General features: G+C 40.4%; 1 protein-coding gene across 4 annotated transcripts; it reads right to left on the bottom strand.

Annotated features, from left to right (window-relative positions):
- Positions 1 to 6,888: 6,888 nt before the first annotated feature.
- On the bottom strand, positions 6,889 to 83,179 carry RNF24 (ring finger protein 24). Of its 4 annotated transcripts, XM_049651074.1 has the most exons (7): positions 82,853 to 83,179; positions 56,724 to 56,859; positions 34,112 to 34,261; positions 27,953 to 27,995; positions 25,499 to 25,540; positions 9,899 to 9,978; positions 6,889 to 8,922 (listed from the first exon to the last, which is right to left on the bottom strand). In XM_049651074.1, the coding sequence occupies exons 3-7, from the start codon at positions 34,252 to 34,254 to the stop codon at positions 8,784 to 8,786; spliced, it is 447 nt and encodes a 148-aa protein (XP_049507031.1). In that variant the 5' UTR covers positions 34,255 to 34,261; positions 56,724 to 56,859; positions 82,853 to 83,179; the 3' UTR covers positions 6,889 to 8,783. The 4 variants fall into 4 exon arrangements, with proteins under 4 accessions (XP_049507031.1, XP_049507030.1, XP_049507029.1 ...); XM_049651073.1 differs by lacking the exon at positions 56,724 to 56,859 and having other exon boundaries at positions 82,853 to 83,178; XM_049651072.1 differs by lacking the exon at positions 82,853 to 83,179 and having other exon boundaries at positions 56,724 to 67,588.
- Positions 83,180 to 108,514: the final 25,335 nt, after the last annotated feature.

Consider the following 108,514-nt stretch of genomic DNA (forward strand, 5'->3'; position numbering starts at 1 on the left):
CGGCTGGTAGAAAGTGAGGAATTGAAGTCCATTGATTAACTCCTGGGGGCAGGGTAGGGAACTTTTGCCTTCCTCTCCCACTCAAGGTTTTTACTTGCTGGAAGCTGGCAAGGCTGGCTCTGAGCTTGGGATAGGACTGAGTATGAGGGCTGCATGTGTGAGGCTCAAAAGGCAGCTTGAGGAGTCTTGGTAGATAGAGATTTAAGATGGAGTCTCGGTAGAGATTGACTTAGAGCGTTTTCTTTCTGCTGTGCAGAATAATTTAAATAACCCTTCCCCTTGGAGATAGAATATTGTTTGGAGTCTTATCTTGTGTATTTTTGTGCCTGCATTGCTGTTGAAGGCCATGAAAGGTCTGTATAAAGCAGCCTTTGAACTAGAAGGTAATCTCAAGGCCCTGCAGCCTCCTTGCACCTGGCAGGGACCTAGGTTGGAAGAGTGCAGGGCTGGGTCACCAAGGGAGGAGGGGCGGCCGGATCCCTTGGCACCCTTTTGTGTTGGCCGCGTGGGGGCAGCAGAGGCACGTGCCAGCTCTGGGACCAAGGGCAGCTGCCTGCGGGGCAGGGAGTGGCCATTTCTTAAGGGCGCCCCTCAATGCAGCTGGGCACCAGCGGGTTGTGGGTACTGTCAGCCTGGTGCAGGCCAGCAGAACTGGAGGAAAGCTGTGGGAATGGGACTTGTGGCCCCGGGAGCCAGTCAGCCTCTCTTTTGCTGCTGTTGGCCTTTGCGGGCCTCTGCCCGAGTCCCCTCTAATCTCGTCTGCGCTTGGTGGCCCCACCTTCCCTACAGCCATCAAAGACCATGTCCCTACCCACCTGCTGATACGCAGTTGTGCTCCTGGGAGCCCCTGTGCCCCAGACCCTCCTCCCCGCTTGCTCTTCTCCAGAGGAGGTGGGGGAGGGAGGGAGCCTGCTTCCCTGGTGGAGACCCAGGCGCCTGTGCTGGGGTCCCCTGCTCTCCCCACACGTACTGTGCTCATGAGGCTGTGACCAGTGCTTACATGGCTGGCCTCATACAGCCTTTGTTCTCCCTGCAGTTTAATGGGAACAGACCTGCCTGAGGTCACACAGCTAGACCTGGGCAGAGCCGCCTCCTGCATTGCGTTCACCTTCCGTGTTCTGCATCCTTGCCACTTCCTGCTCTTGAAAGGCTGCCTCTGTGACTTCTCTGCACTTTGTGTCCAAAGTGTCACTGCCTGGGAGGGTGCCTGATCAGTCACCAGTGGGTCGTTACTAAGTCTAATGGACATTTCACGTCCTCTTCTTCCGTTCTAACACAGCAGACCCCTCTTGCTTTTCCTTCTGCCTCCCAGGCCACCTCTGCCCGTGCCAGCCACTTCTCCTCTGAGGACAGATCTTGCCAGCCCCCTGGGCGCAATTCTGGACTTCCCTAAGCAGTCATCAGCCCTGGACATTGATTTCCAAGGTAGCGGCCCCTCACAGCCCTTTCCTTTGAGTTGTAGCCCCCCGGCAAGGACTGCCTTCCCCTCTTAGCACTGTGTGTCCCCAAGGCCATCTCTGCACGGGAGTTGCTCACATTCTCTTCTGAGCCTGATCCCAGTTTACTGCCACTTTGCTACCTCTGGCTTGTGAGATGCATGTAAACTCCCACCGCCTGGCACCACTGCCAGTCCCTGGTGTAAGCTACTGCCGTCTCAGCAGCGTCCTTTCCAGTCTGCCCTCCGTGAGTTGGCGAGGGCCCCCACCCTCCACTGGAGGCAGTATGTGTACGTGTGGGGTGGCTGCGGTTAGGACCCAGGTGGGAAAGGAAGGTGGCTTAAGCCAAGATTGGAGCAGTAGACGAAGGCTGGGTTGCGGTGACTGGATAGTGGTGAGGGAGTCCCAGTGAGGCACCCAGGCTTGTTGGGAAGGCTTGGTTTTGGATTGCCAGGTCTTGATACCAAAAAGGCAGCTGAATATTTGGGTTGGAGATTAAAGACCTGCAAATGATGTCTATCTAGGTGGGAATTTAGTGAATATGAAGGTTAGAGGGAGAATAACTAGATGGGCAGAGAAGGAAAAGGCTGCAGAGCATGGTCTGAGAAGGGGCTGAGGGAGAGGAGCTCTCCAGGCACCTGCATTCAGAGGAGGTTTAAGAAGTGGTCCAGATTTGTTGCAGGGTCACAGATGGCCTTGAGGGGGCCAGTTTCCCCCAAGCTGCGGAGCCAATGCTGACCTGCAGGGCTTCTCGTGAGTGGCGGTGAGGAGAAACAGCAGTCACCACGGGGGGACTTTGGAGTCTAGGTGTGTTTTTTCCCTCCTGACAGAATAGTTGGTATTTCCAAGCCGGAGATGCAGCTAGAGAGGTGGGGGGTGGGGTGGGCTAGTTCCACCACCTCAACCCCCCTGGGCGCTGACTCCTGCATTTGTGAGACAGCTGGTGTGTCCCGTGGCATCTGCAGGGCTGAGGCCAGGGGGGCAGGTGGGGTCTTGGCCACCTCCTTCCTCGCTGTGGCCTGGTGCTCTGCTCCTCACCTCTGACCTGCTCCTTACCCCATGGGGGTGCAGGCCCGAAGCTCCTTCATCACAATCACATGTTGCTGGGGACCAGCTCATTTTGATCAGAGCCACTTACCTTGACTTTCTGTTGCTACACAGGCTCAAGAGGGGTGTAGGTGATCTCAGGCTCCTCTGAGTTGAAGGGTACATGCTCGGCACAAAGTATTTTCAAAACCTGCTTTTTATTTACATTTAAGTCAATTACATGCATGTTTTGTTTTTAAAACAGGAGTAATTAGCCAAAAATGCATTAAAATTTTAAAATAGCAATTAAATATACAAAAATATAGCTTACAAAAAACTGCGGATGTTTAAAAATATTCTGCTGCAGAATTCTTAGTGTACAAACACGTCTATGAAACCTGAGGTTCAGAGTTTCATAAACTTTTTTTTTTTTTTTTGAGGGAGTTATACAGTATCTAGTGAGTAAACCCCAGTGGGCTAAACTACAGGACTAAACTACCCCCCTCCTTCCTGGCAATGATGTCAAGAAACCCAGAGACAACAGTTATGAGGAACACTCTTGGAAGACCAGGCTCTCTCCAGGAGGAGCTTCCCTAACACCGGCACCACCGGCCCCACCTACCCACCTGGCTGTAGCACGGCCTGGGAGGGACCGTGTGCAGCTGGCCCTAGATGCAGGTACAGGGAGCTGAGAGGAGCTTCACCAAGTACAGACCGGTCCCTTGACATTGGCGGGGACCACATTCTAGGTCCATGTCCCTGGAGCAGGGAGGGTGTTCTCCCTGACCTGAGAGCCACAGAAGTGAGCACTGGATTGGTAAGCAAGGGTGCAATGCTCGGTCTGAAAATGGAACCAAACTATTAGCATTTTGCAAAGTTGGGCTCTAAAGCTGAACCGGACAAAGACAAACTTATTGAACAAGCCCCTCTATTTTTCTTGTGATATTCCCACTCAAGTAGAAGCACAGTCCATGGCATGGGGGATCTTTCATTAATATTATCTACTAAAGAACCACTCTGGTTAACAACTGCAGATTTCACCAGAATTTAGACATTGTGAATTTAGACACATTCATCTCTTTTACTTAAGAAACTCGTAATAGCTGATGTGAAAGACATTCTAACCCAGGGCCAGCTAGTCAGGTGACAGAAGGGTGGCATTTCACATACAATTCCTTTCAAGTTTTAGGTTAGGGGCCTAAATTGCACTTTTAATCCAAGGAAAGCACTGGGCTGCTGCTCTGGGAGGCAGGAAGCCAGGGAGGGGGGTGAGAACCAATGTAGGAGTCCATGCCCCTCACCCTAGGGCTGCCTGGAAGAAGCAGCTTTGTAAGACATTTTTTTCTTAAAAGATTTCTGTTGTCGAATGGAAAAAATTCTGTGGCAAGCATTTTCTTTTTAATGTGTGCATAAAGAGTGGGGAGGGAAAGGGAGCAGAGCCAGGACCTTGAAGATGGACACTGAAGTGTGTGTATCTATGGTTAGTCTTGAGGAGACTGGCCACCTACCTGCTTAGCGTCATCTGAGACATCTGTCCCCCAAACAGAAGGATGCCTCAGGCTTCAGTTGCTGCTGCTTATCAGACTCCTGCCTCAGAAACACAAGAACTCGCCTAAGAAATGACAGTTGTAGCCAGACGTCACCCCATCGGATGGGGTTGGATGGGGACCAGGGAGGTGTAAAAGCTGTTGGACCTGGACGAGAGGCCTGCATTGCTGTTCTCAGCAACACAGCAGAGCCTGCTGTTGGGTGTCCTGTCACAGACCAGACTGTCCTTGTGCAGTCTGGAAACTGGTGGTGCTCTCATATTATCTGAGTGTGTGGTAAGGGTCAGGGAGGGATTGCTATTTCTGCTTTGTATGGAAAACTAGAATTTTAGTATGCTGCAATCAATAAAAAATGCCTTATTCAAAAGGGAATGTGATTGCAAAGACATCCTCCAATTATGGGCTCACCTTTTACAGGTATTCGGACTTCTGAGATGGCTCTTCCCCCATGAATAGGAATGCTCCTTGGATATACTGGTCTGGTATCACATGAGTAAAAGAGAAGAGTTATATATACACGTGTGTAATCCCTGTTTATGCGTAAATGGTCACTGGAAGGATCTACATGGAACATAGTGGAACACAGCGGGTGTTCAAGGGGCAATAAGTTGGGCTCGCTAGGTCAGGGATGCAAGGAAGACTCATGATTTGTGAATTATATGAAGGGATTACCTATTCAAAAATTTATGGAATAGCTGCCAAGGAGCACCATGGGCAAAGACAGATGGAGGTGACTGGCAAGATCAGGAGAGGAAAAGGAAGGGACCCAGGTAAACGCAGGCCTTACCCCAAGGGAGCTCCTGTATCTCAGGAGGCTCTTGCTGAGGTTTTGTTGCTACCTGAGCTACAGAGGAGCCCTATGTGACTGGCATGATCCTGCCTATAATAAGGAACTTCCACAACCCCAGGCCTACTGCCCACCAGGCTTTGGACATTGTATGGTCCTCACGAGAGCCAGCAAAAATGTCACTACAATTCTTAGAGGGCAGAGAAGGAAATCAGCTTCGGGAGGCTAACTTGCATAAAGACACATGGCTGGTGAATGGCAAGGGATGATTAAACTCACTCAGCACTTTTTCTGTCCAGAGCCTCCCTGTGTTCATTCCATAATTCTCAGAAAGCCTTTCAGAAAAACTACAGTTCAGAATAGCTTAGCAGAGCAAGACCAGGCCACAGAGGTGGCAGGCTTTGGAGTGGGGCTGTGGAAAGGTACAAATTGGTCCTCTAATGGGTCCAAGGGACTTGGCACTGGGGCAAAGGATCTTAATTTTGTCAAGATGTGTTAAGAACAGGCTATCTGGCAATGATGGAATGTTCCCTGTATTCCTCAGCTTAGACTTCCCCTTGGGCCACCTACTCGCATCTGGCCATTTCTGTCTAGTCCAGCTCCCTGCCTTGGTGGGCACAGGCTACGAGGACCTCACCTGCCAGGGACAGGCCCAACCACATCACACTGTGGCAGGGAGAAGCGGCAGATGACAATGTCTTATGCCTACTTAATCAGGAATCAAGTCAGGCTGGTTTTGTTCCCTGTTTCTAAAGCCACCTGAATTCAGCTGTACTCCTAGCAACAACTAGATAATGATGCAGCCACCCATGGAGTTCAGTTGGGGCTGAGTTACATTCTTTTAACCCACAGCATACAAGTAACATCCGATCTTTGAGCTGCTTAGACACAGCAAGACAAAGTAAAAAAAAAACAACAAAACAACCAAAACCTGCCATGTCACCCCCCCAGTGGCCCAAGAGCAGACCAAAGTCCCCACGTGTCTACAGATTAAAAGATCACCAACAACTTCCCAACAAAAGATAGATGTGGCCAGGGTGGCCTCAGTGTAAGGTGTGAGCCTGTGCCAAGAGTATTAGGGGATCCTTAACTCATTCTTTAAAAAGTTCAGATGAAGATTTAACCTTGTCCACAGACAACTGTGTTTTAATCAGAATTGAAGATGTAAATTAAGCCCTGGCCATTGGCAATAATGACAGTGCAGCACAGAGTCCTGGAGGAGGAGGACCCAGGTCTGGGGAGCAGGTGCATTCAGGTTGTCTTGCTAAGAGTGGCAGGAACTACTACTCTGGGTGACACTGGCCGAGCTGCAGTGGGACACCGAGCCAAGAAAGGAGATGGTGAGCAGAGTGAATATTCACCACTCCATATCCAGCCCCACCCTGGTGCAAGGGTGGCATTTAAAAAGCCCTCCACATTCACAGGTGTGGAGGTCACGTTAGTGGCACCTCGTGGGGGTTGGTGCCCAATGGAGAGTGCACGGCATTCTGGCGCTTTCCTCTAATGGCTGGAAATATGCACCAACCATATCAACTTGCCCTTCCTGTGACAGGGAAATGAACTAATCTACCCACACATACAGGGGCAGAAAAAAGCTGCAACTGATGAGTTATAATCTTGCCAAAGCTGTGAGCTGAAATCATTTGCAGTTTTTAGAGCATGCGAATTCCTCCCTTCAGGGGAAAAATTCTCTTTCCTGTTGGAACCTTGTAACAAGGTGAGATCTGTCCCAAGCCATCCCATGGGGAATGGTGGGTGTTGGCCACAACTGAGGCTAGTCTAGAAGCAGACCTACTTTTGGGGCGCCTGGGTGGCGCAGTCGGTTAAGCGTCCGACTTCAGCCAGGTCACGATCTCGCGGTCCGTGAGTTCGAGCCCCGCGTCGGGCTCTGGGCTGATGGCTCGGAGCCTGGAGCCTGTTTCCGATTCTGTGTCTCCCTCTCTCTCTGCCCCTCCCCCGTTCATGCTCTGTCTTTCTCTGTCCCAAAAATAAATAAAAAACGTTGAAAAAAAAAAATTAAAAAAAAAAAAAAAAAGAAGCAGACCTACTTTTGATACTGGTCACTGGAAACATTTCACTGTAAACTGGGTGCTTTGCAGCATTCAACTCCATTGTGCTACCAACACAATGCAGAAATGGTGAAAGTAGGAGCACATGAAAATCTTTTCAAGGATGCCCAACAGGCTAAGGCTTTCATATAAAAATACCCCACACTTCCTTGCTCTCTTGAAGCAGCCAGTTGGCGTGACATGAATAGGTCACAAGGAGGAAACAGCCAATTCTGACCAACTGGATTTGTAATTTTCCAAGCTGGATTTTGTCCAGCACTTTCCTAGGCTAATGGGAATTTTCCTCATCTGACCCCAGCCATCTGAGCCAAGGACAGGTTCTGTCTCCCATTCTAAGATGGTAGAGACGAATCCAGAAAAAAATCCCTGGAGACATGCCATGAACAGAGTAGTAAAGCTTCCCCCATTCTCTCTCCATACCATGCAGACCACATTTCCAATGAGAAACTGTCCTCACTCACACCTGGGGAATGGAGCAGAGGCAAAGCTGTTGACGAAGAGTCCACCCTATAACAGAAGGAGGTGGAAAGCAGTGCCGTGGAAAAGAACTTTCTATCTGACCCAAAGCCACTTCAGATGGCAAATTTATACAGTATTCATGAATCCGAATGGACTCTTCAGTCATTTCTAGAAAAGTTGGACAGAAAGAGCCAAAGAGCAGCATGCATTTCTCTCCTATAAAGACACTTTAAATTACTTATCGCAAGTCTGAATACTGAGGCACACACCAATGGGTGAACAGCCCTACGGGAGCTTCCTGAAACTATTTACAATTTCAAGTGGATCCCTCGCTTCAGAATTACAGAAAGATCTTATTTGGGATGCTTCAAATTGTTAAAAAGCCAATGACAGGCATTTTCTCTTAAGTAGAAACACAGGGCAGGAGAGGGAAGGAAACGGAAGGAGTGGAGAGAGGCAAGGGAGTCAGCATCCTCTCATCTCAGCAGGGCCCGGAAGACTGGCCATTCTCAGGAAGAAGCTCCCCTTGGGAGCCATCTGAGAGGCTCACAGCAGCTCCTTACTGAGGCAGTGGGCTAAGACCAGCAGCTGCACTGGAACCCCACTGTAGGGGTGGGCAGCACCCTGAGGCTCCCTGGGTCACACACAGACAGCACATCCCCTGCTGGGGCTCCAGATGGGCGGCCTGGCTGGGCTTCACTGGGGAGTTTGGGGGGGGCGGGCAAGAATAAGAGGAAATGACTTCTGACCAAGCCTTTCCAAGCGCATCTAATGTGTTTAGATGATTTGATAAGCAAGTGTCATGAACTTGAGGGAGAAGGAGTGGCAAGGGGGCACTGCTGCTCTGTGGTAACCAAAGCCCCTGGGTTCCAAGATGACCTTATCAAAGGAACATGTGAAAAGCCTCGTTGGCACTGCCTCACCAATCACTGGCAACCAGTCGGGCTTCAACTGAGGTAACCGCTGGTTTTACTTGGCTCAGGGACTGCCAGGAGGGTCTGCTACTGCAAAAGCATGCACGGTCTGCATAGAAGCTCATCTGTCCGCGGGGGGGGGGGGGGGGCCCGGGGGGGGGGGCTTTAAACACCTGCCCTCAGTTCCCTTCTCTAACAGTCCTATCTTCCCTTCTGCTTGATAAAGATTCACCTTGACATGGAGAAAAGTATCTGGGAGACAGAGTAATGGCGTCAGCAAGAGACCCTCGTGAAATTTCTTGAACGTAACCGGAAGGCTTATCCATCATCCACTCCTCTTCTCTTGGCATGGGGTAGTGTCAGCGTGCTTTGGTTGTCACAAGACCCAGCAGTCTGGCTTCCCAGTGTAGCTGGCCCGAGTTCTTCATGAGGCAAAGGAAGTGGCAGCTGGTGCCCCAGGTAGAGCAGCCAACGCAGAGACCGCTTGTGTTCCTCCTGGCTCCATATGGATGTCGGATCCCACAGCAGTTTGGTCCTTGGGGGAGCTATACGATGTTCTCTGCCCCGGGCAGGGGCCCCTGCGGGGGTCCACGGTCCTGCTTACTGTGCAGCTGGGCCAGCTGCAGAACTGGCATGTTGCACAGTGGACATACTTTACGAACCTCGAGCCACTTAATAAGGCACCTGCAGGATGAGACAACACAGGAGGAAGATGTCAGTCCCAGGCTTATGGCACCCCCTGCCAGATGCCTCATGGGTTAAACACATCTGCCCCTCTAGCCAGGGGCTGATGTGAACACTCAGATCCCAAGCAGCTCCACCAGCAGGTGGAGAATGCCTGTAACCCTCTGGAGAAATCAAAGCCTCTAATCTTCTAAAAGGTGATACGAATCAGCCACAGCATGCTATACCCTCGAATCATCCATGACTTCTTAAAGGATGAAGTACACTGAGGAGGGTGGTGGGAAGTAGGAGAAATAAAAGTTTTTAATAGAAATGAAAACAAAAAATTGTGAGAGAAGAGGGAATATTAGTATGTTGGCATAGGAGATGGCTTCACACTCCCACTTACATTCATACTTTATTTATTTTGATTTAAAATAACTGGTTTTAAGTTTTTAGGAATAGAAACTCTCGTTGGAAAATTCCATTTAAAGCAGCTGTTCGTAGCCTCAGCTCTAAGGAGGTGTGGGCTTATTTGGCCCTCTGCCCAAAGTCCTGCCTGGCAGTCATGTTCCACCACCCCGGTCCCTCCTGATGTCACGTATGTACACACACACACGTGCACGCACACACCTCACTCCACAGGGTGCGTTGAGCTTGCTGCATTGCAGACTAATCATGAAGCTGTCCGGCTTGTCTGGCACTGCTCTAAACCCACAAGTAAGTGGCTCAATGTGCCTCAAATTCAGGTCCCTTTAAATAATTCCACACCAGGGGCACCTGCGTGGCTCAGTCAGTTAAGCGTCCAACTTTGGCTCATGATCTTGCCACTGGGTGAGTTCGAGCCCCGCGTCGGGCTCTGTGCTGACAGCTCAGAGCCTGGAGCCTGTTTCGGATTCTGTGTCTCCCTCTCTCTCCCTCTGCCCCTCCCCCCTTGCTCACTTGCTCTCTCTCAAAAAACAAACATTAAAAAAAATAATTCCATACCAATACTCACTTTCTGTGAAAGGCATGCTTACATGGACAAATGCCCAACTCATCTCGAGGCTTGAAGTCTTCTAGACATACTGCACAGAGCTGAAAGACAATTGCACACATGAAGCAGAGTGCTAAATACTCTCCCAGGCCCAAAAGTAAAGTGCAGGCCCCCCGAAGCCAGCCATTTGAAGGGACTTACAAGGTCCCACAACTCCTTAAGTGAAAGAAGCAGGCTTGAATGGGCGAGGTCTTCTGAAGAGTCTCCTGCTCTTCCTGTCATACATCTTCAAGATGGAGGGCAGACAGGAGAAGACAGAAAGCAAGCAGCAGCTTCCTTTACTTCAGTAGTCAGAAGAGTCTGACTTGGCTTATTCTCAGTAGACAGGCTAAACATAAAGCGGTTGTCCTGGGTGGGTGAGGGGCTGGCTTCGCCAGGGAATGCTCTGCCCGCTCAGCAGCACGGCCCCTGAGGGGAGTGCTCATGCCCCGGGCCAGGCCCTGGAGCCCTCCTTTGGTTTTCACAATGTAGACACTATAAACTACATGGCACAGCCTGTGGTGACGTGCTTCTCACAGTCCCTGGGGTCCCTCACTTATGGGCTGCCTTGTCAACGTCTTTGTCATATATAAAGTTATTCAAGAGTCTCTAATAGTTAAACTTATGAAAATACACAGACGGGGCCAGGCTCACTCTCTGACAGGTGGCTAGGCTCCACTGCCTGGAAAGAGGCCTTCACTTCCAACCACTACTCCTTGGGCACACAGCAGCGTCCAGAGACATCAAGTATTGTTGCATATACCCACTTCACAGGCAAGAAAACAGAGGCCTGGAGCCACCCTGGTGAGTGGCCGGACCTGGCTGAGGACCCAGGTCTGTTGCACTGATGTGCTGCTGTCCTCCTTGTCTCCTGCCCAAAGGTTGAACTCCTCCCTGCTTGTTTCCCTGTCCATCTCCAGGGATCCTGATTCAACCGTCACCATTTCTTGTCCATCCAGCTGACACGGCCTCCCTGTTGCCTGTTTCTTAACCTGTGATGTGTAGCCCAGTGTCTTACGTTATGTGATAGGCCACGTGGCTCTTGGTGCCCTGTGGCCAGTGCTGTGAATCTCAGTTTTCCAACACCCTTCTCTGGGGAGCTCTCAGGAGCCTTGTACACAGCAGATAGGATCTTCACAGGAGGAGAATGGTAACTGTCTTATCAAGACTCAGCCTTACCATGGAGACAGCAGGAGAGCAGGGGAGGAGGAAGGACAGAGAGCTGGCCTTGGCTCAGACACCCACTAGCTGTGGGACCTCTGTTCTCATGTGGCCTCTCAAGCTCTGTTCCTTCATCTGTAGAGTGGGGACACTACCTGCCCCACTGTCATCAGTTCAGACTGGGGACAGGGCTGAGGAGGCAGTAAGGCAGTCTACCAATACCAGTTGTTTTTATTTATGTTTAAATTTCATGACGGGAACACTGTTTTTAAGCCCATTTTTGACTTCTGCAGGAAGGCTGAGAACGAGCTGTGTGGGTAAAGGTGAGAAACTAGCAGTTCCAGCCTTGGGGGTGATTTTTTGGGCTTCTGCTTAAAAGGAGAAATGATGTTCCCATCTGGTAGGCATGCTGGGAAGGCCCAGCTTTCCTCCCAGCACAGGGAGGGAAACAGGGTCAGGACTGCTGGCTGTGCCCTGTGGAGATTCAGCACTGATCCTACCAAAGGGCAAGAAGTTGGACGAGCCACTCAATTTTAATTTGCTTATTTTTCTAGGATCCAAAATTAGATGTGTAGCCTTTTTAAAATGGAGTTACAATTAATGGTTATAATGTGCTATTATGTTGTTAAACAAATTCTAAAACCATAGTCACCTGTAAGGAAAAAAAGGTTAAATTCTGACATGTTAAGTGCCAAAGGTGACCAAAAGCAAGGGCAGTCATGAAGAGAAAAGCCTCCGATCTGACTTTTCAGAAGTTCCATGAAGGGCCAAAGTAATTTTACAACTTTACAGGTCCTATTTTGCACTTTATAGTATTTCAACAACAAACTGCTTCTCCATTGTAACTTCCCACACCTTTTTAAAAATGGAGGTATATTTCACATAATATTCATCCCTTTAAAGTATACAATTCAGCATTTTTTAGTATATTCACAGAGTTGTGCAACCATCACCACTATCTAATTCCAGAACATTTCATTCCATGCTCCCAAAGCCCACACCCATAAACAGTCACTCCCCATTCCCCCTTCTCGCAGTCCCTGGCAATCACTTACAACTTTCTGTCTTGATGGATTTGTCTATTCCGGTCATTTCCAGAATGGAATGGAATCATGAAATGGTATCATACAATAAGTGGTCTTTTTTTGTCTGCCTTCTTTCATTTAGCAAAATGCCTTCAAGGTTTATTCATGTTGTATCATGAATCAATATTTACTTTTATGGCTAAATAGTAGTATGGATACACTATATTTGTTTATCCATTCATTAGTTGATGGTTACTTGGATTGTTTCTACCTTTTAGCTATTATGAATAATGTTGCTCTACTCTAAACAAGTAACACGAGTTTTCAATTCTCTGGGTATATATCTAGGAGTAATTGCTAGGTCATATGGTAATTCTGTATTTAACTTTTTGAGGAATTACTAAATTGTTTGTTTCCCAGAATGGCTACATCATTTCACATTCCCACCAGCAGTGTATGAGGGTTCCAATTTCTCCATATCATCAGGTAATTTTTATTGTCTTTTTGATTATAACCATCTTAGATGGTATGAAGCGGTAATCTCATTGTGGTTTTGATTTGTACTTTCCTAATGACTAATGATGTGCTTATCGGCCTGTTGTATATCTTCTTTGGAGAAATGTCTGTTCAAAATTCTTTGTCCACGTTTTTAGTTGGGTTATTTTTCTTTTTACGGGTTGTAAGAGTTCTTTATATATTCTAGATACAATTCCTTATCAGATAGCCAACTGATTTTGACAAAGGTGCAAAAAAGCATTTCAATGGCAGGACAACCTTTTCAACAAATGGTGTCGGAGCAATTGGACATCCATAGCTGGCTATCACCAAAAGCCTGATATCACCCCTAAAGCATAAGCAATTGAAGGAAAAAAGTAAATAAAATGGACTTTATCGAATTAAAAAACTTTTGTTCTACAAAAGACCTTGTTAGGATAAAAAGGCTGATATAAAATATTTGCAGTTCTTTTTATTTTGTAGGCTTTTTATTGAATTGTAACTGTTATTTCTATGTTGTGGATACTTCCTACTCTTATCAGATAGAAGATCTCCAAGTATTTTCTCCCTGTGGGTTATCTTTTTACTTTCTTGACAATAAGGGTTTTTAAATTTTGATGAAGTTCAATTTATCTTTTTCTTTTGGTTGCTTGTGCTTTAGGTGTCATATCTAAGAAACCATCGTTTAACCCAAAGCCACGGAAATTTAGATCTATGTTTATTTCTAAGAGTTTTGTAATTTTAGTTGTTACATCTGGGTCTTTGGTCCATTTTTAATTTTTATATATGGTGTGAAGCAGAGCCCTAACTTCATTATTTTATACAATTTGGTTATCCCAGCACCATTTGTTGAATCAACTGTTCTTTTCTTATTGAATTGTCTTGATGCACTTGTTGAAAATCAATTGACCATAATTGTATACATTTGTCTTTTTTTCTTAAAATAACTTTTTTGGGGGTGCCTGGGTGGCTCAGTCAGCTAAGCGTCCAACTTCAGCTCAGGTCATGATCTCATGGTTCATGAGTTCGAGCCCCGTGTCAGGCTCTCTGCTGACACCTTGGAGCCTGGAGCCTGCTTCGGATTCTGTGTCTCCCTCTCTCTCTGCCCCTCCCCTGCTCTTTCTCTGTCTCTCTCAAATAAATAAATAAATAAACAAACAAATAAATAACTTTTTTTTTTTTTAAGTTTGAGAGAGAGAAAGAGTGTGTGCATGCGTGTGTGAGTTGGGGACGGGAGAGAGGGAGAGAGAGAATCCCAAGCAGGCTCCATGCTGTCCAGCTCAGAGCCCCGATGTGGGGCTTGAACCCATAAACCGTGAAATCATGAGCTAAGCTAAAACAAAAAGTTGGATGCTTAACCAACTGAGCCACCTAGGTGCCCCATATAGGTTTGTTTCTGAACTCTCAATTCTATTCCAGTGATCTGCACATCTCTCCAACTGGTAGGATCACACTGTCTTCAAACTGAGGCTTTGTGTTAAGTTCTAAAATTGGGAGATGTGACTCCTCCAACTCTGTCCTTTTGCAAGATTGTTTTCAGCTATTCTGGGTCTCTTGCATTTTCATGTGCATTTTAGGATCTGCTTGTCAATTTTCACCAAAAAAAAAAAAAAAAAAAAAAAAAGGCAGCTGTGATTTTGATCGGGATTTGTCGATTCTGTAAATATTTGGGGGAATATTGCCATTTTATCAATAGTAGGTCTTCCAAACCACAAACATGGTAGGTTTTTCCACTTATATAGGTCTTCTTTAATATCCTTCAATGGTATTTTGTACTTTTCAGTGTACAAGTCTGAGCTTTTGTTAAATTAATTCCTACCTGCTCTTTTTGATGCTGGTGTAAATGGAATAGTTTTCTTAATTTCACTTTTGGATTATTCATTGCCAGTGCATAGAAATACAGCTGGTTTTTGTATGTTGATCTTATTTGTTGCACTCATTTATTAGCTCTCATGATTTTTGGTGGATTCTGTAGGGTTTTCTGTTTTTATAAATTCATGTCATCTGAAAGTAATAGTTTTCCTTTTTCCTTTCCAATCTGGATGCCTTTTATTACTTTTTCTTGCCTGACTGTTCTGGCTAGACCCTGCAGCACAGTGCAGTACAATTGCAGTACAATGCTGAATAAAAATGGCAAGAGCAGACATCCTTGTCTTGTTCTGATCTTAGGGGAAAAAGCTTTCAGTTTTTTACCATTAAGTATGATGTTAGCTCTGTGTTTTCCATAGATCAAGTTGAGGAAGTTCCCTTCTATTCCTAGTTTGATGAGTGTTTTTATCATGAAAGAGTTTTCAATTTTGTTAAGGGCTTTCTCTGCATCTACTGAAGTGACCATGTGTTTGTTTGTTTTTTTTTTTCTTCTCCCTTTATTCTGTTAATAGGGTGTATTACATTGATGGATTTTTCTTTGTTAAACCAACCTTGTATTCCTTGGGATAAATTCCATTTGATTATGGCATATAATTCTTTTTATATGGTGGTGGATTTAGTTTGCTACTATTTTGTTGAGGATTTTTTCTCCTATGTTCATAAGAGATACTGGTTTGGAGTTCTCTCTCTCTCTCTCTCTCTTTTTTTTTGTGTGTGACGTCTTTGTCTGGTCTTTACATTAGGGCCTGATAGAAGGAGATAGGAAGAGTTCCTCATCACTCTTCATTTTTTGAAGTCAAAGAATGGACTATGATAATGTTAGCCCTGCCAGAAGCTGGGATAGGAAGACACATTTACTGACTGGTTAGTCTATAAATACTTGAGTTTGCTTGTTTTACATGTTAAAAGTAGAAAAGTTCTTAACTGATGGCACCTGCAGAAAGCAGAAGGAAGCTGAGTCAAGTAGCTCCAAAGTAATTTTTTTGCAGGTTGGGGAACAGCAGAAGCTTCAAGTCTGTGGGGGCAGTTGGGACAGCATGTGATGACTCCAGACTCAACACCTAGGGCCACACTATTTTTTTTTTTTTTTTGTATCCAAAATGTGTTTATTGGGATGGTTTCCCACTCGTCTTGATTCAGGGTGCTTTTAGTGCTGCTTTTATCTGAAAGAGCATCCTTCTGTTAAGTCTTACTTTTCTTTGTGTAGGTTGGCAGAGGAGAGTGAAATAGCTAACGCACAAAATTACTATTTGTGCACGGTTAAAGGTGGTGGTGATTTTACAGCAACCTGGGCATTTCACATTCATGAAGTAGGAACTGGGGCTCTGCACTAGATGCTTCTTCTTGCGTTTCCTCTTCTCCTCTTCTGGAGAGGGAATGGAGGAGCTTCTGTGTGAGGGCATTTTCTGGTTGGGGGAGGTTATCACCATGGGAAAGGCTAGGGTCACACTCTTTCCCTATGCTCAGAAGCTGGATAATATACCCATTCTACTCAACTTTCTTAAATCTCAATTTCTACAAATGCAAAATAAGGAATAATACCTATCTTATCTGAGTTTTTAAAAACGTGAGTTACCTTGCTCTTAAGATAATTATATGAAGTAATAGACATGTTGGTAATCTTGCCACCTTGTACACTGATTCCAGAGGCAGCATTTCTAGTTCAGAGGTGTCATTTAAGGTTGGAATCTTTGGGAACTATGAAAGCAACCTACAGATGGTTCTGCCATTCAGGAAAGGTCCAGCTTTCTGGTTCCAAATGAAGTACAGTGGACAGTCCCTTCCATGGCCCTCATATGTTCATATCCTTGGCCCACTGCTGTACATGCCTCATTGATTTGTGACCTTCTCTCCTACGGGGCCAGTGTTCTCTAACGGAAGGGAGGGACTATACCCACTCAATCTCTAGGGTCCTACATACTTTCAGTTCTTTAGACACGCTTTGGATTTTTGTTGTTGTTTGTTTTTAACTATTTTTGCAATTTTAACAAACCTTGGACAAACCTCAGTTGGGATCCAAATATTTGTATATTTTTAAAAGTAAAATTCGAGAATGTGATATGTAAGAAGATGGATCAATAGTCCTAGAAAGACTGAATGGGTTTAAATCTCTTTCTATATAAGACAAGGATGTGGTAAAACTTGCACTGCCAGAGCCACCTCCTCACTGGAGCAAAGGGAAGGGGATGAGCCTATGGGGAGGTGAGGAGAAGAAGGAAAAGATATTTTTTACTTTACATAGGGGGCAACTCCAATGGGTCCAACCTTTCTGTAGTCTCTTCTTATGGAAAGCAGGGCAGAGCAGGGCTACAGTGTACCTGCCACATTACTCCTCTGCCTGACCTGAGAAAACCGATGGCTCTTTCTAGTCCTTGTGCAGCTAGGTTCCCAGCTGGTGCCGAGATGCAGAGGGAAGCAGGGTGTCCTTTCCCTTTTGTATGTACAGGCAATACCTGATGGAAGGGGGGTTGGGCCTGAATTTATTCAAACTTGGAAGCTACATGGATGGCTCTACCACTGTATTGTGGATGTGGACTCAGGGTTCTACAAAACTATGCATATTCTGATTGACCCATATAAGCACAGCAGGTAGATGAGGCCTTCTCTGGTGGGGTGGCAGGACAGAAAGAGTGCAGTGTGGGGGCACATGGATGGTTCAGTCAGTTAAGCATCTGACTCTTGATTTCAGCTCCAGGTCATGATCTCATGGTCGTGAGGTCATGCCCCTCTTCAGGCCCCACGCTGGGCGTGGAGCCTGCTTAAGATTCTCCCTTTCTCTCTCTCTATCTCTCTCTGTTCTTTCCTCACTCATGCATGAGCTCTCTCCCTCTCTCTCTTCCCCCAACCCCCCAAAAAATGCAATGCAACAACAAAATCTGAATAATGGCTGAAAATCAGCCTTGGTTAAAGTCAAACCTACATATTTATGAAGCTGAGTAAACCACAAACAGGATAAATCCAAAGAAATCTATGCTCAGATATATCATAATTAAGTTATTGAAAACTAAGGACAAAAAAAACCTTTGAAAGCAGTTGGAGAAAAAAGACACTGATAGAGGATCAATGACTTGAATGACTGAATTTCTCATTGGTAATGGTGAAGGCCAGAAGAAGTGGCACATTTTATTTTTATTTATTTATTTTTTCAATATATGAAGTTTATTGTCAAACTGGTTTCCATACAACACCCAGTGCTCATCCCAAAAGGTGCCCTCCTCAATACCCATCACCCACCCTGCCCTCCCTCCCACCCCCCATCAACCCTCAGTTTGTTCTCAGTTTTTAACAGTCTCTTATGCTTTGGCTCTCTCCCACTCTAACCTCTTTTTTTTTTTTTCCTTCCCCTCCCCCATGGGTTTCTGTTAAGTTTCTCAGGATCCACATAAGAGTGAAACCATATGGTATCTGTCTTTCTCTGTATGGCTTATTTCACTTAGCATAACACTCTCCAGTTCCATCCATGTTGCTACAAAGGGCCATATTTCATTCTTTCTCATTGGAAGTGGCACATTTTAAAAGTGCTGAAAGAAAAGAAGTGTCAACCTAGAGTTCTACGCCCTTCCTTCAGGAATGAAAATGAAATAAAGACATTCTCAGATGAAGGCAAACTAGTAGAATTCAGAACCAGCAGATTTGCTCGAAAAGAAATGCTAGAGGAAGTTCATCAGATAGAAGGAAAATGACATTAAGAAGGAAACCTGATGGTAATGCAAGCTGGTGCAGCCACTCTGGAAAACAGTATGGAGGTTCCTCAAAAAATTAAAAATAGAACTACCCTATGACCCAGGAATTGCACTATTAGGCGTTTATCCACAGGATACAGGTATGCTGTTTCAAAGGGACACATGCACCCCCATGTTTATAGCAGCACTATCAACAATAGCCAAAGTACGGAAAGAGCCCAAATGTCCATCAATGGATGAATGGATAAAGACAATGTGGTATATATATATACAATGGAGTATTACTCGGCAATCAAAAAGAATGAAATCTTACCATTTGCAATGACGTGGATGGAACTGGAGGGTATTATGCTAAGTGAAATTAGTCAGAGAAAGACAAAAATCAAATGACTTCACTCATATGAGGACTTTAAGAGACAAAACAGATGAACATAAGGGAAGGGAAACAAAAATAATATAAAAACCAGGAGGGGGACAAAACAGAAGAGACTCATAAATATGGAGAACAAACTGAGGGTTACTGGAAGGGTTGTGGGAGGGGGGATGGGCTAAATGGGTAAGGAGCACTAAGGCATCTACTCCTGAAATCATTGCTGTACTATATGCTAACTAATTTGGATGTAAATTTTAAAAAATTAAAAAAAAAAAGTGCAAAAAAAAAAAAAAAGAAAAAAAAAGAAAAAGAAAGTATGACCCAGAAAAAAAAAAAAAGGAAACTTGAAGGGGCACCTGGCTGGCTCAGTTGGTTAAGTGTCCGACTCTTGATATTTCGGCTCAGGTCGTGATCTCACAGTTTATGAGCTTGAGTCCTACATCAGGTTCTGTGCTGACAGCATGGAGAGTGCTTGGGATTCTCTCTCTCTCTGCCGCTCCCCTGCTCTTTCTCTCTCTTTCTCTCTCAAAATTAAATAAACATTAAAAAAAAGAAGAAGAAGGAAACTTGAAGGGGCATCTGGGTGGCTCAATCAGTTAAGCGTCCAACTCTTGATTTTGGCTCAGGTCACAGTCTCACAGTTCATGGGTTCAGGCTCTGTACCGATGGGATGGAACCTGATTGGGATTCTCTCTCTCCTTTCTCTCTGCCCCTCCCCTCAGCATATGCACACACATGGACTATATATATATATATATATATATATATATATATACACACACACACACATTAATAAAAGAAACTTGGAATATTAGGAATGAAGAGCAACAGAAATGGTAAATATCTGAATATTTATGACTATTTTTCCTTTCCAGAATCCTTTAAAATATATTTGACAGTTATAAGTAAAAAATATAACACTGTCAGATGGATTTTCAATGTATATAGATGTAATATGATAGCAACTGCATAAGTGGAAAAAGGTAAAAGGGTCTATCTACATGGTGGAACATTTCTACGTTCCAACTGAAGTGCTAAAAAAATAGTTCCAGGTGTATTTATTTTGTAATTCTCTAAAATATTACACAAAAAAGATAAAGCTAAAATCACAAAAGATACTAAAAATGGATTACTAAAAGTCTTCAAATAATCCAAAGGTGGCAGTAAAAGGGAAACGAGAATGAAAGAGGGAAAAACAGAAGACAGGTAATAAAATGGTAGACCCAATTACAAACATCAATAACTGCCTTGAATGTAAATGGTCTAAACACACCAATTAAAACAAAGATTGGCAGAGTGGATTAAAAAAAAACCATCATGACCCAACTTTATGCTATCTATAAGAAAACTCACTTCAAATATAATTCTATGGGTAGACTGAAAATAAAAGGATGGAAAAATACAGGCCATGGAAACATTAATCAAAAGAAAGCTAGAGGTGCTGTACTAATATCACACAAAGATTCCAAAGCAAAGAAAACTGCCAGAGATGAAGAGGGATATTATGTCTTGACAGAGGGATCAATTCACCAAGAAGACATAAAAATCCTAAATGTATAATAAGCACTAAAAACAGAGCTTTATATAAAGCAGTATATACATACATGGAAAGACATAATGTGTTTTTAGATCGTAAGACTCAACATGGTAAAGATGCCAATTTTCCCCTGACTTACAGATTCGATGCAATCCTAATCAAAATCCCAGGAGGACTTTTTCTTCTTTTTCGTAGATATAGACTAGCTGATGCCACAATTTAAATGAAAGAGCAAGGAACTAGACTAGCTAAAACAGTTTTGGAAAAGAAGAATAAAGTTGGAGGAATCCTATTGTCTTATTTTGACTTATTATAAAGCTGTGGTGTTGGTGAGGGAATGGGTACATAAATCAATGGAACAGAATGGAGAACTGAGAAAGACAGTCACAAAATATGGCCATTTGATTTCTGACAAAGGAGATTTAATGGAGAAAGCAACTACTCAACAAAAACTAGAGTTGGGGACACTGTGGTGAACAAAGACTAAATGCAAATAGGGAGCAGATCGTAAACTAATGCCAAGACTCTCCAGCTTTTCTTGAAGAAACCCAGATCTGGCAACAACTGGCCATGACAACAATTAGCTAGAGCTGAGTGCTAGCAACTCCTTTAACAGGACCTGCATTCCCCAGTATGTCACAGATTCCATAGCACCTTTCTGTTTTTCTCGACACTAGATGTCAAGAAAATGTTTTTCTTGACATTAGAGGTCATTTAGGACTCCACTTACATGACTGTTCTGTTGTTTCTCTTAGAGATCTCCTTCTCTGTATCTGTTTCTCTATTAAAAGATGGAGAAATAAAAACAGGGAAGACTATGGGTATTAAGAGGATATTTTTCTTTGTAGAAGGATAATATATTATGTTTTGAATATGTATATAGTACCTCCTTAGCTTCACTCAGTGTAAGTGTTGCTTGACCCCTATACTGGTAGAAAAAATTAAACAAAAATGATACAGTCATAGATGTAGAGCTAACTAATAAGCTGGAGGGGGCAGGGGTGGTGTCTGGGCATCTGAGTTGGTAAGGTCCCAGGAAGGCTCCCTTAGGGGAGCAAAAGCCAAGAAGTAGCTATGTGATTATGCAATATCAGACCCCTTAAGAACTTCTCAGTATATGTCCCAGATAACACACAGCACCCTTTTGCACACCCCAGTGTGACTTGCTTGTTTACAGTCTTCTCTACCAGATTGTTAACTGCCTAAGGGCAGAAATTAGTATTTTACGCTCCTTTGTGTCTCTGTAGTTTAGTAAGTGTCTGACATGTTTTACGTATTCAATAACTCTAAAATTACTGTAAAAGTAATGTATTATTTTCCTTCTTTAAGACCATTACATATAAAACTAACATCACTTTTGGGGCGCCTGGGTGGCTCAGTCGGTCAAGCATCCGACTTTGGCTCAGGTCATGATCTCGCGGTTCGTGGGTTAGAGCCCTGCGTCAGGCTCTGTGCTGACAGCTTGGAGCCTGGAACCTTTTTCGGATTCTGTGTCTCCCTCTCTCTCTGCCCCTCCCCTGCTCGCACTCTGTCTCTCTCTCCCTCAAAATAAACAAACACTAAAAAAAAAATTTTTTTTTAAACTAACATCCCTTTGACCAACTTCCCCTAATCTTTTTTCTCTTCTCTCCATGTCCCACGTGATCATGTGTCCTTCTCAAACCCAGTAAAACACCTTGCAGTATGCACATAAATCCATGAACAATGTGGTGTTTATTTTAGTTTACATATGTGATATAAACATTTATATCACTTTATAACTTGTTTTCAGATCCCATTAGAGATCTATCCCAATTGACATATTTACAGATAGAGCTCAGTCCTTAATTTTGTCTGCTTTTATAGTACCTCACTGTATGAATCACTAGATCAGGTTTCTCTTCCTTCCCCCCCTCTCTTGGTAGATAATCTTTGGTAGTATATCATGTTTTATTTATTCACTACACCACTGAAGGACATTTAGCTTGTCTTTGATTTTTCACGATTCTAATTATTCACTAATAACAGTATCCATATCAAAATTCCATGTGCTTACATGGGACAAAGCTATGTCATCACTGTATAATTAGGCTACAGGAATGCACACACACATAAAAGTCTGACAAAATAGTTTCATCACCAAGAAATGCAACTGGAAAAAACCAAATGAACTGCAAAAAATACATGATTGCCTCTGGAAACAAGCTATATATAGAGCAAGGTTAGGTTTTCCTAGCTACAGTTTCAAATAACAGGGAGAGGGGATCAGCAGCTTAGTCCAATTTAGCAAAATTGGAATTGGTGAGTGCAAGTGAAATACTAACTCTGATACATAATGATGCAACCAACACAGTGTACTCATTCAAGATAAAAGATCCATTATAAACTAATGGGTCAAAACCAATAAGGAAGACTTCGTTCCTGAGGAACCTGGTTATTCAACATGGGTAATGTATGTCAGAATTTAATTTTTCCATTTATGGTCATCAAAGAGACCCCAAATAGAAAAGAGATCATCCTCTATTACTTTATGTTAATTTTGGGAAAATTTAAAAATCAAACAGAAATTGATGCTTGGGTTTATTCCAAGGTTAGATCTAAAATGCTGTAACACAGCAACTCTTTGTTAAAAAAATGCAGATGAACTATTGGGACCTCATCAAGATAAAAAGCTCTGCACAGCAAAGGAATCAGTCAACAAAACTAAAAGGTGATTCCATTCCAGTGGAATGGGAGAAGATACCTGCAAATGACATATTGGATAAAGGGTTAGTATACAAAATCTATAAAGAACTTACCAAACTCAATACTCAAAAAACAAGTAATCCAGTGAAGAGATGGGCAGAAGGCATGAATAGATACTTTTCCAAAGAAGACATCTAGATGGCTGACAGACACACGAAAAGATGCTCAACATCACTCATCATCAGGGAAATACAAATCAAAACCACAATGAGATACCACCTCACACCTGCCAGAATGGCTAAAGTTAACAACTCAGGAAACAAAAGGTGTTGGCAAGGATGCAGAGAAAGGAACTCTCTTGCACTGTTGGTGGGAATGCAAACTGGCACAGCCACTCTGGAGAACAGTAGGGAGGTTCCTCAAGAAGCTAAAAATAGAACTATGATCCAGCAATTGTACTACTAGGTATTTATCCAAAGGATATAAAAATGCTGATTCGAAGGGGCACATGTACCCCAAATGGTGTGTGTGTGTGTGTATACATACACACACATACATGTATGATGGAATATTACTTGGCAATTGAAAAGAATGAAATCTTACCATCTCCAACAATGTGGATGGAACTGGAGGGTATTATGCTAAATGAATTAAGTCATTTAGGAAAGACCAATATCATATGATTTCACTCATGTGGAACTTGAGAAACAAAGCAGATGTACATAGGGGAAGGCAAGGAAAAATAAGATAAAACAGAGAGGGAGGGGCACCTGGGTGGCTCAGTCGGCTGGGTGTCTGACTTCGGCTCAGGTCATGATCTCACAGTCTGTGAGTTCGAGCCCTGTGTCGGGCTCTGTGCTGACAGCTCTGAGCCTGGAGCCTGCTTCGGATTCTGTGTCTCCCTCTCTCTCTGCTCCTCCCCTGCTCATGCTCTGTCTCTCTCTGTCTCAAAAATAAATAAAAACATTAAAAAAAAAACACAAAAAAACCCCAAAAAAACAGAGAGGGAGGCAAACCACAATAGACTCTTAAATACAGAAAACAAACTGAGGGTTGCTGGAGGGAAGATGGGCGGGATGATGGGCTAAATGGGTGGTGGGTACTAAGGAGGGCACTTGATGGAATAAGCACTGGGTGTTATATGTAAGTGATGAATCATTGGGTTCTACTCCTGAAACCAATGCTACACTATATGTTAACTAACTTGAATTTAAATAAATTAAAAAAAAAAGGAAAAAAAATATGCAGAAATAGCAAAGGTGCAGTAGAAATTTTCAAAGTGTTTGACGATAACAGAAATCATTGTTTTATTATTATTGAAATAATTTCACAAATTAACTCTTTTTGAAGAGACTGGCAATGTAGCTGCCCCACAATGAGATTATATAAAACACAGATATTATAATTTGCAGCTTTCCAACTCCTTGCTTTACAAATAAATTAAAGAACTCAGAAAGGAAGAGAAAAGGGTCCTAAAATTAAAAATAAAATCACTGGGTTCTACTGAACGATTGTAGTCAGAGATGACACAAAGAGTAAAATGAAAAAGAATTCTGGGGCGCCTTTGTGGTTCAGTCGGTTAAGCATCCGACTCTTGATTTCAGCTCAGGTCATGATCTCACAGTCCCTGAGATTGAGCCCCACATCGGGCTCTGTGCTGACGGTGCAGAGCCTGCTTGGGATTCTCTCTCCCTCTCTCTCTGCCCCTCCCCTGCTCGTGCTGTCCCTCTCAAAATAAATGAACATTAAAAAAAATTCTCATAGACAATGTGTATGAAAGTGTACAGCAGGATACACACATACTTTTGATTTACGTTACAAAGCACAGTAAAATTGTGAACACCTGGGAGCCAACCATGCAACCTCATCACTAGACAATCCCAAGGAATCATATCTTCCCTTATGTTCTTCTCTATTCTATCCCCTTGCCTCATCTCCCCAAATCCCCACCCCCAAGAAGTAATCATTGTCTCTTTTGTGCCATTGATATGAAGGAACGACTAGGAATATTTTTAAGAGTGAAAGTAGTGCAAACTCATCTTGAGTAGAAAAACAAATTTGTATCTATCTACTACTCATATCAGGGACAACATGCAGCATCCCTATTACTATGAAATCTTACATCAGCACCATTTCTATTAAAAATATGAGTTGTAATACTCTTTTTTAAAAAAATTGCTTTTAACGTTTATTCATTTTTGAGGGATAGAGTGTGAGCAGGGAGGGGCAGAGAGAGAGGGAGACACAGAATCCAATGCAGGCTCCAGGCTCTGAGCTGTCAGCACAGAGCCTGATGCAGGGTGTGAACCCACGAATAGGGAGATCATGACCTGAGCTGAAGTCGGACACTTAACTGACTGAGCCACCTAGGCACCCGAGTTACATTACTCTCTTATGTCTTCTCACAATTGATTTTTATGTGACCTCACTTTCAATTATCCTATTAAGGGCTGATAAAAATAAGCCTAATTTTTTTAACTTCTTAAAATAAAGATAGTTAAGCATATCACTTCTATTAGATAATAGCTCAAGAAAAGATTAAAACGCTTAACAGGGGGCCTGGCTCAGTTGGTGATCGACTCTTGATTTCAGTTCAGGCCATGATCTCATGGTTTGTGGGATCAAGCCCCACGTCTAGCTCAGCACTAACAGCATGGAGCCTGCTTGGGATTCTCTCTCTCCCTCCCTCTCTGCCCCTTCCCCAGTCGTTCTCTCTCTCTCTCAAAATAAATTAATAAACTTGAAAAAAAGATTAAATATTTATAGGCAACTTACCTCATGTAAATTCAGTTCTTTTACTTTCTCTTTTAATATAACCTGTAAGACATAAAAGTATGTCATACTCATTTAAATGTGTAATTAAAAAATATCTCATTATACTCACACATATTTTTCTATTGTATATGTTACTCATTTCCCCTCTTATTCAATATTAGAGAAAATCTCTTTTATAGCTTGAGACAGAACATTTTTTTAGCAACATTCTTTCTTTGAAAAAAAATTTTTTTTTAATGTTTATTTTTGAAGGAGAGAGAGATAGACCACAAGCGGGGGAGGGGCAGCTAGTGAGGGAGACACAGAATCTGAAATGGGCTCCAGGCTCTGAGCTGTCAGCACAGAGCCCAACACAGGGCTCAAACTCATGAACCATGAGATCATGACCTGAGCTGAAGTCAGATGCTTAACCAACTGAGCCAGCCAGGTGCCCCAGCAACATTTTTTCAACTTGAGCAATGATGCAATGTTCTCCCAAAAAGCAATTTTAAATCCCTTTGGGTATAGATTAACTTTTAGGAAAAGACATTAATACATTCTCATCTGGACTAAGTGCTAACCTAGGAGGAAAATAAATGAGGTCGACTCTCATGGTTCAGTAAAACACAGTATTGGCTGATGGGAAGTGAACGATTACTAATATATAAAAGATTAAAAAATAAGGTCAATCTTAATTTTAGAAGTTTTGCTTATTATTTTGCATTACTATCCCCAGGAAATTTTAGCTCTACCCAGACTTATGTAAATGAACTTAAAATTCATCCAGTCCCTAACCTGACTCTGTGGTGACTGGATACCAGTTAAAAAAAAATGCCAAGTGATACGAGGATGGATTATTATTTAAAAAGAAAGTTTCTGAGAATAAACAGCTTATTAGAACTACATGCCATCTTAAAGTGAAAAAACAGGCAAGTGAAATTTGGAGAAAATCTCCCAATTTTGAGTATCTTATATTCCTGAACCAAAAATGGTTTTCAGGGCATATTACATTATCAGAAATCAAAAGCTACCATCCGGCTACACAGGGATGTACTAAATTTCCAACTCAGTAGATTTTAAAGACCATTTTACTTTCTGTCTTCTTACTGTATTAATTCTATCAGTCAATTTCACTTCTTGAATAACCATCAAGGCCAATTTTACTTTCTACTTAGCTTACATACAAATCTTATAGGCTGTCAAGTTTACGATAATGTTGAGACAACAGGATTCATTCATTTAGAAAAACTGAAACATTCAACTCTGTGTATAAATCCCACATGAGACCTATGGGAAAGAGCGTGGGGTTACCTATGAACATCAGTGTATACATCTAAGGAACTTGACAAGGAGCTCAGGTTTCAAAAAGACACGAACAAAAGATGTATAAAAAAAGATACGTAATCCTAAAACAGTGACATGGTCCTGTAGTGTCAGTGTCAGTTAAAGGTTAAAGGCCCAGGGGCGCCTGGGTACCTCAGTTGGTTGAGCGGCCGGCTTCGGCTCAGGTCATGATCTCACAGTCCGTGAGTTCGAGCCCCACGTCGGGCTCTGTGCTGACAGCTTAGAGCCTGGAGCCTGTTTCAGATTCTGTGTCTCCTTCTCTCTGACCCTCCCCCGTTCATGCTCTGTCTCTCTCTGTCTCAAAAATAAATAAACGTTAAAAAAAAAAATTAAAATAAGCTAAAGCTTGCCCCACAACCCTTCAAAAAAAACCAACAAAAAAACTAAAAAAAAAAAAAAAAAAAGCAAACAAAATCTAAACAACAGAAAGCAAAAAACTAAGGACAACAAAAATAATTTCATACTTTTGACCAAAACAAAATTAAGGAACACCTAGACCCACTGTTTGGAGTAAAATGTTAATGGATGACACATGGAAGAAAAAACAAATTTTACTTGGCCGTCAAGAAAAGCTAAGTTTATTACCTTAAAAAACAAATCAGTAAAAGGATGATAGTACAAAGGGCTAGGGGTTAACAATAATGACCCAAGTATTTGGATTTCTGGTGGTGTGACATTAATAGAAAGGGGGAGGAGATGAGATCACTATAATACAACTGGTCCCCTCTGAGGAGCTGGTGTCTTCTACTGGAAGAGGTGAAAAAAAAAAAATTCATTTCATGGAATCTCTGAATGCCACTAGATTAACCATAGCTTTAAGGATTATAAACCACAGCATCTCCCTTTAGCAAAATGTTGGCTAAACCTCCCTGTTATATTATTATATCATCTGAACTTTCTATAACTTCAAATAATACTTAAAGAAAATACTTAAAGAAGTTGACCTATTTTGTATTACAAACTGGCAAGTGAAATGCTAAAATGAACGCAAGTAAATTCAGCCCCAGATTAAAATATGAGTGGAAACCTAAATTCTCATTTTTTGGCAACAAAACAAAACAAACAAAAAACAACCAAAAAAACAAAACAAAAAACATAAAGATCAAAGCCAATCTGAAGTAAATTTCTCACCTGTTTGTAGGCATAAAATTCTTTGTGTGCTTGATGTCTTAGCCTAAAAGACAGAATATGAGTAATGTGATATTGAGGTTTCCAATGTAACAATTTGATAAAAATCTTAAACAGATTTTTGATATTAATTTATATCATTTATTGTTTAAAATCCAAAACCTTTATCCTGAAAAATACCCACATGACCTGTTACCATGTTATGACAATAACCATAAAATATTATCAAAATATTAACTCAAGTGAAATCTCATTAAAACAAAATCTTAACACAACAAATATTTTAATGAACAAGCCTCAATTTATATTGGTGATAGTCCACTGGTTTCAGTAATATTTAATATATTACATTTTTCTTAATTAAAAAAATTAAGTATAACATCCATCTAATAATGTACAAAAACTTTAAGAATACAGTTAAATATGTTAAAATATATGTATTTATACACTGCTGTAACTATCACCCAGATCAAGATATAGAACATTTCCAGGACCCCTGAAATGACTCGTCCCAATCAGTATCTACTCCTAAGAGGTACCCACTATCTTGATTTCTACCATTACAGATTAACTGTGCTTGTTTTGAGCTTCACATAAATGGATCATTTGGTACACTTTTTATGTTGGCTTTCAGCTAACAAATACTTGTGAAATTCATCCATATTGCAGTAAATCTTTCTGACTGACATATAGTGCTCCACTGTGTGAATATAAGACTATCCATTCCACTGTTGATGAATATTTAGGTTACTTCCAGTTTGGGGCTATTATAAAGCTGCTATACAAATTCTTCTACATGTCTTTTAGCAGACATATAGACTCAATTCTGTTGAGTATATACGTAGGAGTAGAATTGCTAGTCAAAATGCTTATACCAATTTCTACTCCTAGATGTAATGCATGAGAGCTCTAGCTGTTTTACATTTTTGCCACTACTTGGTAGGGTTGATTAAAAATTTTTTTAGCTGGACTAAAGCCCAGGGCTCTGTCGGTTAAGCATCAGACTTTGGTCAGGTCTTGATCTCATGGTTCGTGGGTTCGAGCCCTGTGTTGGGCCCTGTGCTGACAGCTCAAAGCCTGGAGCCTGTTTCAGATTCTGTGCCTCCCTCTCTCTCTCTGCCTCTTCCCCATTTGTGCTCTGTCTCCCTCTTAAAAATAAACATTAAAAAAAAATTTAGCCAATCTGACAGGCCTATTCAGTGGTATCTCATTTCAGTTTTAATTTGCATTTCCCAAATGATGTTAAGAACCCTTTTATATGCTTATTGTCCATTTGTATATCTTCCTTTAAAAAATACCTATTTGGGTCTTTAAAAAATGAGTTACCTTTTTCTTATCAATTTTTCTTTACATATATTATATATATATTAGATATCTAATATATCTAATATATATATGTATACATACATATATTAGATATACTCTGTTGGGTCTATGTACTGCAATTATCTCCTACTCTGTGGCTTGCATTTTCACTCTCTTGATGGGTGTATCTTTTGATGAACAGAAGCTTTTAATTTAAATTAAGTCTAATTTATAAACTCTTCCCAATAATGTCAGTTCTTTTTGTGTCCAGTTAAAGAAATCTCTGTCTACCCCTAGATCATGAAGATATTCTCTTGTGTGTACTGTGAAAACAATGTGTTATTTTACCTATCACATTTAGGTATCCATTTGAAATTACTTACAATCCATCTGAAATTAGTCTTTATATATATGATGTGAGTAGGGGTTAAGATTCTTTTTATCCACATGCAGATTTTCATTTGACTCATTTATTGAAAAGTCCCTATTTTCCCTTTTGCATTTCAGTGGCATATCTGTTGGAAGACAGACCCAATATGTGGGTCTGTTTCTAGAGTTTCTATTCTGTTCCACTGGTCTATTTGCCTGTTCTTGTATACTAGGTTGAACAGTGTAAAAAATTCATGTCTGCTGGAACCTCAGAATGTAGCCCTATTTGGAAATAGAGTCTTTGTAGATTATTTAGTTAAAATGAAGTCATATTGGGATTAGGGTAGACCCTAAATCCAATACAACTGGTGTCCTTAGAAGAGAAGAGAGAACATACAGAAACACAGGGAAGAAGGCCAGGTAAAGATAGAGACAGACTGAAATGATACAGCTACAAGCCAAAGAACATCAAGGATTTCTGGTAACTACCAGGAACTAGCAGAGGCAAGGAAAGATCCTCTCTTAGAGCCTTCGGAGGAAGCATGGACCTGCTGACACCTTGATTTCAAACTTCTAGCCTTCAGAACTGGATTTAATGTTTATTTTTGAGTCAGAGAGAGCGCGAGCAGGGCAGGGGCAGAGAGAGAGGGAGACACAGAATCCAAAGCAGGCTCCAGGCTCTGAGCCGTCAATGCAGAGCTGGACATGGGGCTCGAATCCACAAATCATGGGATGAGATCATGACCTGAGCTGGCCAAAGTTGCATGCTTAACTGAGCCACCCAGGTGCCCCTAGTGGGTTAGGTGTATTAAATGCATTTTTGATTATGATATTCTCAACTTACATTGGGTTTACTGGGATGTAACCCCACTGTAAGTTGAGGAAGATCTGTACGTGTATATTGTTCTCCAGTTACTTTCATCTCTGTCTTAAAAAGGTATTCTCCTACTTAAAACTAATAGCAGTATAGGGATGCTTGGCTGGCTCACTTGGAAGAGTTATGCAACTCTTGATCTCAGGGTCGTGAGTTCTAGCCCCACATTGGATGTAGAGATTACTTAAATAAACTTAAAAAAAAAAAGAACTAATACCACTATAACTTTTAAGTGTGTCTCCTCTCACCTCCATGGTTCATTCCTTCTCACAAATCCTTCACAACTAGCTCACTCTCCTTAATACTATTTATATTATACTGTATTTATTAATATGCCTGAATCTCTTAAGACAAACACCAAAATACTTCCTTGATTCTATAGCAAACTGCACACCTACCCTACCCCAACCTAGTCTTTTCTCAGCCAAGATTCTTCAAAGAGGAGGTCATATTTCTTGTATTCATTTTCACCTGCTGGTCAGGCCTTGCCCCATTACAGTCCACCTTTCATCACCCCTGTATCCATGCTACTGAAACTTTTCTAACTAAAATTATAGACGCAAGCTTAATTGTCAAATGTAATGGGAACTTTTGACATAACTGACTTAATCCACTGAAATGCTACTTGTGGGGTTCCTGTCCTATGATTTTTCTTCCTATCTTCTTCTATCCCCTTCTAGTCTCTTCTATGGGATCCTCTTAAATATCAGTGTTTTCCTAGGATTTTGTCCTGGATCCATTTTATTTCTCTATACACATTCTTTCTAGGGGACCCTCCTGGCCTCAGCTTCTACCTATTATTACATGACTCCCTTTTTCTAGACAGATTTCTTATAAGCTTTAGACCTATATATCCAACTGTGTATTAAATATTTTGACTGTTACACAAAAAAACTGTCATCCCATGTCTAAAATGGAATCTATCATCTTTCCACCCCAAACTTGCCTGTTTAGCTCTATAAAGGGACTGCTATCTTCCCAGCTGCCTAAACCAGAAGTCCAGGAACAATTCTGAGCACATCTTTTCTTGTCCATCATTAATATCTGGTCACCAAATTCTGTTCATTTTCACCACCCAAATATTACTCACAACCATCCATAACACCCTATGTAGCTCTACTGTCATTATCTTGGTTTAAGACCTTAAAATTTTTGTTAGATAACTCAAAATCCCCCCCATAACTTTAGTTTTCAATTTTTTCTTATTTTTAAGTGTTTATTTTTGAGAGAGAGAGAGAATATGAATGGCCTGAGAATGAGAATGAATGGGGGAGGGGCAGACAGAGAGGGAGCCACAGAATCCAAAGCAGGCTTTGGGTTATCAGCACTGAGACCAATGTGGGACTCAAACCCAGAAACTGTGGGATCATGACCTAAGCTGAAGTCGGATGCTCAACTGACTGAGCCACTTAAGAAGCCCCAGCTTTGATCATTTTAAAGGAGCTGAATCCATAAATCTCCAGATTAACTGCAAATGACTTGTTAAATCCAAATTTAATATATGAAAGGTTAAAACTAACACTAGGTTCATCAGAAAGGAAAAGCTCCTTACATCATGATTTAATTTTCAAAATGGTACCACTGACTTGTAAATGAAGTTTAGAAATGTTTGAACATTTCTAAAAGATTGGTTTCTCTAATTAGACAAGATAATTTTATTTTAGTATAGCAGATCCCCACTTATTTGCTTTGTTAGATAAATAATAAAAAAGATACAGAAAGGATAAAATGAAGTACAATGGTAATATATGAAGACAACCGTTATCATTTTTTTCCCTTTCTCTACCTATTTGCTTGATTATTCAAAGGAATACAATGAAGTAAAATGGTGTTTCACAATTGATTTCTCAAAAAACTTACCCAGAATCACAATTGGTATATTAGTGTTTTTCTTAAAACAAGGTTAAAGGCTTAATTCTTAGACATAGTAATAAAAACTATACTATGAGCTAGCTTGAATATTTTAGAATATTTTACATATATAAAACTCCTTCATTAATGAATCTTTAAAAAATCTTTTGTGGGGCGCCTGGGTGGCTCGGTCGGTTAAGCATCCGACTTCGGCTCAGGTCATGATCTCACGGTCCGTGAGTTCGAGCCCCGTGTCAGGCTCTGTGCTGACAGCTCAGAGCCTGGAGCCTGTTTCAGATTCTGTGTCTCCCTCTCTCTCTGCCCCTCCCCTGTTCATGCTCTGTCTCTCTCTGTCTCAAAAATAAATAAATGTTAAAATTAAAAAAAAAATTTTTTTTGTTATATTATTTTATCTTTTAAAATATAATTTGGTTTCAAATATTAAATTCACAAATTTCTTAGTTAAAACCACTATTTATAGCGAAACCAAAAAATTTAGTAGATCTGAGAAAAGAAATAACAACAACAAAAAATCAGCAGTCCTCTGCCATCCTCCCCAAAGATAATCATATTTTAAGGTTATGAGGTCCTATTTTTGCTATGGCTAATTCCTTCATTCAAAAAAAAAAAAAAGCCAAATATTTACATAACATTTATCAAACTATTATTAAAAAAATGTTAGAAAAAAGAAATTTCTGCAAATAACATTTTTCCTAAATGCTATAATTATATTAGTTAAGTGTTTATTTATTACTCTGAGAAAGACCTAAAAATCCTAAGTAGCCAGCATATCTATGAGAGGTAAGAAGTGATTACATTTTGTGAGAACTTCAAAAAAGATTCAATTTCTGTAGGAATGTAGACTTATTTATCAGAATATTGGAAACAATACACTAAATTCATTCAAATTTGACCATCAGTGAGTAGTCACTGGTGGCAACAATTAATTATTGCTTAAAGACATCTGATGAGGGTACGTATCGTAACCATAATCACATTCTGTACAAGCACTAAAAATTGTTAGAGGTGTAGGTGTTTAATAAAATCCAACTTTCTACTCTTTTACTCATAAAGCTCTTTGAACAATACAGTATATTAATTTTTACAGTCTTTAAGTTTCAGCTTTGAAAACTTAAAAAGAATAAGACGTTTGTTTAAACAATTATGAGTAAGTCAACTGTGAATCTTTACTGGCCAAATCCATTACTCCTTCATGTGAGGTGTTATCCTTTGTCACTTCTCCATACACGTGCTGCAGAGCTTTTGGAATATTTAGTGTTTTATGCAGATAATCAATCACCTGAACACTTGACCAAAGGAACTTAAAATCTTAAGAGACCACAAGAACCTGTTTAAAGGCTTGGACCTTGTCTTGGACATTGTTTTCTAATCCCTAATGACTTTAGCTAACAATGACGCAACACCATCCTTGAAAAGATATCTTGAAATCTTTGTGAATGTAGATTAAATCTTGGGAACAGATAATAAGTGTATCTGGACCAGGTGCTAATATGTTAGAAAAATAAATGGGGGCAATTTTCTTCTATAGAGTAAAACACATCCATCAACAAATAGGATTGAAGACTGTATAAAGGTGTTTTATTCATTAGTAACTAACTCACAGAAGGTTAAAATGTTTAGCAACCTTAATTTTAGAAAATTTGCTAATTATTGCACATATACAATTTTTTAACCTAAGGGCAAAAAGCTGATTTATAATTGATTAATATATTCTGAAGTAACACAGAATGAAAACTGATTACCTAATCAAGTAGCAACAGAAGAGTAAACTAAGGATGAAGACAAATATAGCAGTGCCAAAAACCACAATATATATGTTGAGAGGCAGATTCTGGAATCCAATATTAGGCATCCTGAAGTTGTAATGTGGGAAATCCGAGCTCATGGATGAACTGTGGGGGGGAAGAAAAGAAAGGAAAAAAATTAGGTTATAAAGACTAAGAACCAAGATAGCATTATCTTTGAATGTATATAGACGCAATAATTTTCTTACGACTTGACCCCATTTGAAATAAATATGATAGACAAAGAGTTAATATTCTTGCCATTCATTTATCATGCTATAAATATATTTTATTTTTAAAAATTTGTTTTTTAAAGATCATCAGTTTATTTGAAAGGTGATCACCAGAGGATAGCACTTTAAATTTCCAATATTGATAAATTTTAAATTGTGACAATTTAAAGTTATAAATAAGGTTATTTTCCCTTCCTTTAACACATCATAATATTGTTTTAAGGACTACAATGAAATATTTTAGGCTGAAAACTTTCTTAGTATCCTCTTAAAAAGGTTTTGAATTTCTTGTCTAGTTGTGGGGTTTTTTTTCCCCCTTTCTTTTAAATTTAAATTTTAGTTAATATACAGTGCAATACTGGTTTCAGGAGTAGAATTCAGGGATTCATCACTTACATACATCACCCAACTAGCCCATCTCCCACCTCCCTCCCTCTGTCAACCCATAGTTTGTTCTTTATCATTAAGAGTCTCTTGTGGTTTGTTTCTCTTCTCTTCCTCCGCTCCTTCCCATATGTTCATCTGTTTTGTTTCTTAAATTCCACATATGAGTGAAACATGTTATTTCTCTTTCTCTGACTGACTTACTTCATTTAGCATAATACACATCATTGCAAATGGTAAGATTTCATTCTTTTTGATGGCTGAGTATATATATACATACCACATGTATGTATATATCCATTCTTCTTTATCCATTCATCAGTCGATGGACATTTGGGCTCTCTCCATAGTTTGGTTATTGTTGATAATGTTGCTATAAACATTAGGGTGTATGTACCCCTTTGAATCTGTATTTTTGTATCCTTTGGGTAAATACCTAATAGTGCAATTGCTGGATAGTAGGGGAGTTCTACTTTTAGCTTCTTGAGGAACCCCCATAGTGTTCTCCAGAATGGCTGCACCAGTTTGCATTCCCACCAACAGTGCAGGAGAGTTCCCCTTTCTCTGCATCCTCACCAACACCTGTTATTTTTTGTGTTGTTAATTTTAGCTATTCTGACATGTGTGAGGTGGTACCTCATGATGGTTTTGATTTATATTTCCCTGATGATGAGTGTTATTGGGCATTTTTTCATGTGTCTCAGCCATCTGGATATCTTCTTTGGAAAAGCGTCTATTCATGTCTTCTGCCCATTTCTTAACTGGGTTATTTGTTTTTTGGGTATTGAGTTTGGTAAGTTCTTTATAGATTTTGGATACTAACCATTACCAGATATGCCACTTGCAAATATCCTCTTCCATTCCACAGGCTGTTTTTTGGTCTTGTTGATTGCTTCCCTTACTGTGCAGCTTTTTTTTATCTTGATGAGGTCCCAATAGTTCATGCTTGCTTTTGTTTCCCTTGCCTTCGGTGACAAGTCTAGTAAGAAGTTGCTCTAGACAAGGTCAAAGAGGTTAATGCCCATGTTCTCCTCTAGGATTTTGATGGTTTCCTGTCTCACATTTAAGTCTTCATCCATTTTGAATTTATTTTTGTGTATAGTGTAAGAAAGTGGTCCAGTTTCATTCTTCTCTATGTTGCTGTCCAGTTTCCCCAACACCATTTGTTGAACAGACTTTTTTCCATTGGATATTCTTTCCTGCTTTGTCAAGGATTAGTTGACCATATAGTTGTGGGTATGCCACAAATATTTATTCAGTACTTACTATGTACTTGACACTACTCTAGAGACTTGAGATCCTACCTAAAACACCTTTACAAGTTACATTCATTCATGAAAAGGTACTTCACTGAAGTAATGCCAGGAATCAATAGACATATGAAAAAGTTCAACCTCAAAGTGCAAACTGTGCCCCACCCCGCCAAAACAAAAACAGAACAAGTCTTAAGATCTTAAAAACTTTGTAACCTTTAAAGTAAGGAACATTAATAATGGTAAAATATTGGCAATAACTTAGATATCTCACAAGGAGGTAATGATGAAATAATTTTGTTAAGTCATGTTACAGTATTATGAGGTCATAAAAATCTGTTTCGGAAAATTTTAATGTCAAGGGAAATATAAGGATATGTGGGAAAAATTAAGCAGGATATAGATTGTATATTAAACATGATCCCATGGGGCACCTGAGTGGCTCAGTCGGTTGAGCATCCAATTTCAGCTTAGGTCATAATCACACAGTTTGTGGGTTCAAGCCCTGTGTCGGGCTCTGTGCTGACAGCTCAGAGCCTGGAGCCTGCTTTGGATTCTGTGTCTCCCTCTCTCTTTTCCCCTCCCCTGCTTGCAACTTTGTCTCTCTCTCTCAAAAATAAACAAACATTGGGGCGTCTGGGTGGCGCAGTCGGTTAAGCGTCCGACTTCAGCCAGGTCACGATCTCGCGGTCCGTGAGTTCGAGCCCCGCGTCAGGCTCTGGGCTGATGGCTCGGAGCCTGGAGCCTGTTTCCGATTCTGTGTCTCCCTCTCTCTCTGCCCCTCCCCCGTTCATGCTCTGTCTCTCTCTGTCCCAAAAATAAATAAAAAACGTTGAAAAAAAATTAAAAAAAAATAAAATAAAATAAACAAACATTAAAAAATATTTTTAAAAATGATCCCAATTTTGGAAAAGGTTAAAAAAAAGGATATATATGTACACCTATATGGGTAGTACACACTGGTATGTATGTGTGCGTGTATGGCAGAAAAAAGCCTGAGAGCTAATATGTCAAAATGTTAACGGTGGCTTGTGGTTTATTTATTTTTTTTAATTTTTTAATGTTTCATTTATTTTTGAGAGAGAGAGCGAGAGAGAGAGAGAGAGACAGAGTGTGAATAGGGGAGGGACAGAGAGAAAGGGAGACACAGAATCTGAAGCGGGCTCCAGGCTCTGAGCTGTCAGCACAGAGCCTGACGCGGGGCTCAAACCCACAAACCGCGAGACACGACCTGAGCCGAAGCTGGATGCTTACCCAACTGAGCCACCCAGTCGCCCCCATTTTGATTTTCTTCTTTTTTTAACTCCCTTTATTAAGTCAGGCCCTGTTCTGAGCATTTTAATGACTTTATTTTATCTCCACATAAAACTTCTATGTAGGTAGGTACCATAATATCTCCCATTTTATAGATGAGGAAACCAAAGATTAGAGAGTTTTGGTCACATAGTCATGACTGACCAAGTATGTACAGGAGCCAGGGCTTCTCCACCTCCAAAGCCAGTGCGCCCTCACCCTATATGTTCTACAATCTTTTTCTTGTGTTGTTCTTATAATCAGAAAACAGCAAATATTGTTTAAACCTTAAAAAGGGGGATATTTCTGTCCGTTTGTTTGGTAATACCAATCTCACCACATAGTTCAAAACCCAAGAATGGAGGCTGCCCCCTTCATTAGATGATGAGCTACAGTAATAAAGTGGCTCATCACACCTTCTCACTAGAACTTTTCTTGTCATTTGGATCCATTGCAAAATGGTCAAAATGAAGACCAACTGCCAGGCTTGATTATCAAGACCACATATTGATAACTAAATTATAACAATCACTACTGCCAAAATCAAAACAAAAGTAAACAAAAACCTACCAAACAAAGCATTTCAACTTTTATTTACATAAGGTAAATTAAAAATATGTTTACTGATTTTTAATGTCTTTCTTGGTTCCCAGAAGAGTATACTTAAATTGCAGACACTACTGAGATATTGACTGGCTGTATCTAAAATCTAATGTCTTATTATTACTTTAATTTCCAGCTTCTAATAACTTATACCAGGAAGTCAACAGCACAAAGAACAACTTCATCCCATGGAAACTCTTCTCTGAGAACTTCCAAACATAAATAATGGTTAATATTTAGTTTTGAACTTTCAGCCATTTTCTGCAAGTGCTTTTTTACTCAGATACATAATTTCCTTTTTCCTATACTCAGATCATCTTGGAAGGGAAGGAAAGAATTAAGGACAACTTTACTAAATATATCTAGCACATGGGGCGCCTGGGTGGCGCAGTCGGTTAAGCGTCCGACTTCAGCCAGGTCACGATCTCGCGGTCCGTGAGTTCGAGCCCCGCGTCAGGCTCTGGGCTGATGGCTCGGAGCCTGGAGCCTGTTTCCGATTCTGTGTCTCCCTCTCTCTCTGCCCCTCCCCCGTTCATGCTCTGTCTCTCTCTGTCCCAAAATAAATAAAAAACGTTGAAAAAAAAATTAAAAAAAAAATATATCTAGCACATACATTATAGAGTTGTAAGAAAAGTACAGCTGCACAAAACTTCACCCTTAATCTCCACATTGCTGACAGGGCCTCACCTGATGACCCTTGCTACAGTCAAGACTTTGATGATGTCCTTCAATCCCTTAGAAATATCCCTCACCAGACAAATTGGGCTTGGTAAAAGAACTCTCACTTTAGGAAACAAGAGATTAAACATCCATGCTAGAAGGGCTAACAGAGAGGAAATAGGCAAAAAGAAAGCGGTGTGGTAGAAAAAAGGACAGGTTAATAGTCAGCAACTTCGGATATTGCTCCCAGGATAACACTAGCTAGATGTCAGCATTTGGCCCATCTATACCTTAATTATCTCATCTTCAAATGGAGTAATGCCTATGCTACCAACTTCATTGGATTCCTGGAAGGATCAAATGAGACCACAGATACTGAAGTGTCTGAGAACTCCAAGAGTCATGACCAAATACTAAAGTTTTAGTGTGTGTGTGTGTGTGTGTGTGTGTGTGTGTGTGTGTGGGCGTGTGCGTGCATTTGGCAGGGACTGGAGGAGGGGTGACATTAAATAAAAGAACATAAAAGAAGCTCTGACAAAGATCAAGTCTCTGGAGAGGATTTCACCAAACCAAGCACTCCTTTCTCAGGGAGCTCCTCTGCACACACTGTCAAGCTTTGTGTCAAGGGGCCCGCCAATCCAGTCCCCAGTGGTAGGAACTGGAAACTTATCCTTTCTAAAGGCAGCCATCAATACAGGCCAGCAGGGCATGTGTCAGTGGTGTTGAGAACACTGCCCTGCAGGAGTCCTTGCACTGGGTGGCACCACCAACAAAGTCTTGAGGAATTTTGAACAGGTACACAGATATGCAGACTGAGAGGTAGCGCTGCCATTAGAGGGGAAAGACATCTACCTCGGTGCTCCTGAGAGCTGGCTGGCTGCTGAGACTTTCCTAGGAGTTCTCCCTTCTTAGCAAGGCCTTACAACCTATTACCAGAGGGGTGAGGTTGGCAGGGGATATGCTGATGCTGAACACATTTTAGAAATTTTCTCCTTTTCCTTTGATGAATGAAATTGCTTAGCTACAATTGATATGTTGGCCCAATAGCTAAGTAGAGGGTGTATTATTCCAAGATGTTAATCCTGGTGTAGTGACACATTAGTTTTAGAATATTTTCATCATAATATCTTTTCAGTATGAGTATTAATAACCCTTTAAAATGTCATCTTTAAAAAGAGAGCCACTATTCATCATCCTAGTAATAAGCATACTTTGCTACTGAGGTATCACAAATGTAAAAGTTACTTAGGAACTGCTCCTTGTGAGGAGAAACAACATACAATATGCGACTGGATTTTACTTGCCATTTCTGACTTAATTCACGTGAAAACCTTTTTCCTCCTTATGAAATTCATAGTTGCTGAAATCTGTAGTTTCAGCCTAAATTTCAAACCATCTATCTAATTAGGTTATTTATAAAAAGAAAGAAAAAGAAAAACACAGAAGATCTGAGTATTTTATGAGCAATGGGATTTCCCACCAAAATACAAGAGATATGGTTCCACAGGGGACCTGAGTTGAACACAATGCACCACAGCTAGACAGGCTACAGTAGTGTTCTTGAAGTGTGTTTGGTAGCCACATACTTCCTAGGCCAGTTCCTGTTCCCTGGACAATATCACATCATCATCTTCCCAGTAGTTAGTATTCTACTTTAGCTTCAAAAATGCTCAGATAGACAGACACCAATAATCAGACTGCTGTATTTTATAATTTATGGTTCACAAACCATTAAAAAAAATCCTATACTTGTTTCTTATAATACAAAAGCCCAAGAAAAACTTAAGAACAATTATTTTGGGTTTTTAAAATCTTTTTTTTTTTTTTTTTGAAACATGAGATTTTAATTTACATTAAAAAAATGCACCCATGTTGTATGTACCGGTCAAAGAGTCTGGACAAACGAATACACCCATGTTACTACAACCCTAATCAAGATACAGAACACTTTCATTTACCCAGAAAGTTCCCTTGTACCCCTTTGCAGTTAATCACCACTCCCACTGATCTGATTTCTATCATTACCGATTAATATAACAGAATTCCTGGTTATCTTTTTTAGTTGTATTACTGATTTCATGGAAGAAATTTTCACTATGTCCTTTATATAGGTGTTCCTTTCCATTTTTTAAGTCCTTCTTCAGTGGAGCACTTTCTTTTTTCCTATTGTTTTTTAGGTCTTCAACAGAAGAAACATACAATTCACTTGCCATGTTTTGTCCCAATCAAATTCTACAAGAAAATAAGAACTCTGAGGTGCTCATGAATGAAGCAGTCAAGTCCCTTCTATGGTGAGGCATCTGCTGATATGGACAAGTCTCTAGTAGCTAAGAGAACAGAAGTGCTAGCTACAGCTTAGTCCAGTGGGCTCCCTCATTAAGCTAGGAGGGAATACAAAGGATGTGGATACGCACAGAATTCTTTCTTTTACTGATGTTGTTCTCTAATAAAAGGTGGTTTTCACCTTTTATTTTCATAGAATCATGAAAAAACCTTTGAGTCTATGGTCCTATACAACTGTTGGTGGGCAACATGTATGGCTAATGCACACATAACATGGTCGACACCCAGGACTGCCTAAACATTCTTGTGCACTTCTGCCCCAGTACTATTTCTTGAAAAGATATCGCCTGCCCCATTGAATTGCCTTGGGACCTTAACAGAAAATCAGTTGACCATAAATATGTAAAGATTTATTTCTGGGCTCTGAATTACTTCATTGATCTGTATGTCTTTCTTTATTCCAATTTCACACAGTCTTGACTACCATAACTTTGTGGTAAGTTTTGAAATAAAAAAGTGTTAAGTCCTCCAACTTTGATGTTTTTCAATATTGTTTTGACTATTTTGGTTCTTTGTTATTACAAATAAAATTTAGGATCAGCTTGTTAATTTCTGCAAAAAAGCCAGCTGAGATTTTGAAGGAGATTGCTTTAAATCTATAAATTTGGGAAGAACTGCCATGTCAATAATATTGTCTTCAAATGCATGAACATGGAATTTCTCTCATTTAGATGGTCTTTCATTTCTTTCAGATATGTTTTGTAGTTTTCAGTGTATTAGTCTTGCACTTCTTTTGTCAAATTTATTCCTAAGTGTTTTATCCTTTTTAATGCTACTGTGGATGGAATTGTTTTTTTAAATTTGTTTTGGGTTGTCCAATGTTTATATATAGAAATAAACTGATTTTCTCTATAATGATCTTATATCCTGTGACCTTACTGAACTCATTTATTAGTTTTTTTTTATTCCTTTGCATTCCCTAAATGCAGGATGATCACTTCATCTGTGAATAAAGACAGCTTTATATCTTCTTTTCTAATCTGATTGTATTTCATTTTTCTTTCCTGAATTAATTGGCTAGAACCTCCAGTACACTGTTGAAAAGAAGTAGTGAATGCAGACATCCTTTGTTTCCATTCTTAGAGGAAAAGCATTTAGCATTTTATTATTAATTATGATGTTAGGATTTTATGTAGAAATTTTATATGCAAATTTCTTTTATTCCTAATTTGCTGAGAGTATTTAATCATAACAGTCTATTATATTAATTGTTTTCTGATGTTAAATTAATCTTGCATTTCTGGTGTAAATCTCAGTCACAATCATTTTTATATATTCTGGGAATCAGCTTTGTGGAGGATTTATGAAGCTACAGTCATAAAAGATATTGGTCTATAGTTTTCTTTTTTTTTTTTTTATAAAGTTTATTTATTTTGAGAGAGAGAGTGAGTGAGTGAGCAGGGGAGGAGCAGAGAGAGGGAGAGAGAGAGAATTTTAGGCAGGCTCCATGCTGTCAGCACAGAGCCTGATGTGGGGCTCTAACTCACGAACTGTAAGATCATGAACTGAGCCAAAACCAAGAGTTGGACCTTTAACCAATGGAGCCACCTACAGGTGCCCCTGTAGTTTTCCTTTCTTGTGATTTTTTTTTTTTTTTTGGCTTTGGTATCAGGCCAATACCCAGGATACCAAGGTATCATGGTAAGATAACATACTAGTCTCAAAATGAGTTGTGAAGTGCCCCAGTTCCTCTATTTTCTGAAAGAGTTCATGAAAAATTGGTATTATTTCTTCTTTAAATGTTTAGTAAAATTCAGTGAGCCTATCTGGGTTTGGGTTTTTCTTTGTGGGAAGACTTCATAAGTTATTCAATTTGTTTACTGTTCTAGGTCTATTCAGATTTTTTATTTCTTGAGTCAGTTCAGTGATTTGGATCTAAGAATATGCCCATTTCATCTGCATTTTAACATTCATCGTTCATGGTATCCCTTTATAATTCTTTTAATTTTTCTAAGATTTGGTAGTGTGTATCCTCTTTCATTCGGGATTTTAGTAAGTTGTATCTTCCTTTTTACTTGATCAGTTTAGCTCAGAGGTTGGTAAACTAAGGCACATGGCTTATTTTCACATAGTCTATAAGCTAGGAATATTTTTCACATTTTAAAAGGTGTGCTAAAAACTCAAACAAACAAGAATATATGAAAAAGACCACCTGTGGCCCTCAAAGCCCCAAATATTCACTCTCTGGTCCCTTATAAAAAAAATTACCAATTCTTGCTTTAGCTAAAGTTCTCAATTTTGTTAATCTTTTCAAAGAACCAACTTTTAATTTTACTGATTTTCCTCTGCATTTCCTTGTTTTGTATTTCATGGATTTCTACTCTGATCTTTATTACATCCTGCCTTCTACTTGGTTTGGGTTTAGTCTGTTCTTTTTCTACTTCCTTATAGTGGAAGCTTAGGTCATGGGTTCGTATTCTTTACTCTTTCACTTAAAAAAAAAATTATTTACTTATTTGGAGAGACAGTGAGTGCATGCATGAGCAGGAGGGGCAGAAAGAGAAGGAGAGAGAGAATCCCAAGCAGGCTCTGCGCTGTCAGCCTACAGAGCCCAACATGGGGCTCAATCCCACGAACCATGAGATCATGATCTGAGCTGAGATGAAGTCAGATGCTCAACTGACTGAGCCACCCAGGTGCCCCATCTTAACTCTTTTCTAATACAGGCATTTACAGCTATAAATTCTCTCTCTAACCTCTGCTTTAACTAGGTCCCTTTAATTTTTTATAATTATCAAAGATCTATTTTTGGAGCAATAATTTAAAAAATAATTTATAGAATTTATAAAAAAACAAGTAGCAAATGATTATTACAAAAGTGATACCTTTGAATATAACTTTCAAAATTTTACTTTGTCACATTTTTTTTTTTTTTTTTTTTTTTGAGAAAGAGAGAGAGCGTGATTGGGGTCGGGGCAGAAAGAGAGGGAGACACAGAATCTGAAGCAGGCTCCAGGCTCTGAGCTGTCAGCACAGAGCCTGATACGGGCCTCGAACTCACAAACCATGAAATCATGACCTGAGCTGAAGTCAGACGCTTAACCAACTGAGCTACCCAGGTGCCCTTTGTCACAACTTCTTAAGAGGCATACCCTGCATATGCTTAAAAATTTTTGAGGTGAAATTCACATAACATAAAATTAACCATTTTAAAGTGAGCAATACCAGTGTTATTTAGTGTCTTCACAATGTTGTGCAACCATCACCTCTAAGTCTAAAACATTTCATTACTCTAAATTCAGAGACACCCTGTATCCATGAAACAATCATTCACTACACCTTCTCTACTCCTAGCCTTGGCAATCACCAGGCTATTTTCTCTTTCTATGGATTTACCAATTCTGGATATTTCATATATATAGCATCATTCAATAAATGACCTTAGTATCTGATTTCTTTCTTCGCATGTTTTTGAGGTTTTTACCCATATTGTAGCATGCATCAGTACTTCATTCCTTTTTATGGGTGAACAATATTCCATTGTATGTATATATTACAACTTGTTTATCCATTCATCCGTTGATGGACGTTTGGGTTCTTTCCACCTTTTGGTTACTGTGCTGCTATCAACCTTTGTATATAAGGATTTGCTTTAGCACCTGTTTTAGTTCTTTTATATATATTCCTAGAAGTGGTATTAGTGGGTCATATATATTTCTACATTTAACTTTTTGAGGAACCATCAAACTGTTTTCCACAATGGCTATACCACTTTACATTCCCAGCAGCAATGTACTTTCTTCATAATTCAACTTTCTTCATATTCTCAATAATATTTCTTATTTTCTGTGATTTTTATTTTTTAAAATATCCACTCTCATGGGCATAAAAGTGGCATTTCACTGTGATTTTGATGTACATTTCCCTAATGAGTAGTAACGTTAAACATCATTTTGTATGCTTATTTCACTTGTCTATATTCTTTGGAGAAAAGTCTGTTTAAGTCCTTTGCACATTTTTTAAAATGGACTGTCTTTTTGTTGCTAAGCTAATAAGAGTTCTTTCTGTATTCTGGATACTAAACCCTTAATAGACACATAATTTATAATTATTTTCTCCCATTATGTAGTTTGTCTTTTATGTTTTGATAATTTCCTTAAATGTACAAAAAGATTAAATTTTGGTGAAGTCAAATTCATCTTTTTTCTTTTGTGCCTCATGCTTTTGGTGTCATACCTAGGAATCTATTGCTAAATCTAAGATCATGTAAGTTTACCTCTATGATTTTCTTCTAAGAGTTTTCTAGTTTCAGTTCTTATATTTAAGTCACTGGTCCATTTTGAGTTAATTTTTATGTAGGATATGAGAAAGGGATCCAACTGTATTCTTTCGCATGTGAATATCCAGTTATCCTAGCATCATTTATTAGACTGTTCTTTCCATACTGGTCTTCACACTCTTGTCAAAAATCAACTGGCCATAGCTGGTTGGGATTCATTTCTGGACTCTCAAATCTATTCCATTGGTTTATACCAGTACCACATTGCTGTGATTACTGTAGCTTCATAGTAAGTTTTGAACTGGAAGTGTTGTTTTCCAACTCCGTTCTTTGTCAAAACTGTTTTGGTTTTTTAATTTTTTTATTTAAAAAAAATTTTTTTTTTTAGCTTTTATTTATTTTTGAGAGAGAGAGAGACAAAGCATGAACGGGGGAGGGTCAGAGTGAGGGAGACACAGAATCCGAAACAGGCTCCAGGCTCTGAGCTGTCAGCACAGAGCCCGACGCGGGGCTCGAACTCACGGACCGCGAGATCATGACCTGGGCCGAAGTCGGCCGCTTAACCGACTGAGCCACCCAGGCGCCCCAAAACCGTTTTGGTTTTGGGGGCCCCTTACAATTCCATAAGAATTTGTGGACTGGCTTTTCCATTTATGCAAAAAAAATGATTGAAATTTTTATAGAAATTACACGGACTCTATAGATTGCTTTAGGTAATCAATCCATTATTTTGGTTATTGTATTTTCATTTTCATCCAGTTCAAATGTTTTCTAATTTTGTGTTTTCTTTACCCATGGGCCATGTAGAAATATAGTATTAATTCCAAATATTTGTGGGTTTCCCAAATTTCCTTCTTTTGGTGATATCTAATTTAATTCCATCATGATCAGAGAACACATCTTGTCAGGTTTCACTCCTTTTAAATTTATAGAGACTTGTTTTATGACCTAGCACAAAGTTTCCACTAAAGTTTAGTGGAACATAGTCATGCTCATTCATTGATGTTTTGTCCATGGCTGCTTTTGAGTTAAAACAGCAGAGTTGAGGCTGTGACAGAGACAATTCAGGTAATAAGTCTAAAATACTATGTGACCCTTTAAGAAAATTTTAACCGGGGCGCCTGGGTGGCGCAGTCAGTTAAGCGTCCGACTTCAGCCAGGTCACGATCTCGCGGTCCGTGAGTTCGAGCCCCACATCAGGCTCTGGGCTGATGGCTCGGAGCCTGGAGCCTGTTTCCGATTCTGTGTCTCCCTCTCTCTCTGCCCCTCCCCCGTTCATGCTCTGTCTCTCTCTGTCCCAAAAATAAAAAATAAAAAACGTTGAAAAAAAAAAATTTTTAACCAACACCTGGTAGCATATGGTCTATTTTGGAGGTTATTCCATGTGTGCTGAAGAACAATTGGTATTCTGCTGTCATTAGGTAGAGTATTCTATAAATGCCTGTTAAGTCAAGTTGGTTGATAGTGTTGGTTCAACTTTCATAGATCTTTGGTGATTTTTGGTGTAACTGTTCTACCCATTATTGAGAGTGAGGTCTTAAAATTTTCAATTCTTATTGTTGAATTACCTATTTTCCCCTTTAATTTTACCAGTTTTGCTTTGTGTATTTTGGGGCTCAGCTGTTAGGTGGGTATTTGTTTTTAACTGTTATATCTTCCTGATAAATTGATCATTTTATTATGAAATGTCTTTGTCTCATAATTTTTTTAAAAGTCTATCTTGTCTGTTGTTGGCATAGCCACTCTAGCTCTCTTATGCATATTCTTTGCAAGATTTCTCTTTTCCCATCATTTTCTGTCTTTGAATTTGGTGTGTCTCTTGTGACAGAATACTATTGGACCTTTTTTTAATCCAGTCAGCCAATGTCTGCCTTTTAGTTGAAGTAATCTAGTCACATTCAATGTTATTATTGCTATGCTTGGGTTTATGTGCCATTTTGCTATTTGTTTTCCATATATCTCATGTCTTTTTTCTGACCTTTTTTGTATTGAGTGGATATTTTCTAATGTACCATTTTAATTCCTTTTTTGAATTTTAAAATATTTTTCCCTAATTGAGAACTTATTGACATAATTGTAGATTCATATGTAGTTGTAAAAAATAATAGATCCTTTGTATATTTTGCCAAGTGTCCCACAGTGCTAACATTTTACAGTATAAATCATAACTATACAGGGCGCCTGGGTGGCTCAGTCAGTTAGGTGCTTGACTTCAGCTCAGATCATGATCTCGCAGTTTGTGAGTTTAAGCCCCCATTGTGCTCTGTGCTGACAACTCAGAGCCTGGAGCCTGCTTCGGATTCTGTGTCTCCCTCTGTCTGCCACTCCCCTGCTTGCGCTCGGTCTCTCTCTCTTTCTCGCTCAAAAATAAACATTAAAAAATCATAACTATATATTAGTTATATTTATAATGATAACATCACAAACGGGATAGCCATTGATATAACAAAGCTTACTCAGATTTCCTCAGTTTTCCTTATGCTTGTTCCTGCATGCATGCATGTGTGTATCTACCACCACAGAGAAGAATACTGAACAGTTCGAACACCAGAAGGATTCTTTCATGACAACACACTACTGCCCTTCACTCTCAGGACCTAACCTCTGGCAATGACCAGTATGTCCTCCATGTCTAAGATGCTGTCATTTCAAAATTGATACATAAATGGAATAATTATGGAACTTTTTAGAGCTAGCTTTTAGCTTTTTCCACTCAGCCTAATTCTCTGGAGATTCAGGTAGGTTATTGCATGTATAGTTTGTTCCTTTTTATTCCACAGTTATGTATGTACCACAGTTTGTTTAGTCATTCATCTGCTGAAGGACATCTGGGTTGTTTCCAGTTTTGGCTATTACAAAAAAATCTGCTATGAACATTTGGGTACAACACACTTCTAAAATCCGTGGGTCAAAAGAGGTCTCAAAGGATACTTACAAAAAAATACAGTAAAGTTGACTGAAAATGGAAATACAATACATCAACATTTGTGGGACACAGATCAAGCAGTACCTAGAGGGAAATTCATACCACTAAAATGTATAACATTAGAATAGGAGAATTTCTTTTTTTTTAAATTTTTTTTTTCAACGTTTTTTATTTATTTTTGGCACAGAGAGAGACAGAGCATGAACGGGGGAGGGGCAGAGAGAGAGGGAGACACAGAATCGGAAACAGGCTCCAGGCTCTGAGCCATCAGCCCAGAGCCTGACGCGGGGCTCGAACTCACGGACCGCGAGATCGTGACCTGGCTGAAGTCGGACGCTCAGCCGCCTGACGCGGGGCTCGAACTCACGGACCGCGAGATCGTGACCTGGCTGAAGTCGGACGCTCAGCCGACTGCGCCACCCAGGCGCCCCTAGAATAGGAGAATTTCAAATCAATCTAAACTCCACATCAAGACTCTAGAAAACGAGCAAAATAAACCCAACTTAAACAGAAAGAAGGAAATAAAGAGCAGAAATCAATGAATTAAAAAAAGGAAAATGATCTAGAAAACCAATGAAACAAAAAGCCAAGACTGTTCTTTGAAACGATCAATAAGGGGCGCCTGGGTGGCTCAGTCGGTTGAGCGTCCGACTTCGGCTCAGGTCATGATCTCGTGGTCCGTGGGTTCGAGCCCCGCATCGGGCTCTGTGCTTAGAGCCTGGAGCCTGTTTCAGATTCTGTGTCTCCCTCTTTCTCTGACCCTCCCCTGTTCATGCTCTCTCTCTGTCTCAAAAATAAATAAATGTTTAAAAAAAAAAAAAGAAAAGAAACGATCAATAAAACTGACAAACCTGTAGCAAGGATTAAAAAAAAAAAAAGGCACAAATTACCAATATTAAAAATTAAACAGGAGGTATCACTACAGATCCTGCAGCCATCAAAAGGATTAGGGCATACACACATAAATTTAACAACCTAAATAAAAAAGACCAATTCCTCAAAAAACACAAACTACCATAACTCTAATATAAAGTAATTTGAATAGCTTTGTAACTTTTAACAGTTGAGTGTGTCATTCAAAAATACACAAAAAAGAAAGCTCCAGGCCCATATGATTTTACCTGAGAATTCTACCAAATGTTTAAAGAAGAATTAAAACCAATTATTGAAGATCTCTTGTGGAAAACAGGAGGAAATACTTTCTAATTAATTTTTTGAAGCTAGTATTACCCTGGTTGCCAAAGCAGATAAGGACAGTATCTCATGAACATAAACATAAAAATTCTCAACAGAATTTAGCAACTAGAATTCAGCAATATATAAAAAGAATTTTATATCAGGACCAAGTGGAGCTTATTCCAAGGATGTAAAGCTGGCTTAATATTTTTTTTAAAAAATCAATGCAATCACTATATTAAACAGCTAAAGGATACAAAAAATCATATAACCATAATAATTAATGCAAAAAAAAGCATCTGACAAAATTCAACACCAATTCAATATAAAAACCCCCAGAAATACAGGATTAGAAGGGAACTTCCTTGACTTGATAAAAAGCATCTACAAAAAATAACAACAAAAAAATCAAACACAAAAATACATGTGTTAAAATGTAGTGAGCCACAAATGGGATGTATAGCTTTCATGACTAGGAGGGAAGACTATGAAGCAAAGAAAACTGGATCATTTTAGTAAAATCTGAGAAGGAACAAAAGTTGTATGTGTGGGGGAGTAGTCATAAGAAAGCAAATGAAGGAAATATAAAATAAAATGGTAGGAACAAGATCTAAAGTTAATTATGAGGAAAATAAATGGTTTAAATCCCCTTAATAAAAAAGAGACTCTAAGACTACATAAAAACAATAATCAGTTATATGCTGTTTATAAGAAAATACTTAAGACAATTCTAAGAATTTTCTAAATGAGGATGGTGATAGGAAAAATGAGCAAAAATATTTCAGGTAAATATTGTATAAGTGCCAATTTCAAACAAGTAGAAATGAAGGCAGAAACAGGTTACATGGAACAATGATGCTTTATGATTAAAAAATTAGAGGTATATATAACCAAATAAGACATATAGACATAAACCTTTACTTAACACAGCATCCAAATACAGAAGGTTATTAGAAACACACTAAGAATTTGGTAAAAATATAACCATGGTGCAGCCTAAAGAGAGAGAGAGAGAGAGAGAGAGAGAGAGAGAGAATATAAACAATACCATTAACAAACAATAAATATACATTTAGAACTTTGTATCTTACAGAGAAAACACATTCTTTTCAAATGACTCTGGAACATCTACATTTAGATAAACTGTTTATTATAAGGAACATTTAAAAGACCACATTCTGTGCCCACAATGCAATAAAATTAACTCAACAGTAAAAAGATAAACAAAAGAAAACTAACTACTTGGGAATTCAAAAAATAATCTTTGAAATGACTTGGGTCCAAGAGGTAATCAAAATAAATTATAGACCATTTAGAAATTAATCACATTGGAGGAAAAAGCCTTGTACTAAGAGAAAAATTCATAATCTTCAATCTTGTATTACCAATCTTTATGAAAATAAATGAGCAAAAGAATTCACTTTAGAAGCTAGGGAAAGAGTAAATCAAACAGAATAAACTAGAAGAATGTATTAATAAAGGTCAAACAGAAATAGATGGGTTAAAACAAACAAAAAATTCCACAGGGGAACTGAAATCAACCAACTAACCAATAAAATACTAAGAATGTGAAAAAGATAAAAACTAGTGTTATGCTGACATTTAAAAAAATATCTTATAAGAGAATTCATTTATAAATGTATGATTTTATAGGAATATATAGAATTTTATAGGAATAGGAACCAAACTGGCTCAAGAAGAAATCTTGAAAATATACAACTGTGTCTTCATAAAAAGGTCCAGACACTGATGGCAATGGAGGTGGAACTCCATCTAAACTTGTACAGATAATTCCACTACCAAAAAAACTGACCCAGAGTACAGAAACAAAGAAAAAACAAAAAAGGTAGAGAGCATCCCAACATCTTTAAGCAGGTAAGCATAATCACGAAACCAAAACTAAAACTATACAGTGGAGTTCACAAACTTGAGGCTTATGCGCTAAATCTGGGCTTGTGAATATGTTTTGTTTGGCATATACAAAGTTTTAAAAATTGAGATTAACAGTTTAAATTTGGGAGATATACAATTTGTGGGGCACCTGGGTGGCTCTGTAGATTAAACATCTGATTCTTGATTTTGGTTCAGGTCACGATCTCACAATTAGTGAATTGGCGTCCCAAATTGGGACTCTGTGCTGACAGTGTGAAGCCTCCTTGGGATTCTCTCTCTCCCTCTCTCTGCTCCATATATATATATATATATGTGTGTGTGTGTGTGTGTGTGTGTGTGTGTGTGTGTGTGTATGTATATATATACATATATACATATATATATACACACATATGTATGTATGTGTATATATATATATATATATATATATATATATATATATACAATTTGCAATGTCCAGCTTTACATGGAAAAAGATCAGAAGATCTAATAATTTTGGGCTTCATTCTTGCAGGGCAAAATTGCTCAGTGGTCTTGGGGCCTCCAAGCTGCTATGTTGCTGTGCAACTGGGAGGTGAGGAGGGGACATTCTTACATAGTAGGGTAAAGTGCACCCCTGGGCTAAGTCACTATGCTCTCATTTATCACAATTTCCACTATCCCCTAATACTCCCTAACTCTGAACCAAATGTCAGTAGGTCACTTGTACTTATCCTGTTACTTTTCTCAAAGTAGATAAATATTTCTACCTCTATCAAAAGAAAGAAAGAAAGAAAGAAAGAAAGAAAGAAAGAAAGAAAGAAAGAAAGAAAAAGGAAGGAAGGAAGGAAGGAAGGAAGGAAGGAAGGAAGGAAGAAATCAAGGACTGTATGATTTTGTTTTCTACCCAAGTGTACTTGAGTGATTCAATTTTCTGCCTGGCCCTATTGCCACCAAGTTTGTTGCCTTTCCCTTATGATTTCTATCTTTGATTTTCCCACATCAGATAATAGAAATTCTCACCTATATTCTTTCTTAATACCTACATGGTATTTAACCCATCTAGAAACTATTGCGTGGAAAAAAGGCCTAAAATTGTTTTTCCAAATGGTTAGTCATCTATTGCAAAAGCATCTGTAAAGCTCTTTCTCCACTGTCTTAAAATTCTACCTTTTTCAGAGTCACTTTTTACATATGTCTGGGTCTGTTCCTGGATTCTGCAGTCCCTTCACTTTTTTCTATCTATGATAATGGCCTGCACCAGCATGCAATGTTTTGTTTTAATATAGCTTTATCATACCAATAATTAATACATGATAGGGCAATATTTCCATTATTACTCTTCTTTTTTAATGTTTTCAGTAAGTCTTTATGTATTATTATTATTATTATTATTATTATTATTATTTGAGAGAGCACATGCATGCATATGGGAGAGGGGCTGAGGAAGACAGAGAATCCTTAGCAGGTTCCATACTCAGAGTACGGAGCCCAACATGGGGCCCTATCCCATGACCCTAGGATCACGACCCGAGCTGATACCAAGAGTTAGATGCTCAACGACTGGGCCACCCAGGTACTCCTCAAGGCTTTCTTATACCATTTTTTTTTTTTTTCAGATAAACAAAAGATATCCTGTTGGGAAGTTGACTGAAAGTATATTAAATTTATAGCTTACTTCAGGGAACTTATTTTTCATTTATTCTAGTTTCATTTTATGCCTTTCAGTAGACTTTATAGCTATATTCATACAGGTTTTATACTTTCCTTTAGTTTATTCCTAGTTATTACATGTACTTTTGCTGTTATTATGAATGGGATCTTTTCTTCCATTATGTTTTCTAAGCTGGTTATTCCTGGCATAGAGAAAAGCTACTGCTTTTTGTATATTTACTTTGGAGCCTAACATGGAAAAATTTTTTAGGGTAGGTGTGACTAAATGCCTACATAAAAATAATCTTAATAAAGCACTCACAGCTCTGAGCAGTGAGACCCCAAGAACAACTAGCTACAAAACATACACCAAGGCAAATGAACATAGTGACTTTCAATCAGGCTTTTTACTTATATATCACCTAAAATAATTGTTATAAATATATTCTCACCAAATATAACTTTACTTTGAACTAGGTGATCTCTGGCTCATTGTTCTGACAATAAAACAGAAAATTTACAAGTTGTCTCTCAAGACCCTGCCCAAATGGTACAGTGCCCAAACAGTATGTGCTTTAGAAGATGCAATCTTTTTGTCTCCTAAGCATAACCAAAGATGGTCTCAGGAATGAATTACAAATATAAGAAAACCAAGATACATCCTTGTTTGTTTAGCTAGAGCATAGGAAAACAACTGCAGAAGAGATTATTCTCTCAGACCTGTGACTGACGTTCAGCTGATGAGCCACAGTGTGGCCTTACTAGGCTGGCCAGGACCTGGCTCTACTGCAATAACTTGAGCCTGAAAGAATTAGATGGCAGGTTCTATGTCTCTATTAATAGTCAGGAGCAGATGTGGAGCCTCTGCAGCTCAGTCCAAGCTGACTGTTCTCTACTTTGTCAGAGGCCAATAAAACCACAACACATCTATTATGAGTTGGATTTGGTATATTTCACTACTAAAGAATACAGGAATTTGAATGTGTGCATCTCTGGAAGGATGCCTAAGAAATTGATAACATGAGCTGCTTTTGGTGAGGGGATGAGGTATCTAGGAGGACAGAGTCTTCATTATAGAATTTTCTGCATCTTTTTAATTTTTTGTATTTAAAGTAAAAGAAAAAATCCAGTGATGTATCTGACTAGTATTTGTCTATGTCTATAAAAGCTGGTAGAGCCAATGGTATTAAAAGATTTAATGTTTATTTTTGAGAGAGAGAGGAGCACAGAGTGCAAGTGGGGGAGGGGCAGAGAGAGAGGGGGAGACAGAATCTGAAGCAGGCTCCCTCTGAGCTGTCAGCACAGAGCTCTGCGCAGAGCTCGAACTCACAAATGGTGAGATCATGACCTCGGCCGAAGTCGGACGCTTAACCGAATGAGCCACCCAGGCTTCCCTGGTATTAAAGGATTTAAAGGGAGCAAGTATTAGAAGTCCATTTGTATAGAAGCATAAAGTATATGTACAGAATTAAGCATACATTTCCTGCCATATCTACAGTGCACCAGTGAATGTCAAGCATTTAGGTCCCCCAGAAAGCATCCCTATACCACGTTAGAATACTTCCAAGTTTAGCAGAGAAACACTGCTTAAAATCACTTACACTCCTTGATTCTAAATCTATTCTAATGTACCAAAGTTATACAGTAATTTTAATTCCGTTTCCCCCATGTGACTTACATAAGAGAAAGTACAAAAGTTTTACTCATGCCTAGTCAACACTTGAGTTCACCTGAAAATTCCTTTTTTTTTTTAACAAAAAACTTTTTAAGTTTATTCATTTATTGAGAGAGAAAGAACAAGAAAGGGAGGGTCAGAGAGAGCGGGGGAGAGAGAGAATCCCAAGCACTCGACGCTGTCAGCACAGAGCTGGATATGGGGCTCAAACTGTGAGATCATGACCTGAGCTGAAACCAAGAGTTGGATGCTTAACCAACTGAGCCACCCAGGTGCCCCTGGTTCACCTGAAAATTCTATTTCTCATGATAAGTCTGTAAATTGACAGTCTTCTGAGCTTTGGTCAACAAGATTTTCCTAGGCCCTGGTTATCCTTGAGTATAGTTAGGGTTGCATTTCCATATGTGCAGAGGCCCAAACCCCAGAATGCAGAACCTCAGGTAGAGGTCATGCCCTGAGGTGCTTTGTGCCTGAGTACCTAAGCTGCTCCTCTTAGATGGTACCACCAACTCACTTCCTTCAAAGTGCTCCAGTCTATCACTTTCAGAAATTCCCTCTGCATTCCCAGTCTTTTATAATTTCCTCTGGTACTGGGCTATTGGAGATTCTAAGATATCAGGGCTCAAAAATCTTTCATCTTCAAAAGGCAGACAACTAGACAAGATAATTGGTTGGTATTCTGTAAATATTTCTCTAAATGCATCTTGTGTTATCTGAGTTACAAGTCTAAGGTCATTTTTATCTTTCATCCTCCAGAGGATAGTTATTTCCAGTGTTAAACTGGTAAGTAGGTATGTGAGTATACTGTCTTTAAGTGTCAAATCTGGAAAATAAGTACATGCCAAACTCTCAACCTGGAGGCAAAGGTTGGTTTTTCTCTACAATAACTTCAGTTTTTCCTTTACTGAAACTTCTTCCTATTTATAACACTCCCCCCCCCCCATTATTTGGAGGAGAGTTGCAGGAGCAAAAAACTAGGTATACAGGATTTGTTATAACCTATTTGTCTATTCCATGAATTTTAACCTGAATCTTTCCATTTAGCCTTAATTTTATTGACCACTCCACTATTCTTTAAAAAAAATGTTTTAATATTTATTTTTGAGAGAGAGAGAGAAAGAGAGAGACAGAGTGCAAGCGGGGGAGGGCAGAGAGAGGGAGACACAGAATCCGAAGTAGGCTTCAGGCTCTGAGCCGTCAGCACAGAGCCCGATGCAGGGCTCGAACTCACCAACTGTGAGATCAAGACCTGAGCTGAATCAGATGCTCAACCCGCTCAATCCACTGAGCCACTAGGTGCCCTGACCACTCCACTATCCTGATAAGATTTTTTTCCCCTTAAGGGATGTACATTTTTTAAAAAAATATTTTTACCACGGTGCTTCAAGGTGGTTTTTTTTTTTAATTCTAACTAGTTCTTTTTAATAGTCTTTGTGTCTTTTACTCTTTTCAGTCCTATTATTGACAATTCCATTCCTTCTACATTTCAGTTTTTTTTTTTTTCCTGCTTCTTCTATTACCATTGTTTTCTCTGGTTTTGTACACAGCTTTTCTCTTTGTTGGTATTGCCCAAGTTCTAAAATCAAGGCTGTGGTGCTACCTTTGCTCGCCACAACTGAATTCTGTCTTCTTATACATTTTATATTTCAGATGTTTGTTATTTTGGTGGGTCTCTTTTTACTCTGTCATATTCCCAGTAATTATTCTGTGTTGGCTCCATAAAGACTTTCTCTCCATTTTTGTGTAAAGTCTCTATATTCAGTTTAAATCATTCCATCAGATTTTTATGAGACTTCACTTTGATGATGGTGAGGTATTCAAATTTGATGTCTTGTATTCCTTTCTGACCTCTGTCCTAAGCACAACCATACATACAATATAATTTCACAAATAATCCGCTTATCAGCACTTAATGACCAACTTCTATTTAATTCAGTCTTGTGATTCAGTCTTGTGATTAAGGACGGAACTCTTAAAAGAGTATGGATTGTAGGAAAAAGAGCAGAATAATGCTGAGATAGGAGTACAAAATGAGAAGTTGTAAAGAAGGAAAATACTCTCAGGTTGAACTTTACATCATAATTACAAAGGCAGTACAAAGAAATGAGATGTAATGAGCAGTTCTCATTCTTAGCATGAAAACAAACCCTAAATGTAATATACCTGCTTACTTTTAGAAATAAGCTGATTCCCCCCACAAATGTTTTTTCTCACAACAAAAGAAATAAAAATGTAACAGGAGAGCAATGCCTGTGTCACTCAAAACCATACTCTAATTACCTGGGGATGTTTAATTTTCAACATCTCTCAAGTTTGATGAATGGGCCAGTGAGCCTCTTTCTTTAGAGCCAGATCTTATTCTACATTAATGGCTCATCATCTCCTGGGTTCTTGTACAGGTGGGCATAATAGACACCTGCAGAGCACAAAACAAATATAATTCTTAAAAACTGGTAAGTGCTTCTAGTTGCTGGAGTAAATGTATTATTGTTGGTGTAATGCTAATCTACTTATTTACTAGAATTATTAAAAAGATGGATCATGAAAAGAAAAATCTTCAGTATGAACTTTAAAAAAATTTTTTTGATTATGTTATGGATATGTTATTTGAGAAATGGTTATCTTTTCTATTCCTTCAAGAAAACCAACTTGATTATACAGAAGGAATTTAAATGATTATTTGCAGATGACAGTAAAATAAAAAAGAATACTTACTAATAAATATACACAATCTATATTAAGAAAATATGAAAGATACAAAAGAAGATGTAAATAACTGAAAATATATATCTGCTTCTTGGTTGTGGAAACTCAATATTATAAAGATTATCAATTTTCTTTAAATCTATAGATTTAATGCAGACAAAATGAAAAATACTGCCATAATTTGGCTTTTTTTCTGGAGGCTGGAGGGTAGTTAGAGAAGCTAGTTCTAGTTCAACAGGAAAAATGAAAATGGGAAAATAGCAGACATATTCCAAAAAAGAAAAACTTGTGTTACTACCACATGAACTGACAGATTACAGGACAGAATAGAGATGTGATAATTAATCATAGCTGCAGTTTGCCAAATATCTCCAGTTTTCCATCTTCTGGGCACATGTATGACTATACTGATGGTGTGAGACTCTTCAGGGCCCTCTTCCCTTTAGCCAGGACAAAGAGCAATGTTCAAGATGGTGGCAACCCTGTTGGCCTAAGTTACTGAGTGAAAGTCATGGTGCTGAGCCTCCAGCGACCCTTGATGGACATGTACCAAAAGGAAAGAAATTTCTTATTATAAACCACTAAGAGTTTGAGGTTGTTATGGCGGTTTAACCTAGCCTACCCTGGTGGATACAAGAAAGCTGGAGAGCAGTCTAAATTCATATAGGAATCTAATATATTATAAAGTTGATATTATCCAGTAGTTGATATTACCCATTAGTAAGCACTCACACATTAGTGACATTGCCAATTAGTAAAACTGTCAGCCTCCATGAGAACAACTTGACAAAATTATGCATGAATTTACCCATTGACCCAGCAATTCCACATTTAGGAATTTAACTTTCAAATGTGCTTACATGTCTACTCAAAAACACATATATACCAGGCTCTTCTTTGCAGTCCTGCTTGTAATAGCAAAAGGTTGGAAGCAACCTAAATATGTAACTGGTTACAGTTTATCACCATAAACTAATTTTGCAGTTGTTAAAAAATGTTGTAAATAAGATACCTAGGAATAAACCTAACCAAAGAGGTGAAAGACCTGTACTCTGAAAACTATAAAACACTGATGAAAGAAAGTGAAGACAATATAAAGAAATGGAAAGACATTCCATGCTCATGGATTGGAAGAAAAAATACTGATAAAATGTCCATACTATCCAAAGCAACCTACACATTTAATGCAATCCCTATCAAAATATCAACAGCATTTTTCACACAGAACTAGAACAAACAATCCTAAAATTTGTATGGAACTACAAAAGACCCCAAATAGCCAAAACAACCTAGGAAAAGAAAAGCAGAGCTGGAGGCATCACAATTTCAGACTTCAAGTTATATTACAAAGCTGTAGAAATTGAAACCGTATAGTACTGGCACAAAAACAGACACATGGTCAATGGAACAGAATGGAAAACCCAGAAATAAAGCCACAATTCTATGGTCAATTAATCTTTGACAAAGCAGGAAAAAGTATCCAATGGAAAAAAGTCTCCTCAACAAATGGCATTTGGAAAACTGAACAACAACTTGTAAAAGAATGAAACTGGACCACTTTCTTATACCATACACAAAAATAAATTAAAAATGGATTAAAGACCTAACTGTGAGATCTGAAACCATAAAAATCCTAGAAGCGAACACAGGCAGTAACCTCTTTGACATTGGCTGTAGCAACTTTTTTCTAGATATGTCTCCTGAGGCAAAGGAAACAAAAGCAAAAATAAGCTATTGGGACTACATCAAAGTAAAAAGCTTCTGCACACCAAAGGAAATAATCAACAAAACTAAAAGGCAACCTACAGAATGGGAGATGATATTTGCAAATGATATATTCAATAAAGGGCTAGTATCAAAAATACATAAAGAACTTATAAAACTCAACACTGAAAAACAAATAATCTAATTAGGAAATGGGCAGAAGACATGAAGATATTTCTCCAAAAAAGACATAAAAAACGAAACAAAAAATTAACCAAAAGACATACAGATGGCCAACAGACATATGAAAAGATGCTTTACCATCACTTATCATCAGGGAAATGCAAATCAAAACTACAATGAGATATCACCTCACACTGGTCAGAATGACTAAAATCAACACAAGAAAACAAAGGTGTTGGGAGGATGTGGAGAAAAAGGAATCCTCTTGCACTGCTGGTGGGAATGAAAATCGGGCAGCCACTCTGGAAACCAGTATGGAGGTTACTCAATAAGTTAAAAATAGAACTACCCTACGATCCAGCGATTGCACTACTGGGTATTACCCAAAGGATACAAAAACACTAATTCAAAGGGATACATGCACCCCCATATTTATTGCCCCATTATTTTTTATTTTTTTATTAAAAAAATTTTTTTAATGTTTTTATTTATTTTTGAGACAGAGAGAGACAGAGCATGAGCAGGGGAGGAGCTGAGAGAGAAGGAGACACAGAATCCAAAGCAGGCTCCAGGCTCTGAGCTGTTAGCACAGAGCCTGACGCGGGGCTCAAACTCACAGACTGTAAGATCATGATGTGAGCTGAAGTCGGACGCCCAACCGACTGAGCCACCCAGGTGCCCCTGCCCCATTATTTACAACAGCCAAAATATGGAAACAGTCCAAGAGTTCACTGATTGATGAATGGATAAAGAAAATGTGGTATATATATATATATATATATATATATATATATACACACACACACAAACACACACACACACACAGTGGAATACTACTCAGCCATAAAAAGAATGAAATCTTGCCATTTGCAACAACATGGATGGATGGAGCTAAAGAATGTAATGCTAAACAAAATAAGTCAGTCAGAGAAAGATAAATACCATATGATTTCACTCATATGTGGAAGTTAAGAAACAAATGAGCAATGGGGAAAAAGAGAGAGACAAACCTAGAAACAGACTCTTAACTATAGAGAACAAACTGATGGCTACCAGAGGAGAGGTGGGGGGGGGGGGGGAAGGGGTAAAATACGTGATGGGGATTAAAGAGTGCACCTATAATGATGAGCACTGGGTGATTAAAAATGTATTTTGTGCTGATTTGGCACAGTTTGCATGATAATATTACTAAGTAAACAAAATAAAAACAAGGTACAGAACTGTGTATGTGGCACATTACCATAAATGTAAAAAGATTAAGAGAGAAACTAGCTTTGCATATGCCTAAAACATCTCTTAAAGGATATATAAAAAACTGGTACCAGTGACTGTTTCTGACAGGGCTGGAGGAAGACTGACTTTTCATCAAATATCTGTTTAAAATACTGAACCTGGGTGGTTCAGTTGGTTAAGCCTCCAACTTCGGCTCAGGTCATGATCTTGTGGTTCACGGGTTCGAGCTCCACGTTGGACTCTCTCTGCCCCTCCCCTGCCTATGCTCTCTCGCTCTTTCTCAAAACTAAATAAACATTAAAAAATAAATAAATAGAATACCTTTTATATCTTATAATATGTGCATACATTACTTACTAAGGAGGCTACAACAGAAATTTAACTGTAAATGTAAATAGAAAAAGGTTCCCTGTGTTGTTTGTAAAGATTTGTAAGGATTTTTCAAATTTGATTATTATTTAAAAGACTTGGTTGAAAATCCTGGCCTTTTTGGGACAGATTTGGTGAGGAAAATTTTCCATAAGGATTATTAGATATTTCATAAATATCCTGTGGCTATCCATCTTAAATCAACATTTGCTTAGGATAATTATCTAATGATTTTAATTCCTCTTTTACAAATTATATAAATTGTTTCTTCTCTCAATTATCTAATATTTCTAGAACAATGTTAAAAATACAATGGAAATTGTTTTCCTCATAATCTTATGAGATTGTTGTTTTATCAATAAATAAGATGTGTAGGGGTGCCTGAGTGTCTCAGTAGGTTGAGCATCTGACCTTGGCTCAGGTCATGATCTCACAGTTCGTGAGTTTGAGCCCCACATCTGGCTCTGGGCTGACAGCTCAGAGCCTGGAGCCTGCTTCGGATTCTGTGTCTCCCTCTGTCTGCTCTGCCCCTCCGCTGCTTGCACTCTGTCTCTCGCATTGTCTCAAAAATAAATAAGCATTAAAAAATAAATAAATAAAATAAATAAATAGGATGTGTATAGCACTGAGACACAGACACAGGCACACATATACATACCATATATTAAGGAAGTTTCCATCTATTCTTAATAAACTACTTTTTTACTAAATTGGAAAATGCATTGCTTGAGGATAACAGATTTTATTTTTTCATTTTACCAACTCGGTAACAATCTTTTTAATATTTCTCTTCTTCAAAGATAAGCAATTGAAAAAAAAAAGAATCTGCTGCAGATCAGCATTTTTAGAATGTACCAATATATTGATACTAATACAAAGTTTAAAATTATGTGTTTCTGCCCTGTCTTGAGAGACATTTTGTTTAATTTGTGGTTCACTAAAACTAGATACTCCAAAAAAAAAAAGATAAGCAATTGAGGACTACTGATGAGCAGCTCTGACTTCACGAGATCTTCTATTTCTTTGGCCTTTTGGTCTTGGCTTTAAATTAAAAAAAATTTTTTTTAATGTTTACTCATTTTTGAGAGGGAGAGAGAGAGACAGAGCACAAGCAAGGGAGGGGCAGAGAGAGAGGGAGACACAGAATCCAAAGCAGGCTCCAAACTCTGAGCTGTCAGCACAGAGCCCAGTGAGGGGCTAGAATTTACACTGTGAGATCATGACTTGAGTGGAAGTTGGATGTTTAATCTACTAAACCATCCAGGCACCCCTGGTCTTGGTTTCAGATTGGGATTTTTGAAAAAGAGCCTGATTGATCTACATGAGGCTGCTTTAATGAAACAGCTAAAAATCAAGACAAAGCAAGAAGAATAATTAACATCTGATTGAAACCAGACAGCAGTCCTTCACCAGGTACTGAATCAGAGCATTAAACCACCTGAAATATGGATTTAGAATCAACTTTATAACCCTTAGATGTAAAATTTAAAAAAATTAAATTTCGCCACAGACACCTCAGCACTACTTAAATATATTGGCTGAGCTTTTTTTTTTTTTTTTCCAATTTGTTATAGAATAACTTACTTTTGGAAACAAACTACAAGTTTGTATATAGGCCTCATATAATTGGTAGACTGGACATTGTACCTTTCTAGGGTCTTTTTTGAAAGTAGATCCACAGCTTCCACTGATGACTTTCACTTTAAATTTCAGGAAAACCAACAAATTTGGAGCTTTCATATTTGAAATTCTCTTCTTAGTGTTATGACTTCTAAAGCAAAAGGGCTAGACATTGGCTTAAATAAGTAAAAATAATGTTCATGTAAAATCTCTATATTAAGTATACTATACAATATTCAGCTTACTGCTTTGTGGTTCTTAGTCATATTGGTTCAAGTTCAAACTGACTGTTAATGATAAAAGACTCAAAATAATGTAAACACAATTATAAATATATCACCTATGGATTCTGATTGCACTCAATGCTACAATACAATTAATCTAGGGAAAAAAATAACCTTAAAAATCTCTGAAACTGGAGAATCTTTTTTCTTCAAACAATTCTTTAGGATATGAACCAAAGTGAACATTTTGCATAGTGTTTTAGAGTTTATAACTAGCATTCACATATATAAATCTCATTTAATTCTTAAAATCACTGTGGGATGGGTATTATACTTTGTATTCAGATGAAGGAATTGAGACTAACAAAGGTCAAGGTAGCTGCCCTACAGAAAACAGTAGTGAATGGTGGAAGAGGGACTGAAACTCACATCTGAATCCAAATCCTTTCTTCTTCCCATAAGATCCTACTGCATCCTACTGTTGCATCCTACTGTTAGTGTTTCAATGGATGCACAAATGATTTCTGGGATTCCTGTGAGCAGTGAGTATGCTGATGCATCCTGGTTCATTGTTGTTGCCTTAGAGAGAGACTCAAGAAAGGCCAACAATATAATTACCAAACAATTTGGAGCTGTGAATATACATGTATATTTAAACTTTTAATTTTGAAATAATTTTAGATTTTCAGAGAAGCTGCACAAGTTACCATAAACCTTTCACCTAGCTTCCCCTAATGTTAAAATCTTACACAACCACCAGGACAGGAAATCAAGACTGGTGTAACACTACTGTACTGCCGACTTCATTCAAATTTCACCAGTTTTTCTATTGATTTTTTTTCTTTTCTAGGATCTACTCCAAGATCTCACATCCCATTTAATTGTGTCCCTTTATTTTTCTCCAATCTGTGACAAAGAACTGTGTCTTTTAAATTAAAATTAATTAAAGTTTATTTTATTCTGATTCTGAAAATGTCATGGCATTTCTGGAAACAGCACTGACTATTGAAAACATCACTTGGGAATTGCTGGGTATACGTGATAACCAAGAACACATCCTGAACAAAGAGCCAGAGTGGCCTGAAAGACAGAAAAAGAGCCACTCTTTAAATAAAGGAAAAAGTCAGCTGTGATAATCTGGAGAGGTCAGTTGTATTTAAGACGTTTGTCCACAGAAAATACACGAACAATCACTTGTAACTCCCTGGAAAAACACAGGTTACCAGACAGAAATCAATGCAACTCTGTTTAATGGAGCCGTCATGAAAGGTTATTATTATTATTATTTTTAATTAAAGGACTTGAGTTTGTTCAGTCTATAGATAAGGTAACTTAATAATTATATTCAAGTATACGAAAGGTTATTAGAAGGCACTACATTTCCTTTACATATGGATCACCTTTTGTAAATTGTATCATAAAAGTGGCTGAGTTGTGGCTAACTCTAAATCAAACCTGAACCACTGGGAAGGTGCACAGACAGACCCTGTTCAAGTTACTTTGGGGGAAGTGCCAAGAAGGTCCTCTATAAACTTTTATAGGTTACCTCCTATTCTTGAAAGTTCTGGGTTGAGCACATTAATTCCAGAACTTTATTGGTGAATTCTCAATTACCAAAAAGGTAATGGTTTTTTAGAATTCATTCGTACAGCTTAGAATCCCTGAAGAAGAAAGATTACATGGCATAAACTATACGTACTAAAACCTAAACAAGGAAGTTAAGTAAACCACAAGCACTTCTAGAGTAGTAAAACAAGAACAAGTTAACAAATGAAAAAGATTCTGTTGATTGAAGATTCTGTTATTGTACAGCCTTAAAATGAGAGAAAACAATGTCTCTGTGGTTTAGAAATTCATCAGCCAGGAAATGAGGGTAAATCAGAGGGCTCCACCACACTAAGTGAGCTCTATGGAAGATGCCATAGCAGAGGCATTAAGTGCAGATTCAACCTTAGCCATTTCCCTCACTATGGCTGTGGGCAAGTCTCAATTCCCTCATATGTTAAGTGGGGATAGTTACCACATCTGTCTCTGGAGGGTGTACCTGGTATATAGTGAGTGTTCATCAACATTATCAGGGTCTTTTCTAGTTCTTTGTTGCAAGGTTAGCATTGGAATTAGCGTCTGAATTTTCTCGTGTCAGGGATAATATGAGTCTAGGCCGCGTTTTCCTGGGTCATTCTTTTCCAATCCAAATCTTTGAGCCTGGGCCACAAGTGGACTTCTTTCTGATGTGACTTGGAATAGGGAATTCTGGGAAATGGGAATTAGTTTAGCTACATTTCTTCAACAACAGTTATAGATGGCTGATCTGTGTAAATCAAAAGCCTATCAGTTTTTAGATCTTAATTTTGTAGGAGAATTCTACAGCCATAAAACATCATCTAAGATGTTCATGACTAACTTAGCAAACCTCAAATAGTTATGAAGCCAGCGAAGTGTACAGGCTGTCTGGTACTTTGACACTGGTGATGATTACCTTAAGTTTATAGATAGTTTACCTTGTATTGCCTCAGGTTTATAGATATTATAGTCCTATGCATAGCCTCAAAGGCTCTCCTTTGTCTACTGGGATCGCTTTGTTCTTTTAAGAAAGATATGGGAAGACATCATCCTTAAGAGGATTTTAGGCAGACTATGGAACAGCTGAGATAATGGCACAGATGAAACATGTTATTTCAATATTCTGGGGGTGAGTCTGGTTCTGCTGATTTTGTATTTTCAAAAATTCTGAAAAGGTCATAATCATTCCAAAACAGTGAATAATTCTTCTCTAAATGGGTTTTTAAGAGTGAAGACTTGCAATATCATTAGCCCTTAGAGGCTCTTTCCTATATAAAAAAATTTTTACAAGACCACTACTAATCTTCATCATGCAAAACACTATTATTTTGATTTTGTAGATGGATATATTAGAGACTATTTATAAGTCTGTAATTTTTCTCCCTTTTCAAGATCAAGAATAAGATGGGTGGCTCAGGTCAAATGAAGCCTTACAAGGCATATGTTCTCTCTAAAGTCATTGTACATCTAGGGTTGGGTCTATTCTCTGCTTGATCAATTCTCTTGGGGGCTACTGGGCTCAGTGGGAAAAATTCACACTAACTAAACTCACAAGAGCCTGGTTCATAAATCTTAGTATCAACTCATGAATTCAAACCAGGAAATTGACCTAGCAATTCTCTCTTGGAAGATCTTATGCATTAACCCAGTTACAGAAAAGAGAATCACATATTCTTAAGAGATGTTCCCATTACATTGTCAGCTCTTCACCTATAAAATGACATTTCCATTTTGAGAACCAGTATCACCTACTAGAAATAGAAAACACTCCTTCTTTAATGGAAGAGATACAATGGCAAATGCTCCTTAGTTTTCCCTTTCATTTATCATCAACCAGATTGTAGTGGACTCCCCACCCCCAGTATCTTTTCTTCCTTTCTTCCACTATAGGTAGAACATTTAGTGAGGCACATGGCTATACTTCCCACCTTTCCTTGCAGCTATGCATGGCCATATGTCTCACGGATTCACATGTGATGATTCACATGGAAATATCTCATAATTATGCTTAACAGAGCAGTGAAGGTACCTTCTACTTTCTGCTTCATCCCTCTCTCCATTCTGCTTCCTGCAATGTGGATATCACCATCTTGCTCAATAAGAATATGGTTTACACCCAAGAGGGAGGGTAGAGTGCTAAGAAGGAAAAAGGGACAATTTTAGGTAAGCAGTCCCTGATGTCATGGAGCTCCATACCAGACTTGTGCCAACTATTACATGAGTGAGAAATAAAATTTAATCTTGTTTTAAGCCACTTTTTGTTTTGGGTTTTCTGCTACTCATAGCTGAATATTTATCTCATATATAGATGTTCTGGGTGAGTATTATTTTAAATTATTTTATATTAATAGTCCATTTGGAATATCAGACCATGGCTCCAAATTCTATTCAGAAAAATTTGATTTTCGCTAAATTGATATTTAGCCTTCTGTCATGACACCACATTAGAAAACTAATTAGAACACAGGAAATCCGACATTACAACACCCTAACCTCTTGATGTAATGTAGGAAGTAGCCTGGGCCCATCAGTAGTACATTTACCAATTACCTTCACAGAATCACAGAGTTAAAGACCATCAGCACTAATTAAGTATCATAGTCCAATTGCTCCAATTTATAGAGGAAGAACCTGAGGCACAGAGAGGTCAGGTTTTTCAAAGTCAAAAGGCTGGCCTTTGTTTTTTGTTCTTTTTTTTAACTACGTCCACAAATTTGAGGGGGAAGATGCTCTGAAGATTGTATTTCTGTGTATCCTATCTCCAACATTTATACTAATATCTATCTATCTATCTATCTATCTATCCATCTCATTGGTTATCCCCAAATAAAATATCTAGGCTTTAGCTCACCAAGCTCACATAAAAATAAAAAATGCAGTATGTAACCACAGACATTAGCACGTAACAGGTAGCACGTAAACACAGACATTATATGATAATGTCTGAGGTATGCAGAATATTCAACAGGAAAATTAGTTACAAAAGGAAAATAGCAAATAAAAATGAGAGTGTGCAACAGTTTGTTACAACAGTCCCACAGAGTTATATCTTATTATCCATATTGAATGATGTACCTATAATTATGACATTATTCACATACACAAATGAAGCTAAAAAGAATGCTGAGACATGAATGAATCTTTTCCACAGTCTATGTTAGAACACCATTCTTGGGTTGGCAGTTACAGTAACTATTTGTAGAACTTTTCTCATCATCTGTGATTGACAACCAGTCCTGAGATACCAGTCAACTTTACTTAAAAGAAAATCATTTCATCTCTTCTCCTTACAGGATAGGTTAGTGTACCTCTATGAATCTTTTTAAACAGGTTTACTCATTTTTGTGACTGGAGGGATGGGCAGAGAGAGGGGACAGAGGATCTGAAGTGGGCTCTGCACTGACAGCACAGAACCCGATGCAGAGCTTGAACTCACAAACTGTGAGATCATGACCTGAGCTGAAGCTAGATACTAACTGACTGAGCCACCCAGGCGCTCCCAGCTCTAGGAATCTTAGTATCTCTTTTTGTTATAAAAGAGAACATAGAGCTCTTTGCCCAGTGTCTTCCCGGTACCTTAGCTCCCAGCGCAGTAGCTGAGGGTGGGTTCTGTGCCCTGGAGCTTTGGAGCAGAAGTAGCTTCTGCACCCGGAGCCTGGACACGCCTCACCTGGCAGGTTACTGGAAAGTGCTGGTCCTACCCACGGGGAACTGCTTTGGACCTTGTTAAAAACCGAGAAGAGCCCTAATTTCACACCCCATGAAGTTCAATCAGCTTCCAAAGGAGAACTTATTTTAGATGCTCCCACGACCTCTTCGTAACGGAAATTACACCTCATTCCGTTGTGTACAGTACTTCAGAAGTCAAATTAATGAAGATTTGGGGTGATGGTGGGGTGGTCTGTAGCTGACGGCCAATAAAGAATTCTTGAAGAAAAAAAAAAAATAAAAGAGAACATAGATAGACCTTGAAAATATCATGCTAGGTAAAAGAAGCCAATCACAAAGGACCACATATTGTCTGATTCTTTTTATATGAAAGCCCAGAATAGGTAAAATCTATAGAGATACAAACAGATTAGTGATTGCTTAGGGTGGAGAACGGGCGAGCAGAAGGGGCAGGATGGAAGAGTGATGGCTAGGATACGGATTTCTTTTTGAGATAATCCAATAACAATGAGAATATTGTTAATATTAACAATGAGAATATTCTAAAAGTGACTGTGGTGATGGATGCCTAACTCTGAATATACCAAGAACCACTCACTGCATTGTACACTTTCAATGTATGGGCTATAAATTATGTCTCGGAAAAGCTGTTTAAAAAAAAGGGGAGAGGGAAGAGAACAGACTTAAGACAAACATTAGAAATGATGTATCCAGAATCTCCTAAAAAGTTAAGAAAGTATGCAGAGCAGTTAAGTGGTAACAATTTTTTTTAATATCATCTGACTGCTATTGGAATGGAACCAGCCAGAGCTCAGTAGCCAGGTGAAAATGGCAGCATCACGGTCTCATCCTTATGAAAAGGAGATCACTGACATGTAGCGAGGATTGTTTGTTCTTGTGTTCCATTTTGTGTTCAACTCTTTCCATGTTCCATCAAATTGCCTAACAGCAAAAATCATTAGGAGAGCACTTTATTAAATGAGATAGACCATGCTCACAATATCTCTGAAGTAACTCAATTATAAATTCAAAAACTCTGAAACATTCCATTAGAATTACCTTCATTGAAGCACACAGTTAACAAATAGTAGGGCCAGAACTTAAATACCACATGCCTTTTTTGCCTTTAGGAAATTAAACTTGTAATTAACTGCAAAAATGTATGCTAGGTTTATAAGAGTTGGAAAGTTAGTCTGAATAAAATGTGAGTTCCACTGATTTCACTACATTTGTTCTTATTTATCTTAGCCTGCAGAAAGTATTGAAATTCCTTATGAGGAGCCAGTTTTCATTTGCTTTATAGGAACTTTTAAGTCAGATTATATTTAAAATGTCAGAAAAAGAATATTAGAACTACAACCTCAGATCTAATAAATTCAGAATTGAACTATACCTTAACTTCATTAAACGTACTGGAGCTATTTAATAACAGTTATTTACCACAACATGTGAGATTTCTATAAATTCAGACTGAACAATACCTGGCTCTTAAAAGATACTCAGTAAGGGGGTGCCTGGGTGGCTCAGTCAGTTAAGTGTCCAACTTGGCTCAGGTCATGATCTTCCAGTTCGTGGATTCAGGCCCCGCATTAGGCTCTGTGCTGACAGCTCAGAGCCTGGAGACTGCTTTGGAGACTCTGTGTCTCCCCCTCCCTCTGTCCTTCCCCTGCTCAAGGTCTGTCTGTCTCTCTCTCAAAAATAAATAAACATTAAAAAAAAAGATACTCAATAAGAATTTATTGATATGAATAAAGGCAAGACAGTAAATCCAAGCAGCATACTGGATGAAATAATTGAGATATTCCTAAGAAGACAAAAGCCACCCTTGTGTGAGAATACACAAGCTTTGTGGCCTCCAAAGAGGAGAGTTTCAACCCCACAATTCCAGTACTCCACCACTTTCTAGCCCATACAGCACTTAACAAACAAGGAAACAAGACAAAGGCTGCATCTTGGGGCCCAGGCCCAGGGGCTTCCTGCTGCGTTAAATGAAGGTGAGGAGGCAACAGCTGAAATACAATTTCCTAGAGGGCTCTTAAAAACAACAACAACAACAACAACAACAACAACAACAATCTTCATCCTAATAGTGAAATCAACTCTACTACTCAGTAAGTGCAATGACTTAAAGAGAGTAGGTGTTCCACAAGCATCTGTGTTAATTCTAAAGTAGGAAAAGGTAATGGGTTTTTGTTTGTTTTTGTTTCTTGTTGGGTTTTTTTTGGTGCTGAAACCTAGGAAAATATAATTTTCAATACTAAAACTATTTCAGAGTCCTGATGAGGAATAGTTAGTTTTTATACTTAGCTCAACTGACTAAAAATAAGTATAGATCTTATTGATGGTCTCTTGAAAGATCCCTTTATAACAGCATTCTTTATCTTTCAGAAAAGACACACGGTATTATTATTTAAAAATAATAGTAGGCAAGGGTATGCCTATGAAAAATCATATTAGCACAAACTTTTAACGGCTTTCTCAAGTAACATTACAGACTCTCTAGAGATGGTCACTAAGCTAAGAACACTGGCCACTTTAATTTTCATTTGGTATCAAGGTTACTTTCCCCACAACACACAAATTCAAAAGATGAATAAAAACAATCTGGATTAAGGTAAATGAAGCATGACAAATAAGTAAGGCTTTTTTTTCAGCATGACTTTATTTAGTAGTTTTACTGGATAAGAATATGAAGACATGAGGTTAAACAAGAAGTATTAGGAGAAATGGTGATCAAGAGACACATAAAGTACAATTTAAATAAAAAGAATGATATCCAATAAAGAATTCTCCCTGTCTTTAAAGATATTCAAACATTAGTTCTACAACATACAACTCTGATTTCTTTACACACAATTTCACAAAAACACTGACAATATTTTAAGGACACACACACAAAATGCTCAGCCCGGGAAGAATGAATGGATAGATATTCAGGGGCTGGGCCAAATTGACTCTGGAAATCCCCTGATTTTTTAATCCTAATCTAGTACTCTTTCCTCTTCACTGCTTGATTCTAGTCTATAACAGGCTTTCATATATACACCTTGAACTTTCAGAGCAACTGGAGTCCACATTCTCAATTGTAAAAGAAAAGCAATCGTTCACATTTTGCTATAGTACTCAGAATTTCACTGTGACATTCATTAAAACAAAAGATTAACTCAATTCTTTTTATTCTGATTCAAACTCATTATCTTTTATCAAGAACACAATTATTATAAAAATACTTGACAGGGGCGTCTGGGTGGTTCAGCCGGTTAAGCGTCCGACTTCAGCTCAGGTCATGATCTCACAGCTCGTGGGTTGAGTCCCGCATCGGGCTCTGGGCTAACAGAGCCTGGAGCCTGCTTTGGATTCTGTGTCTCCCTCTCACTCTCTACCCCTCCCCTGGGTCATGCTCTGTCTCTCTGTCTCAAAAATAAACATTAAAAAAATATTTAAAAATATACTTGACAGCCTCTTATACAAAGCATATTTCAGGGTAACCCTAAATAGCCCTACTTGATGAGATAGTCTTCTTTACAGAATTCCTGTTACTAAATGTGGATCAGGTAACAGAATAAGAAAATCACCATTCTGCTGCAATGGATGAAATATGATACTGACATGACCATCAGTGGAGTCTTTTATCATTACTACAAGCAGGGTAGCCAGGCACAACAGCAGGCCTCTGGATGTGGTATAATATTAAGCACCTCCTAAGCATTCTTGCCAAAGCACTGAAGTCTGATTTTAGTCAAGCCTCTAGAGCTAACTTCCATTTGTAGGAAATACTAGGAATAGATTAATAAACTCACACCATGAAGAAGCCAACAGACAAATCCCAAATGTGAGATATTCCACAGGACAAATGACCTGGTTCCTGCAACTAACTAGTCCATGACATACCAAAAAAGGTGGGGAGAGAGGGCGGGAAGAGGATGTGCCCTAGATCAAATTAGACACGAGAGACAAAATGACCAAAAGTGGTCCAGGGACTTTGAATCCTGGTATGAACAAGACATCTCTAAAAAACATATTCTTGAGATAATCAGGCAAACCTGAATAGGGTCTATCTATTAGATGACACCAAGAAGTAAATGTTAATTTTATTAGGTGTGAGAATGGCATTTGGGGTCTATAAGACAATGTCTACTTTTTTTTAGAAATACATTTAGAAATATGTCAGGGTACATACACTGAAATGCTGGAGATTTGCTTTAAAATACCTCAGCAAACAGGGGCGCCTGGGTGGCTCAGTTGGTTGAATGTCTGACTCTTGATTTTGGCTCAGGTCATGATCCCAGGGTTTTGGGACTGAGCCCACACTGGGCTCTGTGCTGAGCATGGAGTCTGCTTAAGATTCTCATTCTCTCTCTCTCTCTCTCTCTCTCTCCTTCTGCCCCTCTCCCTTGCTCACATTCTCTCTTCTAAAATAAAAAAATTAAATATTAAAAATTAAAAAAAATACCTCAGCAAATGAAGGTGAAAGAAAAAAGGATAAATGAAACAAATGTGGCAAAACGCTGGTAACAGCTGAACATCTTGTGATGGGCATATGGAGGTATGTTGTACTATCTACTTTTGAATATACTTACAATTTTTTTATAATAAAAAAATGAAAAAGAAGAACCTCACTACCAGAGAAGTATGAAAAACAGTACAGGTGGGTGTTGTATGGAAACCAATTTGACAATAAACTTCATACATTGAAAAAAAAAAAAGAAAAACAGTACAGGTAAATCTTTTAAGTCATATTAATCTTGGGTAGAAAATAAACGGATCAATAAAAAAAAATCAATGGCAGTTGATTATTTAGAAATCGAGTTATAAGGAGAAACATCAATTTTCTCTCTGTACCATATGGTCAGTGCTACAGACTGAATGTTTGTATCCCCCAACCCTCAATTCATATATTGAAACCTAATCCACAATGCGACTGGTATCTGAAGGTGATTACATTATGAGGGTGAAGCCCTCATGAATGGCATTAGTGCCCTTATTTTTTTTTAATGTTTATTTATTGGGGTGCCTGGGTGGCTCAGTAGGTTAAGCGTCCAACTTCAGCTCAGGTCATGATCTCCTGGTTTGTGGGTTTAAGCCCCACATCATGTCAGCTGTGCTGACAGCTCAGAGCCTGGAGCCTGCTTCAGATTCTGTGTCTCCCTCTCTCTGCCCCTCCCCCACTCACACTCTGCCTCTCTCTCTCTCTCTCTCTCTCTCAAGAGAGCGTGTTCGTGTGCAGGCAGAGGAGGAGCACAGGGAGAGGGGGATAGAGGATCTGAAGCCCATGTGGGGCTCAAACTCACAAACTGTGAGATCAAGATCTGAGTTGTACACTGAGCCACCCAGACACCCTGGGATTAGTGCCCTTATAAGAGGCCCAGCCCAGATAGCTCCCTTGCCCTTATCCACCACATGATGACACAGCAAAAAAGCAAAATGTACAATCTATGCACTAGGAAGTGGGTTCTCACTAGACACCAAATCTGTAGGCGCCTTGATCTTGGACTTTCCAGCCTTCAGGACTGTGAGAAATTTCTGTTATTTATAAGACACCCAGGCTAGGGTATTTTGTTATAGCAGCCCAAATAGACAAAGACATTCAAACAGCTACGGAATATATCATTTTATTCCTGAAGTAGGTTATTCCACTGAAAATCCACAGCAGAGAACAAGCAGTTTCACAGACTACATTAAAAAAACACAACTTTTAAGAACACAGCTGTTGGCTTTCTCTCCTCAGAATTGTGTCATGCTTTTATATAATTCTGGAGTTCTAAATGGGTGGTGGTAGTGAACTGAAATAACAAAAATTGAGACACAGAAAACAGAAATCACAGCTGCATTTTGAACTGAATGCTATGAATTTTTTTCTTTTTATGTAATCATTTGATCGCTTTTCTAAGAACCCTGGACCTACTTCACATCCCTCCTGAAATAGTATTTTAACTTTTTAGTATGCAATGTTCATAATGTATTCCACACAGAGTGCTGATTAAGGCTCCTTGGAGCTCCATTTTCTTATCTTCCAAGTAGTTCAAAGTAAACCAAACAGAAAAATCAATAATCTTCCAGAAACATCTTCAAAGCATAAAACATTTCATTTCTAATGGAGCAGTGGTCCTTAACATTTTTTTTTAGGGTTATGAATCCCTCTGAAAATATTTTTATAGAAAAAAATGTAGATTTTGTCCCAAAGATTTTATCATAGCTCTGAAGGCTCCTGTTAGAAACCTTTGTAATACAGTGTTCTCATGGATATGCAACTCTAAACAAAGTACAAATTCATCAACTCAACACTAAAGGCCTCCCATGAATTGGCTCAGACTTTTCAACCCCATTCACCACTATTTCTCTAAGTACCACACTTTAGTCAAATGCATTAGTTATGGTTCCCTGAATATGCCTCCCTATCTTTGTTCTGGATATTTCCACCATCTGCACATTTCAGGCTATCTCGACCATTTATTCTTCATGGTCTGTCATAAGCAATACAACCTCCATGAAACCTTCCGATTCCCTAAACCTCCCTCTGAACTTGTCTTTTATCCTATACTTTCAAGACTTTTCCCCATTTTGTATCATGGTTTATCAAATACTTATCTAATCTGGGATTCTGAGTAACACAGCAGTGAAAAATGAAAATTATCACTAAAGAAGTTCTTACCCCTACAACAGGTTGAATGGTGGCCTCCCAAAAGATATGTCCACATCTTTACCTGAGGAATATGACCATATTTGCAAAAAGGGTCTTTGCAGATATAATTAAGAATCTGGAGATAAGATCATTTTGGATTGTCCGGGTGGCCCCAAGTCCAAGGACCACGTCTTTAGAATAGAAAGAAGAGAAGGCCATATGAAGAGAGAAGCAGAGATTAGAATTATGTAATCACAAATCAAGGAATGGGTGGAACCACCAAAAGCTGGAAAAAGCAAGGAAGGTTTCTTTCCTAGAGTCTTTGGAAGGAGTGTGGCAGGCAGCCTTGCTGACATTTTGATTTCAGACTTCTGATCTCCAGAACTGGAGAAACCTGGAAGCCATCCACTTTGTCATAATTTGTTATGACAACACTAGGAAACTATATAGTCCTTTCTAGTTATTTTTATTTGCTTCATTTTTTGTTTACTGTGCAGTTCTGCAATGGTTAATTACTTCAAGAGCATCAGAAGAGATTTTAAAAAAATGTACAGGCTCTTCAAATCTCTCCTTATTTGCTTGCTATTTTCTGCAACAGTCTCTGAATTCCCTTTATCAACAATCTTCTCAAAGTACCAGTGCAGGATAGCATCTGAATAGGAAAGAGCTGTATTCTTGTGAAAGTTGACATTATCAACTGTGACATGTGGTGGGTTGGAGGACGAAAACCTGGGTTCTAAACTTGGCTTCTGACCTTGTGAACCTGAACAGGTTACTTCTTAGACCTCTTATCATCTATGAAAAATCCTTTGAGGGTTGCTGTGAGGAGAAAATAAGCAATACATGTAAAGCTACTGACAAAAAAGGTATTTAGTAAAGGTTAGCTAATGTGAAGGATGATTTTCTGGGTATAATATTGCCCCTGGCTATTAATCTACTGTTCTATGATTAAAAAAAAAAATCACTCTTACTGCCATAATAGTTCATCCTGGCCTGTTTTCAAGGACAATTAATAACTTTAAGTAAAAACTTTAATTATAGCCAAGCATGAGACTTTCCAGCATATTTCCAAAGAAGTTTTGCAATTTCTTTCCTGCTAAAGGAAAAGAATGAAAGCCTACACCTCTGATTTTCCTTCCCACCCACTTCCTTATAAACTACATTAGCTCATACTTTGGTGTTTATTATCTGCCAAACTTTTTCTTTCAGTTCAAGATGAAGAGCCTATTTGGATAGGACACCTACATTCTATTTGAAGTTTATATCATTGAGCATAATTTTTCATGCTCAGAGTTGGGAGAAAATAATAAAGAGATACAAATAGTTCATAACTTTTTGGTTTGCCTAGATGAACTTAACAAATATAGATGACGCAGCACCATTCAATCTCCAAATTAAAAAAAAAAAATTTTAAAGGTAACATAAAGCATACTGATAGACTGTGGCAAAATTATTAATTTTTAGAATTCAATAAACACTGTCATCAAATGAACTGAATGCTCATACTTGTAATGCCATATTTGTACTTCTTTTGTTCTCAAATTATTCTGACATTCCAATTTTAGTATATGCGCTGCTGAAGGGAACACCCAAATTATTCTGACATTAAGTTTGCTAATGGAAGAACTGTATCTGATATAAACACCTGCCTAGTTGTGAAAACATAAATAACAGACAAAATGAGACACAGATTTTCAGGCAACACACATAATTAACCTTCTACAGAAACCTATGGTTTATATAGGAGCAAGTTCTTTGACAAGGTGAAAATTTACTAATCTGAATGACCAAAACTTTAGAAGATTAAGAACAGGAAAACCTCACTTTAAGAAAAGTCAATAAATGGGGTGCCTGCGTGGTTCAGTCAGTTAAGTGTCTGACTCTTAATCAGGTTCGTGAGTTCGAGCCCCTCAGCGGGGGCTGTCAGTGCAGAACCCACTTGGGATTCTTTCTCCCTCTCTCTCTCTCTCCCTCTCCCTCGCTCTGCCCTTCCTGGGTGCATGCTCTCACAAAATAAATAAACTTAAAAAAAAAAGACAATAAATAAAAAAAGGAACTTGGAAAGTAGGTAGGTAAACTGGAAGTTATTTACAATGTAAAAACATTCATTATGGTTACTTTAGTAGTAAGCAACTCTAATACACCTAATAGCACTAAATGCATAAAAATTCAAGTTGCATTACACTTTTTCAGAGCAAATTCACAATTTAATGTGAGATTCACTTGTAATGGCATCTAAAAAGTGGCTTTCTTTCCTTGCTACACAGGCTTGCTCCAACTCTCTGGAGTACCATGGAGGCAGAGAGCAACTCTCTGGTGTCAGACCGTCCTTAGGGCAGATGGAAGGCCCAGGCTGGTTTTCCCAGGAATGACCAACCAAAAGTAAGGCCGCTGGCCAGCTACTCCTGGGCCAGCTGGCATAGAACAAAGTGTCTGGTTCCTACCTCCAGAGCAGGGGAAACTCAGCCAGCTGGCTTTCAATGGACGGCACTAGTTGGAGTGCTCACAATTCCTTTCAAACCATCTGGCATTCTTTTTGAACCCTAAATTTACCAAGCACTACACTCTGCTCTCCGAAATGCTCAGATAATTGGAGGAATCCCCACTGCCTACCTAGATAAGAAAAGAAAGAGGTAGAATAACTGCTAAATCAATTACTTCAAGAAATAATTTCTCAAGTTAAAAGTTGCTTTCAATTTTAGCTTGTACATTATCTACCTTAAAATCTAAACTATTCCCATGATTATCAGGTAAACTTTCAAAGTAAAGATCAAGTCAAATAATAAGGAAATAGGCTAAACAGACAATTTAACATACAGAAAAGTTGTAAAAATCCCTTAAGGCTTGCAGGACCTGACTCACTCTACTCTGAACTTCTACAGAGCCTGTCTGTATCCTTCAAAGTCCCTAAAAGTGGACTTTGTATTGCTACATATACTTATCTTCCCAGCCACCAAGTTAAGTGAAAACAACAGTGTCTTACAGCTACTTCTGAAAAAATATCTGTTAATGATGTATTGGGTGTTTTAAAAGTTCCATTTCTAGAAATATTAGAAAACTTAATGTGGAATAACATGAAGAAAGGGCCTCACTTCCAGGCAAGCCAAAGAACAGGATTTGGCTTGAAATAAAAAAAATATTTTATCAAGTGTTCAAAATGATTTATTAAGTGACCAACTGTTGGGAAGTGCAGAACTTGCTATAGGGTGTTCACCTATCAATTGTAGATCATTTTACTAATCTATCACATGGGGTAATATGAGGAATAGAGATGCAAGCAATCAGAAAAAGGACAAAAACAGGTGAGTCACATTTATAGCCAATATACCTTATGTGATGTAAGTACTCTGAACAAAAATATTAGATCAAATATTAGAAACTGAAGAAGGCTATACAAATAACTGCAATTGTAATTTTCACTGTGTTTACCCCATGCCAAGTACTGACTTTAGCATTTTACATATTATTTCATTTGACACAACAACAAACATATGAGGTGGGTACTATTATTATTTCCATCTTGCAGGTGAGGAAACACAGTCATCAGGAAACCTGTCCAAGATCACATGGCTAAACTGAAAGAGCTGGAATTCAACTCCAAGCATCTGGGTGCAAAAAATGACAGTATTAAGTTATACTTATGAAAGAATGAAATGTAATATAGAGAAAAATTCAATTAATATAGTCTTTGTAATGTTTTCAACTCTAAGTGTAGCATAAGGTGGTAATTAAAAAAATAAACACTGATTTTTTTGTCAGAAAAAATTTTTTTAAAAGCAAGAGCTAGTCTACCAGGTTAAAAATGTCAGTTTTACCCTTTTTTGCCCATACATTGAGTAGGTACTTGTGCCAGTTGCTATTCTAAGGGACATGGTGGTAAACAGGGCAGATGGAAGTCATTGCCTTCTTGGACCTGATGTTCCAAGGGGGTAAGAGACACACACACACACACACACACACACACACCAGTTAACAACAGAATTTCAGAGAGTGACACATTTTACAAAGAGGTAGGGAGGAAATGTACAGTTCTCTTTTGAGACATTTAACCATGACGGTAAATGAAGAGGATGGATGGGAGGTCAGAGGGAAGTTTTTAATTCTGTTGTAATTTTAAAATTATTTTTAAAGATGGGCAATGTCAGAGCATGTGTGCATGCTGACATGGATAGTGGCCGTGGAGAGTTGCTGATGATGCAAAAGACAGGAATATATTCAGAAGTGAAGTCCTTGAGTAGGTATGAGGGGGAATACAGAAGGGAGGGAAGTTAGCCTCTGATAGGAAGAAAACATGGGTCCTAAAGAAGGTGGATTTCTAGATTCAGTGAAGGGAAGCTGAGTGGTATCTGTCTTATAACTTCTAAACCTCAATGAAATATGAAGCCTGCTTATCTGCATGAGGAAGGGTGGGCTGCTCATGAGTTAAAGAGTGGGAAGAAATGATTAAATGGTTACAGGCAAAAACATTAGGAATCTGATAGCCTTCCTGGGCTGAGAGCATACTTCAGTTTTCTGGTCATGAATCTGAAGTTCTCTAATATTCAACTACTTAATGTGTACTCAAGGAAAAACTAGATGAGGGATAAGGCAACTGTAAAAAGAAAACAATTCAAGGCTAAAAAATAAAATAAAAAATATGTATCCATGAGCTATATCAGAGTCACTGACAATGTCCAATTAAACTGTTGTCTATCTACGTAGCTCCATTTGTCTCCATCTTCTCAGAATAGAAATTCTTGTAAGTAATATATTTGTTGTATTTAGTCATGACATATTTAATTATGAAGGTTAAAGATTGTTTCTTTTTGGTCATGAATGGTTCTGTCACTTCCTAAGGTGGATTTAAAAAAATGAACCGGATAGTCTTATTGTAGATTCCAGAGGTGAGTCCATTTCATGGCTTGAAGAAACTTCCTCTGTGTTAACTGAGATCCTAAAACAGAAACATCCTAAAATCTTCCAAAGTGGGAGAAAAAAGAGAATGGGGATTAGACTTGGGTTGGACTTCTTAACAGAAATACCAGAAGCCAACAGAACAATGCCTTCAGAAGAGGGTGGCTAATTTTTGATGTAGGATTCAATATTCAGCTAAACCACTATTCAAGTGTGAGGGTAAAATGAAGACATTTCCAGATACGCATCTTCTGAATTCAGGAAGAAATTCAGTTTGTATGTCCCCTTTCTCAGGAAGGTGCTAAAGAATAAGGAAGAGATAGGATCCAGGAAATAAAGGACCCAACACAGTAGGAGGGCAAAAGGAATTCCCAAAGTGATGACAAACGGAAGTCCTAGGTGACAGCTAGGAAAAAGAAATACAACAGATTACCTGGAAATACTGAAAGATTATTAGTTTTGTCAGAATTTGAGAATGAGTCAGTGACTGGGACAAAGAAAACTAAGCAAATGAAAAACAAACAAAAGAGGCAATTATTTAATTTAGAGAAACAAAGTCATACAAGACAGCAAATGTAATTGTTAGTACCCTACAGGGCTCATCTGTGAATAACAGGTACACTGTCAGTCATATAAATACTGAATACTGACTTGACTGGGAAGTATAGGTAGGAGTGGGGGGATGGAAGGATGGTTATGTAGGACAACCAAGTCCTCAACTTCCAAAATAGAACTCCGCAGATAATGTCCAATGACAGATAATCAAGAAGTTTAAACATTAAAAATCAAATATAAAGGTAAATATCCGAAGGAAGTGTTGAGAGTTGAAGGTGGTTCAACATTCTGAAATTGCTGGTTTTTCACTACTCCCTAATCTAAAAAATGGCAATTTCATATAGTTTGAACTAATACATTATAATAACATAACTTTATTACTGATTTTTAAATGAGCTACCATTTGAAACAAAACAATTATTGATAGAAAATGCTCAACAGAAAACAAAATTCTACTTTCTGTTATCAGACATTGTTGGGGGGACAACATATCCCAGTTTGGAGTAAAAAAGTATCACCATACATGCTATTACCATCACTGACATAACAATATTAGTATTGCTAACAAAGAATACATTTACTAGTAAAACAACATTTAACATAATTTAATCTAGTTTCATGACAAAGACATTACTTTAGAATTTTCCTTCAAACATCGTACTACACAAATGCTAATCTATGGGTCGGTAAAGACTTTGATTAACAACATGGCTGAATAAAATGGCCAAGATGTTTTTCAGTTCCTTTCTTGATACAAATAATAGCTAAGTCACTCTTGCAAAATTAAAGTTCCACAATACTGCGGTACTATGCAAGCCTATTTCAGTGATAATTCCGGTTATACTACTCTGTTTATCTAAGTCTTCCCCTTGTGGTTTGTTTTAAGGGAATTCCTAAAAAAAAAATTTCATGCCGGCAGTTATAAATTATCGGGGTTGCTTCAATATTAGTGACACTAGTTTATGAAATTAATGAAGCCTTTATTTGTAAGTTAACTTCTTTTAAGTTCAATGACATTGAAATTTTATTTAAATTCTACCATAAAATCAAAACTTCTCCAAACTGAAAAGCCAACCTTTACTAACTTTAACTTCTACAAAAAAAGAATTTGACTATGCTAACATAGACTTTTACCAAGAATAAAATATCCTTATCCAACCAATGGAAAATTTCCCCTTCAAATTAAAAGCAAATGTTTTTAATAGAGGAAATATTCATAAACAAACACATGCTATGGAAGACTGCTTAAGTTTGGATTTCATTTTGCACTGAAAAACACCAGGAATTAAAATACACGTGATTAAAAAATAAGCTTAAAGAGAATCTTAAAACTGAACCAATTCAATTATTCACATCACCCAATAAGATCCTCTTATTTTTTTTTTTTTACCACCACTATGTTCAATCAAAAGATCATCATAAAAATATATTTTGGAAATATGTTTCTTATCAACAAGTATAGCTAATTTCCTATCACTCTGCAAAATTGTAAGAGTAAAAAAGAAACTGAAAATGCAACCAACAATCTTCTAAAACTTACAAGATCTGGTTTAAAAAGAGAAAAAGGTCCAACCGAAACAGCAAGGAATAACTGGTACTCTTAATGCCTCCTTTTCATCGGTCTGCATCAACTGTAACTCTTCCTAACTCCACCAAGACAACAAAGTGAGGCGTCCCGGCCCACGGAACCCAAGTCTGTGGGAACCGCAGAGCTTCCCTCTCTCTCTGGGGATGAGGACAAGGATAAAAGGTGTTCTGTTTCCCCCTAGTCCTGTAAGAGGAGCCATTGAGCTGGGCCACACAACCAGACAACAGAACACAGGAAAATTCAGATCAAAGCAAGGGCGCATGCCAGGAGAATATGCAATAAAACCCTTTGCCAAAGCATTTAGGAAAAAAAAAAAAAAAAAAAAAAAAAAAAGGGCAGCAAGGAGGTGAAGAGACCATCTTCTTAACACAGGGAGGCAGGGAGAAACAAAATCTGCTTGTACTGAGGAGCTGAGAAAACAGTGTCCTAGATATACCGAAGTATTTCTGTGGACGTGTATAGGAGTGAGTACCTTGACACTACCAATGAACGAAACCCCAAAGGCGGTGTCCTATACGTCCTGGAGTATTCCCATACACACATATATGAGCATATTTCCATTAAACCCAAAAAGCAAAGTGTTGTAGGTATACAGAGAGGAGAATATTAATTTCCAACCAACATATAAAAACATTCACTTTCAATTAAAACACGCTGGTTTTGCAGTAAGAAACATACAATATTGTTTAAAGAACACCAGAGGCAGAATTGGGTGGAGGTCTGATAAAGTAGTGTCTCTTTTTCTTCAGACCCTTTTTAATGATCTTTGATTCTCTCATTTCATAGGGGACACGGAGGAGGGAGACACACACACACACACACACACACACACACACACACACACACAATTAGGTCTCCAGAAACAAAGGAGGGTCTCCGGCCTATGGAAGCACACACGCCCCCACCCACAGACAGGGGGCCACCACCTGACTTTAATTAATGGGTAAGCTGAGGCAAGAGGTCTCACCCCAGCCCACAGCCATACGCACAGTGACAAACGGGCACGAGACCAACGCCACAAAGAAAGGGGAGGGGCAGGTGGGGACCAGGAAAACACTGCCACGCCGCGCCCCCTAAAGCGCGTTCCCATCGCCAGAGCAGAGACAGCCGTCCTCACCATCCTCGTCCTCGCCTCCCCGCTTATCCAAGCCGCCACCCAAGCCCGGGGACCGACGCCGGGCAAGGGCTAGCGGGGCGTGCGGGGAGCCGCGAACCTTCCCTCTGTGACCTCCGGGTGACAGACAGCCTCGCGCCGCCCTTTGTGCGGGACGCACCCCCGGCCCCGGGGGACCCCCTCCGCGTCCCTCCCGGCCTGGGCCGCTGTGCCACCCCTCCTCGTCGAAACGCCCGGAGAGTGAACGGGGGAGGCTGGCGCGGGCCCGCGGTCTCCTCAGCATCCCGAACCCGGAGCCGCCCGGTCCCCTAAGCCCCGGCCCGGGGGCGACGGCCCCCGGCGCTCCGCCCTCGCTCCCTCACTTACTCGGGTGCGCCGGCTGCGGCGGCGGGTGTGCGGAACGGTCAGCGCCGGGAGGCGGGCGACGGGCGGCAGACTGCTGGCGGCGAGCGTCCGTCGGGACAGTGCGCGGCTGAGGTGGCGGCGGTAGACTGCGCTCGGCGGCCCCCGACGAGGGGCGGGCCCGGCGGGGGAGGGGCGGGCACCGCGCCTCTCATTCATGCAGCGGGGGCGGGGTGAGGGACCCGGATGCCCGGGCAGCTCCCGCCCACCTCACTGAGGGCGCTGTGGCTTCAGAGTCTGCAGTGCGCACGCGCAACGGTTGGTGGCCTGGCCTGGTCCCGCCCCGCCCACTGGAGGGTGGGGGCGGATACTCCACGGGCCGATTTGTCGCGGACAGATCTATCTACTCTCTCATCTGTTTAGTATTTTTGCATGTTCTATAAACATTTTTTTTCAAGAGAGGGCTTGGAACGCTACCTCCTGCCTACCATCCAGTCTGCTAGTCTCCGGGGGCACAGGAATGCCCATTAGTTTGATGGAAAGACAGCGCACACCGCCCCCACCCCCCGTTTCTCTTGCAGCAGGTCCTGTCAGCTGAATGCTGGAACCACAGTGGGAGCTGAGACCCAGAATCTGAACAGAGTGAACTGTGTGCAAGAAAGAGTGCATTACATTGTTTGTTTGGGGTCCCCTCAGCCCCCAGCTGTCATTCCACAGGGCAGTCAAGAAATTGACCTTGGTTTTGGAGTGGGCTCAGCCTTTTCTGTAATATCAAAGCCTCAAGTTTTGCAGCTCCACGGATCTGTGCAGGCCTCTCATCTTTCGTAGGCAGTATATTTTGTGGAGACACCCTTCTGTTCTTAGCCCTTTAGCTTTGCCACTCCTGGGCCACAGAAATCTTTGTCGATGCTGGGAGCCTGCGGGAGGCCTCACACCCTTCCCCTCTGAGCTTCCGCAGCTGAGTGTGAGGGTACAGCTCAGTCCCCCTGTCCCCTTCTGAGGCTCTCCTTCCTTCTCTTACCTTCCAGGTTTTCCTCAATTAAGCCATAAACAACTCAGTGGCTTAATTTTGGGAAGCAAAAAGTCATCGTGGAAAGTGCCTGTAGACAAGTTCCTTCTGCTTTGGCAAACCATAAGCCTCCGGCAAGGGGGAAGTAAAGACAAAAACATCAGTGAACATCTCAAGAAGTTACTCAGTAGTTACAGGCCTCCAAGGTGAGAGATGGTTGGAGGCATGTGCTGCATAGAGTGTAGAAAAAGGAAGGATGTGGGAGACCCATTCTTCCTCTAAAGCTGCCTGTCAACACTTATCCCTCCCTGCCCTGAAAGAACCTCAGGGGGCTTTTCCTTCTACCTTCCCTTCTAGATCTCAATGAAAGCTGTTACCAGGATGGCCTTCTCAACTGTGGTTTGCTGATACCTGTCACTTTTTAAATTTAAATTTTTATATTTTTACTGTTTACTTATCTTTGAGAGAGAGATACAGAGATAGAGTGCGAGCTGGGGAGGGGCAGAGAGAGGGAGACACAGAATCTGAAGCAGGCTCCAGACTCTGAGCTGTCAGCACAGAGCCCGATGCGGGGCTCGAACCCATGAACTGTGAGATCAGGACCTGAGTTGAAGTCCGTCGCTCAACCAACTGAGCCACCCAGGTGCCCTGATACCTGTCACTGATTAAACTGGGCCTCCTCATCTCTCTCCTGGCCTATTGATTCCCATGTAAATCAATTCTCATTATATGCAAATCTGTCCATATTGCTCTTTTTCTAAAGTATCCCACTTAGTACTTTGATCCTTATTTTCCAGGCATTTCCAGAGCAGCACCCTCAGTGCCTGTATTCTTGCTGTTCTCTGCTAGGAAAGCAAGCTTATCTAGGAACGCTTAATAGTTGCTTTTTAAAATATGTATTTTTAAGTTTATTTTGAGAGTGAGAGAGAGAGAGAGTGAGCGCATGCATGAGCGCGGGAGGGACAGAAAGAGGGAGAGAGAAAGAATCCCAAGCAGACTCAGTGCTGTCAGCACAGAGCCCAACATGGGGCTCGAACTCACGAACCGTGAGATCATGATTGAGCCGAAATCAAGAGTTGGATGCTCAACTGACTGAGCCACCCAGGTGCCCCATAGTTACTTTTTAATGAAGTCTTCCTATCCCTACCTTGTTGACAGACTTTCTTTTGGAAACTTTCTGGGTCCTGTACCCAAGTCCATCCCAGCCCCAGGCACACTTAGGATTCATACTCATTTGCTAGTATTTTCCTCCCCAACCAGAATGTGAACCCTTTAATGATGGGAACAATGTCTTCTCAAGACCTAGCAGGTGATTGGCAAACAATCACCAACAATGGTTGTTGGGGCAGGTGATGTTCCCTGGTAGGCCAGGAAGGTTCCACAGGTGTGAGAAGAGCTAAGCTCTCTTTTCTTTCTCCTCCCTTCTTGTGGCTTCCTTTCCCTGCTGCCACTGATATGTGTTTGAAAACCTGTCTTATTTGTTTGTTTAAAAAGCTTGGTTAGAAATTCTCCAGTCCAAGAAGGCTATAGGGTTGAGGGTGGAGTGGCGTTAGCTTCATGTCCTTTGTCCTTGTGAAACTCAGGAGAGAGAGAGTATAATAGATTGTTCCTTGTTTCTCTTGGAGAAGTCAGATTTTTTTGATCTCCTTGTGTCTCCAGCTGGAGATTCACAAGCTGATCCATGATCCTATCTGCCTACTGATACAGAAGGTTGTACTTCCCTCTCACTATACCCAGCCACCCCCACCTAGACAAAATGCATGTGGGGGTGATTGTGGGTACATTAAGAGAGGCCTGGGCAGTTTAGGTGCATACCCCAAAACAGCAGGCATCCAGGACTTGAAGTAGCTTTCTCAGCTAACATGGTCCCTTGTTCCTTGATGGAGGGGTGGGGAAGGCTTCACTGTTTAGGGCTTCAGAGGATGTCCCTCCTTCTATGTTCTCTTCCCCCTCCCCCCAGTCCTCTTCCTACCTTATACTTCTTTTAAAGCATTTTCCTCACCCCCACCCAACCCATTACTCAGGAAATTGCCCTTACCCACATGGTCAAAAGTCCTTCAAGACTCCTCTATCTTCTGGAAAATAAATGGCATCTAATTTTAAGTCAAATGTTAGTAACCAATTTTGGAACAGTAACTTTCTGAATGATAACTGTTGTGGGAGCAAGGGCTACCAGTCGTCTTGGATCTGGTGCTCAATACAAGTTTGTTGAATGTGTGATCAATAAAGGGAAAATCAGTCTTTCAAAGAGAAGCTAGAAATCGAAGAGATCATGTGGGTTCTCAGCCCAGCCCCTCTACCCATCCTCTCCTCCTGGTGAGGCCTATCCATCTCTTGAGTGGTGGGCACTATTCCAGAAACACATTCCTTATATTGGCCAATGATTTGGCTGCTTAATTATCTAGAGCTCTGAATAACCCTTCCAAGGGTTGACCATTCAATGCTTTGACCCTTTGGACTAGGTCAGCAGAGGAGTCCCCACCATTTCTGTGAGAGCTTGAGGCATACTCCTGTGTTCCCTGAGTCCCTTCATTCGAGAATTCCAAAGTCTCCTGCTGGGCTTCCTCCTACAAGAACCCTCCTGATAGCCCATGTGGACCTCTAGGTGGGGTGTGACCCTGCCCATAGCGTCCTGAATTGCTTCTTGACGAAGGATGTATGTATACAACGAAAACAGTGCAAGTGGGGGAGGAAGTGTAGGCTTCCATGTGCATGGTAGCTTTGGGTAAGGCCACGTCCACCCTCAGAAACAGGAGTCAGGGATTCTGTTTCCTTAGCCACCAGCAATCCATTCTGCCTTTCTGGCACCCACAGGCCCAATAACCCAAATAGAACTCAGAGCCCTCAAAACATAAATGTGCTCAGGATTCCATGTGGGAGCTAGCTGAGACCAGCTGTAGATGGAGAAAGTGGAGGCACAATTCCTCAGGGCTGGTGCAGCCTGCTCAGACTAGTTACTGGATTGGAGTACACCTGTCTTAGTGTGGGTTCTCCCCCCAAATAGACCCACGACAAGGACTGGAATTCAGGTAATTTACTTAGGAGGTAATCTCAGGAAACAGAAGGGGGAAAATGGGAAAGCAGAATAGGGAAGGGAGAAAAGCCAATACGAAGGTGTGTTGATGAGCCAGTTACTGCTCTGGGTGACTTGGGCTCCATTCTGCTGGCAACTCAGAGAAACCTTGTGGAACAGTCTCAACACTGTCCTTCCAAATGTTGATGAGGCTGGAGTATTTACCTACTGACATCCATCTCCCTTTTGCTTATAGATGACCACCATGGAACATTCAAATTATGACTGTGCAGCAAGGCATGCTACCTAGCTCAGCTCCTCCTGCCTCTACCACTACCATCACATTAGAATACCACCATCACCACAATTCCCACCCCTCTTCAGTTTTCCCACCCAACTGTGTCACTACCTTTTCTCTTTGTTTGTAGGTCTGATCTTGAAAGAGGAAGTGAAGTGGGGTGATATCTTTGCCCACAAACTGTTCTAGGAAAAAGGAACTGTAGTGGTTCTTCCCCCATTTGAAACTATCTGATCTACCCAAATAGCTCTCTGCCATCATCACCTCATCCCAAAGCAAGGGACAGGAAAGAGAGACAGGCAGTCTTTCTGGAAGGACTGCTGGCATCACAGAGTCATAGAAGCAGAGCTAGAAGGGATGAACTCTCTCCCTAGAAAAATGAACCTATGTTTTGCTTCTCCTGCTACTGTAGCACCTCCTCTAAGCAGCTTTCCCTAGTTTATCTTGGCTTTCTGCCCTTCCAACCCACATGATCATAACTCATGAACTGTGAGATCATGACCTGAGCTGAAGTTGGAATGCTTAACCATCTGAGCCACCCAAGTGCCCCCTCAATGGATTTTTTAAAAAGACACAACCTGGGGCACCTGGGTGGCTCAGGCGGTTAAGCATCCAACTTCAGCTCAGGTCATGATCTTGCAGCTCGTGGGTCCGAGCTCCACGTTGGGCTCTGTGCTGACTGCTCAGAGACCAAAGCCTGCTTCTAATTCTTTATCTCCCTCTCTCTGCCCTTCCTCTGTTCAAGCTCTGTGTGTCTCTCTTTCTCTCTCTCTTTTTTACATTTAAAAAATAAAAAATAAATAAAAAGACGCAAACTCAGAGGACAGAGAAAATAGAAAGGGAGACTGGCAAAAACAATTTTGTAAGCTGGAAAACAGATGGATGAGTGGTAACTGACTTAGCAGCACCTCCCTCCCCCCAAAAAGCTAAGCCCAGGAAAAGCAAAGAACAGCCCTATTTTCATGGCAAAATCCTAAAACAAAACAGAACAAAAACAACCAAAACCAAGCAAACAAATAAAGGAGTTGGCAGTCCTAGATACCTCTGGAACTGAGGAAGCCAATATCAGAAGAATCGGGTGAAAGGTGATTGGGAAACAGTTAAAATCCTAGTTCTCTTCTACCACTCTCCATGCTGCAGAGCCCCTCTCCCAACAGGCAGAGCGCTGGAAATGTAGTCTCCAGAGAGGGTAAAACAAGGTTTCTGGATTGGGTACATCAGGAACAGCTGAGAACAAAAGGTTTCAGGTGAAGAGCAGGGCCATTAAACGAATATTTACTCACTGCAGACAGATCCTCAGCTTTCTTTTCTGCTCACTTATCAAATCCCTGGCAGCCACACTCCATCCCTTGTCTCTGGAATTCTGACCAGTCCAAAAGGAAAGAACTAATGATACTGACATTAGAATTTTCAATAAATGACAACCCATGTCTCCCTACAGTGAATCTCTGAGTTGACATGTCTGACTCCCACACTTTCAATAAGTTTTTCAGGGCTTTGCTCTTAATCAAAAGCAGACAGCAAAAGATCACCTTAGATTCCCTAGAAAAGAGGCTTAAATGAAGATTCAGGTGCACACGATTTATTGAGGGTGAGCTCTCAGCAGACACCTTCTCTACTCCTCATATCTCACCTCCTCCGGAAGGAGCTGAGCAAGGATGTGGTCTCAGCTGGAGTCTAGCCTCAGTCTGATCCTACAGGGAGCCCTGGAGTGTGAATTGCATGACAGGATTGATTTCGCCTTGAAGCAAGAGGGCTGTTTTGTGCCCACACATTAATCAATCATTGATTGTGGGCTGCCAGGGAGGAGGCCATAATCTCCCAAACAAGGAAGCTCCTGTCTGAGGTCAGTTCTCTAGAGAAAGGGGCAACTCTGTTCCATTAATAACCAACACTCGCAGCAGCTGAGGGTATGGGTAGGCCACCAATAACATCTGCTACAGATTACTAGATATCTGAGGAAAACTGCTAACATGCAAGAGAAGAAACAAATAATAATAAAAACAAATAAAAATAAGCAAGCAAACTAACAACTAAAAGAAATAGAAAAAAACAACTTGGAAGAAACCAAGACTTATTCTCAAGGATAAGAGATATTACATCCACGAAACAAGAATAAGATGCTATTTTATTTTTTATTTTTTTATTTTTTATTTTTTAAAAACATTTTTTTTAACATTTATTTATTTTTGAGAGACAGAGTATGAGCAGGGGAGGGGCAGAGAGAGAGGGAGACACAGAATTCGAAGCAGGCTCCAGGCTCCGAGCTGTCAGCCCAGAGCCCGACGCGGGGCTCGAACCCGCAGACTGTGAGATCATGACCTGAGCCGAAGTCGGACACTTAACCGACTGAGCCACCCAGGCGCCCCATAAGATGCTATTTTAGAAGACAGGAAACAAAAATAAGCTTTTAAAAACAAACAAACAACCCTGATGGCAGAAATGAAACTCGATAGAGGGTTTAGGAAATAAAGTCTGGGTTATCTCCCAGAAATAGATCCAAAAGACAAAACAATGAAAAATAGGAAAGAAAAGAGGAATGCAGAAGGAATAGTCCAGAAAGCTTAAAATCTCAGTTCTCTTCACTGGAACTGTTCCAGAAACACTGGCAGGTAGAATACTAAAGTAATATCTTTATAATTCTAAAGGAAATTTGTTTCCAATGTAGAATTCTATACCCAGTGAAACTATCAATCAAGAACTAAGTAGAATAAAGACTTTCAGATATGCACAATCTCATGCTTTCATTAGTTGGAAGTAACTGAAGTATGTGCTTTACCAAAACGAGACTACACCATAGAGAATGACACAGAATACAGGAAGAAGGAGATCCAACACTGTGGGGAATCCCTGTGAGGCCGATATAGTATGAACCTAGGAGGATTGGAGCAGAGAGATCCAAGAAACAGAGATGTTAAGGATTGTCGTTACCAAGATGTCATTACTAAGATTGACACCATAGCACTTTATAACCAGTTTTTCTTTGAGGTACAGACTTCTGAGGTAAATTGGCTAAATGACAGAGACCCCATTTATTGTTGGAAAGATTTCTAGCCTAATACTGTTGAGAGTTGGTATCCAGTCCTGGCTTTGGCTTGAAGTGGCTGTGCTGGGAAAGTCTCTTTCCCTTCCTGGACTTCTAGATCATCTTCTGTAAATGTCAAGAATGGGCATGTCTTGAATGGGCAAGAATTCCATGTGTCTTTAAGGCTATTTGTGCCTCTGTGAAATTTATTCATTATATATCATTCTATGAGTTTTGAAAAATGCATAGATCATTTAACCACGTCCACAGTCATGCTACAGAAACAGTTCCATCACCCTAAAAAAACGCTCTCATGGTACTCTTTTGTAGTCAACCATCTCTCCTCCCCTTAACCCCTGGAAACCACCAATCTATTCTCCATCCTTATAGTTGTATCATATAATTTATCATATGAATGGAATCATACAGTATAAAGCCTTTTGAGTCTGGCTCCTTTCATTTTACACAGTGCAGATGGTTTGACACACTAGCCATCAATTACCACTAATCTTGTTTTCAGTGTTCCCTGAAGCAGATTCAGAGACAAGAATTCAAACGTTAATAATTGATGTAGGAGATGATCTCTGGAAGCGCTGCTTAGGGGAATGAAGACAGGGAAGGGAAGGAAGCCAGTATAGGGTGTGTTTTTTTCAAGGGGAATATCACTGTTTTTTTCAAAAACTCCACTCTCTTGGGACTCTGGGATCTATTGCAGAACTCACAACCCAGAGCTGTCCAGCCTAATGAGTGAAGAAGCTAGGATATTTATCTACCATCTCTTCTTTCACCATTGGTTGAGGGTTGCTTCTGGGGGCCTTAACTCCCCAGCATTCTGGCTTTCCTGGTATGTGGATCAAGAATGTTCTTGCCACCAGAAAAAAAGCCCTCAGGCAGAAAGTTACAGGTGTTCACATTAAGCAGCATTTGGTGTGCAGTAGTGAGTGCCATAAGAGATGTGTGGGGCATTGACACCATCAGCTATGCCCTGCCCCACCAGTGAGAGAATGAAACCAGCTTCAGAGAGGAGCATTGAGGACTTCTGTGATTAGGGTGTGAGAAGACAGCCAGGACAACGAACCCCCTGGTCCCACTGGATGAATTCTAAGGATGAGAACTGTTTTGCCTTGAGAGTAGGAGGGGAACTCTGAGAGGTAAAACTGCCCCCTCTTAGGATGGATGGAGACCACCCCAAAACAGGGCTACATCCCCACTGCTGAATCACACCCATGCATCTTCCCCCTCCTCTATTAGAGTCCCCGATGTGAACAGTAGAGCTTTTTCTCTAGACAGTTGGTAAAACAGGCTTGTATTATTAGAACTCTTGGCTCTCTTAGCAAATTGTTGGTGTAATGGATGTGCAACTCAGCAGAAAAATGCAGACGTGTAAGAAATACCTTTCAATTTTCACAACCTAAATTGAACTCAGTTTCTATTGTGCACTTCATTGTGTATTGGTGTCACCTTAATATCAATCAGTTGTTGCCCGTTTCCAGGAGGCTTTCAGAAATCCAAAGCGTCAGCAGGTGGCTTCCGGTCTGCATCATCACTGTCCACGTCAGCATCACATGAGATGTGCTCTCTTGATGTTGTCTTTGGTGGTCAGTTCACACAAATCCTTGCTGGCCCAACCCTCATTCTTGACTGCTTGACTCCTTGGGGGCTGGCTGTCTCTCAGTCAACTCCTGTGCCCTTCTTGATTAATGGGGTATTCTAACATTTTGTGATGGGCTAAGAGCACTTGGTGGATTATCCAGGACTCTTCAGATTTTCTGGGCTATTCACAGATGGACACAACTCGTCCTGTTATTTCCACACTTTCCGGACTCTTGGAAGCCCTGACAGGGTTGACTCAACCTGCTGCATGCACACAACTATCTCCTCTGGGAGGTCTTATTGCCATCCTGAGCTCTATCCAGGGTTATCTCTACACTTGGATTTTCTAAGCCGATATGGGTTTCATTGAGGAAAAAAGGCAAGATGTAGAGCTAACTTTCTCAGGTATCCACCATCATGTAATTCTCCTTATCACTCAGTTTGGGGATTTATTCTAGTGTAGGTATGGGTGAGTGCTTTCTTTCAAATCATTGTATGTTCTTAAATATGTTATACCATATACGTATATTCCTCTAGGTTTCTTTCTAGTGGACTGTTTTTTAAATTAGCTTTTTATTTTGAGATAATTGTAGATTCCCATGAAATTGTAAGTAATCAGAAAGATCATTGTACCCCTCGTTCAGTTTCCTCCAATGGTAAAATCTCGCATAATTATAGCTCAAGAGCAGAGCCAAGAAATTGACATTGCTACAATATACCAATCTTACTCAATTTTCTCTAGTTTTATAGGCACATGTGCGTGTGTGCGTGTATGTGTGCATTCCATTTTATGAAATTTATCACAAACGTAGATTCATGTAATCACCACCATAGTTGAGTTATAGAGCAGTTTAGCCACCACAAGGATCCCTTATGCTGCCCTTTTATAATCATACCCATATCCTTGCTACCCTACTCCACCCCATGCTGTCCCTAAATCCTGAAAACTGCTAATAGATTCTCCATCTGTATAATTTTGTCATCTCAAGAATGTTATATAAATGAAATTATACAGCATGTAACCTTTGGGGATTGGCTTTATTTACATATAATTCCCTGGAGATTCATCCAAGTTGTATGTATCAGTAGTTCATGCTTTTTTATTGCTGAGTAGTATTCCACAGTTTATGGAACCATTCACCGATTGAAAGACTCTCAATTGGTTCCATTTTGAGCTATTATGAATAGTAAAAACAATACAATAGTGATGAACCTTTATGTACAGGTTTTTGTGTGAACATAAGTTTTCTGGGATAAATGCCTAGGAGTGTCATTGCTGAGTCATATGGAATTTTATAAGAAACTGTCAAATTGTTTTCTAGAGTGGCTGTACCATTTGCTATTCCCGCCAGCAATGTATCAGTAATCCAAATTCTCTGCATTCTTACCCGCATTTTGTGTGCCACAGCTTTTTATTTTAGCCATTCTGGTAGGTGTGTAGTGATATCTAATTGTGGCTAATGATGTTGAACATGTTTTTTTTCATTTCCCCAGTGGCTAATGATGTTGAACATTTTTTTCATGTGCTTATTAACCATCTGTAGAACTTCTTTGGTGAACCGCTTGGCCAATCTTTTGCTCATTTTCTAACTGGATTATTTGTGGGGGGTTTGTTTGTTTTTGATTTTTTACTGTTGAATTTTCAGAGTTCTTTATATATTCTAGACACTAGTCTTTTGTTGGATATGTAGCTTAAAAATATTTTCTCCCAGGCTGTGGCTTTTATTTTCATCCCCTTAAAGGTTCCTTCACAGAGTTTTTAATTTTGATGAAGCTCAATTTATCAAATATTCCTTTTATGGATTATACTTTTGGTGTCAAATTATGAACCCTTTATCTGGCCTTAGATCCTAAAGATTTTCTCCTAAGATTTTTTCTAAAATTTTACATTTAAGTCCATGATTCATTTTGAGTTAATTTTTGTACAAGGTATGATATTATGCTAAAGGGTTTTTTTCCTTTCTTTCTTTTCTTTTTTTTCTTTCTTTTCTCTTTTTCTCTCTTCTTTCTTTCTTTCTTTCTTTCTTTCTTTCTTTCTTTCTTTCTTTTTTTGTTATTGTTGTTTGCCTTTGGATGTCAAATTGTTCTAGCACCATTTGTTGAAAAGGCTACCCTTCCTCTGTTGAATTGGTTTTGCATCTTTGTAAAAGGTGAATTGGGCATATTTGTGTGACTCTACTTCTGGGTTCTCTCTTCTGTTCCATTGACCTATATATCTGTCCCTATGCCAATACCACAAAGTCTTTGTTGTTGTTGTTTTTGTTGTTAAACTTGTTTTTTTTTTTTTTTTTTAAGTAGGCTTCACACAGAGCAGGAGCCCAACTCAGGGCTTGAACTCAAGACCCTGAGATCAAGAGTCAGATGCTTAACCAACGGAGCTACCCAGGCACCCTGATAAAATCTTAATTACTATAGCTATATAATAACTCTTTAAATTTGGTATACTAATTCCTCTTGATATTTCTTCTTTTACACATTTGTTTTATCTGTTCCAGGTCCTGTGCCTTTCCATATAAATTTTATATTATTTTCCCCAGGTTCTTTGGGATGTAATTGACATATAACATTGTATACGTTTAAAGTATAAAACATAGTGATTTTATATATGTATATATTGTGAAATGATTACCTGAATGAGATTAATTAACACTTCCATAACCTCATATAGTTATATTTTGTATGTATGGTGAGAACTTTTAAAATCTACTATCTTAGCAGCTTCCAAATATATAATACAGTATTTTAACTATAGTCACCCTGATGTACATTAGATCACCAGAGCTTATTCATCTTATAACTCTCACTTTCTCCTCCTTCTCTTCTCCCACTTCCCCTTCTGCTGCTTCTTCCAGTCTTTGTCCAGTTTTGGTATCAGAATAACATTGGCCTCGTAAAATGAGTTGGAAAATGTCTTTTCCAGAAGACATTGTATAAATTGGTATTACTTCTTTAAATGTTTGTTAGAATTCTGGAAAATTCTGGAAATGTCTTTTCCAGAAGTCATTGTATAACTTGGTGTTAATTCTTCTTTAAATGTTTGTTAGAATTCTGGAAAATTCTGGAAAATGTCTTTTCCAGAAGACATTGTATAAATTGGTGTTAATTCTTCTTTAAATGTTTGTTAGAATTCCCATAGGGACCTGGATATTTCTTTTGCAGGAGTTTTTAAGTTATGGATTAATTTTATTTAATGTGGGGCACCTGGGTGGCTCAGTCGGTTAAGTGTCTGACTTCAGCTCAGGTTACAATCTTGCTTGCGGTTTGTGGGTTCGAGCCCTGTGTTGGGCTCTGTGCTGACAGCTTGGAGCCTGGACCCTGCTTCAGATTCTATGTCTCTCATGCTCTCTCTGCCTCTTCCCTGCTTTCAGTCTGTCTCTCTCTAAAATAAGTGAACATTTAAAAAAATTTTAATTTATTTAATGGTTATAGGATTACCCAGATTATCTATTCCATCTTGGTAGAAATTTGGTAGTTAGGTAGGTTGATTGGTCTATTTCTTTTAAATTGCATAAAATTCTTTTAAATGAGCATAAAATTTTTTATAGCATTCCCTTATTATCCTCCTAATAGTTTCAGGAATGAAGTGATATCCTATTTCTGATATGGTAATATTTGTCTTCTTTTTTTGATCTTCATCAGTTTTGCTAAAAGTTTATAAACTTTATTAAATTTTTCAAAGAACTAGCTTCTTGTTTCAATAATTCCTCTATTATCCTATTTTTAGCTTCATTGATTTTTTTTGTTCCTCATTTATTCAGACTGATTTGGGTTTACTTTGCTGTCATTTTGCCTAGTTTCTTGAGGTAGGAACTTAGATTATTGTTTAGAGGCTTTTCCTCTTTTCTAATGTAAGCATTTAGTGCTTTATTATTTTTTTTAATTTTTAAAAAGTTGTTTATTTATTTTTGAGAGAGAGAGAGAGAGAGAGTGAACAGGGGAGGAGCAGAGAGAGGGGGAGACACAGAATCCGAAGCAGGCTCCAGGCTCTGAGCTGTCAGCACAGAGCCTGACATGGGGCTTGAACCCTCGAGCTGTGAGATCATGACCTGAGCTGAAGTCGGACGCTTAACTGACTGAGCCACCCAGGCACCCTATAGTGCTTTATTATAAAAAAAAAAAAAATTTTTTTTTAAATTTGAGAGAGACCGACAGTGCAAATGGGGGAGGGGCAAAGAGAGGGAGAGAGAAGTGCTGCCCAGAGCCCAACACAGGGCTCTAACTCATGAAACCATGAAGTCATGACCTGAACTGAAACCAAGAGTCAGATGCTTAACTGGCAGAGCCACCCAGGCACCCCACCATTTGGTGCTTTAAATGTCCCATGCAGCATGGCTTTAGTCACATCCCACACATTCTGATATGTTGTTATTTCATTTTAATTTAGTTCAGCCTTTAAAAAAAATATTTCTCTTGAGTCCTCTTTGACCCATAGATTATTTAGATGTGTGTTTAGCTTCTAAATTTTGGAGCTTTGCATGTTGTCCATCCATTATTGTTTTTTTACCCTGCTTCCAGTGTGGTCAGAGATCATACTTTGTCGATACGGTTTCAATTATTTTAAATTGGTTGAGGTTTGTTTTATGGCCCAGGATATGGTTTATCTTGGTGAGTATCCTATGAATTCTTGAAAAAAATGTGTATTCTGCTATTGGTGGGTGCAGTATTCTTCAGATGCCAGTATCCTAGTTGATGATGTTGAGTTTTTCTCTATCTTTAGTGATTTTCTAATAGTTTTATCACTTGCTGAGAATGGGGTTGAAGTCTCCACTTGTAATTGTGGATTTGTCTATTTCTTCTTTCAACTCTATCAGTTTTTCGTATCATATATTTGGAGGCTCTTTTCGGCATGTACACATTTAGGATCCTTGTGCTTTCCTAGTGGATGGATCTTTTTATTTTTATGTAATGTTGTTCTTTGTCTCTAGCAGGAAAAAGTATTATCCCCATTTACAGATGAGGAGACTGAGGTGCAAAAGAATTTAAAACTGGGTCTAAGAATGCTGGAAATCAAAAACCCCCATTAGGTAAACCCTGCAGTAATAATATTTGCAGGCAAGATCCAGTGATGGTTGCTAAAATTAGTAGGTGAAAATTTGGCAGGCAACAAAATCTCAAAGTATCTCCTCAGCATACTTCTTATAATTATTATAGTTATTAATTATAAGAATATCAAAGTGGGGAAACCCTGCAGACACCACTATAATCAAGGGATCAAGGTTAAGATCACTAGTAATAGCCATACTGACATTGCATACTCCTGACATGATGCACTGAGAAAGGCACAATATTGCTTGTTACCTCGATCTAATCATAATAAAATACCAGACAAACCCAAAGTGAGAGACAGTCTACAGAATCCCACAGAGGTGCCTGGATTAGAAACCGGAGCCTCTATTCTTTCCACTTTGGTCCCGGAGGGTATGGAAGCCAAGGATGTGGGGGTCCCTCATTTTTGAGGGGCAATGCACTGCTGGCTGGACAGGTACCTATCTCACTGTTTGGGACTCTTTGCTGGAGTGCTTTCTTCAAAGCATGAAGGTGGTTTTGGGTATGCCGCCCAGAGATGAAATCACTCTCCCATCACCCCTTCCACAGCCCTCAACCAGTGACTGATGAGAGCAGGTGTATAAACATCCCAGCTCCCTTTCCCTCCTGGGGTCGGGAGAGGTAAAACTGCGGCATGTTCTCCATTGGCTCCCAAAATTCCTCGTGGGATTGAACTGTAGTTGCCTGTACTGGTAACTTGTTGATAAGGTACCTTTACTGACTGTCTTCCCCTCCCTGTCTTACTTCCTCATTCCCCTACCAATGTTTCCTAACATCACCTCTCAAATTTCTTGCATCCAGTTTTTTGTCTGAGAGTCGGCTTCCGGCTTCCGAGGGAACCTAAATTAAGGTAATTGCTAAAGGGCACCATTATCCTTCAGTCACACACTGACTGTGGCCAGCAAAGGCATTATGCAGGGGCAGCACCAAACTAGGCTACCATGAACAGCTATTCAGGCAGTGCACTGCACAACTGCTGCAGCTGTACAAATCCGTACCTGCACTAGTTTCCTATTGTTGTGGTAGCAAAGTAGCTTAAAATGATACACATTTGTTATCTTGCACTTCTGGAGGTCAGAAGTCCCAAATGGGTTTCACTGCACCTAAATCAAGGCAGCTCTTGATTTTTGGCAGCTCTGGGTTCCTTCTGGAGGTTCTGTCTAGGAAAGGATCTGTTTCCTTGACTTTTTCAAAGACTCCTTGAGGCTTTCTGCATTCCTTGGCTTGTGGCCCCCTCCTCCATCTTCAAAGTCAGCAGTGTAATAGCTGCAATTTTCTTTCTCTTTCTCTCCTCTGCTTCTATCATCACATCTCCCTCTCTGACTCTCCTGTCTCCCTCTTTACTTTATGAGGATCCTCGTGACTGGACTAAACTGGATAATCCAGGATAATCGCCTCATCTCAAAATCCTTGATTTAGTCACACCACAAAGACCCTTATGCCATATAAAGCACCATGATCACAGGTTCTGAGAATTAGGACAGGAATATCTTGGAGCGCCATTATTCTGCCTACCATAGTGCCCACGGTCAAGGGTCTAGAATAAAGGGGCAGTGAGTTGGCAATACCTGCCCAGAGGAAGTCAGCACTGTGAGGAAGGGGAAGGTGGCAAAGAGGCTATTACCTAAATTGGAGAATACAAAGAAGATATTTCAGTGGCTTTATATACAGTATATATTTATAGTGTGTGTGCATGCATGTGAGCGTGCGTGTGTGCACACGATCATGGGTGGGGGGGACGGGGCATAGAGCTGGAGGGAGCTAGATGACTCTAACAGTGACAGGGGCCTCTGGAAGGAACAAGAGGAACCGTAAGGAGGAGACGGGTAGGGTGGGGCTATTTCTGAGGAAGTGACCCTGAGGTAAAAACAGAGGAAGGGAGTGTGGTCCGGAGCTCCAGGCAGAGCACAGGGTGGGCGGAGCCTTCTCAATGAGTCCGGGATTGGGGGTGGGGGTGGGGCGGGGAGAGAGAGAGAGAGGGAGAGAGAGAGAGAGGAAGCAGGGTTCTGAGACCAGGAAGGGGAAAAAGAAAGAGAAACTAGGTTTGTTCTGGGAAATAGGACTGTGGTTTTTATATTTGGAAGTTCCGGGCGTGATGAGCATTAAGTGTAGAATGTACTAACTGGTTGGGGAAAAGTGATAAATTTGCAACTTCTATCAAGCATTTTGTCCCCTATTAAAAGTTCCCTGTAAATTTCAAATGAGATTCATCTGTGAATTCATGTAATAAACATTGAGCTACTGCCAGGCACTGGGCGATATTTGCTGCACTGGAGATACAAACAGTGAGTAAATGAGGTGAATGAACAGATTCAGAGAATCAGTGTGAAAGAAAAAGAAAGACAAGGTTATGGAGGAGGGAGAGGGGAGTGGGTGACAGAGGCCAAATAAGGGATGCAGTGCGATTTTCAGTATCTTTGTCACATGTGGAGGGAGGCTTGCCCAGTCGCCATCCTCCTTCCCACCTGACGTGGGAAGCAGCTTTGAGGCACATGTTCCCCACTCTCCTCTTCCTTGGAGCCTTTCCCTCTTTTCTTGCTCTTCTTCCTCTCTCCATGTCTTCCTTTTCCTAGAGCTTAGGAGGACCAAGCCTGGAGGAGACAGTAACTGTGGCTTCCTTCTTTTGCCTCCACCTTTAATTCCTATTCCTTGGACCCAATTCAATAAACAAAGATGAATAGAGGCTTACTCTGGCCCTGGAATATACAAGATGGGAGACTCCCATGGCCAAGGGCAATTCTCCAGCAAGGAGGCATCTGGGAGCCATTAGCAGCCAACATGCACAGCAGCTGGGCCAGGGGTGTCCCAGCCAGCAAAGGGGATCTGTGTGAGGCAACAACAGCGGATGATCTCACACCCTGCTCAAGGGAGTGCAAATTGGTATAGGACTTTGGAGAGCAAGGTAATATAGAGTAGAAGGCTCACGTATCCTATGACCCGGCAATTCCACTCTCAGCCATTGACCTAGAGAAATGTTTGCATGAGCAGGAGAATATGAGCAGAAGACTACTGCAGCGTACTCTGAAATAGCAAGAATTAGAAATAAACAAAATGCTCATCTAAGTTGGATACATTCGCACAGTGGAAGGCAGCAGGTAAAATGAACAAGAATTACAAATATCATCGGAGTGAAAAAAGCATGCTACATAACAATATGCATGATGTTGCAATTTATACAAAGCTTAAAAGTATGCAAAATAATGTAGCATTTACGTGTGTGTGTGTGTGTGTGTGTAAACATGCTGTGACTCCATTCCCTCTTGTCTGTCTGTCCATGTCTTTATTCTGCCACTTCCTTCTCTTCCTTTCCCCTTTTGCTTCCCTTGACCACCCCCAGTGATCACCTCCAGCCCCAGCTCATCCTCTCTTCAGCCTCCTGCCCCCTTGGGTCCCTATGGCAAAAAGGCCCAGACTGGAAGGAGGCCTGGGGCAGTTGAGGCTCTCTGGGACCGGGAGCAGAGCAGGAGGTGGACAGGGACCCCTCTTTGTTCCTCCTTTTAGCCTGAAAAGCTCCACTGAGCCTTCCTGAAGGGCAGGCAGCCAAAGGCCTCAGGAGAAGGTAGACTCATTTCCTTATAAATGATGTGGTTATGAGGGCGGGAGTTTCACATGTGGCTTTTTGCATAATCAAGTTATCAGGTAGTTAGCCCATTAGAGGGCTCATAAAGTCTCCAGCTGCTCTGACTCAGGGCGGGAAACATCCGTGAGATGAGCCAGCAGGGATGGAGCTCTGAGGACAAGGCTGCCCACATGGTGTCAGGTGGGGATACTCTCTGGGGCTCATGTCACAAAAACCTAGGCTTTAGAATGCGTCTGAGTTCAAGTCTTAGCCTCACCACTTGCCAGCTGTAGGACCATGGGCAAGCAACCAACCCTCCCTGAGCTTTTATTTCCATATGAGGGCAATGGTGGTTTCGAGGTAGAAGATTGGCCTGGGGAAGTGCAGCCGGCCGCTCTGACAGGAGGGCAGTCCCTGGGTGTGGCCACCAATTTTTGGACTCTAGTCCCCAGACTTCCCTCAGAAAATTAGAGGTTGGCACTTTGGTGACTGTGGACGGTATCAGCTAGACTCACCGTATCAGATTCCTAGGGCCACCATAATGAAGTGCCACAAACTGGGTGGCTTGAAACAACAGAAATTTATTCTCTCACAGTTCTGGAAGCTAGAAGTCTGAAATCAAGGTGTCAGTAAGGCCATCTCTCTCCAAGGCTCTAGGGTGTCCTCCTGTCAGGGAGGGGGGTGGTCACCATCGCTCCCTTGTCCAAGGTGGTAACTTTTCTGTGGAGGCCAAGGGTAGGGCAAAATGATGTATTTGTCAGTCCTGATGACATGTGGAAGGGTTGGGGGCCCTCACTGCATGAAGACAGGAGGGAACATTATAGAGCCTAAGCTTATTAAGGGAGGATATTTTGGGCATTCTCATATCCCGTCTTGTCCCCTAGAGATGGCCTGGGTCCTCAGCATCCTGGTGAGAACACCAGGAGTGAATGGGAGCAGAGAACTCTGCCAAGTGCTGCCCCTTCTGGGTCTCTCTCTCCCCATTCTGGGGATTCACTCCTCTGCTCATGTCTCTACCACCTTAGGTTAAGGAGGGATGGGGTGCAGAAAAACTGGAGGCAGGGCTGGTGGGAGGCACCTCAGAAGTGGAGTGCCCACCTGAAGAGTCTGTTTGGGGGATCCAGCTTAGTGGATGCCCGGAAGGCTGGGAGAGAGGTGCTCTGTCTTGATTCCCAAGAATTTGACCTCAGACATGTAGGAATTTGGAGTGTCATGGGCTTCCTACAAGCATGGTTTGGTGGTACATAGGGCCATGCCCTTGGACAATGATGTTGAGCCCTGAGATGCCCACTTCCTGCTCCCTTTCTATGTGTAGTAGTCTAGGTTCTTCAGAGAAGTGGACCAATCCAAAATACATAGGGAGAGGGAATGAAGGGGGGAGGGGAAGGGAGAGGTTGGTTCATGTGATTATGGAGGCTGATAAGGCCAAAATCTGAAGGGTGTGCCACCAGGCTGGAGACCCTGGGAAGAGATGATGTTACAGTTCCAATCCAAAGGACATCTGATGGCAGAATTTCCTCTTGTTCAGGGAAGGTCAGGCCTTTTCTCTATTCAGGCCTTCAACTGATTAGATGAGGCCCACCTACATTATGGAAGGCAATCTGCTTTACTTAAAGGCCACTGAGTTGAATGTTAATGTCGTCTAAAAGAACGCTCACAGAAGTATCCAGATATCCAGAAATGTCCAGAAATATCTGGATGTCCCATTTAAGCCAGGTTGACACACAAAATTAACCTCCTTACTAACATGACTTCACCAAGCAATAGGAATGGTAGCTTTTAGTCACTGAGGACTTACCTTGTACTGGGGGCATTGTGCTTACTTCCCAGCACTTACCACATGTGTGGTAGATTTTACATTCCTTTCCCAGAGGAGTCAACTGAATCTTGCCCGGTGTTACAGCCAGTGTTGATGCCCCACTTGCTCTCTTTTCCCAACCAATGACTCCTGCTCCAGCTGCTGCCAGTGAGGTGGCTAAAAGCTTACATCTGAGACCATCTCTGGAGGATTGCGTGTGACCGATGGGATTGCTTTTTTCCAGAACCTTCTGGGAATTTACATCCTCCTCTTCCACTGCCACTGCTCCATCCTTCAGGGATGGACAATGACTGATTGACCCAGGTGTACAAAAGTTTGGCCTGCTTACCTCAAGGGGAGACAGTGCTGAACAACTTACTCCCTAGAGCTCCCCGTGGGATCAGACAGAGGTTAGACACCAGCTGAGACCCCATTCTTGCTGAGCATCTTCTTCTACCTTGTCCTGCTTTCCTCCCTCCCATGCTCTTGAGATCATTTGGTCAGTAAATCATGTGCCCAAGAATTTGCATCTTGGGTTCTGATTCTAGACAATGAGATCTAAGATACCTGTTAATGAGGAATTTAGAGTTAGGTCTAGTTGACTTCGAAGTTGGCCCACTGAACCCCTGCATTGTCCAGAGTTGGAGGAGGTAAGCTGTCAGGTGTGAAATGATCCTTGAGGGCCCCTGGTCTCAGCTGAGGAGTGGAGAAGAGTCCTAGCCTTTAGGAAGTTCTTAGTGACTTTGTCACACTCCCTCCCTTGCTTGCTCACCCCTTGCTGCTGTCTTATTCCACAAACCACGACACCAGCAACGAGCTGCCCAGGTAGGTACCTCTACAAGGGCAGGGAAGGGCAAGTTGAAGGCCAAGCTTGTGAGTGAAGAGACCATGGGTCTGTGTGTCTCAGGCCTAAGTCTTCCGAGAGCAGGGAGTCAGCTTTCAGTTGGAGGAGGCCAGATGTGCAGTAACAGGACCGTACTTGAAGTCCTGAGCTGCAGCTTGGGAGAGGGTGTGAGCCAGACCCGGGTGGGCAGGCTGCCTGGTCAGCAGGCTCTGGGCCTAGGCTGCGGCCCGAGGCCCCATTCGCAGCCCCCTGCCTGTGGGAGTGCTGAGTCACCACCCTGGGAAGGTCTCAGCCGGATTTTTCCATAACTTAGAGGTTTGGAAGTGCTCCAGTCATGCCTGCTCCAGTTAGAATTTTGCCTCCAGCTTTCCCAGGAGGCTTCCAGCCCTCTCTGAGAGTCAGCTGCTCAAGGATAGCAAATAAGTGAGAAACGAGCTCTCCCAGGTGGAGATGAGAGAGTCTGGACCCAAGAAGGTAGAGCCAGAGCCTGGCAGAGAGATTACTGAGGGCGGCTGTGGAGTTGGGGAAGGACTCCTCGCTGGCCCCCAAAGAACCTCCTACTCCACCTGGCCGGTGAAGACAACAAAGGATGGGGTACCCGTTGGCTGAAGACTTCTCTAAACTAAAAGAGACATGTCAGACTGTTCTCTTTGGTTAAAGACCTTTATTACTGCCTTCTCTATGAAAGAATATAGCGTGGGGCCTTTGGTATCAGGTAGACCTAAATAAAAACCTCTGTTCCATCCTTAAATTCTGTGATTCTGGGAGAGTCACTTAATGTTTCAGCGTCTCAGTTTCCTCATCCAGTAAATGGGTTGCCATGTTCAGTATACAGGCTTATTGTCTGGAATGGGGCAAGTCAGATGAAGGAAGTAGATCATCAAGAGGCAGAGATAGGGGTGCCTGGATGGCTTAGTCTGTTAAGCATCCAACTCTTGATTTCAGCTCAGGTCACGGTTTGTGAGATTGAGCCCCATGCCAGGCTCTGCACTGACAGTGTTGAGCCTGCTTGGTATTCTCTCTCTCCCCCCCCCTCTCTCTTTCTCTCTGCCCCTCCCCCATGTGTGCACCATCTCCCTCCCTCTCTCTCTCTCTCAAAATAATAAATAAGTTTTAATTATAAGAAAAAAGAGGCAGAGGGGTGCCTGGGTGGCTCGGTTGAGTATCTGACTTCAGCTTAGCTCATGATCTCATAGTTCATGGGTTTGAGCCCCATGTTAGGCTTTGGGCTGACAGTGCAGAGCCTGCTCTGGATTCTCTGTGCCCCTCTCGCTCTCTGCCTCTCCCCCACTCATGCTTTCCACCCCCCCCCCCAAAAAAACCTTAAATAAAAAAAAAAAAAGAGGCAGAGATAGTCTTGGTGGACTAGGAAGGCTAAAGAAAAATTCATCCAACTTCACCATGAAGGAAATAATTTACTTCTAGAGCCAGGGTGGTGTATATAAGGTCACTGCTTACCCGTTTCAGTGCTCAAGGCAGATATCTCTAGTTATATCTGCAAACTGTAACGCTGGATAGAGCTTCCAGGTAGCTTCTATTGTTTGATCAGAGGTGGCACTTGAGCTAGAACCTGTGTGTCTGTCATCCTTGCCCTCAGGTCAAGATGGCTTGACAGCCATCACACAGGAATCTCTACATGAGTATGTGAGAAGCAATTTAAATGGAGAAAATTTGTCTTTAGGATGTCTTCTAGCTTGAATGCCTGGGGATGGAGATGGTTCTGATTCGGCAGCCCAAAGGCTCTATTATTTTCAGGCAGCTTGAGTTACTGGGCAGAGATCAGACTTGGTGTGGACCTTACAGAAGACTACTAGCTTGGCAGACCTGGACTCACCAAAGATGGACTCTTAGGCTTCACCCCCCCCCCCAGGAGCAGACCCCAAGACAAGGATTACACAAGTCATACAAGTAGCTTATTTGCAGAATAATCCCAGGACCACCCACAGGAAATTCAGGAAGTGAGACCGGGAAGAAAACGAAGCCAGTGCAAGGTGGATTTTGAACTAGGTTGTCATTGTAGGTGACTGGATCTTAATCCTGCTGAGGAAGGCTGGGAGACAGTGCAGAGCGCCTATGTGAGTTCTGGCATCTGAGGGGTGAGGGAGCTGGGGTATTTATATGCCACCTCCCACCAGTCATTAACTGAGGGCTATTGTGGTAAGATGTTAACTCTCTGGTTACAGATAGACAGGATGAGGCCAAGCAATCAGAGAAAGCTCTCAGGAAAAAAAGAAAAAAAAATCACAGGTCCTGGCAGCCAGAAGTGGTAAGAGTCAAAAGGAGTTATCTGCTATTCATGTGGCCCCCAAATCCCAAGGAGCTCACATGAGTCTGTTCATTGAAAATCAGATCAGCCTAACCTTTTTCAGTGTGTATTTCTCTTAAAATTCCAACCTCACCCTGCTCCAGTCTGCTCAGCCCCTAGGGACATAGAACGCATAATCCCTGGACCGAATGACCAGAACCCTAGTGATTAAAATAGTAAATATTTATTTTACATTTACCATGGATCAGGTGCTTTGGTAATTGTTTTCTAAGAATGATCTCATTTAATGATCACAACACCCCTATGGAACAGGTGCTATTATTATCTCTGAAGTTCAGAGAGGTTAAGTGGCTTGTCCAAGCTCACACAGACAGTGTTATGGACTGAATGGTTGTGTTCCTCTAAAATTCATATGTTGAAATCCTAATCCCCTATGCGTATCTCACCTGAGTGCCCCATGCCAGCCCATGCTGTCCTTTCTGCCCGCCCAGACTCTACCTACCTGTCTCAGGCTGGGCTCCACCTCACCATTTCCCAAAGCCTCATCCAATCTCTGAGTGTACTCTTGATTTGCACAGGCTATGAAACAGGGGGCTCAGGCCAAAGTGAGCTAAATCTCTGGGGTGGGGAGCAGGGAGAGCCCTAATGATGCTCTTAGTCTCTTCCAGAATCCAACAGCCAAATAATGAGCTCAAGGTAGAAGATGCCACACTTGATTCTCATTTTAATGTACACCCTGTGTCTCTACGTGTCTCCTGTTTGGTGCCTATGACAAGGCCAATGCTGTTGGGCACTGGAGACACAAGTGCAAACTAAAAAAGCCCTACCCTCGTGGAGCTGACGTGCTGATGACAGACAGACAGACAGACAGACAGACAACAAACATGTCAACCAGTAAACAGACTGTGTCAGACGATGGTAAATGTTCTAGAGAAAAATAGAGCCGATAAAGTTGATCTGGCCGAAGGAAGGTAAAGGAGGGAGTCACGTGGACCATAAAAGAGGAAGAGCTTTGCATTCAGGGGAACAGCCAGTGCAAAAGTCCAGAGGCAGGAGCACCCTTAGTATATTAAAGGAACAAACACAGTATGACTGAAGAGGAGAAAGGGAAAGGGGATGATAGGAGAGAAGTAGCAGGGAGAGATCACATAGGGCTTTGCAGACATTGTAAGGACTGTGGCTTTTGCTTTGAGTGGGGTGGGGGGCCACTGGAGGGTCTCAAGCAGAGGCAGAACATGGTCTTTCTTAGCCTCTGTGGGGTTACTCTGGTGAGAATCACCTGGGAGTGGGGAGGAGTGGGGGTGGGAGAGAGAAACAAGGGTGGAAGCAGAGGAGAGGGATACTGCAGAGAGCCAGGTGACAGGTGATGGTGGTCCAGACCGGCTGGCAGCGTGGAGGAGATATGTAGTCAGGTGTTTTGAAGGCACAGATGATGGGATTGCCGATGGTTTGGTTGAAGGGTGTGAACAAAGAGAGGAGTCAAGGTTTCTGGCCTGAGCAACTAGTCTGGAAATACAGTAACATGGGGAAGAGTGTGGAAGGAGCAGATTTAGGGCCATGCATGAGAAATTCCATCTTGAATATGGACTGTGATTTTATGGGGAAACTCCATTCACCTGTCTTTCTAGCTGAGGTCTGTGGCTAACTTGGCAGAGAAGTAATCCAGCAGGGCAGGACAGCAAATCAAAACCCTGGGAGGCAATGATGTTTGACTACAGAAAAACTTGTATATTTTTCTTGTATATGAATGTTTACAGGTTTATTTATTAAAGACCAAACCCTAGAAATGATCCAAATGTCTATCAACAAGAGAATGGATAAGCAAATTATGGCCTGTACATACAGTGGAATAATACTCAGCATAAAAAACACACCAAAGCCAAAAACAAAAAACACATGCAAGCTGGCTGAATCTCAAATGCATTATGCTAAGCAAAAGAAACTTTACACTTAAAAGAGCACACACTGTATGATTCTTTTTGTATGAAGTTCAAGAGCAGGCTAAACTAAGCTAAAATCAGAATGGTCATTTCCTCTGGGGAGGGGGGTGGGATTGACCAGGAGGGGCACACAGGACCTTTCTGGGGTGATGGAAATGTCCTATATTTTGTTCCGGGTGGTAGTTTCACAGTATGTAGGCAAGTTTTAAAATTTTTATCGAGCAGAATCCTTAAGATGTATGCATTTTAAGATGTGTGCAAATTAAACATTTTCAATGTTTTTAAAAAAATGACACGATGAAAAGAAAATGACCTCTGAAGTTGAGGTCTGCTTGGAACACCCAGCTCCTTGTAAACAGATCCTAAAAGGATGGAGTGATGTGGGGGTCCTTATCACCTCCTTTAGTTGCCCAGTATCTAAACCTCCCCTTATACTTGGAGGTACCTGGCACTATGGGCTTGCTTTCTCCAGTGACAAAGGTGGGAGTCCAGAACCAAGCTCGGCCTCCCTGGAGTGCTTCCCAGAGCTCTGAGTCTGGGATGAGGCCACAGAGAGCAGAGAGCACTGAGAACACGGCCACAGTCAGAGACAGAGGGTGCCAGGAGCGGCAGCGCCTGGCCACATGCTTGCAGTGGTCAGTTCTTCTGATCAATCCCATAAGTCACCCTGTAATCTTCTAATAAATCCCTCTTCTGCTGAGGCCGTCCAGAGCCATTGCTGTGGTTTGAGACCAAGCGCCCTGCCTGGTAAAAACGCTCTGTGGAAAGAGCCCAGGGGTGAGTCAGAGAGACCTGGATGGTGTCCTAAGTCACTCTGGTTCATCAAGTCCTGGTGATCAGACAGCCAGAGGGAGCTTATCCCATGACCAGCCCAATTCATGAGGGAAAGCCAGAGGGCAGGGAGAGCCCCCTGGAAGGGTGGGGAGAGCTGCTGAGGGCAGCTGCAGGGCAAGCCGGCCCAGCAAGGGATTCCAGTTTTAGCTCTGTAGGGACATGCTGCAGCATACCGGTCTTACTGGACTTAGGGGCTTGACCCGAGCCCACAGAGCTGGATCCTTACAGTCTAGACAGAGCACTAGGCAGGCGCAGCTTTCAGGGCATGAGGGGCCCCCATCCCTGCCTGGGGAATGTTTCCTGGGGTGAAACAGAGCCTGGGCCTCAGGGAGCCCTCAGCAGAAAAGGAGACCAAACCCAAGATGTGAAATATGCCTTAGAGCTCACAAGTGTATGCATGCACACGTGCGCATGCACACACACACACACACACACACACACACACACACACACACACACAC

Source organism: Panthera uncia, assembly GCF_023721935.1.
Source record: "Panthera uncia isolate 11264 chromosome A3 unlocalized genomic scaffold, Puncia_PCG_1.0 HiC_scaffold_11, whole genome shotgun sequence".
NCBI lineage: Eukaryota > Metazoa > Chordata > Mammalia > Carnivora > Felidae > Panthera > Panthera uncia.

What these genes read in the sequence shown, in the direction of transcription:
- RNF24 (XM_049651074.1), bottom strand. Translation starts at nt 34,254, where the DNA reads ATGAGCTCGGATTTCCCACATTACAACTTCAGGATGCCTAATATTGGA. An exon ending in AAGAACTGAATTTACATGAG is followed by an intron (nt 9,979 to 25,498) that starts GTAAGTTGCCTA and finishes ATTGTCTTTCAG; the next exon opens with CTCTGTGCAGTATGTCTAGA. An exon ending in AAGCATGCCTTTCACAGAAA is followed by an intron (nt 8,923 to 9,898) that starts GTGAGTATTGGT and finishes CTCATCCTGCAG; the next exon opens with GTGCCTTATTAAGTGGCTCG.